This window comes from Rhododendron vialii, chromosome 1a (assembly GCF_030253575.1).
Source record: "Rhododendron vialii isolate Sample 1 chromosome 1a, ASM3025357v1".
Lineage (NCBI taxonomy): Eukaryota > Viridiplantae > Streptophyta > Magnoliopsida > Ericales > Ericaceae > Rhododendron > Rhododendron vialii.
Window position 1 is genome coordinate 32,428,510 of NC_080557.1, and position 144,179 is coordinate 32,572,688.

At 40.8% G+C, this 144,179-nt stretch overlaps 4 protein-coding genes and 3 long non-coding RNA genes across 14 annotated transcripts; 4 read left to right on the plus strand and 3 right to left on the minus strand.

The window, feature by feature from the left end:
* Positions 1-4,579: 4,579 nt before the first annotated feature.
* On the minus strand, positions 4,580-9,276 carry LOC131325609 (uncharacterized). The gene is made up of 3 exons (XR_009199756.1): positions 7,381-9,276; positions 7,227-7,303; positions 4,580-4,796 (listed from the first exon to the last, which is right to left on the minus strand). It is a non-coding gene; the product is annotated as an uncharacterized LOC131325609 (long non-coding RNA).
* A 37,069-nt stretch (positions 9,277-46,345) lies between these two features.
* LOC131330751 (uncharacterized) lies at positions 46,346-48,871 on the plus strand. The gene is made up of 4 exons (XM_058364446.1): positions 46,346-46,535; positions 46,653-46,830; positions 47,955-48,280; positions 48,695-48,871. Exons 1-4 carry the CDS (start codon positions 46,371-46,373, stop codon positions 48,869-48,871), a joined length of 846 nt encoding a protein of 281 aa, XP_058220429.1. The 5' UTR covers positions 46,346-46,370.
* Positions 48,872-91,441: 42,570 nt separating this feature from the next.
* LOC131333033 (uncharacterized) lies at positions 91,442-96,502 on the plus strand. Of its 5 annotated transcripts, none has more exons than XM_058367346.1 (8): positions 91,443-91,904; positions 91,998-92,096; positions 92,198-92,248; positions 93,770-93,947; positions 94,135-94,192; positions 94,947-95,279; positions 95,512-95,708; positions 96,225-96,502. In XM_058367346.1, exons 1-6 carry the CDS (start codon positions 91,902-91,904, stop codon positions 94,978-94,980), a joined length of 423 nt encoding a protein of 140 aa, XP_058223329.1. In that variant the 5' UTR covers positions 91,443-91,901; the 3' UTR covers positions 94,981-95,279; positions 95,512-95,708; positions 96,225-96,502. The 5 variants fall into 5 exon arrangements, with proteins under 5 accessions (XP_058223321.1, XP_058223329.1, XP_058223338.1 ...); XM_058367370.1 differs by adding an exon at positions 94,542-94,602 and having other exon boundaries at positions 91,613-91,904; positions 94,947-95,708; XM_058367355.1 differs by having other exon boundaries at positions 94,947-95,708.
* A 10,271-nt stretch (positions 96,503-106,773) lies between these two features.
* On the minus strand, positions 106,774-116,454 carry LOC131333058 (signal peptide peptidase-like 4). Of its 4 annotated transcripts, none has more exons than XM_058367398.1 (14): positions 116,148-116,454; positions 114,160-114,318; positions 113,893-114,004; positions 113,225-113,344; positions 112,935-113,086; positions 112,680-112,859; positions 111,518-111,552; positions 110,359-110,521; positions 109,788-109,841; positions 108,867-108,959; positions 108,619-108,761; positions 108,120-108,190; positions 107,688-107,771; positions 106,774-107,173 (listed from the first exon to the last, which is right to left on the minus strand). In XM_058367398.1, exons 1-14 carry the CDS (start codon positions 116,448-116,450, stop codon positions 107,067-107,069), a joined length of 1,776 nt encoding a protein of 591 aa, XP_058223381.1. In that variant the 5' UTR covers positions 116,451-116,454; the 3' UTR covers positions 106,774-107,066. The 4 variants fall into 4 exon arrangements, with proteins under 4 accessions (XP_058223381.1, XP_058223364.1, XP_058223372.1 ...); XM_058367381.1 differs by having other exon boundaries at positions 110,359-110,515; positions 116,148-116,440; XM_058367389.1 differs by having other exon boundaries at positions 112,935-113,014; positions 116,148-116,418.
* LOC131333080 (uncharacterized) lies at positions 111,559-112,381 on the plus strand. The gene is made up of 2 exons (XR_009201696.1): positions 111,559-111,811; positions 111,849-112,381. It is a non-coding gene; the product is annotated as an uncharacterized LOC131333080 (long non-coding RNA).
* An 11,018-nt stretch (positions 116,455-127,472) lies between the features above and the next one.
* Positions 127,473-129,525, minus strand: LOC131333087 (uncharacterized). The gene is made up of 3 exons (XR_009201700.1): positions 129,398-129,525; positions 128,417-128,516; positions 127,473-127,738 (listed from the first exon to the last, which is right to left on the minus strand). It is a non-coding gene; the product is annotated as an uncharacterized LOC131333087 (long non-coding RNA).
* A 2,805-nt stretch (positions 129,526-132,330) lies between these two features.
* LOC131330762 (protein FAR1-RELATED SEQUENCE 5-like) lies at positions 132,331-133,005 on the plus strand. Its single transcript, XM_058364473.1, has 2 exons — positions 132,331-132,514; positions 132,590-133,005. Exons 1-2 carry the CDS (start codon positions 132,331-132,333, stop codon positions 133,003-133,005), a joined length of 600 nt encoding a protein of 199 aa, XP_058220456.1.
* Positions 133,006-144,179: the final 11,174 nt, after the last annotated feature.

Below are 144,179 nucleotides of genomic sequence, written 5' to 3' on the forward strand. Positions count from 1 at the left end.
ACATTATAACAGTACAACCCTCGTGGTGTAATAAAAGACGTCTTCTCCTGATCTGGCCCAAACATTGCAATTTGATGGTATCCTCGATATGCATCGAGAAAACTCATCCGTCCATATCCCGCTGTTGCATCAACCAACTGGTCAATCCTTGGAAGAGGAAAACTGTCTTTAGGACACGCCTTGTTTAAATCTGTGAAGTCAACACATACGCGCCATTTTCCGTTCTTTTTCTTGACGACAACAGTATTTGATAGCCACTCTGGATAATAAACTTCCCTTATTGCCTTGGCTTCCAACAAGTGATCCACTTCTTCGATTACAGCGTCAACGTGCTGTACGGCTGCCCTTCGTTTCTTTTGAATGACCGGTTTATGCTGTGGATCTATATTCAAGTGATGGCAAATAACATCTGCATTTACCCCAGGCATCTCCTCTGGTGTCCAAGCAAATACATCGATATAAGTTTTCAAAAAACTAATCAGTTCGTTTTCTTCCTCTTCTGGCAGTGATTCCCCAATTAGAAAATACCTATCTGGATTAGTCTCGTTGATCTGTGTTTTCTTCAAATCCTCAACCACCCTCTCGGTTGGGTCTTTTCCGATATCCTCAATGGTCGGCAGATCCGGAGTTTCCACAGTATTAATATGGTGGGCATTATGGACTCTTTTAATGATGGATACCAAACATTGTTGAGCTATCTTTTGGTTACCTTTGATGTGCTCAATCCCATTAGACCCTGGGAACTTTACCATCTGATGGAAAGTTGAAGAGACTGCCCTCATCTTGTGTAACCATGTCCTTCCTATAATCACGTTATAGGAAGACGGTACATCCACCACCAAGAAGTCGGTTCGTAGCACCACTGTCCCAGCCCGAACAGGCAGAGTTACTTTGCCTAACGGCCAAACTGCTCCTGCTCCAAATCCGACCAATGGAGTTGCTGATTGTACCAAATCTTCTTGTGTGAGCCCCAGTTTCTTGAACGCATCGTAGTATAGCACTTCGGTGCAACTCCCTGAATCTACCAGGATTCTCTCCATATCATATTCCCCAACTCGTAGGGTTATGACCAAAGCATCATTGTGAGGTACCTGGACTCCTCCCAGATCTTCATCAGTAAACACTATGCCCTCGTTGCTTGCCCCTTCGTTGCGACCTCTTTTCTTCCCCAACTGCATTACATGCTGGTCATGTTTCACTCGTCTCTGAAGCAATCTCACCTCATTTCTCGTATAAGGTTCGGCCAATCCATGTATCATATGGATTATCCCTTTTGGATTTTGTTCGTAATCCAATTCCATTGCCTTGTCTTTATCCTTGGAATCCTCTTGGATAAATTCTTTGAGGTAACCTCGTGAGACCAAATCATCAAGATGTCGTTTAAACATCTCACAGTCCTCTGTCATGTGACCCCAATCCTTATGGTAACTGCAGTGTTGGTTCGTAGCACGTTTTGCATCTTTATTCCCACCAAGAGTTGGGGGCCATTTGAAGTATGGTTGATTCTTTATTTGATAAAGAATCCTATAAATGGGCTCTTTCCAAACCGTGTTTATTGAAAAGAATGACTTGGGATCCGGGGCTTGTTTATCCTTGTACTGCTCTTTCTTCGCCTGCCCATAATCTTTCCTTTCATGATAGGTTTTGGGCTCTGGCTTGTCAGCTTTCTTTGTAGGCCCCTTTACTTGCTCGGCGGCCAACTTTCCATCCTCTCGTAGGATGTCATCCTCGTTCCTGGCATGCTGCTCAATCCTCTCCATTAATTTTGCCAATGTCTGCACGGGACTCATGTTTAGAGACTTACGCAGTTCCCCGCGAACAGGTAAACCCGTTTTGAACGTGGCTATTGCGTACTCTTCACTACATCCTTCAATTTCGTTGAAGGTCTCCCAGTACTTCTTTGCATAAGTCCTGATCGGCTCGTCCTCTCCTTGTTTCATAAAAGAAAGACTCTCAAAGGTTTTGGGAGCTTTCCTGCTCGTCAAGAACCGTGCAGTGAATTCCTCGGCCAATTGCACCCATGTTCGGATGGAGCGTGAGCCCAATTTGTGGAACCAGGACAGACAACCTTCCCCAAACTCGACGGGAACATCTTGCACATAATTGCATCATCCCCTTCATGCATAAACATTGCTTGCTGATAATGCTGTATATGGGCCACAGGATCAGTATCTGTCTCATAGAGGATGAATGTCCCGTGCTTTACCCTGGTCGGCAATCTAGCCTCCTGTAACTTTTTTGCAAAAGGGGAGGATGCTATATTCTGCAGTGCTCTCCGTGCTGCTTCCCGTGCAGTCATGGCTTCATCCTCTGGTCCTTTCTTGGATCTAGTTCGTTCCCAATCGGAATCAGGTCTCTCGTACCTGTCCCTATGATGTTTTCTACTCCCTTCTTCTTCGGGGGTAGAACTCCGACCTCTGCTTCTCCTCTTTCTTGGAGATACCCTCCTTCGCTCGGGTGTTCGGATCCTGCTCCTCCCTTTTCGTGGAGAAGTTTTACGTCGCCTCGGGGTCAGACTTCTGCTTCTGCTCCTCCTTCCTCGTGAAGGAGCCTTTTGGTACTGTACCAAAGCGTATTCACTGCCTCTAGAATTTCTTCGAGATAGTCCAGAGTCCTCCGGATGTTCTCTGATTCTCTCTAGTTCTCTGATTTCATGTTCTCGTTTTTTGATCAAACGAGCATACTCCTCAATTTCTCGTCTCTTTTTATCAAGAACGTCTTCGCTACGGAATACACTTCTGGAGTGTGCAATCGATTCATCCCCTCGATGGGATTTAGTCCTTCTCGTGGACTTTGATGCCGTCTCTCCATCTCTATTTCTAGAGTTGCCGTGGATAGTAAGGGGGTGGCCCTTACTCGTGGTCCTTTTGTGTCCTCCGTCGGGCTTTCTCGGAGCCCCGGGTGGAGACTTATCCCCTCCTCCAATTAACACATCCTTTGGGTCGCGTGGCGTTGCTGGCTCTACTTCCACCATGGTCGTATTTCAAAGGGAACTCTTTCGTTTCCCACAGACGGCGCCAATTGTAGGTGGATAAATTCAAGTAGTGCTTTGAACAGCACTGGAATGCAGCGGCTCCACGTGCCTCTTGAACGTAACCCTAATTCGTCAGAAAAACCCTTATCCTGCAAAACAGACAAGGAGTGAGCGCACCTTTGCCTCTCGTGGCAAAGGCCCTCCGATGCCTTTGTTAGTATCACGTACTAGCAATCAAACCCTAATTATCAGTAGGAAAGCAATAGAATGCAGTGTATTGCGTACCTTTTACCTCTAGGCTTGCTCTGTTTATATAGACATTCGGACGCTTGGTGCCCAAGCATATCCCTATTGCCATAGGATTCCCAACTCGTATAGGAAACCCAGGATATCAAGGATTCTCGTTTCCTTTATCAATTTATGGAAAAGAGTCCTTTTAGGATTCTTTTCCATTACTGACCGAACATCCCATTCTTATTGGGTATCTTTCTCAGACCCTATATTCTCGGGATCTTATTCCTTAACGGAATACCACTGTTTCTGGACTCTTCCGGAATGTTCCCTCAAATAGTACTTCTCTCTCTGTTCGGCCATCTCATGGCCGAACAGATGGCCTGGACCAATTACCTCACGTGTTACTGGTCCTAAGGGAACAATTTGAACCATATCCTTTGTAAGGAACTCTCCACTTGTTCGGCTCTCTCTTGCCGAACAAGTTTCTATGAATAGTGGCATCTCATGTCATTTTTCTTGTATCTGGTCCAATAACGTCTCATGTTATTGTACCGAGAATCGTACAACCTCTCTGGACCATTGACTTCTCATATCAGTGGTCCACAGTGCGTTGACCCTTTGTTGACCGTGCTCGGGCTCATTTTGCACCTGTTCGGGAATACCTCCCTACATATGATATACATAGCGTTCCGGAGAACGCCTTATTAGTCGATGCAATTAAAAGTCTATGCTTTCAATAGCGTTCTTAGACCGCTATCTATAGGAGACCTTTCATAGCGTTTTTGGCATGCTGTCTTTAAGCTACCTTTCATAGCGTTTTAAGCCTGATGTATTTAATTTGCTTTCAATAGCATGTTTGGAACGCTATGGTTTGCTTTTGTGAATCAAGTATATCTTGAAGCTGTTTTTGTAGCTCTCTAAACTCAAATAGCATTAATTTCATAATTAACACTCTCAAAAATTTGAATGGCATTTCATAGCAAGCTCATACATATTTACTCATAGAAACTGAAGGACACAATTTATTACTCATTCCTTAGCAATATGTTCAAAGCATTACATCTCCGAAATAACAAAAGTTGATCTAGCATCAAGAACTATGCTAAACTTATATACAAGAATATCAGTACGAGAACAAGTATCATAGGAATGGCAGGCTTCGAAGTTCCAACAAGCACTGGCAAGATTGTATCTACATCTCCGACAAAAGTCACGAACCATCAATTTCTCTTTCAAGCCACAAACCTACATAGAGCGGAAGACAACATCAATAGAAATTGAAATTACAAATAGCCAACCAAATATCAATATGAATTGAACACTAGAACACCAAGACAAAGGAACATCCAGCTAAAAATGAGAGTCCATAAAAGACAGCCAAAACAAAAGTAACTCCAGGAGGTAAGTAAGCTGATGAACTTGATGTTCATATACCTTTATTTTGGGAAAGTGATTACTCCACGAACCGATGCACGTCGATATCCTATCAACTTTTTCAGAATCCTCGATTCTTCAGCAATGTCCATTGACTTCAGCTTGATTCTCATGCTTGCAGCTTTGGAGATTTGGCAAACAGAAGCTTAATGAACTGCATTTCAGCCATTGTGTCAGACACCTCTTCCATCACCGCAAAGAAAAGCTTATTTAAGGAGACATCTGACAAGACTTGCAAGTCAAAAAGTTCTACAACAGGATCAATAGCCACAGTTGCACCGTGACTTGACGGTATTAGGCTACATGCAGCTTTAGCCTTTTTCCCTCATTTGAAGGGTATTTTACTTCTTCTTTTTTTGACTAATCTAGACTTTGAGGCTCTTCAAAGTTCATCCATTTTCTGTAAAACACTTTCTCTCAGCAATTCTTCATCAAGCTGGAATCTTAGCTGAAAAAACATGTAGTTCTATCATTTTTAGTGAACGGCTAAAAAGAATTATATACTTAGCAAACAAGGGCAGAAGAAACAAATTCCTAGATGGACATTTATTCAATGGTTAGCCATCCTAGGAAGACTATCAAGCCACACGATACCTCTTTACTAGGAGCCATGGTGCACCTATATTTCACATAAAAGAATAAATTAGTTTGTAGATCACAAAAAAATGAAAGATGGTTTTCATTTCAATTTTCCAACAGTAGTAGACCCCCCAGGAGTGATAGAAGTGGTATATTCATAGAAGATGTCTTGTTCAAAAGCAATGTCACTAGAGTAAAGTTTGGCTCAAGCAACAATAACCAAAGAAACTTGAGTTTAAATAATAATCATCTAGTTATTTCAAATCATACCAAATTACCAATGCCACTGTCAATAGTACTTGAAGTGATGTTGGGACATAGATCAAGGAGTAGCTTTGATAGAGTTTCTGAGAACACATTTCAGATAATACCAATGCCACTGTCACTGATTGTAGACCTGAAACGCAATGTGGTACTGGAATCACAACGTTGAAGAGAAACTTAAGCAACAAGCAATATTCCTAACAAAATGAGCCTTTTTCTTAAGTCCTGCATATGCTGTATACGTTCCCCACCTTCCATTTATGGATGTGTCAATATTTCATATAGTGCTCAAGTCTTGAAGATGCTATAAAATAGTGGAACCTCACAGACTTAACAATACCAGCCAGGTTTTCGATTTCCATTTTTTGTCTCTAGACTTGAATGTAATTGGAACTAAAATAAGACTTAGATCTAACAGGTTGAAGCAATTTGCAGCAACAGATGCATCAGGGATCTCTGATCCAAGCAAAGAGAAAGCATTCACAACCCTCTGAACATTGAAGAAATAACACAACTCTCAACCAAGTAAAACACATGGTGCTCTTGCACTTACAGGCAGCACCCATCAAAGAACAAAAACAAGCATCAATTGCATAATAAAAGCATTTAACAAATCTCAAATTTGAAGCGGTAAGAGCAAGCACATCATCATGAGAAAGTCGAGCTGATGCAATGTGTGTATTTTGTAGCCGTGGGCAGCTCCTACCCAGACCATCCACCATGGCAGTAAGATAAGTGCTATCATTTTCTTGACAAGAAAAATCCAAAGAAATCTCCTTCAATTTGGGACAGTTGAAAACCTACAAATCAGAACAATGGATGGGATTAATTAATCTAGTGCACTACATAATAGGAGTGCAGGCATATCAAAAGCAAAATCATAAACACACCATGCAGGGCATAATAGAACTATCTTAGAAAGACAGTGAAGGTCTGAAAGCCAAAGTGTAGAAATACTTGATGAACAAAGATTGAAAACCCCAAGGTTAGAACAACCTTCCATCTTAAGGCTATTAAAACATCTTTTCCCAGCAATAAAATGACAAAGTTCATCCCTGCATTAAGCCCGTTAGGCTAATCCAATTTATTTTGAGATAATTCAAAATGTGTCGAAACCACCTCGGTTAATCGCTTACCAAAACTTTTGAAGCCAGCACCTTGGAAGGGCCCTCTCTTTGCAAGTGTGTTTACAGCTATCTTTGCAGCAGCATGTTCTGCCAGCCTCAACATAGAGCAGAATGTAGGGTTCTCAAAAGTCTCTCCATTGAAATTGACAATAGCTTAAAATTGGGGGGCATGATCCGGACCTTTGCAGACACATGAATAAGATGCTAGATTCAAGCAGCTTCTTCGAGCCAATTCTCTTGTAGTTGGTTTTTATACATGTCTATATCTGATGTGCTACTATAAATTAGTCTATCAACTTGTTTTGTTCTCTTTCTCTTGATAAACAGATCGACAATGAGGGATTTTTGGATCAATCGAGTAAAGAAGATTTTGATCGACACTGAGACGATTCAGACCAGTGGAGTAATGTTATTCATGGAAGAGAGAAGCTTCAACACGGTTGAGTGAGGTTATGTCAAGAAGAGAGAAGCATTGACACTATCGGGTTCCCATTGATTTGAGGTTATGCCTAGAAGAGATATACAGGTTTCTTCTAATGGCCTTAAGTAATCACAAAGTAGCATAAGATTGTTACTCCCATATGCATACCAAAAGACTAAGCAAAGTTACTGACCTCACACCAATTATTGCAATTGCAGCCACAACACTTGACCAATCCTAGCAACTTCGAGGGGTTGTAACTGAACAACACTACAAGAAATAGTTAATAGTTAGCAATTACTAGTTATGGAGTAACAAATAGTCTAAGAAGTTTTGTAAAATTTCACCTCAAAATCAAGGTCATATCTTCTGAACAAATGCCAAACCAACCTGAATCTACACATCTTGCGGTTATTTACTTGTATTCAGGAGTAGTGATATGGAGAAGAAAGTGCAGAACAAATTAGCTACTTAATAATAATGTAACCAGGTATACAACATTCAAAAGGACTTTCAGCACAAGCTACGTAGCCTTTGTGACAAGAAAACATAGCTTGAAAAAAAGAAAGAAAGAGACATAAGCAAGATAGCCATATTTTCGGCGCTTCTTTTCTGAGTTATTTTTGCCAAGTAAACTCATTAAAGAGGAAAATGATGTCTATGAGGACCTCCTAATCAAAAGAAAAATGAATGGGAGAGGAGGGATATAACACTTGAATTCCAATATGTAAAAATTGGGCCAAAGGAGGGGTTTGCCAAAAAAAAAAAAAAAATGTGAAAACCACCCAATTTCTCCAACATCAAACAATTTCAACTCTATGCAAGAAAATACATGTAGGGGAAAAAGAAGAGGGAAGAAAATCAGAACCTAATCAAAAGCCATTGTGTCCGGCAGATTTATATGATCACAAGGGCATTTTTTCGTGAGGTTAATCCTCTTTTTGAAAGCTATATTTATGCTTTTCTCTGTCCCCTATGCTACAACCATTTTTATAGGTATGCTCAGTTCTTTAGGAGCAATTGAACTCTAATTGATCATTCCAGATGGGACAATCAAATACTATCTTCCTAAATCTTTTGAAACATCAAAGCTACTACTAGGAAGATAACCAATCAAGTTTTTGTAATCAGGATATGTGAGGCTTTTTGTCAAACACCTTCTAGCCCTAGAAAACAAATATTCACAATATTTGACCACATCTGAGAAATTTACCAAGTAAATAATTTACGGAGTTATTTTCTGACAATGGTTTCATAAGTTGTGTCCCTTGTCATCAGAACTTTATTTCACAGAGATAAGACAATGTTAGAAGAACCAATAATATGAAACAAAAGGTACACGCTGATTAAGCAAACTAAAAACTCATAGTAGCTCTCTTTTCTTTATGTTTGAATGTCAAAAATAGTTCATTTACACATTTCATCGAACAATTGTAAGGCATAGAGAAGTGAGTGGTTGATTTTAAGAGTACTCTAGAAATCTTTGCCCATTGATATCAATTGTAGATGGATAGACGACAAACAAAAGACAGAAAGCTTTGTGTGTGTGTTGCTAGTGTCAAGAGAACCTAGGTAAGATTCCACCTTCCCTCGTGCATAACGACATCAACATCAACCTATATGACTCAATCGACATTCCCAATTTTCTAGGCCATGATATTTATGCAATTTACACATGGGATTTAGGATTAAGAAAGAGAATCGAAAAAAATTTAGAATCAAACCTTAACCAAAGAATGGTCTAGTCACGGGATAGTGACCAACGAAGATCGGCAGAGAGAACGTGAAAAACAGCCATGATCGGTGACAGCAGGAGCAGCTAGCGTGCAGAAGCAACAAGAGCTGGCATTGCGTATTGGTCGTCAACAGTAGGTGAAAGAGAAAGACCAGAGAGAGCTTGGCTGTTGTGATATATCATGGCTATTTTCAAGAGGGAAGAGGGAAAAAGAAACTGCAAAATTATAAGCGGGGCTTTTGATCGAAACCCAATTTCTAGGGTTTCAACGCCGAAGAAGCAGATGAACCATATTTGCGCCTCTGATTTAGGAGGAAAAATGAAATTTTCAGAAGGGGGTGCAATTTAGGGCGCCAAATAAAGTAAGAACGCTATTGTATACTTCTATGAACGCTATAGTATTTTAGGGGCAAGATTTTCCTCTGCTTCTCATCACAGAACGCTGTAATTGGTTCCTTTTCATAGCATTCCTAAAAAAAATGCTATTAGATAATGCTATAAAAGGTCATATTTGTTGTAGTGATAACTTGTGAAAAATCATACACCTTTTAATATTTATACTATACTAACCGATTTCTACTAACGGTTTATGAAAACCGATGCTATAGACCAGTTTATAGTAACGGTTATTGAAAACCGTTGCTAAAGGTTAGTTTTTAGCAACGGTTAATGAAAACCGTTGCTATAGTGTTGTAATTTACTAACGGTCACATGAAAACCGTTGCTATAGTCCTGTTTCTAGTAACGTTTTGTAAACCGTTACTATACACCATCTATACCAACGGTTTTTTTAACCGTTGCTAAAAAACCGTTGGGAGATCCTAAATTTCTTGTAGTGAAAGGCACATTGAAATGTAACATAGTCAATTTAAATAAATTATATGCTCTACGCGATAATTATAAGGGAAAGTCTACAATACACACCCCTTAAAACGGTGTACCATATCCACCTATTTTGTGGTCCATTCATAACATTTTAGAGTGTTTCGTAACTTTTGTTTAAGAATTCATAACTTTTTAGTAGTACAATTCGTAACATTTTCATTATAATTCATAACATTTTGGTGTATCTCATAACCTTTGTACGATTCGTAACTTTTTAGCAATACGATTCATAACATTTTCTCTATAATTCATAACATTTTGGGAGGTGCATATGATACACACCCAAATAAGGGGTGTGTATTGTAGTCTTTCCCAAATTTTTGTAATTACCACAAAACGTCAGTTATCATTTTGATGTATATATTTTCCTATTCTGTTATAAAGGGCAATATTTACGAATTGGAGGATGGTGCTATGCAGTGGTGTGCGCAGCACCGGTGCTGCGCGCCTCCGAACAGTCGGATCGTACATCTGACGGCTCAGATGTTATCTCGGCAGTGAACGGCTCTCGATCGTTGGTTGCCGAGATAAGATCTGAGCCGTCGGATACACGATCCGATAGCTCGGAGGCACTGCACAGCACCAACCCAAAGTCTAATATTTTCATAGATACATTGCCTAAGAAGTGAAGGTAGAGAGGTATATATTTATTAGAAGAATATTTTCTGTATCTTTTAAAAAATAAACGATCTGATAGCTACAAAGTTCATAGGAAATGATCTAACGGTTGTAGAGCTTGCTTTCATTTTTATGTGTAGATATTTTTAACAGAAACTGCTCTATTTTATAATATAGATAGGGAAAGTCTACAATACACTCTCCTTAAAAGGGTGTACTATATGCACCTATTTTATGGTTCATTTAAAACATTTTAGCGTGTTCCGTAACTTTTGTTCTAAAATTCATAACTTTTCAGAAGTACAATTCGTAACATTTTCATTATGATTCATAACATTTTGGTGTATCTCGTAATCTTTATACGATTCGTAACTTTTTAGCAATACGATTCGTAACATTTTTTTTTATAATCATAACATTTTGGGGGTGCATATGATACACATCCAAATAAATGATATGTATTATAGTCTTTCCCATAGATATATATATATATATATAGTCCCATATGGGAAGTGCTACAATACACACCCCTTATTTGGGCGTGTATCATATGCACCTTCATTGAAATATACTAAAATGTTATGATTCCCAAAATGTTATGAATGTATTACTCAAAAGTTACGAATCATATGATGAAAAGTTACGAATTTTTAGTATAAAAGTTACGATACGAAATAAAATGTTATGAATGATCGATCCTACAAGTAATTTTTTTATGAGGTGGCACAATATGAACCATACAATAGGTGCATATGGTATACACTTTAAAAGGGTGTGTATTGAAGACTTTCCCTATATTATTATATAGATATAAGTGCGAGTCAAGGTCGCTCATTTACTGAAATAGATAAATAAATGAGCAGAATGTGGATTGGAGAACAATGAAATGAAAACCCATCATTCTGAAATAGAAAAATTGCATGCTGAGATCTTTCGGATTACTGTAATTTTGCTTCCTTTAGGATAGTTTCCCCCAAAATAACTTTGCTGCCTTTTTGTTTGTCTTTTCTGAATATTTTAATAATTGAGTCAATTTTTTTGGATTAATTCTTGGTCTTTATGAGAGGAATTTAAAATTTTAAAAACTATCAAAAAAATTCTAAAAACATGTTGACTCCTAAACAAAATTGGGAAAAAAAAAACCAGTTTTATGTACGTCTTTTATGTACTTTTTTTCAGTTTCAGTCTATATTGTTAGACTTTTCTGTTTTTTTTTTGTCAAGATGAATAATTAATCTCAAATATTTTGATGAAAAACTAAAACTACGTTCACTGAACACCAAGAGCACTAAATATGTTAAAGAATCGAAACCATCACTTATTTTTGGGCTAAGGGTAATTTTGGAAACATATAAGTCGACTCTCAAACTTAGACGGATGGAGAAAAAGGGGACGTTGGTTGATTGTTGGATGTTGGATTAGACTAAAATATTAGATCAAGAAAAGAAAAAAGATTAGACTAAAATATGATTATTCTGGAGGTGTTTGGTTGGAGTAGTTGAAGCCTTCAAAAATTAAGCAATATTCCACTTTTGGTTGGTGGCCCTTCTTGTTTTGTGTATATTTGCACGCATGTTTGTGACATCAACTCTCGCTCAAGCTAGTGTTCCCAATTTTCTAACACATGGGTGCTTTTTAATGAAGAGCCAAAAAAAATATTAATATCTCGATATTATAATCCATCGTGTGCATCTAATACAGCTAAAACAAGACCTACTGCACGTGAATTAGACAACTAACACATACTCCCTCCGTCCCAAATTACTGATCCTTCTTTCCTTTTTTGGATGTCCCAAAATGTTAATCTATTTTTTTTGGGGTAAATTAATGTTTGTCCATTTGAAAAGTCAAACTAAAAAAACTTTTAGTTTTTCAAAATTGCCCCTAAAAAGTAGTCATTATTATGTTGAAGAGATAGAATACAATGGCAATGTGGTAAAGTCATGCCTCACAATTTGAATTTGGTGCAATCATTGCTTGTCTTCTTAATATTTAGCTTCTCCAAAAAGGGCAAGCAAATTGGGATGGAGGAAGCAATGTTCTGAATACCGTACCGGCCAGGGTACTGGTTTTTCTACTGGTACGGTATGTACCGGTACCGGTCAAATACCGGGTACTGTTTTGAATTTACCGCAACTACAATATATATAATAATTATATATAATTATAATTCAAAAAAAATCCTCCATACCATGCAATTCATCATAAAATATCTATGTTTTTGCCTCTTGTCCCACATTGCCTAGTTACAAAACTTTTTTCCATCTTAAATGACTTTGCACACTAATGGGCTTGTGAATGAGGATCCAAAAAGAGATCTCGCGCGCTCAGGAAAATGAACTGTGGCCAAAGGCAATCTGAAAAAACTAATTCAGAAACCAATTAACCGGGTGTGTGTCATGGGTTATTTGCGTGCAGGGGCGTGTAAATTCGGGATTTGAGCTCGCGCACGTACTATAATTAAGCCCACGTTTTGCTAAAATTTTGAAACACTTTTTTTTTTTCTTGTCCTTTTTTCTGTTCTGCAAAGTACAGGAAAAAAAAAACTGTTCTACAAAACACTGGACAGGATTTCCGGTAACCTTGTCTCGGCCAGTATTTTCCGATACGGCCGGTACCAAGTGATAAGAACCGGTATTCGGTCCGGAACGGTATTGGGGGTGTTAGGGTACAAGTTTTCTTCAAATTCGGTACGTAGCGGCCGGTACGGTACGGGATTGACAACTATGGGAGGGAGTACAAATCAAATAAAAGTTAAACTAGCAATAAATTGATCAGATGGAAACATGTTAGAGAAACACAAGCAATTTGTCGTTGAACAGCTGTCATGCATGGTGATTCCACTATTAACGAGGCTTCCTACAAAAATTGACTGAAACAAACCAAGTGACTCTAGCACCCCAGGTAGAGAGCATTGTGTTCACGAAATAACACCTCATGCAACTAGATGGCTGAGAACCAACTATAGCGTACAAATCGGCAGACAAAATATAGAAAAGAATCATAACTACGGTTAATGGAACATGAGCTAGTACAAAACCAACAAAGGACGATTAAAAACCTCATCTCCACCCCGGCCGCAAGCCACCACCACTGAAAACCCAACAATCAATCAAACCAATCCGCCAAACTCCGCACCACAACCTTAATCCGCCAAACTCCGCACCATAACCTTAATCTCTCAAACAGATATTATTTAGTCACCGAAACCATTGTCGACTTATAATCTCCGACAAACTGAGCGACTAAAATTGTAATGCTATGATTTTTCAAGGAATTTCAGAGATATTAAATAATAATTTTCTTTATTGAAATATCTCCATAGCGACTCTAGTCTTGATAAAGATCCAAAGCATACTCGATCTCCGACCCTGGTATTCCTCCTGTGTCGGCTGTTCCACCATTGAATCCTGCACCCTCTGGCAAATTGATCATCGAAGTAATCAAAAAAAAATTTTGGAGGTAAATTAGCTTGAAATTAAAAGAGGTTAATCGAATATACAGCCTACAAGGGGCATACCTTAGGAGAAAAGAAAAGGGAAAAAAAGAAGACTGAAAAAAGTGCGATATTTCATGCACAACCCGCATGGAGAGTAGGGTAGAGTTATCAAAATAACAAAAGTGCCATGTGTTTTGTTATCATACCCCCGTTGCATTATTCATCTATGTGGAAGGATAGTACAACGGCGTATGATACGAAGTGATACGAGTAGTAATTATAACATGAAAGCTAAATATTGCCTGGCAAATCCTGCCATGCTAGGAAATAAAATAAATAGTTACGGTCAGAAATGACTATGTGATAAACCATCATTGAGAACTTGTAGCAACATAGCAATTCGGTATCAAGGGAAGGCTGAATAGCTACTACAGAGGAACAAGGCACCAAGAAGAGGCTTGATCCAGAGGTGTCGACATCCGACAAGGGGCCCAACCCTGCACACCACGCCCATTCCATCGGGTCTGCTACACCCTCATCCAAATTCCAAGGCTCGCCAGAAAACAACCTACCCCAGCCAAATACCAATCGCCACTAATCGCCAGAGATGGGATGAGCAGAACCAATATCCATATACTTCGACAAATCCAGAAATACCCAACGTGGTACTCACTTCTAAGGGAACAGCTACTACAGAGGACCTCGACCCTGAGGATGCAATCCACCCGAACTGCACAACCTCAGCCGAAAACCAAAGGCATGCTGTAATCTAAAAGTGAGGCAGAAAAGGAGCCTCAATTTCGCCACCAGTAACAGTGCATTACCATCGAATCAACTGGCACAAAACGTGGCCACACAAAACTGCAGGCGGAACTATACACTGCTTTGCTCAACCAGCGCATTACTGCCAATCTAATAAGAACAGACACAGTCACACTTATGCCACGCTAAGAACATTCAAGCCCAGAGTAGCATAGGTATCATGGGTTTTGGAAATGCACAGCGAAGCCGCATACGCATTGTGCCCCGAATTTGGGCAAAGAAGAGCCACAATTTTGTCTTCCTTTACCAGTGCATGACCACCAAACCAATATTCGCAAAATGGGTCCACAGTCAGAAAAAACCTGGTATTATGGTTGAGAACCACTTTCCTTTGACAAAATGTACGAGTATAAAATGGGAATAGAAGTAAAGGTGAAGATCTACGTAAATCGGACAGATTTTGCAGATGGACTTCTTAATTACCAATCTGAGCTTAGATTACCTCATAATTTGGTGTGAACTGAGAAGATTTGCAAAGGGGGAGTGCATTCTCTCTCTAGAATGTAGAGAGAGAAGCTCTCAACCGCTTTAGATTTGTAAAGGTTACTTGACTAAGTGTAGCGGACTGAACGCAACCACCCACAGGTGGCTGCCACTACTGTGCCTGAACTGGGTTCGGCTACTGGCCGAGACTCATCCGTTGGGAAGATTCTTCAGGAAGCTCTGGCGCCGTAAGTAATTCAAGCTCGGCCACTATCGGTGGCGTACTTGTCAACATATTCCTCGCACATGCCGCCCATCGAGCTTGGCCGTATACCAGGTTCGGCCGGGAACGAGGTTCGATTAAATACGAGGCTCGGCCACCCGCCGGGCCTCGTGGCCCTTCACGTGACAGAAGCGGTTATGTTAGAGGATAATGATGAGCGCACATGAAAGGTGCCAGCTCACCCCAAAACGGTTATCGGATCTATTCTGTGAGGTCACGATGACGCCATCTGGCTCATGCAAGGCACATGATGATACTTGGAGAGCAGGTCAGGGAGACTCTATAAATACTGAAGGACGATTACTTTGGAAGGTACACACTCTACACTACCTGAAAACCCTAACTTCTCACTTGATCCTCTGCATATTCTCATCCTCTCGCCGGAGGGCCTTGCCGGGCAACCCCGGCCAGGTCTTAGTGGTGCGTTCATTGTGTAGGACTCGGGAAGAAGGCAGGAAACTCACGAACCGATGGAGGAGGGTTGCAGCTCGATAAATCACGGGCCACACAATTGGTGAACCCGACGTGAAACTACAAAACTTCTGATCCAAACGGCTCGAACATCCTTCAACCCATCCTCCCCCCCTTTAAACAAGCACTACAGCTACGATTACCATGGGCGGAGATCTGGCAGACGTCACCGTCTCAGGGGCCAAAGACGCCAATGAAAACACAATCCTTACACCGTTCTCAGAGAGGCACATGTCCATTTCAATTCCACCTAGTTCAGGCCTCTCCCCAATAGCAGACGACGTAACAACGGCTTACATCCGCCTGTTACAACGTCGCGACGAAGATAGGGATAACGAGCTGGCAGCTCTGAGAGCGGAAGTTGCCCAAATGAAACAACAAATGCAGCCAGACGCCGCTCCCGCTACATCTAGATCCACGGGAGGCAGAAGCGGGAGGCAACGAAAGTGAACACCACCCCCACCACCGCCACAAAAATGTCCTCATGAAACCGGCCACCGCTGCTCCGTCAAGGACTGCCTTGGCATTAACCCAGACCCAGGTGATGCGAGGGAGATCATACTTTACAAGCGGAACACAACATCTGGAACACACCGCTCAAAGGGTCACCACGATCGAACCAACACTAGGGATACCGAGTCGTTTACAAGCACATACTCGACTGGTCACACAGAATTCTCTCGCACGATGGTTTCCCACCGTAGCCGAGATTCCGTAGAGACCAGACGCCATGTATCTGAACGACTCGGAGAAATCCCGGCAGAAAAATTCGACAACAGCAACCAGGCTTGATGGAACGGAAAAGGCGTGCATATTGAAGAACTGAACAATGAAACAAAATTCGGTAAGGACAGAGGAGAGCCGGTTGATGGATATCGCCGGGTGACAACGGACTTACGAGACAAACTCCGGCATCGAAACCGTGAAAGGTCTCCCGACAGAGACTGCAAGAGAACAAAGACGGATGAGCACGGCAAGCCACCGCGCCCAGGGTTTGAGCGGCAGCTGAAGGATCTCGGCGTCTCACCCTTCACTCCCCACATAATCAACATGACGGCCGAACCCAACTTCCACCTACCAAAGTTTACAAAGTTCGATCCTACCACATGCGAAGCCTACACCCACCTAATCCACTTCCGTCAAACCATTGAACTATGCACCACAAAGGATGAGATAAAATGCAAAGCATTCCCGTCCAGCCTCGGTTCCCTTGGACTTCAGTGGTTCAACAAATTGCCTGCCGGATCCATACGGAACCTAGCCGACCTTGAACGCGCTTTCAACACCCGTTTCATCACAAGCAACAGGACGGCAAAGGAGCCTGAGTCATTGTCCCAAATGCGGAAACTCCCAGCCGAAACTCTCCATCAGTACGCCGAACGGTACTGGCAATTGTTCAACGAAATTCCTGGAATCGATGAGTACTGGGCCGCAAGAACCTTCAAAAATGGCTTGAAAATCAACAGTAAAATTCTAGACGAACTCGCTATTCGACCACCTCATGGGATGGGTGAGTTGATGTGCATCGTGGAACATTTCTGCGCCCTTGAAGAATTTTACGCGGATCGTGCTGCTCAATGGCTAACAAACTCAACTACAAACTTCCCAACGGTCACATCTCAGCCGCCAGCACCAGCCCCAACGCAGCCAAAGAAACTCGTCCACAACATCAAGGAAGGGAAAAAGCGCCAGCCGAAAGCACACGACTATGTGGTCGAGACCACATACTTCAAAGAACCCATCTGGTCTTTTCTAAAGGAGATCATGAGGCAACCTTGGTTCGAATGGCCAACGGGGAAACTTGGCATAGACACTGGTCAAGCAGATCAGAATCCACGAAAAAAGTGCTCATACCACAACGAGATCGGTCATTACACAACCGCATGCGCACCTTACAAAGCCCTATTGGAGCGTCTGGCAGCACAGGGCCATCTTGATCAATACATCGATCAAACCAAGACACCCACCTGCCCACCTGCTGGCAACCCCAACCCAAATGAACCACGGCCGACGATACATGTTATCTACGGCCCCGTAACAAAGGAATTTGAATCAACTCATCAGGCCGACCTTAGTTGAGCATCAACTTCCAAGCAGGTACTCGCGGTAGGACCTGGATCCAAACATCCACGACCAGAAGAGTTACCCAAATGGACAATTACCTTTACCGAACGCGATCTTGAACGAGTGCAAACACCACACTCCAACGCTCTCGTCGTGACCGTCCAAATCGGAGTACATGACGTCAAGCGCGTTTTGATTGATCAGGGAAGCTCGGCGGAAGTCATGTACTATGATTTATTCAAAAAGCTTGATTTCCCAGAAACAGCTTTGCAACCCGCCGAAGTACCCCTTATTGGATTCAACAGAGCACCCGTTTGGCCACTTGGACGAATCTTCCTACCGGTCGTCGTTGGCTCGAAAACATTGAGCGTCGAGTTCATCGTCGTCAACGTACCAAGCCCATACAACGCCATTCTCGGCCGAACCTGGCTGCACGGCATGCAAGCAATCGCCTCAACCTACCACCAGGTCGTTCGCTTCATCGGGGTCAATGGAAACAGGAAGATCTACGAGGCGACCAAATAGCCTCCAAAAAATGCTACGTCTCAGCCGTCCACAATTCAACCAAAGCCAAGCAAGTGCATTGGGTCGAAATTCCAGACATCACCATGATCGACGACGTCGGTCAGCAAGCCGAAGACAAAGCAGAAGAGAACCTCATCCAAATGCCGATCAACGAGGATGGCTCCCGATTCTTCTTAATCAGTTCTTCCATCAGCGAGGCTGACCGCGAACAAATGTTCCAATATCTAAAGAAGAATGTAGAAGTTTTTGCCTGGACCCCTAACGAAATGCCGGGGGTCGATCCCAATTTCATCAGTCACTCCCTCAACATCAAGAAAGACGCTAAGCCTGTCATCCAGAAGGCACGGTGTTCTGCAGCTGAACACGCCGACGCCGTAGTCGAAGAGGTCAAGCGTCTGCTGGAGGCCAATGCAATCCAAGAAGTACAATACCCGACATGGCTATCCAACACTGTGGTTGTTAAAAAGAAAAACGGCAAATGGCGAGTTTGCGTGGATTATACCAATCTCAACGACGCTTGTCCAAAGGATTGGTTTCCACTCCCGAAGATTGATCAACTTGTGGACGCAACGGCAGGCCATGCTCGGCTAAGCTTTCTGGACGCCTACTGTGGCTACCACCAAATTGCCATGGACCCCGATGACATGGAGAAAACTACTTTCATCACGCCATATGGCATCTTCTGCTATCGCGTCATGCCCTTTGGACTCAAGAATTCAGGTGCAACGTTCAATAGAGCAATATTCAAGATGTTGCAAGAACAAATCGGCCACACCGTGGAGGTTTACATTGATGACCTGGTCATCAAAAGCAAGAAGGAATCCAACCACCTGCGAGACTTGGTGGAAGTCTTCGAAATCCTCAAGCTCTATAAGCTACGACTAAATCCTGAAAAATGCGCGTTCGGGGTGAGCGCTGGGAAATTCCTCAGACACCTGGTCACTCGAAGAGGTATTGAGGCCGACCCTAACCAAATCAAAGCTGTTAGAGATTTGCGCCCACCAAGGACAATAAAGGAAGTACAAAGGCTCACTGGGATGGCAGCGGCTCTAAACCGATTCATCAGCAAATCCTCAGACAAGTGCCACGCATTCTTCCATGCCCTGAAGGGAAAAAGTCGACGTAGCTTTGAATGGACCCTGGATTGTGACTCCGCTTTGGCCGAACTAAAAGACTACCTAAATTCGGCCCCGCTGCTGGTATAACCTAAAGAATTCGAAACTTTATATCTCTATCTCGCCTTGTCCGCCCACGCAACCAGTTCTGCACTTGTACGGCGGGAAGGTGCCGATGACAAGCCCATCTATTTCTCAAGAAAGACACTCCTTCCAGCTCAAACTCGCTACCTACCACTTGAAAAGTTAGCCCTTGCTCTCGTTTCAGCGGCTAGGAAACTCCTGCCCTACTTCCAATCACACCCTATCGTCATCTTAACAGAACATCCCCTCAAGAGCCTCTTTCGCAAGGCTGATCTATCTAACAGGGTCTCCAAGTGGGCAGTAGAGCTAGCAAACTTTGATATCGGGTTCGAACCACGAACGGTAATCAAAAGACAGGTTCTTGCTGACTTCATTGCTGAGCTTACTCCAGAAGATACTGAACTTCTCAACATACCCATCCCAACACACACCGTCGCCGAGCATCAATTGTCGCTGAAACCTTGGCACCTTTTCCAGGGTGACATCTGGCGTATACATGTTGACGGAGCATCCAACAGCAACGGAGCAGGGGCCGGGGTCGTCCTAGTCTCCCCCTATGGAACATTACACGAAAGTGCTATAAGCATCAACTTCCTCGCCACCAACAATGAAGCTGAATATGAAGCTCTCCTAGCTGGCTTACGCTCTGCAGTCGCGATGAAAATCTCCAACCTCGTTGTTTACTGTGACTCCCAACTCATAGTTAACCAAGTACTGGGGGACTATGAGGCTCGGGATCCGCAGATGTCAAAATACTAGGCAACCGTCGCCAAACTAATCGCCCACTTCCCCAATTTCAAAATCGAACAGGTCAACCGCGAACACAACGCGCATGCCGACGCACTCGCTGGCCTTGCCTCAGCTTCTAAAGCCTCCGAATTCCGGACGATAAGCTTCGGCAACATCGACCACCCAAGCTTTGATGCCACTTCAAAGGTTCTCAATGTTGAACTCGGCCCAAGCTGGATGGACGAGATCATTGCATTTCTCAAACATGATACTCTGTCGGTAGACAAGAAAGAAGCTTATCGCATCAGGAACAAAGCCGCTTACTACTGGCTCTCTGAAAGCGGCCAACTCTACAGGAAATCTATCTCCGGCCCATATCTTCTCGTGGTCAACCGAACCCAAGTTCAAGAGATTCTCGCCGAACTTCACTCAGGGAGTTGTGGCTGCCACTCAGGCGGCCGATCACTTTGCCAACTAGCATTGAGTCAGGGATACTTCTGGAAAAACATGAAGAAAGACTGCGAAGACACAGTTCACAAATGCCGACCATGCCAACTTAATTCTCCCATACCAAAGCAGCCCACCCAGAACCTCTCCCCTATTACCAGCCCTTGGCCCTTTGCACAATGGGGGCTCGATATTGTCGGAAAACTACCAACAACTCCAGGATGATTCAAGTTCTTGATCACCGCAACAGACTACTTCTCCAAATGGGTAGAGGCCGAGCCTCTTGTGACAATCACAGAGGCTGTCGTTTGCAGATTTGTCTGGCGAAACATTGTTACCAGATTTGGGGTTCCGTACGCCATCGTATCAGACAACGGAAGCCAATTCGTCGGTAAAGACCTGACCAGCCTCTGTGAGGAATTTGGGATACGCTTCTTCAACTCTACACCAGCATACCCCCAAGGGAATGGACAAGCCGAGGCTACAAACAAAACCGTTTGGGCCGGGATCAAGCGTCGGTTAAACTCCAAGAGAGGAAAATGGGCTGAGGAACTACCACGTGTTCTTTGGGCTTACCGTTCTACACCACGGTGCTCAACAGGCCAAACCCCCTTTTCAATGGCATTCGGCATGGAGGCGGTAATACCACTAGAATCCAAGTTCCCCACTCTGAGAACAGAGAACTTCGATCCAAAAACTAATGAACAGGCCGTAGAACAAGAACTGATCTTGGTAGAAGAAAAACGTGACGACACTCAGCTAAAGCTCGTCGAGTACCAACAACAAGTGTCAAGAGGCTACAACCGAAGTGTTCGAACCAAGACCTTCAAACCAGACGACTTGGTTTGGCGAAAAGTGGTACAAGCTAGTAAGAAGCAGAAATTCAAACCCAACTGGGAGGGTCCCTTTCGTGTTGTCAAGATCGCTGGCGAAGGTGCTTACATCCTAGAGGACATGAACGGGAAAGTCCTTACCAACCCCTGGAACGTGCAGAATCTAAAGAAGGCATACATGTAATGGAAAAACCCCAAAAGTGCGCCTCATGTTCGGCCACAAACTATCCTACATTTTATCTTAAAAGTTTTTTATGACTGGAATCGGCTTTGGCCACATCACTGTCAATTTCATTATTTGGCTTCGGTCAACGTATTTACATTCAACTTGTACTTCACGTTCTAAAAGAATCTTGATGTCTTCTACGCTTTTAGCTCGTTTTAATATTCTCTCTCTCAACTCTACCCTCGGCTAATTCTGCCAAACACAAACGTTGACTTTGGTCACACTCACAAAAACGGCTTTAATACCCCTACTTCGGCCACTATCGCTGCCCAGAGAAGCAGAAACTGGACATATGGTCCACCAAGCCTAAACTCACAAACTCCGGCTGAAATTTAGGCTTGGGTTCGGTTTGGCAAGACTAAAAGGTCAGCCAACGCCCGGTTATACTCACAATTCGATGAGCAAACCACCCACAAACATTTAACATTTCAAGACCCTTATACCGTGGCTAGGGTCTGGTACCATTGGCCGAAGCCTCAATCACATTTAGAGGACCCCTACGGAAATTCAGGTGATTAAACGGCTTCCCATCGAGTCTATCTTACCTCCGTACTTTGGTCAAGGCTCGGCAACTATTCCACTATATACAAACCAATTCCTACATTGGCCAATATTTTAATATTTAGCCGAACCCAGACCAAAGTGGGGGCTACAGATATCTACCATCCGAACAAGCAAGCCTTAAAGTTTTAAAAGGCATAAGAAAACTAAATCAAGTTCGGCAAAGCTGATACATTGCAAACATAGAAGTCAAAGACATTTCATTCAAAAGAAAACAGTTGCTGCAGAGAACTCCTAAACTGGGGGATACTGCCAAGTATATCGTTCGGTGTCAATCCCCCATAAACTATTACATCTGGCACGGTAAAATCCAAACTCGAATCCGCCCAGCCCAACCAAAATTTCAATTTCAAGTTCAAAAAACAACAGAGACAACAAAAAGAAAGAAAAATGGTAATCTCCTACTCAGGCTTGAGCAGCATCATCAGCAGCTTCGGCCAAATTAGCATCAGCTCCAACCTCATCATTTTTTTTAACATTCAAGGGCTCCTGATCCTCACCTCCAATCACCTTTTCAGCACCTTCATCAACAATTTCGTCGCCGACATCAACAGCAGCTTGCCTGGTGGCCCCATCCTCACCCTTATAACCAGAAACATCCTCTATCTCATCATCACTCTCGGGAAATTCTTCAGGAGGGAGGGGTGCGCACTCCTCCTCAGTGTACGGCAATACAAGCTCGGGTGTGACAGGCGCATGAATAGATTTGGTCAAATTCAAATCAGGCTCCAGCTGCAGCACAGCACACACAGCTTTGACGCCGTCCTTGTATCCCGTTCGGTAAGAGATGGGGATTCTCATCTTAATTTCATCATTTACCATTGACCGAGCCTCCCTCACGTACTCGGCACCCGCTCGGTCGAACCCGGCCTGATACGCTTTCCCGTCCACTTCTTTCATTTTCCTCTTCTCCCTTCTCAGCACCTTCCCAAGCTCACGCTCGGCCTTCTTAACCCTTTCCTCAAACACCGCCTTTTCATTTTTGAGCTCGGCTGCGCGAGCTTTAGCCACCTTCAAGCTTGTCTTCAAAGAATTCACTTTATCTCGCTCAGTCTTGAGGTCGTCACGATAACGGGACCTCTCTGCAGAAACAAGCTCGGCCTTATTCGAAGCCCTGAGTAAAGCTTGCCCAGCCTGAGAATAAAAATGTGATATACATAAGAAAGTCGAAACCTACAAACAGATTCGAGAATGAGCTTAAACGAGTACGGTACAAAAGGGAATTAAACATGTTCGGACAAACCTGAACGAGGTAAGCGCTTGCATGTACCAAGCTCGGCTGAAGGTCATCAGGAACCTTCTGCATATCACGCGGAAGAGCCAATCCTTGGAGCATTGCCACGGCCAATCCAGGCTCCATCTTCATCGAATCTTCCACATTAACGACCCTGCCCTCGGCCAGGGCGTAAGAGGGAGCAAACTCCGGAATAGCAACCGGCCCAGTCGAACCCAATGACTTCTCGACCGCCCTCAAACCACCCGCGGCTGAAGACTCGATTCTATCCTTATCACTCGGATAAGGTGTCGACGGCTTAGATGGGAAAAAGTCATGAGTAATCTTTTGTCTCTTCTCCACGGGTTCGGCCACATCTGACTCTTTCTGCCGAACCGCAGCGCTGTCTCTAATGTTGACACGAACGACGTTTCTTCTTCCCATCTGACTAGTAAGCTCGGGTATGAGTGTTTGAAGGGGAATGTTCACACCCGAATGCTCGGATTGATGACTTTCTTGGAACCAAAACTCTGCCGGCTTCCTAAACGTAGGAAATTTCACTCTCGGCTCCTTCTACTTTTTATCCCCCCTCTTCCTCTGACGTCCCTATGCCCTTGAAAATCCACCATTCTTGGAAACTTCTGCCTTTTTGCTCGGCCCACCAACCTCCTCCCTTCTTTTGAGTTTACCTCTGTAAGATGGGTCGTAACTAAGCAGCGTCGGCGTGTCTCTGACAGCTTGAGAAAGCAAAATCTCTATGTGCTTTTCGACGGCCAAAGACTGCTGAGTTTTTGTTATAGACCGATGATCTGCAAACAAAACAAAGGAAACAAACGTTATTTAAAAGGGAGAGGATACAAGAGCAAAAAGGCTCGACAGAGAACCAAATTGAAGAAGCTCTACCTCGAAAGTCTTTTATCTTCGGCACAGCATATCGACGGTTAGTTTGGTCGCCAAACTCATAATTGCCGTTTACTTCGACATAAAAATTCACCCATTTATCAGTATCAAGCAGACCATCCACAAGGGGGGTCTTGCCCCGACGAGTAGATAAGTATCGACGCTCGGTTTGGCCGTGCCTGGACATTATGTACGTGTGAAAGAGGTCAGCCACGGTAAAATCCAAGTTATGGAGCTCTTTCAGAGCAATCACCGTCATCACGATCCCATAACTATTAATCGTGAAGTAGTGGGGGACTAGGCTGAACCGAGCCAAAAGCTCCCTCAAGAATGGATGGAGTGGAAACCGAAGTCCAGCCTCGCATATTGCCATCAGAGGAACCGTGATATGCTTGGGATGGTGTTCCCTCATATCTCGAATATGATTGCTTGCAACCTGGCTGATGACAACGTCATCAGGGATATTATAGTCTCGGCAGAATCTCTCATACTCACCGGGTTCTCCGCTGAAAAAATGGGCATGGGGACAAACCTGACCCCTCACGTATTGGTCGGCGACCTCTCTATCTTCTGAAGGCACTTCACCTTCACCAGATCTTATTGAAGAAGTGGCTTCAGCTTGGGAATTGAATCTCGATTCTGCTTCAGCCCCGGGTCGGGGCTTGGCCTCAGAACGCGTTGACGATGTAAACGAAATTTCTGGGTCGGTGTTGAACCCATCCCCGTCGTACTCATAGACGCGTTCGGCGTTTGAGTCACCAGAGTCGGACGACATATTCGAGGCAATTGAAGAAATCTGGCGTCGGCTCTTGCGCCTATCCGAATACTCTCGGATGACTAAGTGTCCAGAGCCATTTCCCGAGCTTTCAGAGTCGAAAGAGATGACAATGATTGGGTGAGCCAGACCTAACAAAATAAAGGAAAGGATGATGATGAACCTCGTCGACGGCCAGATGGTAAGGATCTCACTTCTCTCGGCTAACCTACTAGGCCCATCCCATATCCCATCAAGACTCAAGCCTGGGAAAACGTAATTAAGCAAAGCCATCAGGCTCGGCAGACACCGTTGTCGGCCAAGCCCCCAGCGTTGAAACTGGGGCTCGGAAGAACAGGTTGAAGCTGAAGATGAACAGACGGTTCATCCCCAGCAACGTACTGTTCACACAGAACAAAAGATCTCAAAGAAAGCCAAAGATCAAAGAGAAATAACGTGTAAAATTATAAAAATGAAGACAAACAATGATCGAATGCATACCTGGGGATTTTTTGAAGATTCAGTGGAGGACCAACGAAAAATCAAGGCTGAAAGGAGAAACGGGAGCTCTGGCAATGGCGTTCTAGAGAGAGAGAGAATGCGTAACCTGTCTCTCTCCTCTCTTCATCCTTATATAGGCGTAGGGTTTGGGATTCAAAATTCCCGCTCATCTCTGCATCGCCGAACCAAGGACCAATCAAGTCTAGACACGTGGCAATAATGGGACAACCTTGCAGAGCTTCACACGTGCCACTCGTCCTTGCATCAGCCGTACCCAACCAGAGAGGGACACCTGGCGCACTCACATTTAGGCTTATCTATGGCAGTTGTTGAAAAATCAACGAGGCTCGGCCAAGAAACCCAATTTGCTGCAGGCTCCACTCAGCAAAAGGCAGGTTCGGCCAAAGCTCAAAATATCATTCTCCACCACGCGCTCGGCGACGGCGGAGATTAAGGGGCTATTGTAGCGGACCGAACGCAACCACCCACAGCTGGCCGCCACTAACGTGCCTGAACTGGGTTCGGCTACTGGCCGAGACTCATCTGTTGGGAAGATTCTTCAGGAAGCTCCGGCGCCGTACGTAATTCAAGCTCGGCCACTATCGGTGGCGTACTTGTCAATGTATTCCTCGCATATGCCGCCCATCGGGCTCGGCCGTATACCAGGTTCGGCCGGGAATTGGGTTCGGTTAAATACGAGGCTCGGCCACCCGCCGGGCCTCGTGGCCCTTCACGTGACAAAAGTGGTTATGTTAGAGGATAATGATGAGCGCACATGAAAGGTGCCAGCTCACCCCAAAATGGTTATCGGATCTATTCTGTGAGGTCACGATGACGCCATCTGGCTCGTGCAAGGCACATGACGATACTTGGAGAGCAAGTCGGGGAGACTCTATAAATACTGAAGGATGATTACTTTGGAAGGTACACACTCTACACTATCTGAAAACCCTAACTTCTCACTTGATCCTCTGCATATTCTCATCCTCTCGCCGGAGGGCCTTGCCGGGCAACCCCGGCCAGGTCTTAGTGGTGCGTTCATTGTGCAGGACTCGGGAAGAAGGCAGGAAACTCACAAACTGACGAAGGAGGGTTGTAGCTCGACGAATCACGGGCCACACACTAAGTTTCATAAATTTGATTCACTTAAGCAATTGATTTACCAAGCTATAGACGTATCCGTGAGTGATAATTCACTCAGTAGAATAATCCAACCCAACTATCCCTCTTACTTTACAGCTAAAAGTAAATAATGTAATATCGATGCGCAAGAGTAAAACAAAAATTTCTTACATAAACCGATTTATTACTATCCATTAGCCTGACATGTGATCTAAGATCTCATTCATGAGATCCTTCCTCCCCAACCGATAGTCATGCCCTGTCCCATGAGATTACTTCCTTTTGCTCTCACGAATACACCTAAGTTATATACCAAGCATGCATCCTAATAACTACAAACAAAAGGAAAGCTTGACATGCCATGACATAACTAGGGTTCGCCTATCTTAATCACCACTAGACTCCCTCCAGTTTGGAGACTCAGCCCCTCCTAGCACCCATCTCAATTCACATATCAAAAACCTACCTACAGGCAACCTCTACCATCACTTCTTTCCAATTTAACCTTTACCTAGCAATGTCTAGGTGAATGCTATTCGCAAACCAACCCATGTCTCTAGGGTCAAATCTAGCATATAAATCAAGAGTATGAGCAATATACAAATATTCAAAATGATAAATGAAATACATAATAAGCGTAGAAATCATGTAACTTTTATGAATGGACCATTGTCCTTAATCTTGTTTGGCCAAGAAGTTAAATTTAATAGCGGAAATCTTTATTAATAAAGAAAAATAATTTTGTTCAATTACTAGTAAGTCTAGGCTTGTATTAGTTTATTTATGAAATTAGATTGATTAATGGCTATATTAAATACATTAAATAGATAAAATATTAAAATATTTAACATGACCTTAATAGGAGTCCTAACGATCCTACGTAACATGCTCTAGTATCAAAAATTGGGTCCGGAGGGTCGCTTGGTTACTTTAAATAAAGATATTACCGAAAGTATAGTAATTAGGTATAAATAATTTAATAAATAAAATATGTTGAGGTTTACAATATCTTATCTTAGGAGTATAAAGAGTTTAAAAAAAATTATTCGGGCATTAAAAACATAGTTTATAAGGTTGCCAAGTTTTTTTCTGGGTAATTTAGCTTGAAATAGAAAAAAAGGTTAATCGGATATACAGCCTATAAGGGGGCATACCTAGGATGAAATAAAAGGAAAAAAAGAAAAGTAAAGAAAATTATCAGGCATGCGCCAAGTGGCTAAATAGAGATAGACAACATTAGTTTCAAATCCATCTAGAAAGAGGGATAGAAAACTAACTGACAAAATGAGCACTAACCTAAGCCAAGCGACTACAATTGATGCCATCACTTGGATTCATATGGCAGGCTTTAAGACGCTTGAGACCAATTCATCAAGGGCATACCCCATGAGGTAAACAAAAAAAGGAAATAAAATTAATCTAGATGGCCTAGATGCTACAATTGATCAACGTGACCTAAACAAATGTTTCCAAACCATCAAACTAGAGGGAGGAGAATTACTTAAATACAATTGAAAGAAGAAAACTGCTGACTGAAGGCCAAGTAATCTGCCCCATGGATCTTGGAACCACATCATTTACTATCAGCCCCATTTACAAATGTTTGCTATCCATTTGAGTAACCAATCACACAACCAAATAGCTATCCATGTAAGGACCCGTAATTTCAGAAATTATTAAAAGGTATATTCGATATTATAAATGAGGAAAATATGGAATTTGTTAAGCTTAAATGAGTTGGGGTTAATGTGATAAAATTGTTTGTAGGAGGGTGCATGTGCAATATATGTTTATATTGGTATATATATGTGTGGGTGTGTGTGTAGAGGAGTATTTTACTCCTTACACTCTCTCTCCATCTCCCGATCTCTCCCCCTCTCTTGGCACACACTCTTTCTCCCTCTCCAACACTCAAAACTCCAACCTTCACTCAAAACCCATGGCAAATAATCTTCAATCCTTCATCCATTCACGTTATTGAGTCGTATCCCAGTGAGTTTAGCTTGAAAAGACGTATTTAGCTTGGTTCAAGTTTTCGGAGTCTAGGGCTTGATCGATCTCTTTGGGTTCGGCTTTGATAATTGAGGTAGGGAAATCTAACTATCTTTATGTGTTTATGAGTTGATTGTGTGCATGAATCGTGCCTTAGTTCGTTGGATTTTGAAGTTATGTTCTTTTTTGATTTTCTGCAAATCACTCACTGTAATGCAGTGGTACTAATACCAACTTTTTGAGGTATCGATACCTTGACTTTGATTGCTCATTGGATTGGTTTGGTACTGATACCTACTTTTTGATGTATTGGTACCAATGACTTAGAAAACTGTTTTGAACTTCGTTGATCATTCGTCGATTGTGTTGATCCCCCATCACTTTTAACACCTTCTCAACACCTCCGAACAACTTCTTAACATCGAAATATGTATTCCTTTGGTCATTAGATGTTCATTCGTTCATAGCTTCGTGTTGGGCGAAACTTGGATATTATAATACTTTCGGTTGAATATCAATATTGAATGAGATTCGAACTTGAAACACTTTGATCCTTGCTCGAAGATACATTATTATTGAGCTCATATCCTATCGTTTCATTCCATCCTTGTTACTATTCGTATAGACTCTCACGTTGTGGTTGCTTCCCTGAGGTTGTAACACGCGTTCATGAGTTTGATCGTAATCCTTTATGTTGGACACCTAGTATCGAAATGTTTGAACATAGACAATCGTAGAGTATTAGAATGAGGATCATGCTACGTTATGAATGATCCGTGAATGATTGGGACATTTGAACATGGATTATGAAATGAAGATGATAATGGGAAACATGACATGATACGATTAACCAATAAACTAACGTTAAAATGGTGATGTAACGAGTTATTATCGGTATGAGATAGGTCAATGCGAGATGGGACATGATGGAAGTACTCATTGATATGCAGGTGTCACTCTCATAACGATCATCGTAGGGTTGACTCTATTGAGAAATTGTATCGATTTGTTTGCACCGTGACTATATGTTGAATATGGGAATAGACCCGGGAAAAGCCGTGGTGACCCAAGTGCCCTGTGAATGTGGGAATAGACCCGGATAAAGCCGTGGTGACCCTATTACTCTGTGAAAGAGGAAATAGACTCGTGTAAAGCCGTGGTGACCCTACTACTCTGCGGATTTGAGAATAGACCTGGGTAAAGCCACAGTGACACTCTTTCGGTTTGACTTAGGGAAAAGACCCAGGAAAAGCCGAGGTGACTCTAAGGGCGAAGTTGGTTGTATTGAACTAAGAATCTGAATATCATTGAAGTGTATGGTGACTAGTGGAAACGGATGTCGTGTGGGGTGTTGACTACGCTATTTTTATTATTACCTGTCGTTCGACTATTCACTTGGTACAACATTTGGCAAAGAGACATAATTAACCTACCGTAGTGTGACACGTCACTACTACAATAAACTATAAAGATCACAGCTATTGGCCGTGATTGTAAGTTTTCCATCACGCTCTTGTTACCGTGATGGATTTGGGTGTGATTGTAAGTCACTCTCTTTTATTACGGTTATAAACCGTGATTGAAAGAGAGAAACAATCACGGCCAAAAGGTGTGATCGTTTCTCTTTTATCACGGTTATAAGCAGTGATTGTTTCTCTTGGGCGTGATCATTTCTCTTTTCTGGGTGTGATTGTACGTCACTTTAGATCACGGTCTATAACCGTGATTGAAAGTTCAAAATGATTACGCCACCATAAACTGAGATGGAAAACCATTGCGTGTGATCTTTTCTTTGTATCTACTAGACCATCTTTTCTTGTAATTGCCAAGTTTCGAACCCACGCACCCTTAGTTGATTTTCCAAGTCCTTACCACTAAGCTAGCCAAGAACTTCTGTTACATTAGGAAAATAAAAATATTTATATTTACTTCCTAAAGTGAGAAAACTTTCTTTTTTCCTTAAAATTTGCTGAATTTTTTTAAATGCAATTAACATGATATTAAAATATATAAAAAATACATATATAAACATTGTTTAAAAATTTTTAAAAATATGAAAACAGATCTTTTGCCAATCAAAATTAGTTATTGGTCACCAAAAGATTTTCTTGGGGCGAAAAATTTAGTTTTAGCTAGTAAATTTAGTAGTGTGCGCTTTGTATTTCTATGAAAATTATCACAACCTGCAGATTGTAACATTATGGACAAACTTTAGAATTTTATTTTATAAACTAATTATTTCACATGGATTTTGTGCTTATATTGAATTTCAATTGCAATGGTGGCTTCTCAATTGGATTTTAATCCTTTTCAGATAAGGCTAAGCCAGAATAATATAATTGCTTTTTTACCTAATGTGTCAAACGTATACTTGGAAGACATCCGAAATTACTAAATTTCACTACTACAGTAAACCATAAAGATCACGGCTCGCCCACATGAAAATCGGGCACTAGTGGAACAGTCCGCCCGTCGTCGAAAAAACAACTGGGCACTGGTGGAACCCAGTTGTAGGATTTGCCTTCTCTCTCTCTCTCTCTCTCTCTCTCTCTCGATCTTTTTGGTCGTGAAGATGAAGATGAAACGTAAAGATTTTTTGGGATGGGTGTAATTAGGGTTTATCTTCTTACCTTTTGTAAAAAAGAAAAAAAAGAACTTTGAAAGTTCTTAAGCGACGTCGTTTTTCTCACATAACTTTTCAAAGTCTGCCTAAATGAGTACCAGCCCGCCCATGTGAAAATTTAGACTACGCCAAATAGGTAGGCTTTTTATCTCGCCACAAGAGTGAGATCATTTATCTCACTTTTTTTCGCGCTAAAGTTTTTTATCCCGCTAGAAGGTTGAGGTCATTTCTCTTTTATCTCGCCACAAGAGCAAGATCTTTATCTCATTCTTTTTCGCCCTAACATGAGGAAGTGCAGAACTTTGATAAACTTTTGAATGATTCCCAACGCGAGATATACCCAAGTAGCAAAGATTATACTCTGTTGAAGTTTGTTATTGAGGTATTTAATATGAAGGTAACAAACCATTGGACCAATAAATCGCTTGATATGTTCTTGAAGTTCCAGATTAAACTTTTACCAGAAGGTAATTTAGTTCCCAAGAACATATACGAGGCAAGGAAGTTATTGACTGGCTTAGGCTTGTCATACGAGCTCATCGATGCCTGCATAAATGATTGTATACTCTTTAGGAATGAAAATGCAACACTAGATAGATGTCCAAAGTGCAATGTGTCGAGGTACAAGATCAATTGTGTAGGGAGGTATTCCCGAACAGATACATTTTATAGCCGAACACGTGGTATTTGGGAGCACGTGGTAAGTATGACAGGAGTTATCGCCGGGCAGTATGGTGAACGGCGATATGGACCAAAAATATGGGAAGTCATTGACCCATGCAGTCTGTTCGGCTGATAAAGACAAAAGACATGTGAAGTCATTTGTCCAGGTACACAATGAGGACCAGATGCATGTAAAGTCATTGGTCCATGTGGACTGTTCGGCAATGAGATAGCCGAACAGAGAAAAAGGTTGCCCTGAATTCGTGAGGCGGCAGGGACGCTCTAGAAGGTTCCGGAGACAGTAATATTCAGTAAAGGAATGAGATCCCGAGTATATAGGATCTGCAAAAGATACCCAACGAGAATGGGATGTTCGGCCAGTAATGGAAAAGAATCCTAAAAGGACTCTTTTCTAATAAACTGATAAAGGAAACGAGAATCCTTGATATCCTGGTTTTTCTATACGAGTTGGGAATCCTATGGAAACAGGGATGCTTGGGCAACAAGCATACACAAATCTATAAATATGAGGTAAACCTAGAGGAAAAAGGTACGCAATACATTGCATTCTTATTGCTTTCCTACTGATAAATAGGGTCTGATTGGTAGTACGTGATACTAACTTTGGCATCGGAGGGCCTTTGCCACGAGAGGCAAAGGTGCACTCACCCCCTATCTATTTTGCAGATTAGGGTTTCGACGACGAATTAAGGTTCCGGTGAAAAGGCACGAATAAGCCGTTGCAATCCAAGTTGGTCCGAAGCATCAATTGTTTTCATCCCCCTACAATTGGCGCCGTTTGTGGGAATACGAACAATTTTTCAGAAAAATAATCATGATGGAAGAAGATCTAGTTACTCCGTTTAGTCCAAAGGACCAGTTGGGTGGGGAAGAGATAAATCCCCACCAGGTGCTCCAAGGAAGCCCACTGGTAGACATAACGGGGATAACTCCAGAGAAAAAGGAGATAAAGCTGCTACTGGCTCCACGAGAAGGAGTAAGTCTCATCGAAGAGAAGAGTCAGTCACCCATTCAAGAAGTATACACAATGATAATGATGTCCTCGACAAAAAGAGAAATGAAATCGAGGAGTACGCTCGTTTGATTAGAAAATGAGAGTATGAGATACAAGAATTGCAGCGGGTACGAGAGCACCCAGAAGATTCTGGACTCTCTCGTAGGAATTTCCAGAGGGACGGACGGACTCTGGTAATCCATAAGCAAACTCATTCACGGAGAAAAGCAAGCAGGAGTCCTAACAAAGGGCGATACGAAGCTTCTCCACGAAAAAGGAGGAGCAGAAGTAAAAGCCGAACACCGGAGAGAAGGGCTTCTTCGCAAAAGAGGAGGAGCAGAGACTGAAGTTCCACCCTCGAAGTGGAGGAAACAAGGAAACACCATCGAGATAGCTACGAGAGACCTGATGCTGATTGGATCAAGGCTACGGCTCACAAGTCAAAGGAGCTTGAGGATGGGACAGTGACTGCACGAGAAGCAGCACGTAAGGCCCTAAGTAATAGTGCAGCCTCCCCCTTTACAAAGAGGCTACAAGAGGCTAGGTTGCCGGGTAGAATGAAACACGGTACGTTCGTACTTTACGAGACAAATACAGATCCCGTGGCTCATATACAGCATTATCAACAGGCTATGTTTATGCATGAAGGGGATGATGCCATCTTATGCAAGATGTTCCCCTCCAGTCTTGGCAAGGTGGCTTTATCCTGGTTTCATAAACTGGCCCCACGATCCATACGAGGATGGAGGCAGTTGGCCGAGGAATTCACTGCTCGGTTCTTGAAAAGCAGAAAAGCCCCAAAGACCTTTGAAAGTCTTTCCACCATGAAACAGGAGGAGAACGAGCAGATCAGGGATTATGCAAAGAAGTACTGGGAAACTTTCAATGAGATTGAAAGCTGCAGTGAGGAGTATGCAATTGCCACCTTCAAGACTGGTTTGCCTATTCGGGGAGAGTTGCGTCGCTCATTGAATAAACATCCGGTAGCCACATTGGCTAAATTGATGGAACGGATAGAGCAACACGCTAGAATGAAGGATGACATACTCCGTGAGGATGGCAGGACTGTTGCTGAGCAGCCGAAGGCACCTGTCAAAAAGGTGGATAGGCCAGAGCCCAAGACTTATAGAGAGAGAAGGGAGTATGGGTAGGCTAAGAGAGAGCCGTACAAGGATAAGCAAGCTCCTGACCCCAAATCTTTCTTTTCCATCACTACGGTTTGGAAGGAACCAATTTACAGGATTCTTTATCGAATAAAGAATCAGCCATATTTTAAATGGTCCCCAAGTCTAGGCGGAGACAAGGATGCAAAACGTGCTACGAATCAGCACTGCAGTTACCATAAAGATTGGGGCCATATGACTAAGGACTGTGAGATGTACAAAAGACACCTTGATGATTTGGTCTCTCGGGCTATCTCAAGGAATTTATCCAGGAGGATTCAAAGGAAAAAGGGAAAGCTATGGAACTGGGTTACGAGCAAAACCCTAAAGGAGTAATCCATATGATACATGGGTTGGCCACACCTTATACGAGAAATGAGGTTAGGCTGTTACAAAGGCAAGTCAAGCACGATCAGCATGTGATGCGACTGGGAAACAAGAGAGGGCGAGAAAGTGATGTATGCAAAGAAAGCATAGCATTCACAGATGATGATCTGGGAGAAGTCCAAATACCCCACAACGATGCTTTGGTCGTAACCCTACGAGTTGGGGAATATGACATTCAGAGGATTCTAGTGGACTCAGGAAGTTGTACAAGGTGATGTACTACGATGCATTCAAGAAACTAGGGCTGGCCCAAACTAACTTAGAGCAATCTACAACGCCTCTGATTGGGTTCGGTGCAGGAGCAGTCTGGCCTCTTGGAAAGGTAACACTACTTGTTCGGGCTGGATCAGTGGTGTTGAGGACAGATTTTTTAGTTGTCGATGTTCCTTCTTCCTATAACGTGATTATAGGGAGGACATGGTTGCACAAGATGAGAGCAGTCTCCTCGACTTATCACCAGATGGTGAAGTTCCCAGGATCGAATGGGGTTGAGGTACTTAGAGGCAATCAAAAAGTGGCACAATAATGTTTGATTTCCATTATTAAAAGAGCCCCAAAGGTCCACCAAGTTCATACATTAGAAGTACCAGATCAACCAACTATCGAGGATGTTGGAAGAAGTCCGGCTGAAAAAGTGGTTGAAGGCTTGGAGAAAATTCAGATCAACGAAACTGATCCAGAAAGATATTTCTTAATAGGGGAATCACTACCAGCGGACGAAAAAGCTGAATCAATAAGATTTCTGAAGGAATACGTTGATGTATTTGCATGGGTACCAGAGGAAATGCCCGGAGTAGATGCAGGTGTGATCTGTCATCATTTAAACATTGATCCTCAGCATAAACCGATCATTCAGAAAAAATGGAGGGCAGCCGTGTAGCATGTAGATGCAGTAATCGAAGAGGTCGATCGTTTACTGGAGGCTAAAGCAATACGTGAAGTCTACTATCCAGAATGGTTATCTAACACCGTTGTGGTAAAGAAAAAGAATGGGAAGTGGCGTGTCTGTGTAGACTTCACAGACCTAAACAAGGCGTGTCCAAAAGATAGCTTTCCTCTTCCAAGGATTGACCAATTGGTTGACGCAACCGTTGGTTACGAGCGAATGAGTTTTCTCGATGCATATCGAGGATATCATCAGATTGCTATGTTTGGACCTGATCAAGAGAAGACTTCGTTTATCACACCACGAGGGTTGTACTGCTATAGTGTTATGCCGTTTGGGCTAAAAAATGCTGGGGCAACATACCAAAGACTTGCAACCTACATGTTCAAAAAGTTGCTTGGAAAGACTATGGAAGTTTACATAGATGATATGGTGGTAAAGAGTCAAGATAAAGGAGGGCATATAGCTGATTTAAAAGAAGTTTTCGAAATCCTGAGGAAGTACAAACTGAAACTCAACGCCTCGAAATGCTCGTTTGGAGTTGGTTCAGGAAAGTTCCTGGGCCATTTGGTGACCATGAGAGGGATTGAGGCAAACCCCGATCAAATTGCTTCCCTATAAAGGCTTCAGAGCCCAAAAACCACCAAGGAAGTCCAAAGGTTGACTGGACTGGCTGCAGCACTTAATAGATTCATCAGCAGGTCAAGTGAGAAGTGCAGACCCTTTTTTCAATTGCTGAAAAAGAGGGAGGGATTTGAATGGGGAGCAGAATGTGAACAGGCCTTCCAAGACCTGAAGAAGTATCTGGCCGAGCCCCCACTTTTGTCAACTCCACAGCCAGGTGAGTCTTTAGTTTTGCACTTAGCTGTTTCTAAACATGTAGTAAGTGCTGTCCTGTTGAGGGATTTTGGAATCGAACAAATCCCTATTTATTATGTTAGCAAGACATTGCTGGATGCAGAGACGAGATATCTGCCTTTAGAAAAACTTGTCCTGGCACTTTAGACAGCCACAAGGAAATTGCCACACTACTTCCAAAGCCACAAGGTTGTGATTTACACTGAGTTTCCATTGAAATCACTGCTATGGAAAGCAGACTTCTCGGGAAGGATCTTGACATGGTCTGCCGAGTTGAGCCAGTATGATATTGATTATCAGCCACGCACGGCAATCAAAGGCCAAGTGTTGGCTGATTTTGTGGCGGAGTTTTCTCCTACAATGGCGCCCCTGCCTCCTACGAGAAAGGAGCAGGCGACTAAGACATCACCTGAGAAGATTCAATCCCCAGCCGAACAAGACCCTATGGAATGGAAGTTATTCGTTGACGGATCAGCATGTAATACTGGTGCAGGAATTGGGGTTGTCCTTTTTCCTCCTGACGGAGTGCTAATTGAACTATCTATTCGGCTCGGATTTAGTGCATCGAATAATGTGGCAGAGTATGAGGCACTCTTGGCTGGATTAAGGAGTGCGAAAACCCTAATAGCAGAACGGGTTAGGGTGTATTGTGATTCACAGCTTGTGGTCAATCAGCTGTCCGACGAATATGAAACTCGAAATGAAAAGATGGTGGCCTACGTACAGGCAGCCAAGGACTTGCTTGATACCTTCGAAAGGGTATATATTGAACAGATAAGTTCTGGACAGAATGCTCATGCAGATTCATTAGCTTGGTTGGCTGCAGCTATACCAACTGAGTTCAAAAGGAAGGTGGCAGTAGAATATCTGAATGAGCCGAGCATTGGGAGGAGTGTAGACTTGGTCTTGGACGTGAACCAAGGACCAAGTTGGATGGACCCAATCATGGAGTTCTTACGAGATGAGATACTCCCTTCTGACAAAAAGGAGGCTCACAAGATAAGGATCAAATCTGCTAGGTTTTGGCTGTCCCCAGAGGGTAAGTTATACAGGAAATCCTTTACAGGCCCATATTTGCTATGCGTACATCCTGAGATGTTACAGAAGTTTCTTCATGAAATCCACGAGGGAACATGTGGGAGCCATGCTGGAGGCAGATCCATTGCCCACCGAGCAATTACCCAAGGCTACTGGTGGCCACACATGCAAGAAAATGCAAAGGTATATGTGAAGATTTGTGAAAAGTGTTAGAAATTCTCACCAATGATTCGAACACCCGCCAAGGATCTGGTGCCTTTGACAAGTCCCTGGCCGTTTGCTCAATGGGGGATGGACATCGTGGGTCCACTACACAAAGCAACTGGGAATCGAAAATTCCTGCTGGTAGCAACTGACTATTTTACTAAGTGGATTGAGGCAGAACCACTGGCCAAAATCACTGAACCCATGATAGAAAGGTTTGTGTGGAAGAGCATCATCACTCGTTTCGGAGTCCCTTACTCGTTGATTACAGATAATGGATCCCAATTTCAGAAGAAATTCAAGGCTTTTTGTGTCCAGTATGGAATACGAAATTATTATTCCACCCCAGCCTACCCTCAGAGTAATGGGCAGGCAGATGCATCTAATAAAACTATCCTTGATGGGATCAAGAAAAGGCTAGACAAAGCCAAAGGGAAGTGGCCTGACGAATTACCTTTAGTGCTGTGGGCTCACCGAACAACACCTAGGAGGTCTACGGGAGAGACCCCCTATTCATTGGCATATGGAACAGAGGCTGTCATACCTCTGGAAGTAGGTCTGCCGACCAACAGGACCATTTTGGTTGAAAGTGGAGGCAATGACAGAGCCCTCAAGATTGAGCTTGATCTCGCCGAAGAAAGAAGGGAAAGGGCCCTGGTGCATCTGGCTTCTTACCAGGAACAGCTGATGAAAAGCTATAACAAACACGTTCACCCACGAAAGTTTGGTGTTGGGCACCTCGTACTTCGGAAGGTGCTCGGTAACACCAAGGTGGCCAACGAAGGCAAGCTGGGGGCCAACTGGGAAGGCCCGTATCGAGTGACTGAGATTGTAGGCATAGGGGCCTATCGATTGGCAAATCTGGATGGTAATCCAATTTCGAGGCCTTAGAATGTCTACAATCTACGAAAATTCTTTGTTTAGAAGCATTAAGTTCTATTTTAGATTTGTGTGGGAATTACGAATATAATTCCCTTGTTCTAGTTTTGTTATTTTTGTTGCAAGGGGTACGAATAAACGCCCTCTTGAGTTTTTCAGATTATGAATAAAATCACTTTTTGCAGTATAAAATATTGTGTTCTTGGTATTTGTTTTCAAAATACGAACTACGGGCTTGGTTTCCCTCATTCGTATTGGGGAGCAGGGAACGGGCATTTATACACGTAAGTATGTGAAACTAAACAAGTATGAATACACTTGTACATCTTTTTTAAGTACGTGATACTTAAAAGTTAAAACAAGTATGAATACACTTGTACGTCTTTTTTAAGTACGTGATACTTAAAAGTTAAAACAAGTATGAATACAAGTATGAATACACTTGTACGTCTTTTTTAAGTACGTGATACTTAAAAGTTAAAACAAGTATGAATACACTTGAACGTCTTTTTTAAGTATGAAAACACTTGTATGATTGTTTGTAAAATAGTCTGTTGCAACTATTTTTAGTACGAGAAACTTAGAAGCATTCAAGTACGAGAAACTTAGAGGTATTCAAGTACGATAGCATGCTTAAACACTTGCAGAAAGTACAAACACGAGTATTTCAAGATTGCACAAGTTCATTCAGAATACGAGAAACTTAGAAAGTTTTTAAGTACGTGAAACTTAAATTCAGTACAAGAAATCATGTTTGTAGGATTTGCTAAAGTACGAAACACTTATGCAAACAAGCAAAACATATGATTAAAATGATCAAAGTACGAAATACTTAGATTAAACTAATTTGCATCCGAACAGATGCAACAACGAGGGGAGCCGAGCAAATGTATAATTATGCCACGAAGGGCCGAATACCTGTGTTAACAAAGTATTGATAGTTCCGGTGCCTCACAGGGCCAAAATATGCTTACGGTCACGCAGGACCAGCAAGCAAACTCAAACAGTTCATATACTTACCAAATCAGTCCACATTCTGGACCTCTGGAACGTCAGTGTTGATCTCAGTATCGGCACCATCTTCGACTGGATTCTCCTCCAAGATTATGGGTTCATTAGCTGGGTCCTGGACAGGTGAACATTCCGTCGTAGCATCACGGGTATGTGTTGGGGTCTCTCCTCCAGCGTTGGCAAATTCTTCGATCTATTGCTCAATGTCATCTTCGGGATGCTCCGCTTGATCCTGAATGCTTTGAGCACGAGTGCTCGGCAGATCATTGTCAACCCAGAAGGGAGAGTCCTCGGCAACCCCTAATTTAGTAAGACATGCCTCCCAGCAAGATGCCCAAATTTGATCCTGAATTCCCAGCATCTGTTCCACGTAACTTGCTGTTGCTGTGTCAAAACCTTTTTGGTAGCCTTCTTCAAAAGCTATCTTCTTTGTACCATCGATTTCAGATAAAGCCTGGCTGAGGTTGCCATCGGCAGTTTCGAGTTTGCTTTTTGTCCCTTCTAGTACAGCTTTAGCTTTATCCCTCTCTCTCTCAAGCCTGGAAATTGTCTGCAGTTGCCTGGTGTTGTCTCTTAAGAGCCTATTGCGTTCTGATTCAATCTCTTGTAGTTTTTGACCCAGCATCATCATTTTTTGAATAAACTGGCAAGAAACTAGTAGTTATTAGAAATCAAGAGCCTACCAGAAACACAAACTATGAGTGCAACTTGTACAGAAAGACCTATTACCTTGATTCCACTAACGAGACCAGTGGACACCAATCGATCTGGAGAGGATGCAGCCTCTTTCTGGACGTCTACAGGTAGTAGCAAGCCTTGTGCAAGTGCTAGTGCAGTCTCAGAGGAACTAGCACTGTCCCCAATATGGACAGGTCGATCTCCCCTTATGAGTTGAGGGGCCCATATTTGAGGAAGCGTTTGGGAGTTTGGAGATGGGGGCTGGTTGCCAGTTATGTCAGCATGTCCGGCTGAAGTACTCTGGTCCTCAGTCCTAGGACGTTTGTTCCGATTGGCATCTGTAGCCTCCTGGGAACTATCGTGTTCCCGAGGAGAGGTGGAGGATCGTGTCAAAGACCCCCTAGTTCGGCGAGGTGGTGGGGGAGCATGCCCGGTTGACCTCCCCCGACCTCGACCTCGTGCGGGCACGATAAGTAAAGAACTCAGGTTAAGGGGTTGACGGGTCATTGTACCTGGATCACGAGGGGATGGAGAATAACCAGAAGAGGAAGATTGACTGGTATCACGATTTAAAACCAGCTGTTCGGGCTGTTGTTGTTCAGAAACTGGTCCACGCGTAGATCTTCTAAGTCTTAAAAGAAGAAGCGGCACGCCTTCTGAAATGGGAACTTCACCAGGTTGACCAGCAACAGTAACACCAGATGTGAATCTCGAATTCCTCGGCTGAGGAGCAGTAGAAGTAGAGGCAGCACTAGTACTGGGGTGGGCGAGTCTCCTATCAATAACCCCTCTGTACGAAAGGTCGTATCCCAGCAGTATATCAGCGTCACGACCCCGACCTGCTGTTTGGGTACTAAGTACGCCTATGTATTTTAAGATTTTATTGATGTCCTTTGTTCGGACGTAGCTCGGCTCTCGTATAGGACGCCTGTTAGCGTTTTCAGCTGCAAAGAGCAAAATTCAAAGTTACAATTAGACATCTAGAAAAGCTATGAGAAGAAAGTAAACGAGAATTACAAAGCGAAATTAGGAGCGTACATGGGTAACCCCATATGTGGGGGCAATGCAAACCCACCATTTGGCCGTCCTCCCCTATTGGCTCGAATGCTCTCGTTACGTAGAGGAAATCAACCTCGTGGTCACGAGCAGAGTCTGGCAAATTGAGCACGAGACGCTTGTCTGCTTTCCTAACTTTGAAATAATGTGTGTTGTATTCGGGGTTTAGCACAATGCTATACCACCACTGGATGTCCCAAATTCCCAGTTGGGTCCCCAAGATCCTATTCAGGGCTACTACTCCCATCACTAACCTAAAGAAATTGGTCGAAACCTGCATTGGCGTGATTCGATACCAGTTTAGGATTTGACGGAGTAATGAGTGTAGGGAAAATGAACTCCGCCTTCGACAATGGCTACAATTGGGATACACATCTTAACCCATGAACCGCCATCCCTGTCTGCACCTAAAGGGGCGAGTTCGAGCCCCACGTTCTCAGGGACGTTATACTCAGTCCTAAACGCCGCCATGGCAGTTGGGGTTTCACAGAGTTTTCTAAACTTACTGGGTTTTGGAAGGTTTTCACTATCATCCGCCATGGAAACGAAAGAAGTGAGCGGGACAAATCGGAAAACTGGGTGCAATCAAAACCCTAAGAGATGAAATCTTACGAGACTATTGCAGTTGTTACCTGAGATGCAATCGAAATGCAGATGACAGCAATGGCGGATCAGAGATAGATGATTTTCGTCTGGTTTTAAAGAGAGAAACGAAGGATTTGAAACTTTGGATGGAAAAATAAGAAAAAACCCTTTTGAGGGGTTTAAGTGCCAGGGACGGAGACGAAACATTTCGTCTCATACCGTTACTTAAAAAGTAACGGGATAAAGGGATTCAACTAACGACGTATTGACGTCGTTTAGACAAAGCGTCAGTTCACATTAAATGTAAAGCGTACGAGATGCGCCACGTGGAGTCATTGCCTCGAGATGGTACGAAGGCAAAGGCGCCAAAGCATCAAATGAATATTAAAATTATGACTGCACGGGGTCAGAAGATTCTGGTCTAAATAATTTTTGTTTCTAAGCTTCATATATTTCCCCCGAACAGTGGTAAATAAATGAAGCTGGGGAGCAATTGTAGGGAGGTATTCCCGAACAGATACATTTTATAGCCGAACACGTGGTATTTGGGAGCACGTGGTAAGTATGACAGGAGTTATCGCCGGGCAGTATGGTGAACGGCGACATGGACCAAAAATATGGGAAGTCATTGACCCATGCAGTCTGTTCGGCTGATAAAGACAAAAGACATGTGAAGTCATTTTTCCAGGTACACAATGAGGACCAGATGCATGTAAAGTCATTGGTCCATGTGGACTGTTCGGCAATGAGATAGCCGAACAGAGAAAAAGGTTGCCCTGAATTCGTGAGGCGGCAGGGACGCTCTAGAAGGTTCCGGAGACAGTAATATTCAGTAAAGGAATGAGATCCCGAGTATATAGGATCTGCAAAAGATACCCAACGAGAATGGGATGTTCGGCCAGTAATGGAAAAGAATCCTAAAAGGACTCTTTTCTAATAAACTGATAAAGGAAACGATAATCCTTGATATCCTAGTTTTCCTATATGAGTTGGGAATCCTATGGAAACAGGGATGCTTGGGCAACAAGCATACACAAATCTATAAATATGAGGTAAACCTAAAGGAAAAAGGTACGCAATACATTGCATTCTTATTGCTTTGCTACTGATAATTAGGGTCTGATTGCTAGTACATGATACTAACTTTGGCATCGGAGGGCCTTTGCCACGAGAGGCAAAGGTGCACTCACCCCCTGTCTATTTTGCAGATTAGGGTTCCGACGACGAATTAGGGTTCCGGTGAAAAGGCACGAATAAGCCGTTGCAATCCAAGTTGGTCCGAAGCATCAATTGTTTTCATCCCCCTACAAATTGTGCTATGGGAAAGAAGATTGTGCGTAACATTTTGCGTTACTTCCCTTTGACACCAAGATTAAAACGGTTGTTCATGTCTAGAGAGATAGCCGAGGCCATAAGATGGCACATGAATAATTCTACTGATGGTGAGGAATTCGGGCATCCAGCCCACAGTGATGAGTGGAAGGAGTTTGATGTTAAGCATCTTGAGTTCGCTTGTGAGGCTCGCAATGTGAGACTAGGAATAGCAACTGATGGCTTCAACCCTTTCGATAACATGTGCAACTCTTATAGCATGTGGCCTGTCATTCTTATTCCATACAACCTGCCACCATGGTTGGTTATGAAAGATTCGTTCTTCATGCTGACATTGCTTATTCCAGGGGATAAACAACCCGAGATCGATATCGATGTTTATTTGAGACCTTTGGTTGATGAGTTGAAGGAGTACATTAACTTACGATGCAACGAGTTGTGAATGGTTCCAAATGCGTGCAGCTTTTTGGTGGACACTACATGATTGGCCAGCATTGGGTGACATCTCAGGGTGGAGAACAAAGGGCCATTATTCTTGTTATACTTGCAAAGATGAACCATATTTTGAGTCATTGAGAAGTAAGACTGGGTACACAAATCATCGAGCCTACTTGCTTGAAGATCATGCAGAACGGAGAAAAAGGCTGGCCTATAAAGGTAAGCCCGAGAATCGGAAGAGGTCCTTAGAGTTGCCGGTGGAAAAGATACAAGAGTAGTTGAACAATGTAAGCGGGGTCATCTCCGGAAAGAATCTAGCCAATAAGAAAAGGAAATGTCACAAACCGAATTGGACGAAGAGAAGTATTTTGTATGAACTAACTTATGTGGAGGATAGGAAACTTCTGCACAACATTGATGTCATGAATTGTGAGAAAAATTTCAGTGAAAATATTGTTGGAACAATGTTGGGCATTGATGGAAAGAACAAGGACACGGATAAGGCACGAAAGGATTTGGAAGATAAGGGCACACGAAAAGATCTGGGGTTGACACAACGTCCCGACGGATCATATGTTAAACCTTGTGCGAGCTTTGCGCTAACCCCTAAAGAGAGGGAGGCTTTCTTTGAATTCTTGAAATCGGTCAAGTATCCAGATGGCTATGCAGCAAACATATCAAAGTCCGTGAATTCAACTAATGGTAGACTAACTGGCCTAAAAAGTCATGACTACCATATACTTATACAACAGATTCTTCTAATTGGGATGTGTGGTTTTGTGGGTAAGGAAATTAGTACAACATTATTTGAGTTGGGTAGTTTCTTCCAAGACCTTTGTTCTAAGACATTGAGGCGTAGTGAATTGGAGAAATTAGAAGAACGTATAGTGCTCATACTATGCAAGCTTGAAAAGATCTTTCCTCCAGCCTTCTTTGACGTGATGGTCCACTTAGCTGTTCACTTACCACGTGAAGCCATACTTGGAGGACCAGTACATTATCGGTGGATGTACCCAATAGAAAGGTAATTGTAACAAACATAATTATTTATTGAAAAGGGTCATTGTTTTACATGTGTAAACTTACTCTTAACTGGACTTGAAGGTTCCTTGGAACTCTGAAACAATTTGTTTCTAATTGAGCTCGACCAGAAGGTTCAATTGTAGAGGCTTACATTGTCAAGGAGTGCAATACTTTTTACTCGATGTATCTTGATGAGGTTGAAACCGTGCATAATCGAACTCAACAAAATGAAGACTTTGGTGAATGTCGTAAAGGCTACACAGTATTCAAAGAGACAGCTTGTCCTTTTGGGCCAGTCACAAGGAATGGCGAGATGTCACAAGAACTCCGTGACGTAGCCCATTGGTTCATTTTGTTAAATAGCCCTGAGATAGAGGAGTACCTGAGTACGTAGTTGACTTTTTTTTTCATTTAAAAAAAACATTCTTTTTTGAATAGGGAACACAAAAAACTGTTGCATGTTCCAAATGGACAAAACATAACCAGTGTCCAACGGAAAGTCTTTCCCAAGTGGTTCAAAGAGAAGGTAAGATACTTGAAATTCTTTTAGAGATGCTAGTCATTAGCATTAAACGAACCATAACTTAAATTTAGTTAGCATAACTAACTTTTTCATGATTATATATACTACTTTAGGTAATTCGGTTGAGGGCTAACAAGTCAATGGAGGCGACTAATGAACTATGATCATTAGCAAATGGTCCCAATTTGCTAGTGAAGGAGCACTACGGTTGCATAACGTAATGGGTTCAGGTTCCGTACGAGAGAAGTAGATGACCGCCGTAGGAGTCAAAATAGTGGCGTGCTTGCTCATGGAGACCACGAGGGGAAGATGCACAAGTATTATGGTCACTTGATCAAAGTTTGGGAATTCGAGTACATGTGTGAGAATACAGTCCTTTTGTTTCAATGTGAGTGGTACAACACCGGCAACACAGGTCGAAATGGAACTATACAAACTGATAAATACTGCACAAGTATTAATGTCAAGAGTCGGTGGTGTCAATCTGATCCATTCATCTTGCCTAGCCAAGCAAAGCAAGTTTTCTACCTAAATGATACAAAATTGGGCGAACCTTGGCAAGTTGTGCAGTTGGTCAAGCAAAGGGGTGTGTTTGATTTACCAGAGGTGGGAGATGGTGAACCACTGGATTCTCCAGAATGTACCGATACCTTCCAACAAGAAAGTATGACTCATGAGTGCCAATTGACATTGAAGGTAATATCCGGTTCTGTAGGGAAGACGCTAAAGTTGAGGTTATTGCTGGAGTTGGGCCATTACATGAAACAACAGAAAACCCAACAGATGACAAAGTTTATGAAGAGCATGAAATAATAGGAGAGGATATAAATGATGAAGCTAGTGAAGACGATGAAATATCCGATGCTGATATGGATCCTGATATGGATTATGACGCGTAGTTCTTTTTTTTGGGTAGATATATATACTTCTTCTTAGCATTGTATGTGGATCCTTATATGTATTTTACATGTGCTTAGTTTTTGAAGTTATGGGTTTTCATTAGATATTTTGTTTTACACTGCTCTTAATCTGCATTACTTTTAAACTGTGTTATTTATTTATAGTTCATCATCCCGCAGAAATGTCTAGAGGAGAAAAAGTGCCTACCAAAAAAAAACAAGGAAGAGTAATGCTCCAGCCTAATTTTCTAGCAACTCATTACAAACACATTATAAGAGGACAAGAGATGAGAAAGTAAAGAGGAACAATGAGGTATTGGAATCTCTTGGGGTTATGAAAATTGCAACATATATGATGGGATCGGCTCGGCACCAGTGTGCAAATGATAATGGGAAGCGTGGTAGGGCTGATCAGGTGGACGATCCTGACTATATACTATCAAATGATGAGGATGGTCATGGCTATAACAGTGAGTCTGATGACTCTTTCAAGCAAGATGTAATAATGTATCTTTTTTTTTTAATCTTTTCTTCTCGTACTTTTTCTATTGTCTTCTCGTATGAATGAAGTGCAATTTGTATTAATGCTGGTGCATTTTGTATTCTATTATTATAGGACATAAAGATACCACCAGGTGGTCTACCAGCACAATCGCATATAGAGCCACAATGTGGTGCAACTCTGATCCCTGAGAGGGTCACCCGATCAACACCTCATCCTAGCATGGAAAGCCAAGCCTCACTGCCTCCCATTGCTCAGCCACAAAATGAGGTGCTACCTGAGAACAATGGCGGTGAGTAATGTAATATATGGTTTATTTTTACAGTTACATTATCTTGTTTTATGTAGTCTAAGTAAAATTATGACTAGTGCACTTTTTGTGGAAAAAAGAACAATTGACTGATAACCTTACGAAAAAGAAGAAGTAATGTGATAGCTGGCTGTGTACCAAGGGTTTCATTCTTTGATTGTTTCTATGCATGGCTGTGATGCTGTATCATACTTACCCTTATATCACTTGATCATACGTGAGGGGTTTTCGATTTTCATTGGTGGGCATTTGCAGTGAGATGACCCCAAAGGTTTGTGCTCAGGACATTTGTGCACCTGCTATTACTTTAACTTCTTGTCAATTCCATTGTTAGCATATATGTGCTTGTGTGCTATTGGAAAGTGATATTGGAAAGTGCATGTGCTTGTGTCCCAAGTATATGATACTTGAATGTGCTGGATTTTTTTGCTAATACTGTGTATATTAGCTATTTTGGTAGCTGTTATTGTAACTAGACTCATTGAGCATATTCAGATCCGCTAGTCTTTGCTTGGCTGCTTTGAATGACTCTAGCTGTACATAGTTGTTTTCTTTTAGCTGCTTTGAATGACTCTTACTGCTGATGCTTACTGCTATTTGCTGTTTGCTATACATAGCTTTTTGCTTCTATATTCTGACGCTTACTGCTGTTGCTGCTGTTGTTTGTTGCTTAAATAGCAATAGTTAATTATCTGCTGCTGCTGATGTTCCATCCATTTGCAAATGGACTGTTCGAACTGGTACCAGCTATCAGTTACTACCATTTACTGCCATCTCTTTTGTAAATGCTTAAGAGGACTAGGATACAAATAGTGTCCTTTACTGCCAGTTTGTCATAGTGAAGTCCCTGAGTTTTGGTTACTGTTTTCTATTATGGCTGCTGTTTTTCAATCCAGGGCAAAATACAGTTTCCTACAGCTGCTGCTACTTTGTTGTGTGAAGCCTACTGTTGCTGCTATTCTATTATCCTATTTTGTTACTTTTACTATGGCATTGTTTTCCTTCCCTCTTACTAGATGGATTGGAAACATCGCATACCATTTAGCCCATGTAGCCATTTGGTGTAAACAATCTTATTTACTCTTGTTTTGTTTTGTTTGTGACAGAAATCAATAGACCTACCCGTGGACCTACGCGAGGCATTCAAGCTCAGGGACTCATTGACAAACAAGGAAAGCTTCCAGTTCCCATTCCACAACTATTCCGTGCGCCGGTAGGAAAGCATGCTACTCAATTGGCATCAAGGATTGGTGTCGAGGTTCGCACACATGCGATAAACGTTGGCGTCCCTAGGTGGAAGGCAGTAGATGAGAGTGATAAAGCGCCTATACTTCAGCGTATAATGGTAAACTCTGAGTATTTCCAGCAGTTAATCTTTCATTTGCAGTACCTCTTTTTCATTTGCGGCTGCTCTCTTTCATTTGCAGCACACGTAAACGAAAGGTTAGAGTGATAAAAAGTGAGCACCTTTGTCTGAGTCCTCTTGTTTTGAAACCAAAACTTGATCTGCTTAGGCTCAAGCCCCAGATCCCTACTTAGTTGACACCGCTGGTTATCATCTAGATGTGGGCATTCCTTAAAGAACCTTAAACTCACATCATCCGGAAATCCCATTATTACACACACAGAGAGCTTTAGGAACGATCAGATCAATATCAAACGCAACCAAATAAGCTAAAAACTACAAAATATGAAAGCTGTGGTGAAACAGCATTGCCCAAACAAATTTCAAGAAATCCAAGGCAAAGAATGTATCAGTATCATCAAAGCAGTTCTTAGTTTACAAATAAGGTATTAATTCTGTAACTTAGGATCAAGTCATTACTAAAATTATCAAATATTGCAGGATAAGTTTGACTTGCCAGGAGATCCAATCGATGTTGAAAAGGCAGTGGCAACACAATGTGTACGGAGGTTGAGCAATCACAACTTCGCTTTGCACAAAAAGTACAAGAAACTTAAAGAAACGACGGGGGAAGAGTACGCTAGAAACAACCCACCAGCTTGTGTCAATCCAGAGTAGTGGATGAGCTTAGTCACTAAGAAGTGGACTGTTCCAAAATGGCTGGTAATCTCGTTCACCAGAGAAATAGTCATGGTTCTTGTTATAGCATCCTAATCTTGGATTTTATTGAAAAACCACATCCTAAACTTGAAACCCTTATAGTTTTCTCTGTTGGTTTATGGTCTAGTAGGAGCAATCATAAAAAAACACCTCAAACAGGTTCGATTTTCTTCCCTTTTCTAATGCTGCTTTAGCTGCTGCCTTTTTGCCTTCATTTCTGCCCTTGTGCCCATGGCACTTACTAACATCACCAACAGCATTATGGTTGTTTATGGATTACAACTGTAGGATTAGGCCTTCATCATGGCTTTCATCCATGTATGCTTACAACTATAGGATTATCAGCTTTTTGGTTTCTAATATTGACTGCCAAGCTGTTATATTGTGAACTGTTGCTGCTTCTTTTGAAGAAAAACCTTCTCATGGACTATTATTGCTGTCAAATTCCTAGATTAATTAGTCTTTAGACATTCAATATGGCTTTGCTACTCTAATGATCTATTTGGGGGAATTCCAGTCATGTTTCCTCTCGAATTCAACTCCAAACTGAGGATAGGTTTACTGATTCAAGTCCAAACAAAATACTTATCAAAAAAACATAATGCTAGGGATTTGAACTACATTTATAATGCTAGGAAACACTTCATTCATTCATATAGAACAACATTACAGATAGCTACTAGGCATTTGGACTGGATGTGCCATTTTCAGTACATAGGTGCTTCTCATGGTAATGCTAGGAATTTTCCATTTCAAACCACATTACAATACTTATAAAACATGGCCATACAAATGACAAGTAAGGATGTTCGGGAAGGAGTCATGTTGTGTAACTTGATGGTGCAATCGACCTTGTCGACTCGAGTAATTGAGGCTCAACAACACGATGAGGAAGTGGAGGAACTTCGTACTAGATTCCTTAATGGAAACGCTTAAGAAGGGTGGATGATTCACGCTGATCAAAGTTTGCGCTATCAAGGGAAGTTGTTCGTACCTATTTCGTGTCGGGAAGAAATCTTGCGAGAGTTCCACCATTCTCCATTAGCTGTTCATCCGTGAGGGACGAAAATGTATCATGACTTGCGTAGAAAATTTTGGTGGTCCGAAATGAAGAGGGACGTTGTGACTTTCGTGTCCAAGTGTCTCACGTGCCAACAAGTGAAAGCGGAACATCAACGACCCGCGGGGGAGCTACAACCATTGCCGGTAGCCGAATGGAAGTGGGAGAATGTGACCATGGATTTCGTTACGGGTTTACCGAGGTCGCCGAGGGGGCATGATGCTATTTGGGTAGTTGTGGACCGTTTGACTAAGACCGCTCATTTCTTACCTATTTAGGTTACCGATTCTGTGGATACACTTAGCCGTTTGTATATTCGGGAGATTATTCGCCTTCATGGGATTCCCATATCCATCTTGTCCGATCAAGATCCGAGATTTACCGCGCGTTTTTGGCAGAGTTTGCAAGCTACTTTGGCCACTAATCTGTTATTTAGTATCGCATATCATCCTCAAATCGATGGGCAACCCGAGAGAACGATTCAGGTTTTGGAAGATATGCTTCGGGCTTGCGTTATAAACTTTCGGGGTAGTTGGGAGGATCATTGACCATTAGTCGAGTTCGCGTACAACAATAGCTATCAATCTAGTATCGAAATGGCGCCCTACAAGGCTTTATATGGGAAACCGTGTCGATCGCCTGTGTGTTGGACCGAATTGGGAGAGGCTACGCTTGTAGGACCGAAGATGATTAAGGAGACCTCTGAGAGTATGAAAGCAATTCGCCAACGCCTTAAGAAAGCTCAAGAGAGAACAACCGAACAAGTTAAAGTGATTCGCCAAAGATTGTTGACCGCGCAAAGTAGGCAAAAGAATTATGCCGATCGTCGTCGTCGCTCGTTGTCATTTGAAAAGGGGGATCATGTATTCCTCAAAGTATCGCCACGTAGAGGTTTGTCTCGTTTGGGGAAAAGGGAAAGCTATCGCCGCGTTATATCAGGCCGTTCGACATCATTGAGAAAATTGGGGAGGTTGCGTATCGTTTGGCTTTGCCACCGAGACTAGCGGGTATACATGACGTGTTTTACGTGTCTATGTTAAGGAAATACGAACCGGATCCGTCGCACGTATTGGAGTGGTCCGAACTCGAGTTAGAGGCCGATGCGTCTTATGGGGAAGAACCGATACGTATCCTAGATTCGCGCGACCAAGTGTTGAGGGGTAAGACGATACCGTTAGTACGAGTCTTATGGAGAAGTCAGGGTAGCGAGTATCAGACTTGGGAACGAGAAGATGAGATTAGAGAAAAGTATCCGCACTTGTTTTCGGCATAAATACCAATGTGAGTACCCGAGACTGAAGTGTTTTGACGTTTAACATGTTGTGTAATATTGGTGATCGTGGCTTTTGCATATATAAGTGATGGATGACTTAGTTGAGCATTATTATTTAAATTTCGAGGACGAATTTTTCTAAGGAGGGTAGAATGCAGAGACCCGTAAATTTTGGTTATATATTTTAATAATTTATAAATGAATAAGTGTTGGATTATTGAGAATATTAAAGTTGGGGGTCAAAGTGTAAGAAATTGAAAGCCATGGATGTTTGTGTGATTAATGCATGTGTGTGCCGTGTATACCAGGAGAAACCTTTTTCTTTCTTTTTTTTCATTTTTCATCTCTTCTCTCTCGACTCTATCTCTATTTCTCCTCCAAGTCTCTCAAAAACTCACCCAATCACTCAAAACCCTCAACAATTTACCTCAACTCCATCTTCTACGTGTGTGTTCAGGGTCGTATCGCGTTGGATAGAACTCGATTAGGTATATTTTTGCTTAATTTGGATTTCGGAAGCTAGGGTTCGATCAATCTCTTTATTTTTGGCTTGGATACTTGGGGTAGGAATTCTATCTAACTTTATATGTTTTATGAGTGATTTGATGCTTGGAATCGTGCTTGTAATATTGAATTTGAGCTTGGATCGAAATTTGCATTTTTCTGTCAAAATCGCTGAAATTTCCGGATTCCTACCGGTAGGACATTTTTCTCTACTAGTAGAATGATGTCGCCTTGATAATTTGCACCCACTGTTTTGAGTTTGTACCGGTAAAATTTGTTCCCTACCTGTAGGATTATAAAATTTTCTTGAACTCTATCGGTACCATTTTCCCATCTACCTATAGAATTCTTGTAAATCAAATTTTGTTCCGGCTGTTTCCTGTTGTACCGGTAGGTACCAAATCCCTACCGGTATGTCACCTGTTGAATTGTCAGACTCCTGGCACATTGAAGTCACTTTTCTTTTCGAAAGCCTTAAAAGTCATTGCCATGGTTTATATTATTATATAGATATAATAAGAATTTGTCAGTCATGCTTTGTTTTCCTAATTGACGTGATACGCATTGGGTTGTTCAGATTGGTGGGACCATGAAATGGTAAATGTGAGCTTCATGCGCGACGCTTGTACGAAAGGTTCACTTGAACATGTGAACGACGCGCGAACACTCGGAGCCCATCGACGGGTGCGTGCTTAGCAGGAAATATCGGGATTTCATAATTAACTCGGCAAAAGCTTATGCTCATATTGAATACTCAAGGCCTAACCTTCGAAGTGGGTACTTGACAGGGGATATCGGAGTCCCGTAATTAGCCCGGCAGGAGCTTCAGCTCAGACACACAAAGGATACGAAATGTTGAGACACAGGTTGAATGAATATGATTTATGAGTTTAAATGAAAGAAAGATTGGAGACATTGAGACACTTGATCTTGATAGTTGTGTTTCCTCCGTTGTCATTTGATTCCCCATCATTTGTTCCTTCGTTTAGCTCATTTGCATATAGAGTTTGCGTAGACTTTTCTACTGGACTAATGTAGCTCAAGCCTATATTATTTTCTGGTGCTAACCTGGAACCATAGCTTGCATTGCCTGAAGTGCTTGAAGTGTGAACAAAACTTTTGAAAGCTAACCAAAGAAGTTATTCATTCCTCTTTGTAAATTTCTTTTGAAGATGCATTTGTAACTAAAATTGTAATTCTTTTGACTTGGAATATTGTAACACTTAATCCTCTTCGAAATTTGATACTTATGTTAATTTGGGGCCATCGAGCCGATATTATAATATTTTGAAACCGTGTGAACTTGGAAGTATTTGCTTTGGGAATGAGAATACGGTAATCTTTTGGGTATCGTTGGGAATATTGTGAGGATTTATTTATGAAAAATCTTTTATATTTATGTTGAAAATCAAAGGCGTGACAAGATTCGTAAGGAGATGGAATTAAGATTGAGATTGGTAATGAGAAATGATTGATAATGAGTATGTTTGTTTGGGATAGGATTCGATGATGGAATTATTAATATTATGTTTGTTTGAGATGGGATTAGATGATAGGATTGGATTGATAGAAGAGATTGGTAATGAGAAGGGATTGATAATGAGGAGAGGTTGGGATGAGATTACCAATACCATCTCTAAGAGGGTATTATCAATATCCCCAAGTTGGGGTCTTAGCAATCTCACCGAATTGATAGTCCAGACCATTTTTGGAAAACGAAACAAGGTATTGATAATACTCTTACTCTATCAATCCAATCCCAACCCCTTGGAGGGTTATCAAATAGGGCCTTAGAAGCCTGGTCAAATAGGTTGTTGTTGCTTGACCCAAAAAAAAAAGGTGGTTGTTCATTAATATTTAATACCACCGCAAACCGACTAGTGAGGCCCATTAAGAAATTTGGGATAGTATTCCAGTTGGCGGGCCTTGCAGCAACCTTGCTAATTGGTGGGGTTTGTTTTTCTATGATAACATAATGGCAAGCATGCGTTTAAAATGCAGGAAATATAGGGCTACCAACATGCACCAGCTTTAATTTAGGTTGGGAGGATAAATTGGCTCACCAACTTCAACCTATAATCGCAGATCAAAAAAAAAAAAAAAACACTTCAACCTATAATCATACTCCCCAAGTATATTCAATAAAAAAATGTTGTAAACCCTGTACAATCTACAAGTTTTTACTGTTCATGACTATTTTTTATTCAAGATATTCAGTCCAACTGATGTGACTTTTTTTTGGTACTAGAAGTAGTATGTAATAGTGAGAGGTGTCAACTTCAAGGGTTGGTTCGAAATAGAATAACCCTGAGTTAAGGTCCTTTTTTCTTATAGGCGAAATATTTATAAAGAAAATTTGATAAATAGTTCATCAAGTTGAGGGAGAGGGGAGGAGAGTTGTAAAGACCCGTAAAATATTATAATTTCGGTAATCTTTAATGCGTGAAAGAATCGTATTATTAATAAAATTGTACGTTTATTTATGGGGGTATACGGATATACGTTTACTGTTGTGTGTCGGACACTCGAAGAATAGTAAAATATGAGTTTTAATGTTGTGATGTTGTTTGGATGTGTCAGTATCAAGTTGGGTTCGAACCGGTGTCCGTTCAAAATTTTCATCTTTCTGCCCAGTCGGTACCGATACTGCTTGATGCCCAATATCGGTACCCAGTGTCCAGAACTTGGCTAAATTGACATTTTGACGGCTCCAGTACCAGTATTGGGAGTCGCTTAGTACTGGTACCCGCTGTATTTTTCTGCAATTTGTATTACGCTTTTTGGACTACTATAAATACCCCCCTTTACCATTTTTCACACCCAAAACCCATGATATATACCTGGAAACACCCCTTCTCACCTACCCAACTCCAATCTCACCAAAAACTCTTGATTTCAACCTCAAATCTTTAAGATCCAAGGGTTTCCAACCTCAAAATCACTTGAATCTTGCATTTGGAGAACAAAGGGTAAGTTTTGTATTCTTATTCTCATCTTTGGGCTCTCACCCACGTTTTTTTCTCTCTCCTCTTAATCACTTGTTGATCTTTGTTCTTTTATCTTGTTTTTGGATTGTATTCACTCTAAATCTTGTATCTAAACTTGGGTGGAGCTCGTTTTTAGTGAATTCAAGCATTTATCTCTCGGTAGACTTAAGATTTTGCTCAAAACCCACTTAGGTAGGGATTTTCTCTCTTTCTCTACATGTAGTGTGGTGGATAGGTGTGGTATTAGTGTTTGAATGCTATGTATGGTTTGAATGGAATACCTTAGGGTTTGATAATTTCATATCCTTCCAAATGATGGATTTTTGTCTTGATGTTTGTGATCCTTGAGCTATTTGTGACTTGTTGAATGAGTATATAGTGATGGTAATGTGAGGTTGTTGTGAAGTTAAATGGAGAGTTTTTAGTGACGCAAGGGGTGAAAACACAAAATCACGCAAGGGGTGAAGTTTACTGTAACGCAAGGTGTGGAAATACGAAATCGCAAGGGATGGAAACTTGGTGGAAGTAGTGTGTGTTGTTGTTGTGTGTAGTTATTGGATTTACTTGTGTGTGCCTGTTTCTTGTATTCCAAATGAGTTTGAATCGTAAATAGTTTATTTCTTGCAACAAGAATTGTCATCTAGCTTGATTCACGGTATTCATGCTTTCACTCCATTTACATATAGATTCTGTAGAGATTTTTCTACTGGGTTAGTGTAGCTCAACAAAATCCTTCTTTTCAGGTCCGAGTACCAGGCAGTAACTGGCATAGCATCGAATGCTCAGTGTGGAAGATCTTTTTTGAAGCTAACCTTATTTTAGTTACTTAATCATCCTGTAATGACTTCCTTTTGTTAAAGATGGCTTTGTAACTAATTAATCTAGCAATTCTTTTGACTAAATCATTTGTAACTAATAGCTCGTTCATACTTGTACTTCATCTTATTTTGAGGCCGGTGTGCCAATGTTGTATATTTCCTTTATCTTGGGGACTTCGTTTGTAATTAAGCAGGTGCAAAACTCATTTTGGGTATTATCTACTTTATGCGAATATCTTTTATCGAAATGAATTATATATTAATGTTTAAAATCCAAGGCGTGACAAGAATCCAATCAAGAGTTGGATAAAAAAAACACCTAGTGGGCTGAGACCCAAACTAGGGAAGGCATTCGAGGCATTCAGGGCGGATATTGGCATATCCGTACCTGATCCCCGAAACTGAAAGCCGAACCAAATCCGCCCTGATACTCAAACGGGGAGGGGAGGACTGAACCGTAACCGAACCAAACGGGGTTCGGGTAATCCCCGAACAGAATGGGTAACCAATACTACAAGAGAGAGAGAGAGAGAGAGAGAGAGAGAGAGAGAGAGAGAGAGAGAGAGAGAGCAGATCTAGAAACTGATTTCTGTAAACTAATTGAGCAACACAAACACCACCTTCGATTTAATGAACGTATATTAGATTGCAAAATGGAACAGAAATGGAACCTTGTAGTCCTGTTGCGGTGGACCTCGATTCTTACAACATCAGCTCAGCTCCTTCTTAACCTCTTCAAAATGATGATGATGGACGGTGAGAGGAGTGCCTGGAGTAAGGTTGATCGATGGCGACTCGGCGAGAGGGGTGTGGATGATCGTTGACAAGAGGGGTAAGGATCTTAGGAGTTAAGATCGACGTGATTCTGAGAGAGGCGATGATGTTTGGATTTTGGCGTTCGAATTCTGAACCCTAATAGCTCGCCCTTATATAAAGGGGTTATCACACTCCAGGTCTCTAGACCTTAACACATGCAACAAGTTGGTCCCTTAAATGTTTGGAAGTTTGCACTTCGACCCTGATCTCTTTTATTGGAGTAATATATATTTATACACATACACACACACATATGTGTGTGTGTGTATAAATAAATATATCATATGTGTGTGTGTATAAATAAATATATATTATATTTTTGGTTCAGTTCAGGAATCTGCTAAACCATACCCGTACCGATACCCGTTTGGTTATCCAAGGTCTTAACCATACCCATGAGGAATTTTTCGGTTATGGTTCAGGAAAAAATTTCAGTTACGGTTCAGATACCCATTGGTTTGGTTCACTTTGCCATCCCTAACCCAAACACCTTTAGGGCAAAGTTCGAGAACACCCTAAGGGCCTCAACACGCCCAGATAAAACATATACAACACAAAACACCAAAATGGCCTAAAAAGCCCAGATATGCAAATTCATCTTAAACCCATAAAGGCGAGGCCCATAGAAAACATAAGCCAAGCCCAACCCTATAAGCCCAATCCCAGCCCGAAACCTACAGGCCACCACCACTGCCCTACCATTACGTTGGCTACAGCTCTAGCAAGCACCACCTCCACAAGCCGTCGAACAACCAACCCAATTAGCCATGGAAATCTGACCTCCAAACTCCGCCGACGAGCCCCATACACAATGAGTTAAGTAACCACGACCGTGGGAAGGGATGAATGAAAAGACTTCAAAGCAATTGAACATATTTCTCCTAGCGCTTGCGCTGCCCTGCCACTTCAATTGTAGAATTGGTTTATATCTAAAGGGGAGTGATTTTAGCACTCCTTAAATTAATAACCGCACTCCCCTTTGGGAGTGCCAAAATCAATTCCTAATTGTGGGCCCAACAAAGTGTCCAATTCATCTCGAAATTGCAAGGAAAAAACTACTAAGATAGTACCAATTCATAATTGTGGGCCCAAAAAAATTGTCCACCGGACAATTGAGGCATTCATTTTTGTAGGGTTTCTGCACCCTCATGACAAAAAATCAAATTGGTCGAAAAAGTTTGATCAAGCAATGTTATCATATATTTCTTGAAGGACGGAAAATAAAATATGAGAATAATCGTTTATTTTTTTAAGGAAAACCGATAAGGTGTGATCATGTGCATTCAAAAAACAAAAGAATGTTTTATTTTTTTCCATGAATGACCTATACATGGATCGAAAATGATATTGGTACCGACCCCGTCGGTACTGAAATCATAGGGACGGCCGCGCCGGGCCGTCTCCGGCCACCGGACGGCCGATCTGATCAGTCCAAAAATTCTAAAAAAAAAAAAACAAGGGGGCCTTCGCGGGAATCAACGGCATCCGAGGTGTGTAGGGTGCTTAATCCGAGCACCCATTTTTCGGGTATATATGCGTATATACATGAAAAAGGGGTGCTCGAATCAAACACCCTATACACCTAGGATGCCGTTGATTCCCGCGAAGGTCCCTCGTTGTTTTTTTAGAATTTTTGGACGGCTCGGATCGGCCGTCTCCGGCCAGTGGCCGGAGACGGCCCGGCGCGGCCGTCCCTACGATTTCGGTAGTCGGTACCAATAGTGCTACTCATACATGGATTACTAAAATGATTGGCTGAAACCGTCAAAGTGGTTAAGACTATACTTACACCAAAGATAGAAGTACACCGAACTAATTAAACAAAGCCTAATCTTCCAAACGATTGGGGTTAATTCATTTTTTCCATTGAGTTCTGTCGAGGGAGCGTATGTGATATTCAAAGCACCTCAATCTTTTTGAACGACCACCTCTGATGTCAATTTTGGTCTACCATCCCTTTAGTGTTACTTTCAACTGTAAGCACACATGATAGAAGAAATTGAGTTAAATTGCTTGGGCCATTTCTGTATTTCCTAGTTCTAGCTCTACAAAGAGGGCATTAGTCCACTGGATAGATATCAAGGGACCCAAATTTCAAGCACACTGAAGACCCAACTCACGGGGCTTGGTGGGCTTCACTCTATTCAATTATTTTCTTCTTCTTTTTTTTGGTACTTCGGAAATTTCACTCCGTTCAATTGTTGGCCCCATTGTTCCTAAATTTAAGTATTTTTGGTTTTAGAATTTTTGTTCGTCACTGAATTTTTGTTAAATTCCCAATATTTGTTTTAGACTACTCATTTGTCTCCACTAGAGGAGTCTAAAAAGAAAAAAATTGACCAAGAGCAAATTGTTTTTTACTGAAGACGAGTAAATACCAAATAGTAGGTATTTTTGTCGTTTTATATGAACTTTTTCAATTTTGGTCCACATCTTTTTACTTTGCTGATTCCTTTCATTGAGACAAATGGATTCCAAAGATTACGTCAAAAAACTAAAAAAAAATATGTAAAAAGCAAAAAATGCCAGAGCAAAAATTAAGGAAGAATCAAGAATGGGGTAGTGATATGTTTTCTTTTTTCTTTTTCTTTTTTTTCAATCGGCAAGTTGTATTAATTATGAATCAAACGACAAGTCCGAAGAAGCCTCCAACTGAGCGCAAATAGGAAAATCCCCAATTCAAGTGGAGCATAAAAAGATAGGGTATACTTGGTGTAATGCCCTGAATTTTGGGAACGTTAAATAAACATTTTCCATTGAAAACTAAATAGAGTCTAGCTCATTATTACAACTGTAGGAATGCAACGGCTTCACGTGTCTCTTGACCGGAACCCTAATTTGTCAATGAAACCCTTGTCCTGCAAAACAGACAAGGAGTGAGTGCACCTTTGCCTCTCGTGGCAAAGGCCCTCCGATGCCTTTGTTAGTATTTCGTACTAAAGAAACCCTAATTATCAGTAGGAGAATATCGAATAATACAATGTATTGCGTACCTTTTACCTCTAGGTTTACCTCATATTTATAGATTTATGGATGCTTGCTGCCCAAGTATCCATATTGCCCTAGATTTCCTACCTCGTATAGGAAAATTAGGATCTCTTGGATTCTCGTTCCCTTATCAGTTTATTTCCTTAATCCTTGTAGGACTCTTTTCCATAACAAGCTGAACATCCCATTATCGTCGGGTATCTTTTTCAGATCCTACATTCTCGGGATCTTGTTCCTTAACGGAATACCATTGTTTCTGGATTCTTCCAGAATGTTCCCTTTGATAGGACTTCTCTCTTTGTTCGGCCTTCTCATAGCCGAACAGACGGCCTGGACCAGTTACTTCACATGTAACTGGTCCTTTATCAACGATTTGTACCATTTCCTTTCTAAGGGGCTCTCCTCTTGTTCGGCTCTCTTTTTGCTGAACAAGATACCTGATCAGTGACTTCATACTATGGTCCCACGTACCATTTGTTTGGATATCAATTGCATTGCTTTCAACCCGTCATCCCTCGCATCACGTGCCTGGACCAGCTACTTCACGTGTAGCTCGGTCCAGTGTAATCAGAATGTCTCCATCTGCCGAACAGTCAGTTTATACCTATGACTTCTCATGTCATTGGACCTTATCGCTGTTCCATGCGCTGATCGACGATCAGTCATGTTCAATTTAACACGTGCTCTTTATACACCACGTGTTCGGCAACTAAATGTATCTGTCCGGGATAACCTCCCTACAATTGCTCCCCAGCTTTATTTATTTACCACTGTTCGGAGGCAATAAATGAAGCTTAGTTTAGACCAGACTCTTCTGCCCCTATGCAGTTATAATTCTAATATTCATTTGATGCTTGGGCGCCTTTGCCTTCGTACCATCTCGAGGCAACGATTCCACGTGGCACGTTTCACATGCCTATCATTAATTTCGAACTGACGTTTCTATGAAACGGCGTCAGAACGGTTTTTGCTTTCCGTTACTTTATCCTGTAATGGCGTAAGAGGAGACGTTTCGTCTCCGTTCTTGCCCTTAAACCCCTGAAAGGGTTTCTTTTGGGTTTTCACCCAAAAACTCGAACTTTCAGTCCTTTCTCTCTCTCTAAGCTTTCCGCCATAACCACTATCTCGAAGCTTTCGGTTGCACTTCCTACTATTGCCGCTGCAAAACATCGTAAGATTCCTATCCCTTTCTTGTATCTCGTACTAGGATTTCTTTGCTTTGATTCGTCCATTCCCTAGGGCTTCAATCGTATCCCTTCTCCAGATTTTTCTTTTAAAATCGAATATATCCATGGCGGAAGATGGTGAGAATCCCTTGAGACCCAGCAAGTTTAGGAGATTATGTGAAACCCCAATTACCATGTCGGCATTTAGGACAGAGTATAGTATTCCAGAAAACGTTGGACTTGAACTCGCCCCCCTGGGCGCAGATAGAGATGGTGGTTCATGGGATAGGATGTGTATCCCCATAGTGGCTATTGTTGAAGGAGGAGTTCGATTCCCCCTTCACCCACTACTCCGTCAAATCCTAAACTGGTATCGAATCACGCCAATGTAGGTTTTGACCAATTTCTTTAGGTTAGTGATGGGAGTAATAGCCCTGAATAGGATCTTGGGGACCCAACTGGGAATTTGGGATATCCAGTGGTGGTATAGCATTGTGCTAAACCCCGAGTACAACACATATTACTTCAAAGTTAGGAAAGCAGACAAGCGTCTCGTGCTCAATTTGCCAGACTCTGCTCGCGACCACGAGGTCGATTTCCTCTACGTAACGGGAGCGTTCGAGTCGATAGGGGAGGACGGCCAGGTGGTGGCTTTGCATTGCCCCCACATATGGGGTTATCCACGTATGCTCTTGCTTTTGACTCTAAAATTTCTCTATTTTACTGCCTTCTCGTAGCTGTTCTTAGTGTCTAATTATAACTTCGAATTTTGATCTTGCAGCTGAAAACGCTAACAAACGTCCTAGACGTGAGCCGAGCTACGTCCGAACAGAGGATATTAACAGGATCCTAAAATACACAAGAGAACCATGAACCCGAACAGCTGGTCGGGGTCGAGACACTGATATACTGCTGGGATACGACCCTTCATACAGAGGGGTCATTGACAGAAGACTTGCCCATCCCAGCACCAGTGCTGCTTCTACCTCCACATCAACTGTTCCTCAACAACGTATTTCAAGACTTCAAGCTGGTGTTACTGTTGCTGGTCAACCTGGTGAAGTTCCCATTTCAGAAGGCGTGCCACTTCCTCGTTTAAGACTTAGAAGATCTACACGTGGACCAATTTCTGAACAGCAACAGCCCGAACAGCCGGTTTTAAATCGTGATACCAGTCAGTCTTCCTCCTCTGGTTATTCTCGATCACCTCGTGATCCAGGTACAATGACCCGCCAACCCCTTAACCTGAGCTCTCTACTCACAGTCTCCACAAGGGGACGTGGTACTACCAGCAGGGTAGCATCAACTGGCGCCCTGCCCCCACGATCACGTCGCAATAGGGGGGGATCAGCAAGATCGTCATCTTCTCCTCGGGAAGAGGGTGGTTCCCTTGATGCTGCTAACGCTCATCGGGACAAATGGCCTAGGTCTGAGGACCCAGCTGGTTTTGTCTCACAAGCTGATACAGAAACCCATCTCCCTGTGTCACCAACTGCTCAAGTACTTCCCCAGACATGGACTTCTCCATTCACTAGGGCAGACCGTCCTGTTCATGTTGGGGACAGTGCTAGTTCATCAGAAACAACACTTGCCCTAGCTCAAGGGTTGCTGCTCCCTGTTGACATGCAAAAGGAGTCTGGATCTACACCTGACCGGCTATTGTCCACTGGTCTCGTCAGTGGTATTAAGGTAATAACAAAAACCTTTCCTCAAATAAGTCGCAAACATAGTTTTATACTTAATTACTAACTCTCTTTGGTAACCCATAGTTTATTCAAAAGATGGTGGTACTGAGTCAAAAATATCAAGAAGTTGAACAAGAGCGCAACAGGCTGTTAAGAGATAACACAAGGCAACTTCAATCAATAACAAGGCTGGAGAGAGAGCGAGACAAGGCAAAGGCGGAAGTAGCAGCGACCAAGGAAAAACTCGAAACTGTCGAAGAGAGTCTTAGCCAAGCATTATCCGAAATTGATAGTTCAAAGAAGGCATCCTATGAAGATGGATACCAGAAGGGTTTTGACGCTACAACTGCCAGCTATGTCGAACAGATGCCAGCTATACAGGACCAGATCTGGATTGCCAGCTGGGAGGCCTGTTTGACCAAACTAGGGGTTGCCGAGGATTCTCCCTTTTGGGTAGACAATGATCTGCCTAGCACCCGAGCCCAAAATATTCAAGAGTCAGCAGGACATCCAGAGGAAGACATTGAACAGCAGATTAAAGAATTTGCTAATGCTGATGAAGAGACACCCACCGATGTGCACCCTACTCAATCTCCTACTCGGGATTTATCCCTTGAGCCCATTAACTTGGAAGAGAATGCAGTTGAAGATGGTGCTGGTACTGAGATCAACACTAACACTCCAGAGGTCCAGAATGTGGACTGAATTGGTATGAATATGAACTGTTTTGGTTGCTGGTCCTACGTGACCATAAACATATTTTGGCCCTGCGAGGCACCAGAACTATCAGTACTTTGTTTAACACAGGTATTCGGCCCTTTCGTGGCATAACTATACTTTGCTCGGCTGACCTTTTGTTACATCTGTTCGGATGCAATTTAGTTTAAGTATTTCGTACTTTTAATCATCATATGTTATGCTTTATAAGTGTTTCGTACTTTAGCAAATTCTACAAACATGATTTCTTGTATTGAATCTAAGTTTCTCGTACTTAAAATAATTTGCTTCTCAGTTTCTCGTACTGTTTACAAGTTATTTCATACTTGTACCTTTTACGTAAATATATACAATATTTTTTAAGTGTCTCGTACTGAAAATAAGTTAAGTGTCACGTACTTAAAATTGTTGTAACAGACTGTTTACAAACAATCATACAGGTGTTAAGTTTCACGTACTCAACCAAGTTTAAATTTCACAAACTTGAATAAGTGTGTCTTAACGTATACTCGTTATGCGTTATACAAACCAATAAACTTTTTACAAGTGTCTCATACTTTAAAGTCCATACAAGTGTTTTCATACTTGTATTCGTTAAGTTTCACGTACTTAACTTGTTTGAAAATCACACAAGTGTTTCATAATTGTATTTAAGTTTCACGTACTTAACTTGTTTGAAAATCACACAAGTGTTTCATACTTGTGTTTAAGTTTCACGTACTTAAATGTATACCCTGCTCCCCAATACGAACGAGGGAAACTAATCTCGTAGTTCGTATTTAAAACTAATACCAACAGTTATACTAGAAAGTGACTTTATTTAGAATCTGTAAAACTCAAGAGGGCTTTATTCGTATCTCTTGCAACTAGAATAACAAAACTAGAACACAAGAGAGTTTTATTCGTAACTCTCACACAATCACGATGTGCAGAAAGAAAAATATATTCATATAAAAAACTTTCTCAGATTATGGACATTCCAAGGTCTTGGCACTAGGTTCCCGTCCAAGTCTGCCAATCGATAAGCCCCAATGCCCACGATTTCTGTAACTCGATATGGGCCTTCCCAATTTGCCCCTAACTTTCCCTCATTAGCCACTTTAGTATTGCCGAGCACCTTTCGTAGCACAAGGTCTCCAACACCAAACTCTCGTGGGTGTACATTCTTGTTGTAACTTTTGATGAGCTGCTCTTGGTATGAGGCCAAGTGAACCAGGGCCTGCTCTCGTCGTTCCTCGGCAAGGTCTAATTCAATCTCCAAGGATCTATCATTTCCTCCACTTTCAACCAAAGTGGTCCTGTTGGTCGGCAGACCTATTTCCAATGGAATAACAGCCTCTGTTCCATATGCTAATGAATAGGGGGTCTCTCCCGTAGACCTCCTAGGCGTTGTTCGGTATGCCCAAAGTACCAATGGCAATTCATCAGGCCATTTCCCCTTTGCTTAATCCAACCTCTTCTTAATTCCATCAACAATTGTTTTGTTCGAAGCTTCTGCCTGTCCATTACTTTGAGGGTAGGCCGGAGTTGAGTAGTAATTTCTTATCCCATACTGGGCACAGAAAGTTTTGAACTTCTTCTGAAACTGGGATCCATTGTAATCAATGAGTATGGGACCCCAAAACGAGTAATGATGCTCTTCCACACGAACCTTTCTATCATAGGTTCAGTGATCTTGGCCAATGGTTCTGCCTCAATCCACTTAGTGAAATAGTCTGTTGCAACTAGCAGGAATTTTCGATTCCCAGTTGCTTTGTGTAGTGGACCCACTATGTCCATTCCCCATTGAGCAAACGGCCAAGGACTCGTCAGCGGCACCAGGTCCTCAGCTGGTGTTCGAATCATTGGTGAAAATTTCTGACACTTTTCACAAATTTTAACGTACACCTTAGCGTCTTCTTGCATGTACGGCCACCAATATCCTTGGGTGATTGCTCGGTGGGCTATGGACCGGCCACTAGCATGGCTTCCACAAGTCCCCTCATGAATTTCGTGGAGGAACTTTTGCACCATTTCAGGATGCACACAAAGTAAGTAGGGTCTTGTAAAAGATTTTCTATACAATTTTTCCTCTGTGGATAACCAGAACCGAGCAGATTTGGTCCTTATTTTATGAGCCTCCTTTTTTTCCAAAGGGAGTGTTTCATTTCGTAAAAACTCCACAATTGGGTCCATCCAACTTGGTCCTTGGTTCACGTCCAAGACCATCTCTATGCTTCTCCCAATGCTCGGCTCAGTCAGATACTCCACGGCTATCTTTCTTTTTAACTCTGTTGGGATAGCTGCGGCTAACCACACCAATGAATCTGCGTGAGCATTCTTTCCAGAACTTATCTGCTCAATATACACCCTTTCGAAGGTATCGAGCAGATCTCTGGTCGCCTGTACATAGGCCGCCATCTTCTCACTCCGGGTTTCATATTGTCCGGACAGTTGATGGACTACGAGTTGTGAATCAGAATACACCCTAACATGTTCAGCTTTTAGAGTTTTTGCACTTCTCAAACCGGCTAAGAGTGCCTCGTACTCTGCCACATTATTTGATGCATTAAACCCTAGCCGAATAGATAGTTCCAACATTGATCCTTCAGGGGGTAAAAGCACAACCCCGATTCCTGATCCAGTGTTGCAAGCTGATCCATCAATGAACAGCTTCCATTCCAGAGGATCTTGTTCGGCTGATTCCTGTTTCTTCGTTACAGGTGTCTTTGCTTCACACTCCTTTCTCGTAGGAGGCAAAGGTGCAACTGTGGGTGATAATTCTGCCATAAAATCAGCCAGCACTTGGCATTTGATTGCTGTGCGCGGCTGATAATCAATGTCGTATTGGCTCAACTCAACGGACCAAGTTGAGATCCTTCCCGAGAAGTTTGCTTTTCGTACCAGTGATTTTAATGGGAACTCAGTGTAAACCACAACTTTATGGCTCTGGAAATAATGTGGCAATTTTCTGGTTGCTGTCCTTAGTGCCAGGACTAACTTCTCGAGGGGCAAATATCTTGTTTCGGCATCTAACAAAGTTTTGCACACATAATAAACATGGATTTGCTCGGACCCCTTATTTCTCAAAAGGACTGCACTCACAGCATGCTCAGAAACAGCTAAGTATAAAACTAGAGACTCACCTGGTTCTGGAGTCGAAAGAAGGGGAGGAGAGGCCAAATATCCCTTCAGCTCCTGGAAGACTTGTTCACATTTTGCTCCCCATTTGAACCCTTCTCTTTTCTTTAACAGCTGAAAGAAAGGTCTGCACTTGTCACTTGACCGGCTAATAAATCGATTAAGAGTCGCTGCCATCCCAGTCAACCGTTGGACTTCTTTCGTTGTTCGAGGACTTTGCAGATTCTGTAAGGCCTTTATTTGGTCGGGATTCGCCTCTATCCCCCTCAAAGTTACAAGGTGGCCCAAAAACTTTCCAGAACCGACTCCAAATGCACACTTCGAGGCGTTGAAACTCAAGACTGGGCGTTGAGTTTCAACTTGTATCTCCTCAAGATTTCAAAAGCCTCCTTCAAATCTGCTATATGGCCTTGCCCAGTCTTACTTTTCACCACCATGTCATCTATGTAAACCTCCATAGTTTTGCCGAGCAATTTTCTGAACATGATGGTTGCCAATCTCTGATATGTTGCTCCTGCATTCTTCAGTCCAAAGGGCATGACATTGTAACAATACAACCCTCGTGGTGTAATAAAAGAAGTCTTCTCTTGATCTGGCCCAAACATGGCAATTTGATGATATCCCCGATATGCGTCGAGGAAGCTCATTCGCTCGTACCCAGCAGTTGCGTCGACCAACTGGTCTATCCTTGGAAGAGGAAAGCTATCCTTTGGGCAGGCTTTGTTCAGGTCGGTGAAGTCTACGCAGACTCGCCACTTTCCATTCTTTTTCTTCACCACAACGGTGTTGGATAACCACTCTGGGTAGTAGACTTCACGTATTGCTTTGGCCTCCAACAAACGGTCCACCTCTTCAATTACAGCGTCAACGTGCTATATGGCTGCTCTTCTTTTCTTTTGAATGACCGGCTTATGCTGTGGATCTATATTCAAATGATGGCAGATAACGTCTGCACTCACACCTGGCATTTCTTCTGGTGTCCAGGCAAACACGTCGACATAAGTGTTTAGGAAACCTATTAATTCAGTCTCTTCCTCTGCTGGCAGTGATTCCCCAATCAAAAAATACCTATCTGGATCAATCTCGTTGATTTGTGTTTTCTTCAAACCATCAACTACCCTCTCGGTTGGATCCTTACCGATATCCTCAATGGTCGGCTGATCTAGAATTTCCACTGTATTGACATGGTGGGCGTTATTGATTCTCTTTATGATGGATACCAAACATTGTTGAGCTACTTTTTGGTTACCCTTGATTTGTTCAATCCCATTGGATCCTGGGAACTTTACCATTTGATGGAAAGTAGAAGAGACTGCCCTCATCTTATGTAACCATGTTCTCCCTATAATCACGTTATAGGAGGATGGTACATCCACTACTAGGAAGTCGGTTCGTAGCACCACTATCCCGGCCCGAACAGGTAAAGTTACCTTTCCCAATGGCCAGACTGCTCCTGCTCCAAATCCGACCAAAGGGGTTACTGGCTGTACCAAGTCTTCTTAAGTCAGTCCCAATTTCTTGAATGCATCGTAATACAGCACTTCGGTGCAACTCCCAGAGTCCACCAGGATTCTTTCCATGTCATATTCCCCAACTCGTAGGGTTATGACTAATTCGTCATTGTGAGGTACCTGAACTCCTCCCAGATCTTCATCTGAAAAAACTATGCCTTCGTTGCATGCCTCTTCGCTACGCCCTCTATTCTTTCCCAACTGCATCACATGTTGGTCGTGTTTAATCTGTCTCTGAAGCAATCTCACCTCATTTCTCGTATAAGGCTCGGCTAATCCATGTATCATATGGATTACTCCCTTTGGATTCTGTTCGTAATCCAATTCCATTGCTTTTTCTTTATCCTTGAGATCTTCTTGGATAAATTCTTTGAGATAACCTCGCGAGACCAGATCATCAAGATGCCGTTTAAACATCTCATAATCCTCTGTCATGTGGCCCCAATCCTTATGGTAGCTGCAGTGCTGATTCGTAGCACGCTTTGCATCTTTATTCCCACCTAGAGTTGGAGGCCATTTGAAATAGGGCTGATTCTTTATTCGATAAAGAATTCTGTAAATGGGCTCTTTCCTGACTGTATTTATTGAGAAGAATGACTTTGGATCCGGAGCTTGTTTGTCCTTAAACTGCTCTTTCTTTGCCTGCCCATAATCTTTCCTTTCACGATAAGTTTTGGGCTCTGGCTTTTCTGCTTTCTTTATATGCCCCTTTACTTACTCGGCGGCTAGCTTACCATCCTCCCGTAGAATGTCATCCCCGTTCCTAGCATGCTGCTCAATTCGCTCCATCAGTTTTGCCAATGTCTGCACTGGACTCATGTTTAGGGACTTACGCAATTCCCCCCGAATAGGTAAACCTGTCTTGAACGTGGCTATTGCGTATTCTTCGCTACAACCTTCAATCTCGTTGAAGGTTTCCCAGTACTTTTTTGCATATGTCCTGATCGGCTCGTCCTCTCCTTGCTTCATAAAGGAAAGACTCTCAAAGGTTTTGGGAGCTTTCCTGCTCGTCAAAAACCGTGCAGTAAATTCCTCGGCCAACTGCACCCATGTTCGGATGGAGCGTGAACCCAATCTGTGGAACCAAGACAAAGCAACCTTTCCTAAACTCGACGGGAACATCTTGCACATAATTGCATCATCTCCTTCATGCATAAACATTGCCTGCTGGTAATGCTGTATATGTGCCACGGGATCAGCATCTGTCTCGTAGAGGATGAACGTTCCGTGTTTTACTCTGGTCGGCAACCTAGCCTCCTGTAACTTTTTTGCAAAAGGGGAGGATGCTATATTCTGAAGTGCTTTCCGTGCTGCTTCCCGTGCAGTCATGGTTTCATCCTCTAGTCCTTTCTTGGATCTAGTTCTTTCCCAATCGAAATCAGGTCTCTCGTACCTGTCCCTATGATGTTTCCTACTCCCTTCCTCCTCAAGGGTAGAGCTTTGACCTCTACTTCTCCTCTTTCTCGGAGAAACCCTCCTTCGCTCCGGTGTTTGGGTCCTGCTTCTCCCTTTTCGTGGAGAAGTTTTATGTCGCCTTGGGGTCGGACTTCTGCTTCTGCTCCTGCTCCTTCTTCCTCGTGAAGGAACCTTTTTGTATTGTACCAAAGCATATTCACTGCCTCTGGAATTTCTTCGAGATAGTCCGGAATCCTCCGGATGTTCCCTGATCCTCTCTAGCTCTCTGATCTCATGTTCTCGTTTTTTGATCAAACGAGCATACTCCTCGATCTCTTGTCTCTTCTTATCAAGAACGTCTTCGCTACGGTACATACTCCTGGAGTGTGCAATCGATTCATCCCCTCGATGGGATTTAGTCCTTCTCGTGCATTTCGATGTCGTCTCTCCATCTCTATTTTTGGAGTTGCCGTGGACGGTAAGGGGGCGGCCCTTACTCGTGGTCCTCTTGTGTCCTCCCTCGGGCTTTCTCGGAGCCCTGGGTGGAGATTTATCCCCTCCTCCAACTAACACATCCTTTGGGTCGTGTGGTGTTGCTGGATCTACTTCCACCATGGTCGTATTTCAAAGGGAACTATTTCGTTTCCCACAGACGGCGCCAATTGTAGGTGGACAAATTCAAGTAGTGCTCTGAATAGCACAGAAATGCAACGGCTTCACGTGCCTCTTGACCGGAACCCTAATTTGTCAATGAAACCCTTGTCCTGCAAAACAGACAAGGAGTGAGTGCACCTTTGCCTCTCGTGGCAAAGGCCCTCCGATGCCTTTGTTAGTATTTCGTACTAAAGAAACCCTAATTATCAGTAGGAGAATATCGAATAATACAATGTATTGCGTACCTTTTACCTCTAGGTTTACCTCATATTTATAGATTTATGGATGCTTGCTGCCCAAGTATCCATATTGCCCTAGGTTTCCTACCTCGTATAGGAAAACTAGGATCTCTTGGATTCTCGTTCCCTTATCAGTTTATTTCCTTAATCCTTGTAGGACTCTTTTCCATAACAAGCTGAACATCCCATTATCGTCGGGTATCTTTTCCAGATCCTACATTCTCGAGATCTCGTTCCTTAACGGAATACCATTATTTCTGGATTCTTCCAGAATGTTCCCTTTGATAGGACTTCTCTCTTTGTTCGGCCTTCTCATAGCCGAACAGACGGCCTGGACCAGTTACTTCACATGTAACTAGTCCTTTATCAACGATTTGTACCATTTCCTTTCTAAGGGGCTCTCCTCCTGTTCGGCTCTTTTTTTGCCGAACACGATACCTGATCAGTGACTTCATACTATGGTCCCACGTACCATTTGTTTGGATATCAATTGCATTGCTTTCAACTCGTCATCCCTCGCATCACGTGCCTGGACCAGCTACTTCACGTGTAACTCGGTCCAGTGTAATCGAACTGTCTCCATCTGCCGAACAGTCAGTTTATACCTATGACTTCTCATGTCATTGGACCTTATCGCTGTTCCATGCGCTGATTGGCAATCAGTCATGTTCAATTTAACACGTGCTCTTTATACACCACGTGTTCGGCAACTAAATGTATCTGTCCGGGATAACCTCCCTATAACAACATAACTCCCATGGGAGCACTTTTATTACACAAGGGAAGGGAAACTAAGGTTCCTAACTACAACTCCATTTGCTCTTCCATCTTAGCTAGCTCTTCGGCTTCAAAAGCCTCCAAGGTGTGCAGCTCACCCTGTTCATCTACCAAGTTTGACACATAATACCAGCGTCACCACCAATATAATTTGTTAGGGTCACCAAAGGTAACACCGTGAGTTACAAAAGCTCAATAGAATAACCCATACCTACTAACCCTTAACTTACAAACAACATCATGATTTCAAAGATTTCCACATAGTTCATGCATATTTGACAAAAGTTAACAATAATACATTCACATTCACTATCCAAACTAACATAGGTGTCCTTGATTTCCTGAGTTTCTCCTACGCGATATTTCGTAGACCGTGTCACTATTTTTACCCTTCATTTACCAAATCAACATTTCCAAAATCGTTTTAACACACCCAACCTCAATTCCGCCGCACCGATCTCCCAAGTATCCTCACAATGGTTTCGCCGCGCCGAATTCCCATTGGCACACAAAAACATTGAATTTGGCATTGGCTCCTTTCCACGGATAACCAATCTAGAATTCAAAACCCTCGGTTCCGACGTTCCGGGTTCTCGAGTGTCCTCACAATGGTTCCGCCGCGCTGGGTTCCCATTAGCATACAAAAACATTGAATTTGGCATTGGCTTCTCTCCACGGATAACCAATCTACAATTCAAAACCCTCGGTTCCGCCGCTCCGGGTTCCCGAGTGTCCTCATAATGGTTCCGCAGCGCTGGGTTCCCATTGGCACACAAAAACATTGAATATGGCATTGGCTCCTCTCCACGGATAACCAATCTACAATTCAAAACCCCCGGTTCCGCTGCTCTGGGTTCCCGAGTATCCCACAATGGTTCCGCCGCTCCGGGTTCCCATTTGGGTTTTCGAAAATCATTAAAACAATTGCGTTGGCTCCTCTCCGCGGATAACCAAACCACAATTCATCCCTCGATTCCGCCGCTCCGGGTTCCCGAGTATATCACAATGGTTCTGCCGTTCTGGGTTCCCATTGGATTTTCAAAATCATTTCTTTACACACACATACCCCACAATGGGCAAGTCCGGCCACATTGGGGTTTCAAAACCACGCCTTGCCTTTAACACACCCTAGGTGTCATATTTCTACCTTCTCAATTTTTGGGTCTCGTTTTCATGCAATGACTCCGCGGTAGGACTTTTCTCATACGTAATTATAAATCATTCATTGTAATCTAGCAAGATCATCCAATTCTATATTCTTAATCATGCTCAAATCACTACTTAAAGCATAATGCCACATGTATGGACGCCTTTGGAGTGAAAATCACTTATGCTTTATCACACCACAAGTAATACAAGCAATTCATATATGCATGCTCATAACCATCTTAAAGATCAAAATACGAATACTTCTATCAACGATAAATCTTATCTTTCGAAAGCCGTTCTTTCTTCCTTTTTGGCAAGTTCTAAACAACATATGTTTATTGAAGTAAAAGTCAATTATTCAACATGTTCATACCACCATTAGCAAAACGAGTTTACTAACTATCATTCGTTCCAAACATTATAAGCAATAGATAACCTTATATACTTAGAGAAAACGGTTAAGGATATTCTACATATACTTAGAGATAGGGGATAAGATGATTCTACCGTTCTTCTTGGCGGTAGGTACAGCTACGGGAAAAAGTAAGTACGTCGGACGGAGTAACTTCCTATGATGAGCTTCCGGTAGCTTCGAAAGAGAAAGGTTTCTCTCGAAACTAGTTCTTGACTAAACTACTTAAACCTTTTGGATCAAAAGGGTGGTCGAGTGGTGGTTTAATAGCGGCCTAGGATGAGTTTCTTGAAGAACTCAAGAACAAGGCAAGAATACAAGACTTTCTAGAGAGAGAAGTTGAAAGGTTTCAAGGTGTGAGTTGAATGGCAAGTGAGGGGTCCTATTTATGGCAAAAGTCTTGGCTATTACCCAAGAAATAAAATTTTCCCTAGCAATTATTGTCCAATAGGCAATTTATGATAGGTATGGCCTTGTAAGAAAATCATGTCAAAGTACTCTCCAAATCTCTCCATCTCTCACTAGTACAAGGTACATATGTACATTTATGCATATATAAGTATATTTAAGTACTATGTGGTCTAGTCTAGAAAAATATAAATGGGTGATAGGCTTGCAAGTGTAAATAAAAAAAAAATGGTCAAGATTTGCCTAGAAAGCCTATATGTCCTTTTGTCAAGTTTATAATAGACTATGATGTACATATCTCTATATTTTAAGTATATAAGTACATAGGAAATCTAAGAAAGTGACTTATAAATCTAAATATTTATTGGCAAGGCTATCTTTTTATTACTCAAGGGATAAAACTTTCCCTAGTAATTATTAACTAATGGTTAAGACTTTCCTAGAAAACCTATATGTCCTTTAGACATATATAGGCATGCTTAAAATAACCTATGAGGTACATATACCTATATATAAATACCTATAAAAATCTATGGAAGATATGGTCAAGATTCCAAGAAATATAATAAGCTAAGAAATACATGTACTTATATATAATCTTATATGTGTACCTAAAAATCTAGAACAATAACTTTATAGGGTACATATACCTATATATAAACATATATGTGTACCTAAAAATCTTACGACAATATATTTGGAGGTCAATGGCAAGTCTAGGTTTTCTATTATCCATGGGGTAAAAATTCCCCTAATATTTATTATCCAATGGGTAAAGGTTAGGAGTATGGTCTAGAATTCCTTAGAAATATAATAATGGCTATGAAGTACATATACCTATATATAAATATATAGGTGTACTTAGCAAATCTAGGAATATTAACTTTATAAGGTACATGTACTTATATATAAGGTTATTTGTGTACCTAGGAAATCTAGTAAAATATCTTATAAGGTACATATATCTATATCTAACTATTTATGTGTACTTAAAAAATCTAGGAAATTGACTTCGGTGAAAAATCTAGATTTAGGGCTACAAGTCTAGGTTTGTCCAAAGGATAAAAGTTTTCCTAACATTTATTATCCAATGGGTAGAAGGATAATAATGTTGAATAAGGTTTGAAATGACTAGTCATGAAATATAATATGATTACTTCTTAAGGTCCAATGGTTCAATTAGGGTTTGGAGGGGTTCACAAGGCTCAAAGATGGTCAAAAAGGTCCATCTAGGGTTAGGAGATTGTAACTAGGTGAATTGGTAGTTCGGTTCGTCCAACTAACCGATTGAAAAGTAATTCTACTTGCCAAGTAGGATTTCTAGTCAAGAAATAATTTTAAAGGACTAAAATTTAATTATGACAGATTATTAGAATTATAAAGGAATTTTAAAATAAACCGAGTACTTAAAAATAAATTTTAAATATTTAACAAAATTTTTATTTACCAAAAATCAAGATCATTACACTTGGCCACCAAGTGAGCCACCCTATTACAAGAACGAGGAATAAAATTAAAGTTACAAGAATGAAGCTACTAGCTAGAGCTCAAGTGTCGCGAACCACCACTTCCAAGTTGGCACTGATTGAACATCTCGCTTGCAGGATACGAAAAATCTTTTGAGCGTCACCCTCTAGAATAACATTGTCACTTCCATGATTCAATAGACTAGTCACTACCATGCATACTCCCTTAGCTTCCACAAATTCTGCCAAGTGTGCTCCCGAGATAGGAATGGACTCCATGTGCAAAATATTCCCCAGGTGATCATGAACTTTGTAGGAAAGGTCAATAGGCGCAACCGTTGACCGTTTGACTAGCCAATGGGCATGCGACACATATACTCATCCTTCGCGGGGTTGACGGTTCCATGTGGCGCCTCAGTCGCGCGACACGTGGCCCTGCGCGTGGGAGCCATGCGCTACCCATCACTATGTTGCACCCATGTGAAGGTCGCGAGTCCAGATTCCTCCCTTAAGGAGAGAACTACATTTATTCAGGTGGATGCTTGGCGCTGTCCTAATCTAATGGAGACAACAACACGGTCTAACCAATATGCACAAAGAACTTGCCTAGACTCTTATATCTGCTTCGGCCTTTAGGTAGGACCCGAGGGGCCTGTTGAGGCTTGGCAGCGCTACTTGCGCGACTGAGTAGGTCACGACCTTGCCCTGCAGGAATGAAGGGGATCTAGTAGTTTGGTGGCTGTAAAAGAAGAAGAGGATCTCCGCGAATAAGAGGATACGCTTACCGTCATACTCGCGGTCATCGCGAGGGTAGCGACACGTCGGCGGTCCGGGGGTACAAAAGGTGTCACACCCCATCCCGGAAAACACCACTCTAAATTATTTTCCAAATGGGATGGATCCACACCTTGGCCCTGCTCAAAGAGTAAATAAAAACACCAGCCAAGTATCCAACTCATAAAAAAAAAACTTAACTTGTATATATACGGAAATAACTATCATACAAGACGTGCCCACATGTATTTACATCATATACAAGCTCCAAAAATAGGCACATAATCAAAAGAGTCAAAAAGCTAGACTACTATATACACTAGACTCTGCAGTTGACCCACGTGTCGTCACACACCTGAAAAGAAAACACTGTGGGGGTGTAAGCTATCAACTTGCTCAGTGAATGTACTTATCCATAATAAGAGAAGCAATAAAGACAAGTGCTATCAAACAATTTAACACAAGAATATTCAGCCCCACAATAACATTCCATTACATAATACTCATAATGCCATTAAGGCAATTTCTATATTTACGCCACTAAGGCAAGAATCGTCACGCCACTAAGGCAATATTTATCCACACCACTAAGGCAATATTCAATAACGCCACTAAGGCCATATTATAAAGCCACTAAGGCTTCGACCATATTCTTGCTTAGGAGCTCAAGCAAAATATTAATCATTTCAATATGAGAAAAAAACTCTAAACCGTGTCTCATCTTTCGCTATTAAAAATAAGAACACCCACCTCGAGGCCCAGCCAAAAAAAAGTACCGACGCGAGCTCACTCCCTACGTGGAGTCACGGTACTCGTCGTCGCCTCCGAACCTGGCGTACAACACATAACTCAACACATATGAGTATTATTATAAAGATACTCATAAAAATGAAAGGATTGCAACCATCACTTAGCATCATGTTCCTTCCAAACAGACCCGAAGACAACATTTAGCACATTTAAGAACAGGAAAAAAAAAAAGAGAAGTAAAACAAGTCAGTTTGCATGCCCCAAAAGCCACCAGATTAAACAAACTACAACTTAGTATAACAATATACTTTTGTACACTTGCCACACATGATAAAATTCCCATCTAGTAGCCATGGGAGAATCACGTTCTCTGCTCCTCACACCAACCCAAATTCCCTTCTTCTTTGGTCCAATTTTCACAAGACATCACAGAAATCCAACAGCATATCCCCTATCTTAGTCAAATTCATCATCTAATTCTTATTTCCAGCAACTATAAACTCAGTTTCAGCACTTGGGCAATCATTTTTAGCATCTCGGCTAACACCCTAGCAGATTACAAAGAAATTCAGCACTTAACGTTCATTTACAGTAGTTAGAACTTCAATTACAGCATCCCTAGATGATATTTCAACTGAAGCACAACCATTTTCAGCTTTAAAGAACAATTTTTTTTTTTGTGAATCTCTCATTTTCTTTCCATGTACAAAACAGGGTATTAGGGCTTAGTTCAACAACATAAAAGGAAACATTTACGAGTAGAATTTAAACATGGCTTACCAATCTGAGAGTTAGAAATTCAGTCGTCACTTCCTTTTTTCTCTTTTCCCTTTCTTCTCTCACTCTCTTCTCCTGGACGAATTTCATTGTCCTAGGTTTTTTTCTTTTTCTTTTTTTTGTTTTGTTCTCTCTCTCCTCACCCATGTATATCCTATATGCACACTAACACATCCAATATAAAGCCATGTGAACACACAACACAACAAAGTCATTTTTTTACAACTACACCCCTTACCAAACCAAACCAAACCAAACCAAACCGAGCCTTACGTCCCAATCACTTGGGATCGGCTACATAAATCCGTTTCCTCCATTGGACTCTGTCAAGTGCCACTTATTCACACAAACCCATTACACCCCTTAGTTAAAGGAAATCACTTATAAACCCACACCTAAATAAAAGAAAAGAAAAGAACTCTTTTAATGTTCTACTTTTTTTTTATTAAAAAAATGGTCGGGTCTCACAATTATCCTCCTGTTAAAAGAATTTCGCCCCGAAATTCACTTACCTTCTGGAAATAGATGTGGATATTGAGCTCTCATACTTTCGTCAGTCTCCCAAGTTGCCTCCTCGATCGCGTAACTCCTCCACAAGACTTTCACCAATGGAATAGTCTTACTGTGCAAAACTTGATCTTTGCGATCTAAAATTTCCACTGGCTGCTCTACGTAAGTTAGATCATCTTTTAGCTCTATCGGCTCGAAAGTCAACACAAGAGACGGATCCGCAATATACTTTCGTAACATGGAGACATGAAACACATCATGGAGTCGGCTCAACTCCGGTGGCAATGCCAAGCGATATGCCGTAGACCCAATCCGCTCAATGATCTCATACGGCCCAATATATCGTGGACTCAACTTGCCTTTCTTTTTGAACCTCATAACCCCTTTCCATGGTGACACTCGAAGAAATACCCAATCACCCACTGCAATTCTAGATCCCTCCTCCGCTTATCCGCATAACTTTTCTGGCGACTTTGTGCAATTTTCAAGCAATCACGAACAACTTTAATTTTATCGACAGTGACTTGAACCAACTTAGGTTTCAACAACCACCTTTCCCCAACTTCACTCCAACATACAGGAGTTCTACACCTACGACCACATAAAGCCTCATAGGGTGCCATGCCAATGCTAGTATGATAGCTATTATTATAAGCAAACTCCATCAATGACATATAAGCATCCCAGCTGCTTTGAAGTCCAATACACAAGCACGCAATATATCCTCCAAAATTTGAATAGTTCGCTCAGATTGCTCGTTGGTCTGACGGTGAAAAGCTGTACTAAACTTCAAAGTAGTACCCATAGCTTGTTGTAAACTCGGCCAAAATCTGGAAGTAAATCTAGGATCCCGGTCAGCAACAATTGACACTGGAGCCCCGTGCAAACGAATAATCTCATCAACATACAATTTAGCATACCTATCAATCATATAGGTCGTATTAACAGGTAGAAAATGCGCGGACTTTGTCAATCAATCTACAATCACCCAAATAGAATCATAGCCTTTGCGAGAACGAGGAAGTCCAACCACAAAATCCATCGTAATATGCTCCCACTTCCACATAGGAATAGGAAGAGGTTGCAATAAACCTGCGGGTCATTGATGTTCGGCCTTTACCTGTTGACATACCAAACAACGAGCCACAAACTGAGTTATCTCCCTTTTCATCCCAATCCACCAATAGTGCTCCTTAAGATCGTGATACATTTTTGTACTACCCGGATGCATAGTATAAGCTGAACTATGCGTCTCCTTCAAAATCTCTCTCTTCAAAGCTTGGTCTCTAGGTACACACAATCGATTTTTAAATAACAAATAACCCATCCCGAATAACAAAGTCTGTCTGCGTCCCATCTCTCACTCCATCAATAAATTTCTTCAACTTTCGATCTCGATATTGAGTCTCCCGAATCCAATCAACTAATAGAGGTCTCACTCTAAAATGAGCTATCAAAGCATTAGTATTTGTCAAGGCTAACTGCACACCCATCAAAGTCAACTCGGTAAAAATGTTAACACAAGTACATTGAACACAAGCCAATCTACTTGAAGATTTTCTGCTCAGAGCATCTACCACAACATTAGCTTTCCCTGGATGGTAGTGAATACTGCAATCATAATCGTTAATTAACTCTATCCATCGTCTTTGTCTTAAGTTCAAGTCCTTCTGTGTAAACAAATATTTCAAACTCTGATGGTCGGTAAAAATCTCACAATCTTCGCCATATAAGTAATGTCTCCATAGCTTTAATGCAAACACAACTACCGCTAACTCCAAATCATGAGTTGGATAATTGCGTTCATGATTCTTTAATTGTCTTGAAGCATAAGCAATAACCTTTCCGTGCTGCATCAACACGCATCCCAAACCCTGGTGTGAAGCATCACTATAGATTGCAAAGTCTCCTGCGCCGGAAGGAATAGTCAAAACTGGAGCTGTCACCAATCTAGCCTTCAACTCCTGAAAGCTCTGCTCACAAGCATCCGTCCACTCAAACTTCACTGCTTTCTGAGTCAATCTAGTCAATGGTCTAGCAATTGTTGAGAAGCCCTTAATAAATCAACGATAATAGCCCGCCAAACCCAAGAAACTTTGGATCTCAGAGACATTCGTTGGGCATTCCCATTTAACTACAGCTTCCACCTTCGCAGGATCAACACAAATTTCATCTCCAGATATCACATACCCCAAGAAAACCACCCTATCCAACCAAAACTATATTTGCTTAACTTTGCAAATAATCATTTTTCTCGTAGAGTCTGCAATGCAATGTTTAGGTGCTTCACATGTTCCTCTCTGCTTCATGAGTATATCAAGATATCATCAATAAAAACAATAATGAACAAGTCAAGATAAGGCTGAAATACCCAATTCATTAAGTCCATAAACACGGCTGGAGCATTAGTCAACCCGAAAGGCATAACTTGGAATTCATAGTGCCCATATCTCATACGAAATGCAGTCTTTGGAACATCACTATCTTTCACTTTTATTTGGTGATACCCCGATCGGAGATCAATTTTTGAAAACACCGTAGCTCCCTGCAACTGATCAAATAAATCATCAATCCGAGGTAAGGTGTACTTGTTGCGCACTATTACCTTATTGAGCTGACGGTAATCAATACATAATCTCAATGTGCCATCCTTCTTTTTAACAAACAACACTGGAGCTCCCCAGGGCAACACACTAGGTTGGATAAAACCTCGGTCAGGCAAATCTTCAGCTGAATTTTTAATTCTTTCAACTTGGTAAGAGCCATTCGATATGGTGCTATAGATATAGGAGCAGTCTCTGGAAGTAACTCAACAGAAAACTCTACCTCCCTATCCGGCACAATCCCCGACAACTCCTCTGGAAACACATCTGTGAATTCTCGCACAACTGGAATATCCTCCAATTTAATCTCTAATTTTGTTGTATCTATCACATGCGCCAAATAACATTCACAACTCTTTCTGAGCAATTTCCTGGCTTCAATTGCTGATATAAGACAAGTAGAAGTAACATTTCGCTTGCCACAAAATTTAAACTCAAATTCATTAGGAACCCGAAATATTACCTCTTTTTGAAACAATCTATAGAAGCATGATATGATGCTAACCAATCCATGCCTAATATTATAACAAAATCATGTATGTCAATAGGCACTAAATTCACAAGTAATTCTTTTTCACCCACACGTACCACACAACCCCTATATGTCACGTCTACCAACACCACTTCTCCAATAGGAGTAGACACAGATAAGCAATGATCTAATAATGTAAGGGGCTAGTTTAAATGCATGCCAAATGATAGGGACACATACGAATGAGTAGAGCCAGGATCAATTAAAATATGTGCATCCCTACTAGAAACATTAAGTGTACCTGTAACAACATCAGGTGTCGCCTGAGCATCTTGCCGAGTCATAGCAAATGCTCTGGTCTGAGTACGAGGTCCACTAGAAGATCCCCCACCTCTCTGAGGAGTCCTAGATGAAGCTGTACTGCCACCACCCACACTACCCAGCGACGGAGAAAAAACAGATGTCACAGGATAATCACGAATCTTGTGCCCAGGTTGGTTGCAACGATAACATCTCTCTTGTTGTTTTCCCTTACAATCTCGTGCCATATGCCCACTCACTCCATAACTGAAACAGGTAATATCTCATGTACCACTACTTGAGGAAACACTTGTTTGTTGTCTAGGTTGTTGTTTCTGAGAACTCTGACCTTGGTGACCACCAAATGGAACATTCTGTTGTGGCCTACCCTGCACTCCGCTCAATTGAGATCCCTGAAACCTTTGTCTAGATGATCCAGCCTCAAATCAACCCCTCCTATATTGTGCTTGCCTTTCTTTTTTTTCATTAACACTCTTTTCTGAAATCTTTGATTTGTGTACCAAGTCAGAATATCTCTTTGCTTCATGAGTAGCAACTCCAGCTCGAATGTCGGGATCCAAACCAAACTGAAATCTTCTACACTTAGCATCCTCTGTACGGATTAAGTCTGGTGCAAACCGAGATAATTTGATGAACTTAGCGTCATATTCAGCAACAGACATACTTCCTTGCCTCAAACTTGAAAACTCATGCTCCATATCATATCGATACAACAGAGGAAAGTATTGCTCATTGAAGGCCGCGATAAATTCTTTCCAAGTAACTTTTTTCGGCACTGGAGGCTCTGGTTCCCCAAAATCGAGCTTGATCTTTTAACATGAAAGGGGCAAGAGTAACTTTTTGATCATCAGAAACACTCATAACATCAAAAATAGACTCCATCCTCTTTAGCCACTCTTCCGCTTCCAATGGTTCCACACCACCAGAGAATGTTGGAGGTTGAAGTTTCATAAACTATTCATGGATTGTACTACGCGGCTGATTTGATGAACTTGCACGTGCACCCGCTTGAAACTCAATAATCCGTGCAAGAGCCTGCATGATATCTGATTGACTTTGAGCACTAGATTCACCTTGACCCACTTGATCCCCTGAATCTTTCTCATGACAGTCCATAATTTTGTCTGCCATTGAACTCAAGATAAGCAACAAATATCACTGCAGTTCAATATTTACCACGGATGCAAAGATAAGCTAACCACCAACTCAACTGACTCCTTATGGTCCACTGCAAGTTCTAGACTAAAAAATGTCTACAGAACCTAACAACCATAGGCTCTGATACCAAAAATTGTCACACGCCATCCCGGAAAATACCACTCTAAATTATTTTCCAAATGGGATGGACCCACACCTTGGCCTTGCTCAAAGGGTAAATAAAAACACCAGCCAAGTGTCCAACTCATAAAAAAAAAAACTTAACTGTGCATATATACGGAAATAACTGTCATACAAGACGTGCCCACATGTATTTACAACATATACAAGCTCCAAAAATAGGCACATAATCAAAAGAGTCAAAAAGCTAGACAACTATATACACTAGACTCTGCAGTTGACCCGCGTGTCGTCACACACCTGAAAAGAAAACACTGTGGGGGTGTAAGCTATCAACTTGCTCAGTGAATGTACTTATCCATAATAAAAGAAGCAATAAAGACAAGTGCTATCAAACAATTTAACACAAGAATATTCAGCCCCACAATAACATTCGATTACGTAATACTCATAACGCCACTAAGGCAATTTCCATATTTACGCCACTAAGGCAATACTCTTTACACCACTAAGGCAAGAGTCGTCACGCCACTAAGGCAATATTTATCCACGCCACTAAGGCCATATTATAACGCCACTAAGGCTTCGACCATATTCTCGCTTAGGAGCTCAAGCAAAATATTAATCATTTCAATACGAAAAAAAAACTCTACACCGTATCTCATCTTTCGCTATTAAAAATAAGAACACCCACCTCGAGGTCCAGCCAAAAAAAAGTACCGACGCAAGCTCACTCCCTACGTGGAGTCACGGTACTCATCGTCGCCTCCGAACCTAGCGTACAACACATAACTCAACACATATGATTATTATTATAAAGATACTCATAAAAATGAAAGGATTGCAACCATCACTCTAGCATCATGTTCCTTCCAAACAGACCCCAAGACAACATTCAGCACATTTAAGAACATGAAAAAAGAGAGTAAAACAAGTCAGTTTGCATGCCCCAAAAGCCACCAGATTAAACAAACTGCAACTTAGTATAACAATATACTTTTGTACACTTGCCACACATGATAAAATTCCCATCTAGTAGCCATGGGAGAATCACGTTCCCTGCTCCTCACACCAACCCAAATTCCCTTCTTCTTTGAACGACTTCTTTGGTCCAATTTTCACAAGACATCACAGAAATCCAACAGCATATCCCCTAACTTAGTCAAATTCATCATCTAATTCTTATTTCCAGCAACTATAAACTCAGTTTCAGCACTTGGGCAATTATTTTTAGCATCTCAGCTAACACCCTAGCAGATTACAAGGAAATTCAGCACTTAATGTTCATTTACAGCAATTAGAACTTCAATTACAGCATCCCTAGATGATATTTCAACTGAAGCACAACCATTTTCAGCTTTAAAGAACTTTTTTTTTTTTTTGTGAATCTCTCATTTCCTTTCCATGTACAAAACAGGGTATTAGGGCTTAGTTCAACAACATAAAAGGAAACAAACCCTGTTCAAAACCCCCCAAATCCCCAAGCCACTGGACCGGCCCCTGTTACAGGTACCGGTTCAGTACACCAACAGCCTCTCCAGGTCGAGAACAATGGGCAATGAACAATAAACAATGGCCACTCTTCCCTCCCTACCCAACCCCGATATACAACCCCTATACCCTATAACCATCATCTCTTTACCCTATCCCGAAGGGTATACCCCACCAAAGTTCATTAAGTTTGATGGCAAAGAGGGTAGCACTCAAGAGCATGCGGTTCTTTTTATCGAAACCCTCGGAGCCTATTCTGGTGACCATAACCTTCGCCTTCGCAAGTTCTAAAAATCTCTCACCTCGCGAGAGTACACTTGGTATGTGAATCTTAAACCTTATTCGATCAAAACTTGGGAAGAAATGGCAAACAAGTTTTACACTAAGTTCTTTCAAGTCCGCGAGAAGGTCACTACCATGTCCCTCGTGAAAGAAACCCATCGAAATGGTGAGGATATCATTGACTACATCAAGCGTTTTCAGGACAAAGCTGTGCACTGCCACGAGCCAAAGGGCGAGTCACACTTAGTCGAAATATGCATTGATGGAATCTTGCGCGACTACCGCGTATTCCTGGTGAACAACAAAATCCCAACCTTCTCAATTCTCCTTGAAGCAGCTTACAACCTATACCATATTGTGAAACCCCCTCCTAAGGACAACTGGAAGTCCAACCGCTCTCTCACAGTCGCTACTGCCTCTTCTGCCCCATAGTCGCACAAGAGGCAGGGGGATAGTAGCAGCGGTGGCGGTCACAAGAAGCGAAGAGATAAAGAACCAGCTAAAGTCCCAGAATATCCTTGTAGTGTGGAAGAAGTGAAGGCGTTGGTGGAACAATGGGTCACCGACGGTGTACTCAGGTTGCCTGAGGTTGAGCACGAGCCATCGCGATAGGATCGCGAGAGTTCGAGGTACTGTGTTTACCATAGGCACATCAAGCACCCAACAAGCAATTATTGGACTCTAAGGAGAATCTTCAAGAGAAAGCTGGAAGCCAACCAACTGAGAGTTAGGACCGGCCGCCCTAACAACGTGCGCGAGCATCCTTACTCTGAGCATGAGCGCGCCGTCCATATGGCTGCCTGTTACAACTTCTTTGCTAAAAAGGATGAGTACACGGATGAGGAGGACTGTATGACTTCCTATTATGATCACTTGGATGAAATTGCTTCTCACAAGCAGCCAAAGGTCGTCCCTGACCCTGACGCTGCAGTTAAGGTGTTGCAAGGAAGCACTAAGTTCAAGGTGTTCTATGACGCATTGGGCTTCACAGCCACGGCTAGAACAGAAATTACTAAGTCCATCGTGAACATTGCAGAGGCACACCAGTAGGCATGCATGGCTACAGATGGCTCAGTGCCGCGAACTATCCGAGAAGGAGCTAACTCTATCATCTTCTCCGATGCGGATCGTCGCGTCACATTCTCCCACAATAGGCCACTCTATGTGACAGCCCATGTCAAGGGGGTCGAATTGAAGCAGGCCTTCCTAGACGAAGGGGCGTCCATCAACATCATGCCACTCGCTACCTTCAAGAAGCTTGGAATACCAGAGAACCGAATCGTGAAATCCTCTGTTGCGATCATGGGATTCAGAGGAGATAAGAAAGGGTCTTTGGGCTATGTGGTGGTGGACCTTGCAGTAGGCGTCATTCGCACTGCAACAAAGTTCCACATCATCGACGCACAGACAAACTACCATATCATCCTAGGAAGGAGCTGGATGCACAAATATGCTGTAGGCCCGTCAAGCTATCATCAATGCATGAAAGGAATCTGGGCAAGAAAAAAGGTCACGATAGCCACATCAAAAAAGCCTTTTGACACGGATGAGGCGCACCTGCCTGATGTAGTCTACTTCTCCGAGATGGAGGAAGAAGTGGAGATGGTGTCAGCTAAGCCCATAGGCATCAAGGTCCCAAGGTGGGAGAACATAATGAACAGGAAAGAAAGGGTTGCGAGCAAGCAACCCGCTACGAAGGTGGCATTAGCAATCCTAAGAAAAGTTACTAAAGTCCAAGAGGATGGCAAGACAGTGTACTACTTATGACGGTGTGCGGGGGTAACAATCCCTCGCGGGGTCGCCATCCCCCATACTGTGATAGAAGCAGAAGTCGAGCCAAACTTGGTGGACAAGCCAGAACCAGCACCTGCATACAAGATGGTCCTATGCCACAGCAAGAGGCCTTAGAGGAGATAAACTTAAGAGAAGGCAAAGGATCCCAGCGGCCTATGTTTATAAGCAAGGCACTGGGAGGTGAAACTCGAGAGAAACAGATTGAGCTATTGCGGAAGTATGTGGATGTCTTCGCGTGGCACTATGAGGAGATGCCCGGGCTAGATGAAAGCCTGGTTTCACACCACTTGGACGTGTTACCCAACTCCAACGCTGTGAAGCAAGGGCAACGAAAGTACAACCCCGAATTAGAGGAGAAGTTGAAAAGTTGAGAAAGGCTGGTTTTATACGACCGATTCAATATCCCTCATGGCTGGCCAACATTGTACCAGCAAAGAAGAAGAATGGGCAGATTAGGGTCTGCGTGGACTTTCGCGACCTTAACAAGGCTTGTCCTAAAGATGAGTTCCCACTACCGCACGTAGATACACTGGTCGACGCTACCTCATGTCACCAAATGTTCTCGTTTATGGACGGCTATCGTGGGTACAACTAGATAAAAATGGCCTCCAAAGATGCGAGAAGACAACCTTTTGCACACCTCTTGGAAATTTCTACTATGTGGTGATGCCTTTCGGTCTAAAAAATGCAGGCGCCACTTACCAGCGCGTCATGACTGTAATTTTTCACAACTTAATGCACCACATAGTAGAAGACTATGTAGATGATTCAATGGTCAAGTCAAAGGAGAGGTGTGATCATTTGAAACACCTAGAGGAAGTATTCGAGTCGTGCAAGAAGTTTAACATGAATGAACCCGCTAAAGTGCGCCTTTGGTGTTACGATAGGAAAATTCTTGGGGTTCTTGGTGCACAGGCACGGCATCGACGCAGATGAGATGAAGATAGAATCCATTGTAGAGATGCCCGCGCCGCACTCGCAGCGAGCCCTGAAACGCTTTCTCGGAAAGGTCTCTTACCTGCAGAGGTTCATACCCAGCATTAGCATAGATAACCGCGCCATTCAGCGATCTGTTGAAAGGAAAGGTGGTGTTCAAGTGGAATGATGAGCATCAGAAAGCCTTCAACAATGCCAAGGCTGCCTTGGCCTCGCCTCAAACTATGATTTCCCCGCAAGCGGGAAAACCTCTCATTTTATACTTAACGTCAACGCCGAAGTCTATCGGGGCACTCCTTGTTCAAGAAATAGAGGGAGTGGAATGACCGATGTACTATATAAGCCGAAAGATTCAATGAGCAGAGGAGAGGTACACCCCAGTGGAGCGACATTGCTTGGCCTTTGTATTCACAGCACATAAGTTGAGGCATTATTTCCTGTCATTCCCCATATAGTTTGTTACCATGAGTGACCCTGTGAGATACTTACTATTGCAACCAGCTCTGTCCGGGAGGATCGCAAGATGGCTCTTGGATTTGGTAGAATTTGAGATCACATGTGTCACCCCACGGGCTATCAAGTGTCAAGCCCTAGCAGATCTCCTTGCACAATTTCCAAGTGGGCAGTGCGAGCCCTTGGAAGAGGTGTTGCTGGGGGATGGTTTCGAAGCCCTCTTGACCAGTCCAAGTGAAGCGTCCTGGATGTTGAGCTTCGACGGGGCAGCAGGAGGAGCACATGGTGGCACAGGAATTGTCCTTCAAAGTGATGAGGGAGAAAGGGATACTTGTCTTACAAGTTAGGCTTCGCATGCTCCAATAACGAAGCAGAATATGAGGCTCTGATCCTGGGGCTATTAGCGGTGCACTTCAAAGGAATTTCATGGCTAAAAATAGTGGGGGATTCAAGACTTATTATTCTCCAGGCATCCGGAGAATACACTCTAAAGGAATGAACCCTCACGCTCTATAGGGCAACAATCCAAAGGCAAATGGGCAGATTCAAAGCAGTAGTCAAAATCCATAGGCCAAGGTCGGACAACAGATTCCCCGACGCCCTCGCAACGCTGGGGGCAAAGACAGAATTTGTTGAGGAAAAAGTGACGATCGAGTTCATAAAGAGGACGGAGCCGTCAATCAGAGACAAGCTCGGGGTACACCACGGGGAAGACTGGCGCGACCCCATCTTGAAGTAGCTGACTTGGGGAAAAGGATCTTTGCCCATTGCGGAGGTGTCCCAGTTTACTGTCCTTCCGAATTGTACTACCGCGGGCCTTAGGGGTGGCTAGCGAGATGCATAGGCCCCGGCAAGGCAAAGAGCAAGTTGTGTCAGATCCATGACAAAACTTGTGGCAAGAACGAGATCTCTTTATACCGCAAAGTTCAGAGGCAAGGCTATTACTTGCCCAGCATGAAAGAAGTTGCCGTAAAGGTCCTCCGTACTTGCCAAAACTACATGTTGTACGCAGTAGAAGTGGAGTGCTGCCTTATGGAAGAGCTGGACTGGAGGCAGGAATACATTGATTTCCTTCTTGAAGGAGCACTGCCTTTAGATCCAAAAGAAGCCCAGAGGGTTCAACCTTGCTCTCAGCGCTACTTCTTGGAAGGGGGGCAGCTCTATCGACGCGACTTAGCCACAGCCACCACCTCCACCTCCATAGCCACCACCACCACCTCCATAGCCACCACCTCCACCACCATAGCCACCATCGCACCACCGCCACTCCTGCCAGAACACCACCGCCGTACCACCGCCTCCCTTCAATGTGTTGTTCTCTCTCTCTTTCTGTTCGTCAGTCTCTCTCTCTCTCTCTCTCTCTCTCTCTCTCTCTGTGAGTATATACATACATGTATGTATGTATATATACAATAACAGCAATTAAATCACTTTCGGTAACATGTCGTAAATATGTACAAAATTCGGTAACCAACTGTCGAACTATATATACGAAAATCATATAGAATATTTCGGTAAATAGCTGTTGAAAACAAGATTATATTTCAGTAACTACATGTCGAAAATATGTTCAACCTTCGGTAAATAACTGCCGAACAACTATATATGAAAATCATACATACATTTCGGTAAATAGCTGTTGAAAATAAGGTTATATTTCGGTAACTACATGTCGGAAATGCATACAACAAAAACAAGAAACATATATTTCGGTAATTGGATGCTGAAAATGTATCTCAATTTTGGTAACTAACTGTCAAGTATGGTAATATTTTACAGTGGTTAGCTACTGAAATTACTTACTTTATTCTATTCGGACCAGACACATCGAAAAATTGGATTTTATAAACCCAGACACCATAACAACAAAGAACAGGAGAATGATGAAGAACAGAGGGAGGAGAAGAGAAGAACAGGAGAAGAGAAGATGAAGAATAGGGGGAGGTCGCTTGGTGTGTGTTTTTTTTTTATAAAAAAAAACGTGAATGATGATTTAGGGGGAAGTGGGAAGAAGATAATTTAGGGGTTTTGGTCATAAGGGCATATAGGTCATTTCATGTATTTGTATAAGGGTAAGTAGGTCATTTTGCATTAGGGGGTCATGTTGTAATTAGTTGGAAATTTTTAACTGACTAAGGGAGAAAATACGGGGCTGCGAATAGTCGCCCCCAAATTCTAAGATCCCTATATATACACACACACACACACACGGCCCAAAAAAAATTTGCACTAGCCTCCTTTAAATTGAAATTTAGGAGCTATGAAATAGGCCCAAATGGTGGAATTACTCATTAGAAACACTAAGGCGTTAAAAAAAAGAAAGAACATAAGGGACGGCCGAAAGAATATAGGGGGAATTACATTTGAGTGGGAGTTGGGGCAAATAATGCCCAACTCATGGAGAGGTTTTTTCGGAATTGCATAAATATGGAACGGAGGAAAAAAAATTCCCCATACATGAAACGGAGGAAAAATATTCCCCATACATGGAGTCGGTTGTAGTCGAATCTGGGTTTCCTAAGTTGCCCCTTCTATGAATTTAAGTTGCCCCTTATATGAATCTAAGTTGCCCTTTCTATGAACCTAAGTTACCCCTTCTGTGAACTTCACGAGTATTCAATTTCTTGAGTATTTCTTTAATATTTTTACCATTTCTATTATTTTCTGAGAAATTTGGGATCTTGGTTACTTGCAGATTTGAGTTTTTAAAATATTTTGAGATTAGTGTATTTTGGGTAATTTTTTAGAAAGAGAAATGATAGAGAAAATAAGATGTATGTTTTCTAGCATCCACTTTATACTTTTGCTTTTAGATTCTAGGAATTGCCACTTGAAATTTCTTGTTTGGTTTTACTTGAAAATGTGAATAAGTTATGCTACTAGCTACCAATTTGCTTCACTGGCTGCTTTTCTTAAAAAAAATAAGGTGCAACTTAAGTCCATAGAAGGGACAACTTAAGTCCATAGAATGAGCAATTTAGATCCATAGAATGGGCAACTTAGATTCAAACTCAGATTTGACTACAAACCGACTTCATGTTTTGGGATTTTTTTTTCCTCTGTTTCATGCATGGAGAATTTTAGTTGGTCCGTTTTCATGCAAATCTGCAAGTAACCCAGATCCCAAATTTCTCAGAAAATAATAGAAATGGTAAGTAGATTGAAGAAATGCTCAAGAAATTGAATACCCAGGAAGTTCATAGAAGGGGCAATTTACGTTTATAGAAGGGGAAACTTAGGTCCATATAAGGAGTAACTTAAATTCATAGAAGGGGCAACTTAGGAAACCAAGATTCGACTACAACCGACTCCATGTATGGGGAATTTTTTTTCCTCTGTTCCATATTTATGCAATTCCGAAAAAACTTCTCCATGAGTTGGGCATTATTTGCCCCAACTCCCACTGAAATGTAATTCCCCCAAGAATATATTGCGCCGATCCAAAAAAGAAGAAGAAAGAAACGTAGCAAGCTACAAACGCTTCTTGCTTCACACTTGAGGAGTCGAAGGGAAGGGAAGACAACGACCGAAGACCGTTGACGGAAAATACTTGTATACGGAATTCCTTGATCAAAAATTATCTTTGGTCAACTATGTCTCAAGAAAGATTAAATGGTTTGGCTATATTGTCTATCGAGAAGGAGTAGGTGAAGCAGCTTGACTATAGAGACTTAATTTGTACATTTGTATCATAAAGTGCGAGAAGACTTATTTTCAAATGATGGATTTTGAGGTATTGTAGTAATAGTAGCATTTTTTTTTGGGATGATTATCTATATACTTCTATTTTGTAATAGTAAATCATTTGTAATGGTTTTTTTTATGAGACTCTTTGTAGACCACTTTTGTATGAAAAATATAAGAAAGCCTCATTCAAGAGATTTGCTTCCAGTCTCCAAAACTTATGAGCCGGCCCTGCTGGGAGGAGGAGGGGAGCGGCGCCTCCCGGGGGCAGAGAAACCCTAGGGCTCAGAAGAGGAAACTACGTATTCTAGAGAGGGAGAAAAAAAAGCGTTAACAAGGTTCAGAGCTTTACCAGAGGGCAGAGGCTAGGCATGGGCAGAGGAATCTGATATGTGTGGACTGTGGATACAATAAAAAATAAAAATACTCCATCAATTAATTAGAAAGGATGATGTTAACTGCTACCAAGTACCATCTAATAGAACAGCAATTCAAGAATAACAATTTCAAACCAGTGTAGTTATTTCACTTCAACATAACACCGTATATGTTGTACAATTTTTTTTTTTTTTCTGCAAAACCACTTGCTTGATGGTGGTTAATATTTTTCAATTAACAAACCTGAAATTGGGTTTTTTTTAGTGTCATAATTTTGGGATGCTTCTAGAAAATGCAAAAAGGACAAGGGGTTAGAACAATGTGCTGTCCTTTGTTCATTTTGAGCAGAACTTGACCTGCTTTTTCTTATAAACAACAAAAAGACATACACTACCTTTTTTTTAGGAAGATTGTGAAAAAATAATTACAAAATGTAGATGAATACTAGTATTTAACTTATGATAGACAAAAAATAAGCTTACAATCACCCTAAACCCAACAAATCACGTCATTAAGAAGACAAATAAGTAAAGGAGGAACCTATATTCAGGGGTAAAAGAAATTAATTTTGTACTCTTAGCAATAATTGACCCTCTGAACTCTCATTAAAAATGTATGAGGGTGGCTAGTAACTCCATTTAGGAGAAAAGTCTCTTTAGAAAATGCCTCTTTTTACCAAAACTTTGATATAATTTCTTTTAGAAAAACATAATTCAATCATCAAATAAAGAAATGCGCAAATAATTTTTTATATATTAAAATGCTACATAAGTGCACTTCTTCGACCATTTGATGTCCCTCATACAAGATGAAATATTCAGTGTTCATTTGAGGCGCATTTTACCAACTATTATGATGCATTTCCTCCTCTCCTTCCTATATATAAAGGAGCACTTTTTCGGAGGTTTTTTGCCAATTTGGGACGAATTTGCCCCTCAATTGCAAACAGTGCACACTAAGGCAGCCGGGTATTTCCGTCTTTTCAGTTTGATCCAGAATGGGTGGATATTATCAGCCCACGTCCCCCCTGCTCTCTCATTTTCCTCTTTCACTTTCGTGGTTGAGCATTGAGAGAGAGAGAGAGAGAGAGAGAGAGAGAGAGAGACCGAGAGAGGCAGAGAGACAGAAATCCCCAAAACCTACAAAATCATGCAAGGCGAAGACGACAGATGATCGATGAGATCGTCGATCGGCGCTGGGTTTTGATCATCTTCATCTCATCCAGAGAGATATTCCGTTTTGCTTCTCAAAGCAGTGCATAAAGGTTTGTGTCTTCACCAAAATCGATCCTTGATCATCTCTTCTCCTTCGCTGATAACCGTGTGTTCCTTCTTCGCAAAATGGTACCCTCGATTGCACTTTCCGTTTTTTTTTTTCTTTTTGAAGAATCTCTTAAATTAGTAATTTTGTTTTTTCCTTTTTTGTGAATGAGGCAGATCCGGTTCATACTGCTGCAGAACAGGCAAGGCAAGACTCGGCTGGCGAAGTACTACATTCCTCTCGAGGACTCCGAGAAGCACAAGGTCGAATTCGAGGTAAAATTCGTCCTTATTGGATTTTTTTGTCTTTCCTTAATTATTTGTTTTTCTTGGTTCCAAGAATTAGGGTTTGAGATTTCTTTTCTTTTTGTTGGTAGGTTCATCGGTTGGTTGTCAGCAGAGATCCCAAGTTCACCAATTTCGTTGAGGTATGTTTTGAATGACTGTGTTAAGCATAGGACTAATAAATGAGCCGAGCAATGGATTTTTCAGCCTTGGTTTGAAAACTTAACAAGCTTGAAATCTATGTTTAAGCTTGCCTTGTTTAATTGATGCACAGGTTTTGAACGAGTTTTATTATCGAACCGATCAAAATTCACGAGCTGGTCTCGAGTAGCTTCAATTTCGTAAACATCCTAAGTCAAACGAGCCAAGTAGTAGCTTGCTTAATTGATGCACAGGTTTTGAACGAGTTTTATTATCGAACCGATCACAGTTCACGAACTGAACTTGAGTAGCTTCAATTTCGTAAACATCCAAAGTCAAACGAGCAGAGTAGTAGCTTGATTAAGCTTGTCTTGTTTAATTGATGCACAGAACGAGTTTTATTATCGAACCGATCACGAGTAGCTTCAACTTTGTAAACATCCCAAGTCAAACTGTGTCGAATAGTAGCTTGTTCATTCTTGGTTTGTTTAGGTTGCAAGCTGATGTTGGACAAAATTTTAACAAATCGAACACATTGACACAAGATTGTACTCGAATGGCTTGATTCGGTTATCAGTCGTGGTTAAGCAGTGTAGTTATGCAAGCATTCCAGTAAAGTACATAATTCTACCTCGAATCTATCTTACACCATAGTTTCACAGCTAATACCTCGTCCATTTTTCTTGAAATTGAACACTAATACCTTGATTCAAAATCCACATCTATCCATATAGAGCCTCAGTTTAAATCTGAAAATGAAGCAATGATTGGTTGTCTTATGATCTCAATATGATCTCTCTTAACTCATTGGTTGGATTATGCTTTGGATGGTTTCAGAAGTACATTGGCTGCTGCTGGGTTAACTAGTGTAGTGATTGTTTTCTGAACTCACTTCCTCTTTGCTTTTTTGGCTCACATAGTCATCAGTGCTATGCGGGTATACTCATGGAATGAAGTATAGGTTCATGCTTTATGAAGTACCATCGTTGGTGCTGTTTCTTCACTAGGATTTTAATTTTCACAGATTCGTGCATAATATATAAAAAGAACAAAGGTTTCGGTGTGCACTTTTTTGATTTCGGACCAATTTAGCCTTTGATTTCGCCCATTTTACGGATTGCCCAGGGCGCCACCTCTCTCTCTCACCACCACCGGAGCCCTCACCGACGCCACCCCACCAGCGATCGGTTTCCTGGCGTGGTCTCGATGTCGAACCCTGTCGGCGGGTGTATGATCTTAAAGTCTGGGTCGAAGTGCTGAGGTTCAAGGTGAGAAAAGGTTTTTCTTTTATTAATTACCAAAACTATTGTTGTATGCCATAGTCCTACTGATTGGGGTTTCTTTGGGTTTTGATAATCTGTAATTTTGGGGTTCCTCTAAATAGCATGGGGTATTTTGTTCCAATAGATGTGAAATCTCCCAATCTCCGAGTAGGTTGGGTTTGGATTTCATCAAATGCCATAATTGTTGAAAGCCCCCAATCTTCGAAAGCCCTAATTTTAGGTTACGATTTGATTGATTAGGACCTTGGTAGCATTGTGGAGAGAGAAGAGTTTGCAGAAGATTTCGACAAGCAGTTGCGCACAGAGCTCAAGTGGTCTCGATTGGAGGACACCATCGTCAAAACCCATGTCGCCGGTTGGGGTTTCTGGTGTCGACAGGACAACAGACCACCCCATGCTCCTCCGGTTTCTGATTGCGGTATCAGCTTCTCTCTCTCGTGCTCTCTTTTTGTGTTTGAGTGGAATTTTCATTTTTTCCTTATCTTAAAAATTTTGTTTGTACTTCATTTTTTTCAATTTCCTCAATGTCCACTCATTAATTATTATTTTTCCTTGCCCTGCAACATTCATTAAGGATGTTGATCAACCATATTTTGATTTTGCAGGTTTAATTTCCATAGTTCAGTACTTGTGCACGAGATCCTCGCTAGAGCTATATTTAAGGTCTCTCTCTCTCTCTCTCTCTCTCTCTCTCTCTCTCTCTCTCTCTCTCTCTCTCTCTCTCTCTCTCTCTCTCTCTCTCTCTCTCTCTCTCTCTCTCGTGCATGGTCAAATCATTGAACAAATTACTAATATTCATTCTTCATCTCTTTTTGGTAATTGCATGTTTGCGCATTTGGTAGTTACTAATCTTTATGGATTGTGCTAGGAAATTCTCAATTTGCCTTAATAAGGGTACCATTTTGTACCAAGCTTCATTTCTAGCATCATCATTTGGTTCAGCTGAATTGTTGGTACTCTGTAGTTAGCATTAGTTGGATTTACCTATATTGAAACTACTGTTTATTGGCAGGCATTTTCTGAAAATCTCACTAGCTTAGAGCTAAGAGATTAGGGAGGGCGTGATACTTCAGGTAGTTTACCCTTCTTTTCTATTCCAAATTCCCAATTTGTTGTGAAGTCTGTCAATAGTGCTATTGTACGTTCTTTCCCACCCATACTTCTATTATCTGTTGATACCATTATTTGATTGTTTAACTGCCAATATTTGTTATCTGTCAATAATGCTATTGCAATACTTAGCTAGTTAAAGCTTGGTAGATGATATTGGTTGATCACTGTGCAGTCAATGACTGGAAAAAGGAAAACCTGATACAATTATGTGCTATGCTACATAGATTTATACACTAATTTCTATAGGTAAATTGTTCATACATTGGCAGTGTCATAAATAATAATGTTCGATAATGTGCTTCAGGATTCCACCTGTGGAAAGGGCTTATGATGAATGAGATCATGACAAGATCAGTGGATACTAGATCAGTTGTTTCAAAAATGACACTAACCTTATTGGAGGATAGTGGATGGTACCAGACGAATTATAACATGGCTGATTGTCTTGACCGGCCAAGCAACTAAGGAACTGAATTTGTTACCACCCCTTGCAATCCTTGGAAAGGAGCTTACTATTGCAACACGACGCAGTTGTCAGGCTGTACATATATCAGGGAGGCAGAAGGTTACTGCTCAATTGTAAGTTACAGCGGGGACCTTCCTTAGAGGGCCCGTTATTTTCCTCGAGCGAACAAAGGTGTGTTCTTGAGCTTCAATTCTTATTTTCTTCGAGGGAATATTTATTTATTTTGTGTACTTTGGCATGAGTTCACCCCTGTTAAAGAACTCCACTTCAGTTCCTTTCAGTTCATATGAACAATGTTAGGGCCTCATATCTCCCATTATGATGATTACTCATAAAAGGTTGAAGATCGGAAGCTATATGATTTTTCCGTTGGCTTGATTCCTTTCAACGTCTAATCTTTTAGGCCACACTATAATTTGAACCCGGAAATCATTTCCGTCAATGGACAGACATTAGGCATAGATTCATCAGTTTTTGCCACGTCAAGTAACAAAGGAACCATTGTCGATTCTTGAACAACCTTGACATACATAGCTGAAGAGCCCTTTGATCCTTTTGTTAGTGGTGTAAATCACGAAAGAGCAATTCATTAAATGTTTGGTAATGTGATTGTCAACCGTTGTCTGAAATTTTTTTTTTAAATATGTTCTTTGTTGTCCTACCCTTATATAAGAAGCAGCAGCATTTCGGCTGCCATTTCCCAATTTGGGACAACTTTGCCACTCAATTGGAGATTGCTGTGTGTTGGCATTTCAGGGTAGTTGCGTCATTTCACTCTTGAAAAAATCTGGTGCCTATAAACTTTGCAAGTAAAGTTGTTTATTATAGAACTTTAATTGTGATGTTTTGATCTTAAAAAGTGGGCGTTTTGCCACATAATTTAGTGTGGCTTTTTGCTGACTTTAGTAGGTGGTTCTTTTGTTGGTTGGAGTTTTCTAGAATTCGTAGCAATGATACGCATTGTCTGTTTTTTATAGATTGATGTCCTCTTCTTTTTTTTTTTGATCGGCGATTCATTTCCTCTCTTGCATTCTTTTTGTCCTATTTCTCTATGCCTTTGCTTTTTCCATTCTATTGATTTACTCATTTCAATGTTGTTCATTTTTTCTTTTATAGTTCGGCGATCTATTGCAGCTGCTTGCCTTCAGATTAGATGATAAAACTTCTCGGTGCTTATATTCTTGACTACCTTTCTTCAGGTATCTTTTCTTTTCTTTTGCATTTTTTCCAGATTACATTGTAGTTGGAGATACAATTTGGTTTGTGATTCTAGATTTTATTTTCCTGGTATGGAACATGTAATTTGGAAACGCATTATTCGTCTATCTTTTATTGATAGTTGTGTCATCGTCGAAAATATTTGTTACGAGAAATATTGAATGCCTCTTCAACTTTTTTCCTTCTTCCTCAAATTTCATCCATTACATTTCTTTTCTTACTCCTATATGTTGTTGCATCAAAAGAAGGCTGTACTTAATGGTATGGGTGAGCTCCCAAAATTACTGGGGACATTGGAGCTTCTGGCATTGTTCAATTTACAATTAAAATTGTGGTCGGGTGCTTCAGAAACTGAATTCAGAGGATGAGACTAATGAGGAGAGAGAATGGATGTTTCTATGGGTGGTTGCCCTTGTGTAAAAGAGATGATATTGATCCCTTAATCAGGTCATCAAAACCGATTTTATGCCCAATCTCTTGCTGCGAATGCAGAGGTTTTAGAATTGTTCTCTTTAGAGAAGCAGTTGCTTAGTTCTCATAGTGCCAACCTCGAATTGCAGCATGTGTGCAAGCTCGCAACGAGCGAAGTGATGTTGCTCATTAGGGCAATGAAATTATCCGTGAGGCTGTAATGATTGTAGATACCAGCGTATTGGAGAACCAAACGGCTAATTTATGCACAGGTTAGGCAAAATTGCTGTGTTCATACCAGCACTACTAGCGCAGGTTCAGTTTGAGAAGATATAGCCATCTTGTTGAATGCATGAACCACTACTCCACGACACTGTGCAATCAGTGTGTAGGTTAATTGTTCTTCTTCTTGTTTAAACTTTGCAGTTAATACCAACAAAATACTACCCCAAACCATAAAATGTTCTCTTCGACGGGCATAATATTCGTGCCTTGCACGAGAGAGAACCTAGTTTCCATCAAAAGAACAACATACAATCTTGTTTTGGATCAACATCAATGTAAACTCTCAAAATACTCATGGGACCCATTATACACTCTAATTATACATTCTTTTGTCCAAGATGATGAGGATAGTAAATTAAAAAAAAAACCTAGATTCCCAAGTTCTCTCTCCCTCCTGAATTCTCTGGTTCAAAACTTGGTACGTGTTATCAAATTCCTTTGAGGTCAGTGCAAATAGAGATTTGTTCCGACTTTATTTGAGTTTTCCACAAGTGAATGGTGGGATTGAATCTCCAAAATTAATCAAGGTGCGCGTAAGTTGGCTCGAAAATCTAAATTAGAAAAAAAAAATCAACCACCAGCACACTTTACAATTCACATCAAACCAAACCGCCTAAGTGCCCCAAGCCATATATGTGGTCATGAAGAGATTTTTCAGTGTTGGGTGGGCATCACGTGATGTTTGCTCGACATATTTGAGCCGTCCGATGCGATTTTGGATGGCTTAGATTTGGAGTGAGAAAAAAGAGAGAAAGAGGAGGGGTGAGAAGGGAGAGAATGTTTTAATTTGAGCCTTCTAAAAGTGCATCAGACGGTTCGGGAGTACCGAGCGGGCACCACATGGGATATACCCGCTCGGCACTGTAAAATTTCCCGTGGTCATGACATGCAATACTTTTTCGGGAGATTTAGTGATAGGTCCACTATAGACATTTCATAAGCCCACAAATCTACATAATAGTTTTGTAAAGCCACAAGTCCACACAACCTAAACCTTAGGGTACTCTATGAAAGTGCTTAAAACGCTAAATCATATGAAAGTACGTAAACCACTAAAATCCTATAATAGAAAAGTGTACCCTATAATCCTATAAATGTGCCTAAATCCTAGAATACGCTACGCTAGGGTAATCTACCCTACCCTATAATAAAAAAATGTACCCTAAAGTCTTATGATAGTACATAAACCCTATGGTACCCTAAAATGGACTTAAGACCTTACAAAGTAATAGGTGGACTTGTGCGTTTATAATGTTCATGTAATGGACCTAATTCATTTGCCTTTTGAAAGGACAGCCATTCCACCCACTCATTTACAGACACCTGGCCAAAGGTGTTAAGACACGTGGAATGCATCCACAAAAGGTTCGGCTACCATTTTGTTTTTAAAAAAAAAACTCTGGTAGTTCCCCAAAAATACGGTAAAGTATTGCTGTAATGATTTGGAATTTGGATAGACATGAAAGGTATAAAAAAAATCTAAAACCAACACGAATGTATACTGTCTGTGAGTCCCATGTGGATGTGAGTGTGTTTGTGTAAACTGTAAATATTTTTAATTGTAGAAGAGTTTATGTAACTATAGGCTCGATGAGAATGAGATGAGAATTAACACAGATCGTGGCACTTTCTTTTTAGTCAATCTCAAGTTAGCCAAGCTTCCTAGTAAAGCTTTGATTTGGGATTCCATTTTCACGTTATGGGTCATTTGGTGCGTTCATAATGAAGCTCTTTTCCAACATGTATGCAATGTAAATAATGCGTTGTCTCATTTTTCAGGAATTATGAGCTTATGCAGGTTGCAGAGAAAGGAGGGGATTCAATCTGTTTGCAGACACGAAGTGGGTACAAACACAAAATATGTTAGAATCAAAGAGAGTGAATACAAGACACAGGATATATTATTATAAATACTAATTTTCATTCACTTGCTCTTTACAATAGGCAGAACACTCCTTTTATAGGCGTAAGGAGGGGGATACAAACACGAGTGCTTACTTCATTGCTTATGCACTACTACGTACAACATATAATTGAAGTTTACTGTGCACATGTCTACATCAGTACTTTACACTTAGACTTTACTATCTTATGCATTTATGATTCTCCTAATTCACCCCTTCTGGAAAGGAGTGATATGATTAGCATTATATTACATCACATACCAGTAATTTACATCTTTAAACAGTACATACCAATAATTTCACCCCCTCCTGGAAATGAAAGAGACAGCTGGCCTGAACACAGGGATGTTATTCGGGATTATCTGAACTACTGCTTCCAGAATAGTCTTCAGTTCTATCAGTCAAGTAATACTGTTCCAAAATATAGCGGATATTTTGGCGCCATTCTTCCGGATAAGTATCATTGAATTTCCAATTTGCAGATTCATAATGGAGGAGAGATGAGGGAACTTCTGCAGGTGTCAATCCATTGAGTGAACATAGTGTTTGAGTCATGACCAGATCATTTCCATTGTGGTCTTGGATGCTCTGAGACTCCTGATATGCAGAGAGGAATATAGTGTGATACTCCTTTCTCCATGTGATAGAACCATCTGGATTGGGATGACTCCTGTTGTTGCGACTTGTCCAAAAAGCAAATTGGAGATCTCCGCCTGCACTGTTGGGGATTTGTCTGATCTTCTGTTGCCAGAAAGATATGCTTCCGAAGAGCAAGAGAAATTTCAAAAAGAAATCTTCTGGACTTGCTTGAACGCCGCATGAGCCAGATAAACCAAGACTACTGATTTATTAAAACAGACACTTATAGTATACACATTGACAAAATACCATAAGAGGAGATAGGCTTCTTTTTTGAAATAAAAGACATTGTGGTATGACACTTCAAACTGGGTGAGAAAGGGATAGACAGGATGGAAAGGTAAACCTTTTATGGGACCTTCATCATGATCATACTTGAAAATACAGAGATGTTGAAAGTTTTGACACATTTGAACACACCTGGAAAGAAGGGTTAACTCCAAAATTTGACACTGAAAGTGGACAGAAAGATTAACTGGGTGGAAACAAGAAATCATTGGAAAATAACCAGGGATAAAGGAATGTGATTTTATTTTTTAAAACTGGTTGATTTCTTTTTTGAGTCTTGACAGAAAATCAAGGAGGACATTTGTTTTTTCTTTTATATGAACAGCATCAAAACTGTAATTGGAAAACCAATTTGCTCATCTAAGCAATTGTGCCTTTGGAAGGTGCTTCTGTTTGAATTTGAGCATGCTGGAGAAACTCATCATATCAGTCTCTATTACGGAAGGGAAGGGATTCAATCTGGTTTTGATGGTGGTGGAGCGGCGGAATGGTAAAGGGAGGGGAAGGTGCCTTTAGGAGGTTTTGACGGTGGTGGAGCTTGACGGTGGTTGTACGTAGTAGTGCATAAGCAATGAAGTAAGCACTCTGTTTGTATCCCCCTCCTTACGCCTATAAAAGGAGGGTTCTGCCTATTTTAAAGAGCAAGTGAATGAAAACCAGTATTTGCAATAATATATCATTTGTCTTGTATTCACTCTCTTTGATCCTAACCTACTTTGTATTTGTACCCACTTCATGTCTGCAAACTTGGTATCAAAGCCAACGTTTTTCATTCTAGCTTAAACCTCTTCTGGAAACTTCTTTTCCAAAACTATTTCAAATCTTTTCTAAAAGGAAAAATTGAAGCGTATGCTCTGTGGTTGCCTTTTAAGGATCATCCACATCAGAAACTTCATTAACTATTTTGATTAAATTTTTTTTGTATCAATGGGTTAAAAGTACCTTAAGACTTTTGGCTTTTGAGCAGTGTGTCTCGGTTTATCTACCCTAGTATATATAATTTTATTAATCAAAATTGGTTAAAAGATTTTACATTAAAAAAGAAAAGATTTATTGTATGAGGAAAACGAAAAATCCAGATTTTAATCCATAAAGAATGAGTCATCTATATTCCACCTACTCCTCTGCTACGTCATCCTTAATTCCTTCAAGATCGTCCATTAGTAGAAGTTCCTCTGCTTCTTCTCATAATCTTGAGTACTTGTATGAGTTTGAATACCTTCCTGATGATAGTAAGGTTCCCCTTACTGATCTCCCTTTTCTGAACCCATATAATGCCTTTGTTCCGGGCACAAACCTCTGTAAAAAAGACTGTTACCCAACTCTTTTCTACAAAACGCCCAACTTCTGTAAAAGAATATGTCCAAGCCTCTAAGTTTGATCAATGCTTCATAGCAGCTACAGAAGCTGAACAACTTTTACCCCTGGAAATCCCAGTTGATTTGCCTCGCCTTTGGCAACAACAAGGATTTACCCATCTTCACTTTGGCGCAATCAGACTTGCTGTCACTTTCCATGGCAGAAAAGGTTTACCTGTTACTTCCAGACTTGCTCTGGTAGACACCAGGTTTCTATAGTACCACTACGCATGTATTACTACTGTCCAAACCACCTTAAATGCTGGAACTGTGATATTTACCTTTTACCCCAATTTCAACATGCCACTAGCAAATCCTCATTTGCTATCAGCCTTGAAGGTCCAAGTTCAAATTGGTGGTGCCTCCCAAATTTCCACCACGTATGCAGCAACCCTTCACTACCAAATGGCCTATCTCCTTTAAAACCATGCTTTTGACATGTCATTACCTTCCTCCATAGATGAAGCCCTTTTCCTAACTGTCAATGCACCTCACCAAGCTTCCTGTGTCCATGTTCCCCGTCAGATTTCCCGTCCAGAGCTTCTCAAGCTTCTCCCGGAGTCTTGAGTTACAGCTTATAAGAAAAACCAACAAAAGCCTATCCCAGTTCAGTCCTCAAATCCAACTTTCATCCTAAAACCTGATGGTACAGTAGAGATTTCATTCCCAAAAGAAGTCTCTGCCTCATCTTCCACCCATCCTGTTATTTTTCCCTCGAGAATTGACATGTTTGTAGATGGTTCTAGACCAGGCCCCCCAATAAAATACTTCCAACCTAGTGGCCTTCCAATCTTCCATTTCAAAAATCCAAAAACAGGTCATTGTTATTTTGATGCCTGCGACTGTGATGAGTGTCTAGAAGACAGTCTTCTAGAAGATGAAGAAGAAGACTTTGAAGAACCATGTCTCATATGTCCTCCGTCACCTCCCACTTCTTGTAAATCTCCACCTCCTCCTCAACCTCCATCTGATGATGGCTCTTCGAGTAAATCAAGTGGGTGTTTTATGTTCACCTCATCTCCTTCCTGGACTGAAGCAGATTTTCCTCCTCTGAAATTTCATAATTCTCAAGAAAGAACGACCCACCGTCATAAAATTCCAGACCCTACTACCATTCTCCCTGATGGTAGCACCAAAGCAGTGTCAGCAGCAGAAGCAGCAATAAATTGGCAATCAGCAAATTATTTGGCTCAAAACAAAATTCTTTAGAGAATTGCTTACTCTCAGCAAAACTTGGAGAATGTTGTTCATAAGAAGTTATCATTTTTGGAACTTCTTATCAGAGATTTACAGCAGAAAATTCAAAATGTTCACCAGGAACTTCTCCAGATGGCATATGCAAACCAAGCATTTTCAGCAGCCTTTTACCAAAAAAATGCTGAAATGAAGCATTTAAAAAATCAGCTTCATTCACTTCAAGCTCAACAGTATTCTCAGCAAAAAAGTTCATTTGACATGTTCACATCTTCCTCTCAACAAAATTTGTTTGGGTATCCTCAAATGTCTCAACCTTTACCTATAAACCCTACCTCAGAATTTGGTGAGTCAAGCTCCATCTTTGGAAGCTCATCAACTTTCCTTCCTCCACCAAAAAGACCATCTTCACCAAAACTTCCTTTCCCAAAGCCCCAGATAAAGCATATTCAACCTCTAACAGTTCCGTATCCACCAACTACCTCTACCTCAATTCCTACTACCTCCACTCCTTCTAAGCCAGCTGATCCAAATTCAAAGTCACCTCAGTTAATGGTTCAGTCAACTTTTAGCCCTTCCAAAAATTCAATTTCCACTCTCCTACATACTTTAGCCACTATACCAGAAATCTCCTCACCTGAACCAACCATTGAGTTTGATTCGGATTTTGAATCTACTCACTCTATTCCAATTCCTCATATTTTCATGATGAGCCTAGATCTTCTTGAAGAACATGTTGAAGATCTTATATTGAAGAAGGTCCTGAGTTTGATACACCTCCACCTCCAAAAATTCCAACCTTTGATTCCTTCTCACATTCCAATATCCATACCCAAGGTTTCTCCTTTGATAACATTCTCCCATCAAAGTGGCTCAATAAGCTTTATGAGATTTATGCTTGGTGCATTACTGCTATGCTTTCCCCAAATGCTACACTGAGTATTGTTATTACTAAGTGTACATCAAAATTCCTTGGCTGTCTTCGTTAATGGTACTTGGCTCTAGGTGAATACCGACAGTTGCAACTTAAACAATTGCCAACTCTTGATCAATTTATCTCAGTCCTGCATACTGAGTTTCTTGGCGACCACAACAATACAAAAGAGTTTGTTCGAGAAGAATATCTCAACATGAAGTGTTGTTCATTCAAAAGGAAAGATCTTGAGATTCATTATGACCATATGTCTCAGAGATTTTATCTTCTCAACGGCATGGATGATGTCAACCTCAAGCAAGCCTTTCTCAATTCCCTTCCTGAACCATTGAGAAATGAGACAACAATGTTACTTCAAACAAAAGGATTGACGCTGAATGCAACATCTCTTGGCGGTATTTACCAGCATTCTTTGATTGCCTTAGAAAAACTGTGCAATCACCAAAAATTCCTGAGAACTCTTGAAGAACAGGGAAAACTTCTTGGCAAAGCATGTGACCGACCAGATCTCTCTATAAAGTGCAAAGACAAGAAATGAACTTGCCGTCCTTCATATCGGAAGTCCAAACACTTTCAGAAATGAAAGTTCCAATCTCCTAGTAAGTTTTCAAAGTTTTCAAAATCTGGCAGGTTCTTACGCCGGAAAAAATAGAAATTTTTCAAGAAAAAAAAGTTCAGAGGGCAGCGAAAGTATAATCGCTGCTATGTATGCAGAAAGAAAGGGCACTATACAAAACAGTGTCCAAATAAAGCAGCAAGGGACAAGATGGTGAGCTCTCTGGCTCTCATTGATGATAATCTTGAAGATGCCGATGTTGAATCATTATTTTCCATTAATGATGAAGTAACAGCTGAAGCAGTCCTAGCATTCACCTTTTCTGATTCAGATGATTCATCAGAATCAGATGACTCTTCTGATGATTCTGACTCATTCCCCTATGAAATCCAAACATTTGAGTTCTCAAATATCATGATAGCTCAACCTTTAGCCAAGGTTAAAATCTTGCTTGAAAAATATGAGAAACCCATACCAGTCAGCGCTTTCTTTGATACTGGTGCAGCAGCCTCTATTCTCAACCCAGCAATCCTCCCCAGGTCCTACTGGCAATCGTGTTTTAGACCCTTTACAGCAGCCAATGGAGAAACTTTTGTCATCACTCTTATCAGTAAGCCTATTACCATCCAACTTTTCCCAGGATACACCATAAAACACCAAGTCTATGGTTCTGATCTTCCAGGAAAAGATTTATTGTTAGGCTTTGATATTCTCCAAAATCTCAGCAAAGTCTCTTGGCTCAAAAAAGGTTTGAAATACAAAACTACCTATTACCATGGACCACCCAACCAAATCTCTTTTTCATAGAAAATTTCTCCTCCATCAAAGAAACCATAATCCAAACTTCCTGTGCTGAATCCCATTCTCAATTCCTCACCAAATGCTCTAACCCACTCTGGAAAAATCTAGATTTCTTTATTTCTCTTCCCTTTAAGAAAAATGAAGACATCAACCCTACAAAAGCCACCCATCATGGAATAAACCCAAAACACTACCAGCTTGCTCTTCAAAAACTCTAACAACTCCAGTCAGAAGGTTTGATTGAGCCCACAATTTTCTCAGTGGGCATGTAAAGCATTTTATGTAAACAAACGAACCGAGCAGATAAGAGGAAAGCTTCGCCTGGTTATCAACTACCAGTCTCTTAATCATTTTTATAGGATAACAAATTTCCTCTTCCTCGGAGAAGTGTTCTTTATGCAAACTTGCCTAAAGCTCAAATTTTCTCAAAGTTTGACTTGAAAGCAGGTTTTTGGCAACTGGGCATCCATCTTGATGATCGTCCCAAAACTGGTTTTTACATTCTAGATCACCACTTCCATTGGTCAGTCATGCCTTTTGGATTGAAAACAGCCCCATCTTTGTTTTAAAAGGCCATGATTCGGGTATTTGCTCCCATTCTATTCTCAGCCCTCGTTTACATTGATGATATCCTACTTTTTTCCCCAGATATTGAGTCTCATGCTGTTCTACTACAAATTTTCCATTCCTTAGTCCAAACCCATGGTATCATGCTTTCAGAGAAAAAAATGTTTCTTGCTCAACCAGAAATTGATTTTTTAGGGATGCATATCTCTAAAGGTCAATATGCCCTCCAACTTCATATAGCCTCCCAACTTGACCATTTTCCAGATGAAAATCTTACAGTCAAACAAGTTCAACAGTTCCTTGGAATTGTTAACTATATGGCTGATTTCATTCTCAACCTTGCCTAATACCAAACTCCTCTCTCAGTTCTACTAAAGAAAATCCCTCCTCCTTGGTCAGCCCTTTGTACCAAAGCTGTAAAAAACCTCAAAGCCATAGCCAAAACACTTCCTCCATTAACCACACCTTCAGATGGGAAGAGAGTCCTTCAGACAGATGCATCTTATCTTTATTGGGGAGCAATTCTTTTGGAAGAAAATTCATATCAAAAGCGCAGAATTTGTGGATACAAGAGTGGTGCTTTCTCTCCAGCAAAACTTCATTACCACTCTACTTACAAAGAAATTCTGACAATTAAAAGGAGTATTGAGAAATTTGGAACTGTTATATTTTGGGCAATTGTCAGTCTTTCATTTCAAATGGAGCTTGAATTGTTGATTCCAGCCGTGGTGCTGCAGCCTGGGTGCAGGTGGGTGCTTACAGGCAAAGAGGTGATGGCTCAGGTGGAGCTTTGTTTTGCTTCTTTAGCAGGTCTAGTCGAAGTTCAAGCTAGTTTTGCAGCTCTTTGGTGGGCTTCCGTGCAGGGGTTTCTTGAAGTTTATATTCAAACAAATAGCTCTAATTTTGCGCATGGTTTATATAATCCTCAAGGAGCCGCTGCTAGCTTACAGTTGGCCCTTAAGGGCTGTTGTTTTTTATGTTCTTTAAATTATGTTAAGGTTGTAAAGGTCTTTAGACTTGTGGTTAAAGCAGCTCATAATAGACTCAGGCTACTTCAACTCATGAATGTAAATAGTTTGGTATTTAATGCTATGATCTTGTTCGTCTAAAAAGAAAGCCAAGCAAGCACTTGTTCGTCTAAAAAGTAAGCCAAGCAAGCACTTCATTTTGAACGAGAGATGGCTGCTTTCAATAATCAACAGCCTCCAATATCTTCAACTTGTTGCCGATCAAAAAAAAAAACTTCAACTTGGCTTGTTTATATTGCAAGACAACTAAAAAAGGCTTATAACGATTCAAACGGTCCAATCTAATAATTTAATTCGTTCTACCACTTCAGGAAATAAAAGAACACATTAAATGTCTTGGATCTGCTTACTGTCAAATTCCAACATGCCTCGTAAAAAAACCAAAAGTGGCATTCCTAGATCCCAAGTTGGTTCTTTTACGAGGAATGCCTAGAACACATTAAATGTCCCTTTCTGGGTCATCGCGATGTTTTGGCTACAAATTCAAGATCCAAACACAACTTAAAAGAGCCTCAGCGTTAGCCTCAGCTTGTTTATATAAGCTTTACAATAAATCCCAAGTCTGCATGCCTATATTGCAGATACTTGAAGCCTTGGAGAAATACATACAGATTTCACTTCTTCTGATCATCAACAAAACATCGCGTTGACCTAAATTTAGAACGAAAATTAAAAATTTAAACTTTTTTTTTTCTAAAAGACACGAGTAATCTAACTGGTCTTAGTATACTATTATAGTGGAATAGTACTATTTTACAAGGTACGGTGAGAATCTCTACTGTGAGGGTTGTAGCTGGTTATGCGGACATGGTCTTTCTGGTTCTCCTCTCGTCCACAGATTCTTGAGATCCTCTCTCTTTCTTCCCAAAGTCAAAAATGTGCCTGCATTGATGATGACAAATGAGGAGTGAGGAAGAGTGAAAAATAAAATAGCTTGAATGATCATGGTTCCTCGAGTGAGAAAACAAAAGAATAATTTCAGGCATTAACGGATTCCTTCTCTACTGTAGAATGATTTTAGATGGCCTGTCCAAGAAGAGATAAAGTTGATCATGATTTATGTATCATCTTGATGTGCATCAGATTCCAAATCAACAAACTTAAATGGACTACCCTGATGTTTTCCATTTATAAATTTTGGTTTGTATAACATTATCGTAGCATGTGGCTGGCTAACAGCTCTTTAACCATGATATACACCTCTCTGGAGAAAGCTAGCTAATTACAAGTCCACTAAACTCTAAAGAGCACCATCAAATCAATTCCCAAGAGAAGGTTGAGTTTTTATTAATAAATTAGAAAAAAAAATAAAAAATCAAGAGGTAAACTTTTTGTACTAGTCAGTTATGTGCTTGTGGGTACGTAAGCATGCGTCGCCAAGGGTCTTTCAACATACCTAGAGTGAAAGGAACAATGTAAAGTAGAGCTGGTTGGCCATGCCCGTCCATTAAGTTCAGAGCCACGTATGTGATGAGAAGACCTGGATAAACAATGTGAGGACTTGAAACGAATGATGATACCTTACAATAGAATCAAACAAAAACAATAGTGGTTACCAAGAAATGGAATCTTAAGGATCCCATTGTTTTTAATCAAATTTACTTAACAGTTGCATCAATTTCCTTATATTTAACAGACACAGGGATGCGGTTCTAAAAGCAAGAAGAGAAAAGGGAAAGAAGATGACAAGGAAAATGACAAACAAACATGTGGCAAACATATAGTCACATGCACACATTCTAATACATCCCTACCAGACATGCTATATGCTACATCATGTTAGAAGAAGGCACTTGGATCCACCCGTATAAATATATCTTTTGCATACCTAACCCATAAGCAATCATTGCCCATAAGAAGTATCCAGCCCTAAGATTCTTCTTTGACAGCCAATCGTACCTGCAAAGATACAAACAATTTTCAGCCTATGGCCAATAAAAAAAAATTCAGCCTATGACCGGTAAATGACTAGCCCAAACAGTGAAGACTGCATCCATCTTTCACCTTGTTTAAATATTCTACCAATTCCAACCTATGAAGTTTGACAATCAAGAATTCAAAATAAAAACTAAAAGTTTGACAATCAAGAACATGTTCGTCTGCCATATGGAATGAAATTTGACAATCAAAGACATTAGTCAAGAAACCAAATAAGTCACGAAGTAGGAAAGGTACAAGATCCACATATAACAGCCTTAAAATGATCAGAAAATAACCTACATACCCCATGAGGATGCATGTTAATTGACAACAGAAACCCATGATATCTTTGTAGCAGAGTCAAATAAGACAATATCCAAGAAAGTTGTGCCTGTGATAGCACTAACCTTAGTGAAAATGCTATGAGAAGTCCTGGTAAGATAATATCACCAAATCCAATGATACTGTAGCCACCCCAAGGATCAAACATCCGAGGTATCTTCAGCAACATGGGTATGCCATCTTCCCCACTCTTATCACCCCGAGCAACCTGTTTGGAGAAACTTGAAACTTTACCTATATACACCACTGGGAACCAAACAACAGGCGTTTATCTAGTTTATTATTACGAAATAAATGTGGAAGAAATACTTACCACGATCATCACACTCTCTTTGAACCACCATTTAGAAACAAATACCCAAAAAATGTCATACAAGAAAGCACAACTGAGAAGAACTGTTCCAACCTGAATGTATTAAGAAGAATGGCATCAGCTTAATTACATAAGTTAGGAAGCCCTGAACGAATATCAATGCAAGACATTTGTTTCAGTATTATTCCGCAGGGGTGCGAGGAGCACAGGCTGGTGTTACGGCAGCTACCAAGCAGATACTTCTGGAAGACTAATATGAATTCAAGGAAGGCTCAAACAGTAAGATTAAGTTCTCCACATGATATTCTGGACATAAATAGGGAAATTCAGAATTTCCCTGTTTAGTACCTCAATAAGAGCCAAACCATCCCAGACAAATTTTCATGTGTTGTATCTTTTAGAATTCTACAACACTGCAGATGATGTCCTACAATTAGGAAAAGATGATTGCTTGGAAGGACAAAGTTTCCAAAGTTGTATGATAGTCTTCCAATAACAAAAATAGTCGTTGGATAGAACCTTGTGGGAAAGCATATTGCAGTAGCTGACCTCAAGAATTACATAAAAGGGTGGTACAATCCAATAAGATGGAGAAACATATAACAGATTCATGAAATGCCAAAAAGAGAAACATATAACTACACGATAGACTAGATCTACAGATCCTGGCAATTTCCCAAAACTTTTTTTTTTTTTTTTTGATCCGAATTTCCCAAAACTTCAAATATGGTTTTTCAACATTCTTAAGTATCTCTTTAAAAAAAAAAAAAAGGAAAAATATTCGTAAGTGTCAAAGTCACAGCCAGAAAACTTCCAAAAGTCAACAACCAAATACTTCTAAATCCATCTAAGGTAAACATCCAAGGAAAAGTAGCATGAATTTTACCGGACAAGCAAAGAATAATAAGTTTGAAAAATCACCTTCAGATTAGGAACACGTATAATCTGGAGAACTGTGATTATCAAAGCAATACCCTGTTTGGGGAGGGAAAAATTAGAATTATCATTAGTTGTGTCTCACCTTAAATTTGCAAATGGAAAACTTAATAAAGATGGATCACATCAACCACATGTTAATTTAAGTGGAAAATTAAAGACATGCACATTGTCGGCTTTTCTTTAAGCATCTATTTCACTCTCATGGCTATACATCCTTCAATACTTCTCAAGTAGTTTCGTCTCTCCCCATACTTGTTAGGTAATAATATTTATTACTTATCTTAGGAATTTACTGTGCTTTGAAATTCAACTTTTGAAATTGCCTGCTACACACATATTTCCACCAGCAAAATCACCGGAGTTTAGGTACTGAATTGATGAGTCTCCTTTAATTTCACAAAAACTGCACATGCAATATCAAGTGGACAGGTGTTACGAGGAAGTGGGTACACTACTTCTTTGGTAGGAAGGGGGGCTTCTGTTTCCAATAACCCAACAAGCATGCAGAGCATCAAATCAAATATAAAAGACAACAGTGTATACTTGTCCTTACAAGGATATCTTGTCCAATCCAAGCAATCGAGACACGGCGAAAAACGGCCCAAACAACAGCAAACGCTATGCAGAATGGAGATACAGCTAGCGTTAGATATGAGACAGCTCCAAGGAGAGGTACTTTAACAAATGTATCCGCAGCACGTTCAAACCATCTGAAACTATTGTCGTTAAATAGTCAGTCAATACTTATAAAATCTATTTCAAATAAACGACTAAGCACCAATTATTTTTGATAAGTGATGTCCCTTATGGAAGAAAAAGCTCTGCCATAAATTTATTTGTGATTTATGCTTCATTTGATATTCAAGTACTACGTACTATGTAGCTCTCCAAGTGAAATCATAGGCAATGAAAGATTTGTCCACCATCCATGTTTAAAACCAATGGAAAGATAAGATTATCCCTCACTTATTCTTTTGCAGTTTGCACAGTTGGGCCAAGGGAGGGTTGTATCGGGGTAAAAGATTATAGTTCTGTTACTCTTACTTGTGATACAGCCTTGCATACATGGGTGGTGGCCTTTACGAACTTGTTTTCCTTAATCCTATCTAACTTATCACGCAAAAAGGGATGCCATATACTCAAACACAAGCATGTGATGCACAACTTCCAAAAAAAGGGCATTTGATGCAGGAATTGCCAGTAATAATGTCAGTAATTCTGTCCATCTGTTATGCATTCTTTTATGCAGAACCTTGCTAAGCATCAAGGCTAGTCAAATCTTAATTCTCTCAACTCTTTTTCCATACTTCGACACGTGATGATCAAACGAAAAGGATCATAAACCCATCCACCTATTTCAATCACATTCCAGGGTAGGGGCCCGGAGTTCAAGAATTCCTAATCGCATTGATCAGTGATCACAATGAAGACCAAGCCACATTCCAGTTAAGGGAAGCAATTTTCTTCAGAGAGAGACCACGACGGAAAATAGGAAATTCTAGAAGGAACTATACCAAGACATACCTAAAACCTGCATTCACCAGGTTTAGAAAGGTTCCATCACAATTCGGACATGCGTGTATATTCTCTTAACACAGATGAGTCATCAATTCTGTTTTTTTTTTTTTTGCTTTTCCTTTTCAAGAAAGTTTAGTACCTTAACAGTGCAACATTACATTAGTACACTTTTGAATAATCAACACTATGCTTACCTAGACAACAGAGCCACCAAGCAAGTTTGCAAACCCTGCAAATACGAGACAACGAGGTTCAGTGTCAAAAGAAAGAGAAGAAGAATTGAGAACTAAGTTCACAGCACATGCTTATCAATGAATGTATTCTGATAACTCTCTACATGCTAGCATGCAGAATTGTAGCTAAGAAACAGCGTTAATGAAGTACACGAGGGTCAGGTCCTGAGGCACTTTTTAAGAAAAGACCATAACAATAACACCTCAAAACTCAAAACCCTAAGAGGCAAGGATACGGACACGGGAACCAATAGCGTGCAACATGTTCAACATGCATACAACAACCAGTTAGGGTGTCGCAATTTGAAAAACAAACCTAAAAGGTACATGTCACAAATAAGAGTTGCATATTTTGTTAAACCCAAACTGGTGCCGACTTTATTATCAAGGCATTGCAAATGACACAAAGATATAACTGAGGCACGCTTTGCCTGTAAAACCATGTACAGGATGTTTACTTGTATTGTGCAACCTAGTAAATTCCAGTTTCCAAAACACATGATGTTGACGTAAATAGTGATCTTCCAAAATTTGAACTTCTATTCTGTAACGTTCAAGCATCAAAGCAAGTAAAATACAAGAATACCACCCATTGAACATTGGATAATATAGTAACCCAAAACAAGTAGAAGAACAAGAAGGTCTTCATCACATGGGAGACGTGCATGAAAAACTGATCATGGTATCTCCTTGCTCCTAGATCACTAGGGACAACCATGCGTAACACTAGACACAGAAACAAGGAATACCATATTGGAAACTTGTTCACCAACAAAATAACTGGCAATTAGGAACCATGAACAGAAAACCAAGTGTTGGCCCAGCCGTAGCAGTGTATGAGTACACAACAATAAAGGAATTTGGATGGGTCATAATAAATGTGCAAGTCTGTAAACAGGAGAAGAAGGAAGATGCAAGAAAAGAGGAACAAGCTTCCGTTCAACAATTATGACTTCATAAGATTACAGTGCAATTCAGAACAAAATTTACTTAACGTATAAGATAATAAGGGCTTACTTGAAACCAGTAAGATAATTAGGTTTCCAGATTTTTAGACACTTATAGTTGTGCTATGATGCATACATGTTTACAAAAAGTCTTGAAACATGAAGAATGGACACACCTCTGCTCCACCGATAGCAAACAGAACCACCAGAACCTCAATAAACCAGAATGACATTAGCTTGTAAAGCATGAACAAGAAACATGAAGCAATCAAAACAAAGAGAATTGCTGATGTCGTGCTGATGTTGACCACATTGCTAGAACCCGTGGTTTCCATGCTGAAATCTTCTGAAGCGTCCTGCATATACAACATCAATCTGAAAATTAGTTAAGGAACAACCGTAATCCATATGAGAAGGCATGTGATAATGACCTTTAAGAGCTTGTCTTGCTCAATAGCTGCTTCTCTGGCACTCCACGCAGACCAATAAGAAGCACATAAGATGGTCCCAACTGCCATAAGCCACAAAAATACTTCAGCTACGTCAACTGAGGGGCGCTTTGGAGAGTACAGCTGCACCGAAACTGAAAAAATAAAGGAATAGATAAGTTACAGAGTGGAAATGATATTGTTGAAGACACATGGGTAATACTTAATAGTGTTATCATGTTATGCTCTTTTTCTATCAGTGATCACTGAAACCATGCAGAATCAAGCCTTACCAATGGATTTGTTGTTCAAACTTTCTTCCAAGCTTATACCAGCATCTTGTGGGAGCATGACAGCGGGTATGCCTATATCTACATCAGTTTCATTGGCCTCACATACCATTTTGAAAAGTTCTGCAGAAAAATCAGCAACAGATAAAAAAATGGATTAAGAAATTGGCATAATTCATCATCAAAGGATAAGTACAGCAACAACGGGTGATGTAAACTACTCACTGCTTATTAAGGAGACAGTTTTCCAAACAGCTTACTAATTTCGTAACAAAGGGACGAATCAAGTATGACAAGAAATAAGTGATTTCTACATAGGCACCCTTCCCGAATACAAATGGTCCCAAGAGTAGTCATCAAGGGAATTGCGAAAAATGGTGTCTCCATTGTCTCTTCCTCAATGATACGTCTTCCTAGTGGTTGAAATGGCTACCATTGGAGATTAGTTATTTCGCATGAATGATAACGCTTAACTGATGAATCACATGGAAAGCTGAAGGAGTTTTGGACACTAATGTTAAACCACTTCAGACAACACAAGCAAGTTGCCGATATCCAGAAAAAAAGTACAAATGATTATGTCCGAAATCTGCATATATGTCTAAACCAACTAAAAAAACTCTTTGACTTCATTAGGACGTTGCAATAAAATGAGAAGTGAAGGCAAAAACCTGCACGGTTGTTTATGATGAGGATGGCTGAAGCACCAGCAGCTTCTGCGACATTTGCCTTGGCCGTGAAGCTACAGTTACCCCGGTGCACAAGGATGACCTCACCTGTAAGCTACCAAACAGAAAGCTACTCCATTACAAGCTGATGATATAACTTCTATGTCCTAATGCTTTCAATTGAAAGGATACAAGCTTCAAATGTGAGTGGAACATCTAGGAGTAGAATTTGGAGTGAATAAACAATGACATAGGAGAGGCCAAGAAAACCTTGGTTTTTGGTGCACTACAACAATGTGGTGGATCTGCAAGGGCAAGCCTAGTTTGGTTGGCATGCTTCTCCTTGGATTCCAAAGTAGGGCCAAAGCGAGCACCAACGCCGACAAATTCATTCACTTCATTACCCTCAATATAAATTGGAACTTTCACCTATCAAACGGAAGCAAATTAAAACCTTTTAATGTGAATTTTAGACGAAAGGAAGAACAGCAATCATTGAACACCATCATGAAACAAGACAAATTGTTGACAATATGAGAAAGAAGAAACATCTGGCAACAATTACTTGCCATGTACGAAAAGCTTCAGAAATAAGAGCATCCGCAATGTAATAATCAAAATTGAATAATCAAAACTTACCATGTCAGCTTTTGATTATTTATTTAGAGGGTTGCTAAAGTTAGCAATGTGAAGTCCCACATTGTTACTTTTGATTATTCAAATGTCCAAATTTGATTATTGGTTAGGAGGTTGCTAACTTTGATTATTACAATGTGAGCATTTTTTTAAGCACACAATCTTTTGATTTTGATTATACATTGTGGATGCTCTAATATTAAAGAGAGAAACCTACGTCTTGTGTCAAAGTTATGCACCAACACATGCCATTTCATCAATCATGCCCGAAGTTCCAAAATCGATATCATGTCCTATTATTACAACAATAATTACAATACTTAACAACCACGTGTCCACTAGCAAACAAAAATGTAATTGCTCTAGATATTGACTAGAATTGCAACACCATAAAGGGTATACAATCTCCAATACAACCAACATTTATTAAAGGATAGAAAACTATCTACAATAAGGACTCTAACAAAAAAGTGTGCCCAACATACTGATCAACTCTTACACTAGTGATTTACAAACAGCCGGACAACAAAGGTCCATCAAATCAACCCCCTGAAACATCTTTTACCCATGAAAACTTCCACTTAAAAATGGGAAGAAAAAATCAACAACAAAAACCAGCTGAAGTATGTGAAACCCAATTCATAAATCACAAATCCACTCATAAAACTAAATAGCATCCGATTCGACATCAATTACCGAAATGGGCACCATCCAGCAGAAAAAACACAGTAGAACATTCAAGAAAACCTAATAAAAATTACTAGAACTGAATCAAACCCTTCAGGAAAAGGGTAAATTACAGTAAATTAGAAAAATAAGCTGCTTTTTGTTCAATCCTTAATCCAAATTCCAAAGCCAATGAAAAAAAAGAAGAAGCATAAGCATACTTATACTGTCTGTTTTAGTTCCTTCCCCTACAAACACCACTATCCCCATCATCTTAAATCAGCTAAACAAGTGAGCTCACGACAACCACTACATATATGACCATCTCTATGACTATAATTCATGTGCATGTATCCATCATTCAATCCAGCGGCAGCCTACACTACACGCATCTAAAAGGTGCCTATTGTATCTCAACCACAATGGTCCATATCTAACACCACAAAAATCATAGAAAACCAATAAATAAATAAATAAATTCACCACAAAATCTCATAACTTATCTAATCACAAAACCTCGTTTATAAAACCACAACAATCAAACCAATAACAACAATTCTCATTAGCAAGACTAACAACAATTACATCATTCACCACACAAATTTCACAACTTCCTTAACAGCTCACGTGTGTACTGTAAATTTCTCCTTGCGCTGCGTGCCCGGTTATTTAACTAGGATAATTACAATAATAGTAATAAAAAAATAAAAAAATAATAATAATAAAGTATATTATCCCTCGATATACTATCCTGCCGAATTATTAGTTGTTAGATTACAAATACCAATAAGATTACAGATTATGCATTCGAGGCGTATTTAATCCGGATTGTAAATATTATTACAACGAGTATTTGGTTAACTATAATCTAATCCGGTGCTCACAAAAGAGCTCTATGAATAGACACGAGTGAGAAATCAAGTAGTACTAAGATGTAATTCAAAATTGAGTTATACCAGAACAAAGTCATTGTCGCAGCCAGGCCTCTTAGGGGCTTTATCGTCCTGGTGAACTATGTCACCGCCATGGACGGGAAAAGAACAGAACAGTACAACAATCAACGCACAGAGAGCTGATTTCGAGACCATCTCTCTCTCTCTAGAGATCAAGGACGTGGTTCGGTTTAGGGTTTTGCTTTTTCTTTCTACATATGATGGAGCGAGCAGTACAGAAATGTAGATGAGAGAGAGAGAGATGTGAGTCGTGACCGCTTTTTTTTTGTTTTTTTGGCTCTTCGATTGTCTGTTTTTAATCGTCATGAGAAGAACGCGGTGCTCTTACCGTTGATCTTTGTTTTTTCAACTTTTTCTATAATTGACTGACGTGCCCCCACGCGCAATGACGGCTCACGTGCTGCACTCGCCGTGGAAAAGTAAGTGGAGAGGTATTTGTGGGTGGCGGATAAAAAAAAGGTACGTGTGGGTGGAAAAATTTTTCGGTGCCGATTGGGTTATCTCACGAAGTATTCGTTCGGCACATTTAAACTGTCTAATTCAAAAATTCGTTCGGCACATTTAAACTGTCTAACACATTTTTGAATGATTAGCATTAAAATCTTCTCTCTTCTTTCATTCCATCACTTTCTTTCTCATTCTTTTCTCTCCAAATCTAAGCTATTCAAAAACGTAATAGACAGCTCGAATACACCAACCGAATACCACATGGTATCCGCTTGGCATTGAAAACTTTTCCGTGTGGGTGGGTCCGTTTAAGCATCTGCATGACTCCATGTGAGCTTATGAGCTTATTATTCGTATTCGAAGGAGCAATACTACGATTCTTAAGAATATCAAGAATGACATAATCAAAAATAATACTAAGTTTTTAAAGTTAAAAATATTTGTGTAAAATATGGCTCACAATGGTATAATCAAATTTAGCAATATTTTTTAAATTTTGGACTTTAGATAATTAAAACTAGCAACATTTTATCAATAACTAAATTTTATGAAACTCACATATTCTTAATCAAATACACTCATCATTACATAAAAATCATCTCTCTTTCTTTTTTAAATGCTTTCAAAAAAAAATTTACTAAAATACTGTTTATTAAAAGTGTTTTTCTCCAAAAATATTTTCTTAATTATTTTTCAAAAAGAGTTTTTTAACAAAAAAATTCTTCTTTTTTTTTTTGGAAAATTACTTTTTCTCAACTGGAGTTACACAAAAACTTTTTTTTTAAATAATTTTTTTGAAAAAAATTCAAAAATTATTTTCTATTTCTAATAACTATGTTTACAAAAACTATTTTTTTATATCACAGTTTTTTGTTTTTGTAATTTGAAAATGTGATTTGGCAAGTTTTGGCTATTCAATTTTGATTATGTCATTATGTATTTCTATATTGCTAGCCTAAACAATCTCTTGAAATAAATAATCAAGGCCGGCCCAGGGATCCCTCAGTTTGGGACAACCAAAAAGAAAAAAAACACTTTTGATACAAATTAAAAAAACGTTTCGTCAAATAGTGAAAACCACTGGTTCGGTGTTATGGGGTAGCTGGAACTCCTTAAGTTTTGTGGGAGAATAGTTCATTTACCCGCAGGCCGCAGCACCTTTTTTCTTTTATTTTTCTATTCTCTATCCCCGGCAGCCCCTTCTTTATTTCTCTATTTTTGTTTTGGCCCTTATATTTTCTTCCCAATCAATAATATTACAAAAATCAAAATACTAAATCACTTTGCTGGAAATTTTAGATTTAACACACACAACAGTAACGTAAAAGCGATATGTTCTTGCATTTGACTAAAAAAAATTTCATAAGTAAATTAAATCGAGTGAGACGACACAATTTTTTATTTTTTTCACACAAATCTTAGTTAAAGTATTTAGCAAACTTTCGTATTTTCTTAAAACAATAACTCTTACCATATATCCATTAAAATAAATTGAGTTCCACTAAGAGCATTTTAAAGTTTTTTTTTTTTGGCTTTTCACATTATTTGAGATACATCATTCTTGTCACGCTCTCGATTTTTAACATAAATAACAATATCATTTAAATACAAATCCTCACAATAGTATATACGATACCCCAAATTACAATACAATTTCTGAATCTCACAAATTTGTTAAACTGATACAGTATTCCAAACTAGAAAAAAAATAGTACAATGCAGTTCGATTTACGAAGAAAGACAAGTACTTTAGAAAATAACTTCAGCCTGTGATGTCTGCATGCACTCCATACTCTCCATGATTGTGCTCCTGTGGTGTACCTAAAAATGATAGATTGAGCTACACTAGCCCAGTAGAGAAATCTATACTTAAGCTATGCAAAAATGCGAGAGAACATGCGCCAAGAGTGAGTGAAGTTCAATAAGCCAACACAAGAAAACAAGGTTTACCACAACAAACAAGCGGGCTACAACCATAGGGTTCTAGACGTCTTATAAATATTCCTAGTTATTCACGCATCAAACTAGCAACATTAATAAACTCGCATCTGTATACCTCAACCAATAATCAATCCTCAATCATCTCATCGTTTCTCGTATGATACCACAATGTTTCTCGCTTACACCTCATTCATCATCAAACCCTTTCGCCATGAAACTTTCCCTTCTGATTTAAAAAAAAAAGAAAAAAAAAGGTAAAGTATTACAAAACCAGATCAAGCTCTGTTGATTCGAGCTTGAATACCGGAGTCCGTTGATTTGTGCCCAAATACCGAAAACCATTTATTCGCTCAAGAATATTGGAGGATTTTTTTTTTATCAGAATCCTTTTCCTTTCAAAAAGATGATTAAAAGACAATCTTTCATCATTTTTCCAATAATTACACATTATTCCACATTTCATCATTTACAGTCTTCGCATGTATCGCTCGTAGTCCGGTCATATCACCAAATAGTGATACTCGTTCATTTGCATGGTCCGGTCATATCACTGATTGGTCATGGTGATATCTGTTCATTTGCATTGTCCACAATATCAAACAATCATTCATTGTCCCATTTTCATTACAAACAAAGTACCATATCGTACATCGACGAATACACACGTCCACACCATACCTCTGGATATGTTCCCGCATCCTACACAACGTATTAACCACAAATAGTCTCTACTAAACCCAGTCTGCTAGTTCCTACGCTTAAATCCCATGGAATGAGTACTCAAGAAATTTAGAGAAACCATTAAGACGAATCGCAAGGATACGAAACGACAAGCCGAAAATAAAACAATCATCTTGTTCACAATCACATTCAAAGTGTCCCGTGTTTCATAGTTAATAAGTCTTTTGTTCCAAGTGCACATTCCAGGTATTTGGGACCTCGTTCATCCCCTGCCGGTCATCACACCCATAGGTGCACCTGTTCCTTCCCTGCCGGTCATCGCACAAATAGGTGGACCCGTTCATTCCCTGCCGGTGCGGTCATCGCACCCGTTCATTCCCTGCCGGTCATCGCACCAATAGGTGGACCCGTTCATTCCGGGTATTTGGGACCCCGTTCATCTCCTACCGGTCACCACGCCAATTGACGGGTCTGTTCATGTTTCCTTAAACCGTTTCCTTACTAATGTCATCGATTCTTATTACATCACCAAGTCACAAAGTTCACAACTTGCATTCGGTGTTCGTGTGCTCCATTTCAATCATATTCCTCACATACAGTGTCTTAAGTTCTCAGTTCGACATTCAGCAATCATATAAGTCAAGCTATTGTCATACTTCTCGTTAAATGTAAATTAACGTTATTGAACTCATAAAGATACATATCACTACTCATGAGAACGAACCACGACATTTGAATACGAGAACAAGAGTTTTTTACAAAATCTGCATTGGCTACGGGTAGGACCGAAAATGGACTACGGGTAGCAGAACAAATGTTCAGTTTTCTGATCAGTGGCTATGGGTAGGACCAAAAACGGACTATGTGTAGCGCCTGGAAATTTCAGTGCGTTACACAGATTTCAAGGGCCAACAATACACTTCAAAACAACAATCAGACACGAGATGTAGGTACAAATTCAACTCATCAACACATAAAACAAGTAAGAAATCCCTACCTCAAAGGTTTTGAGCAAAACCCGACCTTTTGACCAAGTCAACCGAGCTCCCACGAGGTCTGATCATGAATTTTCTTGGATATTCGGAAAGCCCGTGCTTCGTAGAACAACTTTAATTCTCGGACTTTGTCCGGAATCTTGCTCTAAGAAGATGAAATTTAGGAGAGAAATTGATGGAGAGGTGAGAGGCGAGAGAGAGCCGGATGAGAGTTAGAGAGAGAGAAAGATGATATGTGTGTGTGTGTCGGCTGACATAGAGAAAAGGAAAGAGGAAAAATTATTCCCTGCTACTCACCCACACTTATATACATGCACACACACTAATAACACTTGTTCTCTTTCACAAATAATGATATCACATTAACCCCAATTAGGTAACCATGCCATTATTCGAATTTCCACAATTTACACCATTACTCGATAATTTTAATATTTCTAAAAAAAAAAAACGGCCCTAAAATATGGGTCACTACACCCGATCCTCCTTAAAAAAAATTTCGTCCCCGAAATTTGATCACCTAAGTCCAACCGAGTCAATAACCACAATACCAAGCCTCATACTGCCATCTCATAATCATCACATCATCCCCTCCTTTCTATGTAGACTTTTCTTATCCTGATTACTCCACAAAACCCTCAACATCGATATGGTTCGACCACTAAACACTTAATCACAAACCACTATCATCTTCACCAAATCCTCAAGTCCTCACATCTATACGAAAGTTCTAGATTCCACATAACAACATGACAATTATACCAAAATCCAACAAACAACCTTCTTACGTTCTCCAAGTACTTCTCGAACTTTCTAGGACAAATTAAACTACTCATGAAAACTCGAATTCTAAACCAAGTTCTATCATTCCCAATCAACATCAATCAATGAATCAAGCATTTACTCACCAATCCAAATAACCTCAAACACCTCCACTGGAACAAAACTAATAAGCCTCGAACCCTTAAATCACATAATAACTCATTACCTTTCGCTCAGCTATAAACATTCACTCACCATAGTCAAACTCCTCATTTTTCCAGCTATTGATACTTCTCTCGACTTCAAGTATAAACACATCTCAGATCTCACAATTGAATCATTCTATTGATACTGCTATTAATAGGCATCGTTATCACTCCCTTAACAATTATCAAATGGCCTCGTGCCTCATGGCACTCACTTCCCTCTCATAAGAACACAATTAACCTCCATCAGTACATCAATACATTTATAACACAAAACTGCTAGCCATTACCTCCATTTCACATCTCTGTTACCCACATGACTCTTATATCAATTTCACATAAATCTCAAATGTCTCTCCCTTTTTTTTTACCCATCTAACATTCGAATACAATAAAAAATCTAACACTACTCCATTTTCCTTAGCTTACTCAGTAACGCTACCGACTCCCATTCTAGAAACCCAAATTCACTTCTATGGAATGCGTCCCCTCTACATAACTCTTCACAACACAATATTAAAACCGTTATGGTAAACTATCAATCCACTATTTTCCTTAAACCCAGTCCTTCATATATCACTGCTGCTACTCATGAAAGGCATATACTACTTGTAGCAAATACTCACATACGAACCATTGGTTATTCTTCATCGTATACTAAAAGAAAATTTCACGCATTGAGATTACATAACGAATCAAACATGTAGGTTAAAGCTAAACACAGCACATTTCATACACGAAATATTTCAACAAACCCACGGTACAATTTAATAGCTTACACAATACCGGACACATCCACGGATTGACAGAGTCACTCAGTATTCACGGACTCATAAAGTATCCAACACTCCACATTTCATGGCTCTAGGAAGTCCAACAGTAATCTCGTTCTTTTCAATCTTGTAATACCTCACTCGATGTCTATTCACTTTACCAATCTCGGGCATTCTCATTCATTTAGTCAAATCAAATCACGTATTTCTCATGTTCACAATCTTAAATATCACATCACAAATACACGTATCATCAATACTAATCATTCCTCTATTTCAATGGCATCACAACCTAACAACATCTCATCATCCTGACACCTACACAATGTGTGCAATAGCTGCACCAACTAACATACAATACTATTGATTGTTTCTATACTGAAATCTAGTCACCGATACAATCCAATTGACAGACTTCCCCTTGGATACCCTCAAGACTCTAGGGTTTCAAACAACATATCTATACTTTTCATTATACTCTAAGACTTCTACTACCTTATCACTTAGGAACCAATTCTCTCGCACCAATAACTTCTAATAGTTCCGCTCACCACAAGTTCCATAGCTCACAAATTTCTTCTCTTAACTAAGTAGTCATAACGACATCAATATTCCTTAAAGATATTTACCACAATTGTACTCAACCTCAATAATATTAACCACATCATTCCCATCACCATCACTGCTACCACTACCACTATTTAAACCTTAGTCCCTCTCAAATCTATCACCTTAATGGCATACCTTAGTGCATCGTATAATGTCATTAGTCTAGTCTACGTCTCCAATTGCATCACACACAATCTCTACACTCCAATCTTTCAACTCACAACATATTATTTCTCCACAAGCCTATCGCTTCAAAATTTCTACTATTTCCACCCAGGACATTAACTACACTCCACTGCATAATCAACCACAATAGTCTTCATTCATATTGCCCTCACTTCAAACAAGTTTCTCACCACATACTGACATTAATCACTCGCCTCAGGTCACATCAATGTAGTACACCTCAAGCCTTGTCTCTTCTTTTTTTTAATCAAACAATGCTATCACTATTTTCTACCATCCTATCATAATGACACCACCACGATATTCACCTCAACAATGAAGACTAAACACCATAACACTTCCCTTTTTCTACGAACTTTCTACGTACAGCCATCTATCTCAAGCCTAGAGATCTAACCCCTATACACAATCCTAGTGTCCAGTTGACTTTCTGAGACTTCCATCTAGAAGGAGCGGTGATCAGGCGCCTCTTCCAACTGGATCTCATCGGTAGTCGCTTGGGTGTCAAGAAGACACATACCATATCCTGACACCCTACTTATAACCCTCTTTTCCTAAGTCAACTTTAACTACGTATAAATCACTATATAGGTTTAGCTTGCCCTACCTATGCTCACAATCACAACCTCATTAATAGTCACAATAACGACTACCCACAAGATAACCAACCACAAATATCACCTCAACCGCTAACACCTCAAGACACTTTCTAGTTCATCTCCTAACATATATGTTACTCTCCTCGTACTTACACTTAACACAACTCAAATCTCATAGGATTTACTCCATGCACATAATACTTAGTACATAATCCACACAATTCAAATAGATACACATCAAACATTCATCTCGTGGGTCATCTCAATAGTCTATCTCTTTCATCGCATGCCAATGTATATTTTGTTTCACATGTCGTCATTACCACGATCACAACCACAACAATGAGGTCAAAGCCTCCAACTTTCCAACGTGGGTCAACAATTCTATGTCACTCTGCCATAATGCAAAATACAATACCTCAATGACGTACAAACTCGTTCATGCAAGCACACATGTGTTGAAACAAAACATGCAGCGAATTTTTGAACCCATTAGACTAAAAAGTCTCCCCACGGTCTCTAGGTATTCTGATAATAAGCTGTCACGCCCTTAATTTTTAACATAAATAACAATATCATTTTAAATACAAATCCTCACAATAGTACATACGATACTCCAAATTACAATACAATTCCCGAATCTCACAAATCTGTCAAACTGATACAGTATTCCAAACTAGAAAAAAAATAGTACAATGCAGTTCGATTTACGAAGAAAGACAAGTACTTTAGAAAATAACTTTAGCCGCCTGTGATGTCTGCATGCACTCCATACTCTCCATGATTGTGCTCCTGTGGTGTACCTAAAAATGATAGATTGAGGTACACTAGCCCAGTAGAGAAATCTATACTTAAGCTATGTGAAAATGCGAGAGAACATGCACCAAGAGTGAGTGAAGTTCAATAAGCAAACACAAGAAAACAAGGTTTACCACAACAAACAAGCGGGCTACAACCATAGGGTTCTAGACATCTTATAAATATTCCTAGTTATTCACGCATCAAACTAGCAACATTAATAAACTCGCATCTGTATACCTCAACCAATAATCGATCCTCAATCATCTCATCGTTTCTCGTAAGATACCACAATCTTTCTCGCTTATACCTCATTCATTATCAAACCCTTTCACCATGAAACTTTCCCTTCTGATTTAAAAAAAAGAAGAAGGTAAAGTATTACAAAACCAGATCAAGCTCCGTTGATTCGAGCTTGAATACCGGAGTCCGTTGATTTGTGCCCAAATACCGAAAACCATTGATTCGCTAAAGAATATTGAAGGATTTTTTTTATCAAAATCCTTTTCCTTTCAAAAAGATGATTAAAAGCCAATCTTTCATCATTTTTCCAATAATCACACATTATTCCACATTTCATCATTTACAGTCTTCGCATGTATCGCTCGTAGTCCGGTCATATCACCAAATAGTGATACTCATTCATTTGCATGGTCCGGTCATATCACCGATTGGTCATGGTGATACCCTTTCATTTGCATTGTCCACAATATCAAACAATCATTCATTGTCCCATGTTCATTACAAACAAAGTACCATATCGTACATCGACGAATACACACGTCCACACCATACCTCTGGATATGTTCCCGCATCCTACACAACGTATTAACCACAAATAGTCTCTACTAAACCCAGTCTGCTAGTTCCTACACTTAAATCCCATGGAACGAGTACTCAAGAAATTTAGAAAAACCATTAAGACGAATCGCGAGGATACGAAACGACAAGCCGAAAATGCAACAATCATCTAGTTCACCATGAAAATCAAAGTGTCCCGTGTTTCATAGTTAATAAGTATTTTGTTCCAAGTGCACATTTCGGGTATTTGGGACCCCGTTCATCCCCTGCCGGTCATCGCACCAATAGGTGGACCTGTTCCTTCCCTACCGGTCATCGCACAAATAGGTGGACCCGTTCATTCCCTGCCGGTGCGGTCATCGCACCAATAGGTGGACCCGTTCATTCCCTACCGGTGCGGTCATCGCACCAATAGGTGGACCCATTCATTCCCTGCCGTCATCGCACCAATAGGTGGATCCGTTCATTCCGGGTATTTGGGACCCCGTTCATCTCCTGCCGGTCACCACGCCAATTGACGGGCCCATTCAAGTTTCCATAAACCGTTTTCTTACTAATGTCATCGATTCTTATTACATCACCAAGTCACAAAGTTCACAACTTGCATTCGGTGTTCGTGTGCTCCATTTTAATCATATTCCTCACATAAAGTGTCTTAAGTTCTCAGTTCGACATTCAGCAATCATATACGTCAAGCTATTGTCATACTTCTCGTTAAATGTAAATTAACGTTATTGAACTCATAAAGATACATATCACTACTCATGGGAACGAACCACGACATTTGAATATGAGAACAAGAGTTTTTTACAAAATCTACAGTGGCTACGGGTAGGACCGAAAATGGACTACGGGTAGCGGAATAAATGTTCAATTTTCTGATCAGTGGCTACGAGTAGGACCAAAAACGGACTATGGGTAGCGCCTGGAAATTTCAACGTGATACACAGATTTCAAGGGCCAACAATACCCTTCAAAACAACAATCAGACACGAGATGTAGGTACAAATTCAACTCATCAACGCATAGAACAAGTAAGAAATCCCTACCTCAAAGGTTTTGAGCAAAACCTGACATTTTGACCAAGTCAACTGAGCTCCCACGGGTCCGATCATGAATTTTCTTGGATATTCAGAAAGCCAATACTTCATAGAACAACTTTAATTCTCGGACTTTGTCCGGAATCTTGCTTTAAGAAGATGAAATTTAGGAGAGAAGTTGATGGAGAGGTGAGAGCCGAGAGAGAGCCAGATGAGAGTTAGAGAGAGAGAGAGAGAGATGATATGTGTGTGTGTGTCGGCTGACATAGAGAAAAGGAAAGAGGAAAAATTATTCCCTGCTACTCACCCACACTTATATACATGCACACACACTAATAACACTTATTCCCTTTCACAAATAATGATATCACATTAACCCCAATTAGGTAACCATGCCATTATTCGAATTTCCACAATTTACACCCTTACTCGATAATTTTAATATTTCTAAAAAAAAAATGGCCCTAAAATACGGGTCACTACAATTCTCCTCACATATATATCAACTAAAAAGCCTAAAAGGCCAAAAAAAAAAAAAAAAAGGTTAGCAAAACGGGCACCGAGTTCTTGAAAAAGTAAAGTATAATGATTCAATTGTAAAATTTTCCTTAAAAAAATGCAAAGAGAGGTTGTTTTCTTTGAATCGGATTGTGATAATCATAAAGCACTATACCTTGGATTACATTTTGATGTTGATTTTTTGTGTTATTCAAGCTAAAAGAACAATGTAACTTGATAGTAACTGATAAAGAAAAGGGTTACGTTAATAGTTGTCGCATGTAAATTATAAACACAAAAGGATGATGTTATGGTGTCCCCAGTCATTTTGGGGACACTGTAATAATTGGCATGACAAGATCATTATGAGCATAATCAAAACCATTCAGTGGCATAACCAAGGTATAACAAATTTCCCTAAATTTCCCGGATACTTAAAGAACTTTTAAAAGAACAAAATCTTTAGTCCCCCCCTCCCCCTCCCTTTAACCACGGTTAAGGATTTTTATCCCCTACTAGGTGCATCGCGACATGCCTTGCACGTCTGTCATGCCCGTTGAGGAAAACGATGTTGAATGTTTGTGGAATTGTACAAGTAGTTGAGTCGTAAATGAAGTGAAGTCAACTATCAGAAAATTTAGAGACAACAAAATTGGAATGTCGGATTGGCAGGAGCTTCAAGCCTTAAGCGCTAGGCCTGACGGATTCCCTTTCGGGGGGAAGGAGTCGACTGAACATTTCAGCCCACTTTCCATGAATAACCAAAGTTATTAAAACAAAGAAACTGCATGGAATCAAAAATTCACCATCGCTTAGCCCACTCAAACAAATAAAACATCCGAGCGATTGAGTTGAAGATTAAGTTTATATTGAACACACATTGACTAATTCCTCCGCAACCATACATATAGGTGAAAAAATTGAAATCAATTATTTGATGTGCTCCACGACTCAAGGCATGGTGATCTTCTAGACACTGAGCATACAAAAAATAAAATTAGAAACCAAAAGCACTCCATGAAACATAGGGTTCTACAGAACACGTAAATTATTTATCTAATGACCAAACATTGTCACACATGGTACTTCCCCACTTGTCTCTCAGTCTTTGACCAATCTAAGTGCATAATGAGCTTACCTGATAGTATTTGAGAAACTTGTCTCTCATCTTCGTGGAAGTTGGGGTGAGAAGATCTCAGTTCATGTCAAATGGTATTAGGTCAAGGTGGACACCTTTTATCAACTCAAAACCTTTTAGCTGCAAAGAGAGCAATATAAGTTAGGGACACAAAAATTTCATATACCTACTTAATTTGTTTCATTCATAAAACCTTTTAATCTCAACTTTCAATTCAAAGTATAATTGCTATGTGTACAACCACAGAATAGCATGTTAAGAGAGCGAAAGGAACATTCTTTTCTTTTCAGTCTTAGTAAGGCCTTCATGAATGAATGTTTTTGCCTTGGAACTCTCACAGAGGGTACTAAAATTGGCAGTCACTCCATTCTTTTCAGCCCAACGTACCAAAAATTGCATGTTGGGGTTCACAATAGCTACAAGCCTACAAGGAAGGACTCGTAACTGTTCCCATATCCATATCTGTAAAATGTCGGCTAAAGAATTCCTCGAAAAAATTCAAACAGTGAGCAAAGTTTAGCAGAGAAAAAGAAAAAGAAAATTCCACATTTACAATACTACCATGACAGATGATGCTCCTAAAAGATAAATGCACTACAATAAAATCGGGGTGTTGAGGCAGTCAAAAGTGCTAAAAAAAGACACCTAATGGAGCAGTTTAACAATCTTGGGAAAGTATGAGCGCTACATTGCTGAGACAATGGCAAAAATGTATATTATGCAAGATAAGAGTAATAATGGCATATCTTGATTCACAGATAAATAACACTCACTCAAAATGAACCTCAATAAGCTTACCTATCAATTTGTTCTTCCATTGCAGGATCTAGCTCGTCATCTATATCCTCGTCTTCAAACTCATCATCAGGAGCAAATCTTCATCCTCAGCATCTTGTACCTTAAACATCGCACAATCATGATAATGAATCGTAGCATCATAACAAAATGACATGTAAAAGACAAAAGCAACTTCACAACTATTATGTGTTCCTCTTCTCTCTCCTCCTTTTTTTTTTAAAAAAAAAAAAAAAGGCAAGAGGAGACTAAAAACAAAGCGAAGAAATAGATATAGATTCAAAAGTAATGCAGTGGTTACCTTCCATAACAATGCAAGCTTCCCTGTTTCCTTAACTACGTAAATCTCAGTGTAAGTTTACTTGTTTAAAGGATATATCCTAACATTTTATATAACAAGAATAACTTTGGCAATTAATTCGATTGCCAATTTTTGGTTGATTTGGACGATTTTGCCCATCGTTTGGGCAGCCCACAAGCTTTACCGGTTGGGCCTAATTGTAACTTCATGCCCCTTCTCTATAAATAGGTATAATCCATTAAGGTTTAATGAAAGGACTTCATTGAGGAATTTTTCTTTAAGCATGAATTCTACTATAGTCATACTTCAAAATACAAAAGAGATAACTAAAAAGTTTAAACTTCCTTCAGTTAAAATAAAAAATGGAAAACCCTTCAAATTTGTCATACAAAAGTTTCACCAAAGCTCTCCTAAGTTCAGAGCAGAAAAATGTCAGCAGAAGCATGATTTGGGTTAAACTTTTTTCCAATTTACATGAAGTTTTTTCTTTTCTTACGAGGCCACAAAACATCAGAAAGGAAGAGTCTTTATGGAAAGATACTAAGCATCAGTAATCATAAGAGCACAAGACAGTAGTTTATTTTCTCAAACAATGAAATGATGTTATGAAATAGTATGCTAGCAAAGCTAATACTAATTTGTATATCTCATGCATGGGGAAAGCAACAGCTTCAGGTATTTACCTTGGCCTACTTAATTCATATTCATGCAGATTCTTAACATCAATTTCATCATCGTCATCATCACTTCAATTTTGCTCTTTGTCGTCATCAAATGAGTACTGGACCACGCACTGCTTCCTCTTCTTCCTCTTCCATATGCTTTAGTCCAAATTCAGATGGATAGACAGCAACAAATATAATCTATCCCCCTTTAGGAAGAAATGAGCTCAATAATACATACAAATCAACTGCCTGCAAAAAAAATAATTTTCTTAGCAGAGGACACCAATAGATTATTGACTACACAAGTTTGAAATTATCTTCTCCTCAAACTATAGCTAGTTTAGTTGCCCAAGGAAAGGACAATTAGAAACTAAAGCAAATAGTATGCTAACTAATTAAGTAATGCTGAAATACTACTAAAAAACTACAGCATGTCGAGAAAACAACACATAAATGACGATAAAAAAAATACAAAACCTAATTTTCTAATATGGGAAGCTTTAACACAAGTGAAACCATCATAAAGAAATGTTGTTCCTAGTACAACATGCTCCAATGAAGTGTGGCAATAAATTGATGGAAAACATGAGGCTCAGATCTGTATTGTGATTGTAAACAAAGGTTTTCCCACCATGGTTGCAACATCAGTTGCCCTGCCATGAAATGGGTCCCATGTTCCCACAATATGAACTTGAGATTAATATCATCACGAATTTTGAAAATTCCACATACCAATCTTTCAAATTAAGTTCTCAAATGCGTACTCCATACTCAATTGCAAAATGAAAAAACCAAACAATACAAAAAGCACAAATTGAAATCTTGATCAGATGACCTATGTAAAAAAGGACACATCAACACCTAAAAAACATTAATCCGACTTATCATTCAGGGGTTGGGAGGTTTTCGAACCTTTTGGCGAGACAGCTTTGGAAATAAGCTGACATGGAAAAACCTAAAAAAAGCATAAAATAAATAGTCGAAGCAAAAGAAAGACGAAAAAAAAGAACCAAACAAAAACTTTCGGTAAATTTAAACAAATGAAAGAAGCAAAACACAGTAAGATTGAAAGCAAGATAACTACTGTAGGGGTGAATTTCTTACCTTTGGTCAGATGGGTTGGTGAATCCGAGAGAGTTCCTAAGGAAACCACAAAACTGTTGTTGCCAAGTAGAATCAGGAGATCTGGGATACACTATACGGAAACATATGTTTACAAATCATATGTGATGTAAAAAAGCCCTAAATGGAGAAGGAAGCCAAATTATGGGTGTAAGGAAAAATACCAAATCAAATCAAACAAAAATCTTGGAAAGCCTATAAAAAAAAATATTGGAAAGAAGAATCAAACCCACCGTTAATCTATTCAGTACACTGGCGTGCCCCATGAGGACCACCGTAGAGAGGGAAGAGATAGTAGGAGATGCAGAGACATGCAGAACGTGTACAACTGATGGAGTGAGAGTGACTCACCGCCATGGCGATAGCTCTGTTGAGAGAGAGAGAGAGAGAGAGAACGGGAAAGGTTGAAGAAGATGTATGTGTGAGAGCTGAGAAGATGTACGTGTGAGGCTTAGAAGGACCACTTCTTTTCACTGTGCCACGTAGCCCACGTAAATGTTCACCCCCTTTTGCCACATAACGTAACCCAGTAAGACCCAACAAACACACACATAGCCCAATAAGTCCAAGAAGTGAAATTCCTATTTCAGCCCACAAAAAAACAACAGGAAGCCAACAATAAAAGGGCAAAATTGTCCATAAATTGGCAAGCGAAAGAGGTTCTTCATAAGTTCATATAGAGGAGGAGGACACCTATCATCCTCTCCATCTTTTCCCTCATTTATTCCCTTTAGCTACACTATTTGAACAAATCCTTATATGTTGTTGGTTAAGGTGTTTGCATATAAGTTGTTTGTCAAATTGTATTGTTGATTCTATAGTGTGGTCAATTATTATTTGTAGGTATTCCAAATTTGAGAATTTTGATGTAAGTGAGATATTGTGAGATATAGTAATGGTATTTATGGTCCATTGATACTTTAGTCTCAATTTTGTCCAAATAATAATCAAACAATTGACTGATTACTTTTTTTCAGAAATAGTTGTCATGCAAAAGTTTGACATCGAAGTCTATAATGTTTGTGTAGATTTGGTGACATAAGTCTCTTGAAAAACCCATTTAGAAGGCATATGAGCTGCCACGAAATAGATCTAATTTGTTTATCACTATGAAGGTGACAATTGTGTAAGTAACGCACATTAGTTATAGGTAATGCGTATGTAACCTATTTCACCCCTGTATGTAAGTAGTCTTGTGGATTAAAAGTTGTGGCAATGTGGTTTAATATTTAGGTGTGATGGAAACTCCCAATAGTAGTACCAACAACAAAGGTGTGAAGGTAGATTCGTACGATTGAGAATCAAATTCTGACTCTTGTTCTAGTTTGAAAGATTTACAAAGTAATACATTCAGAGATAATGATGTGGATCGGGAAAGGGAAGGGGAAGGCTCAGTTTCCAGTGTAGATGATAGTTTTTGTTTGCTCATTGATACGGAGATTATGGAAATGAAATTTGTTTCTGAAGATGTTGTTGGTCAATTCTACAATGCATATGCTAAGGCAATTGGTTTTAGTGTACGCAAATATAAAAGTAAACCACAAATAGGCAATGAAATGTACGTAAGGTGGAGGGCTTCGGTTTGTTCTAGTGAAGGTCAAACAAACAAGAAGCACTTAGAACGCACTGATTGGAAATGACGTCATAGAGCTGAAACAAGTACCAGTTGTGGTGCTAAATTCCAGGTTTGTCGTATGAGCAAAACATGAAAACTTACGTTGTCACAGAGTTTGTGAGTACCCACAACCATCCCTTAGCAGCACGTATCGCGTTGTGTTCCCTTTCTGCGATCGCACAGACATGTGGGTGATGCAGACATAGCTCAGGTAATGACCATGAAGAATGCAAGCATGAAGCCAGCCCAAATTATGGACTATATGACATGTCAGTCTGGGGGTTTCCCTAATATGGGGTTCACTGTAAAAGATTTGCACAACAAATTGCATAGCGATTGTAAGGAAGAAATAAAAAACGGGGATGCTGAGGGTGCACTGGGATACTTGTCTGCTCAAAGTAAGCACTGATTCGTTATTTTTCTTCAAGTACACAGTTGAGAGGATGACCGGTTGGAGGCACTCTTCTGGATAGATGGGAAGTCTCAAATGGATTATGCTACATTTGGAGATGTGTTAGTTTTTGACCCGACCTATCGGACCAATGCTTACAAGAAGCCATTTTTCATACTGGCGGGTGTGAATAATAACTTTACGACGACCATATTTGGCTATGGGTTATTGTCGAATAAGACGAAGAACATGTACAATTGGGTTCTTTCAACGTTTTTGGAGGCTATGGATGGTAAACAGCCCATCTTTGTGGTCACAGATGGTGATTTGGCGATGTGCAATGCAATTAGAAACATTTTTCCAGATGCAAGGCATCACCTATGTTTGTGGCATCTGGAGCGAAATGCCGCTAAAAATTTTCACATACCGGAATTCGTATTTGACTTTACCACTTTGATGCAAATGGAATGTGATGTTGAAGAATTTGAAACTCTTTAAGTTGACATGGTATCACACTATGGCCTAGAGACAAACACTTAAGTGGTAGAGATGTATAGCGACCGTGAAAGATGGGCTGAGGCATATCTTCTTGACCATTTCTTTGCTGGGATGAGGACCATTCAGCATTGTGAAGGTATGAACCGTTATTTGAATCGATTCTTAACAGTAAGGCTTTGGGGTTTTGAATTTGTCCAACAGTACCACCGTGGTCTAGCTAGGATGCAAGTTGCCGATGTAGGGGCTAAGATGGCAATGGAGCATAGTACCCCTATCTTGATCATGCAATTGAAAAGCTTAGAGAAGAATGGAACCTAGGTATACACACAATACATATTCAGATTCTTTCAGGATGAAATACAGCGCGCGTCTGCATTGATTGTGGCACGTCGTGTTGATGAGGTGGAGCATCGGTTGTACTTCATTGAGATGTACTCGCATTCAGAATCCAATTAGACGGTCGAGTATTATCCAATTGATAGCCGAATCAATTGTAATTGCTTGATGTTTGAGTCTTTTGGTCTACCTTGTTGCCACATGATTGTGGTCATGCAATATGAACACCTATTGAGCATTCCCCCTGGTTTAGTCATGAGAAGATGGACAAGGTGTTGTCGGCCTTCGGCCCAACAACCAAATGTTGGCCAAATTTCTCGGAGTATATCCCACACGGCTAGGTATAGGATATTGAGTTCGGGTTACGAATTGATGTCATTCTATGCGTCGCATACCCAGGACTCATTTGAAGATGCTAGGCAAGTGGAGCATGAAATGATATCTTGGATGAGAAAGCATTGGGAGATGAGAAAGAATAAGGAGTGCAACACAGAGATTGGTGAACCAAGTGATGGCCAAACTTTGTTTGGTGTTGGCGATCCACCTATGGTGAAGACCAAAGGCAAACCCTGGGAAGAACTCCACTGCCCAACATTCTCGAAATCCTAAGAAATGTAGCTACTGCAACTGCCGGGGTCACAATAAGCGGAAATGTCCAAAGTTGTCATCAAAGCATCCAATTGACGATCTTCCTATTTAGTCATATTTTTATATTTGGCTGAAGTTGATGTACTATTTGTTGAACTTTAAAACTTAAGGCCTCAATGTATGAGCATTATCCTGAGAAATGAATCCTTTTAATTTATTCATGTTGTACTAGTTAGTAAAAGTTCAATTACTAAGTTCAGTTGGAATATTCGTATTGTAGATGTTCATACTACTCATATTATTAAAATGTTATAAATTATCAGTTGCTGACACATGATACTTTGTGGTTAGATCCGAAATTTCATGTTTCATAGGTTGGTTGCTCTTTTAGTACTCATTTTCCTTGGCCTAGTTGATTTTTTTTTATCTCAGTTTGTGTGTTAATCTATGTCAGTTAGTGTATTAATCTGCTGAATTGGTTCTTTTCTATCTCTGACCTGTCTTCATTACTTGACATTGTCCCACATTAACCTTTTGTACCTAATTTAAGGCATAATTTGACATTATTCCACTTCAGGTATGCTTACAATTTTTATAAATTCAATAGCTTAAACATATGGCCTGGATTGATTAAATATGTTTGATTTGCTTGTTTTGCAGCATCTTGTAATGACGATGGCAAAAAGGAAAATTCCCTCTTCGTCTCCTCCTCCTCCTTTACGTAGATCTAAATGACTTGCCAAGTGTAAAGACGCACCAATATCAGTGGACCAATCCACCGATGGGGGGGACCATGAGGAAATGAATGTCAGCTCTGGTGGTGACTCTAAGGAGATGATTAAGAGTTTGTCGCATGGTAACAGTGAGAGTGATGTTGAGACTGATGGTCAAAGTGAGAGTGATTATGACTCAGGACCAATCAAGCTTCCAAACCTGTCCGCATTTGTGTCATAGCCAGTAATTGAGGAGAGGACTGTGGCGCTTGGCCAATTGAAGAAAATCACATGCATTCCTGCACTTCTACAAGATTTGGGCTTACATGCGATTTGCAAGTAACAGGGGAAGGCAAATTAGAACCTTGTTCGGGAGTTCTTTGCGGGAATAAATCCGTTCAAGGTTGACCAGGCAGAAAAGGGTAATGGTGTCTAAAGTACGGGGGCATACTATTAGATTAACTGGACAAGCTTGCGGAATTTAAACGCATAGCCCGACCTCTTCCGACAGAAAAACAATACCCTTAGCTTTAGGGCGTCGAAAGGCCAAGTTATAATGACATTTGGATGACCTTGTGCCGTGGTAGTTGGCCACCAGAGGACAATCCTACATTTCTTTTGAACCGCTTGAAAAACGACTTTGTTCTCCTCCACCATATTTTTTGGTAGAATGTGAACCCTAAGTCCCCCACAACGTGAGCTGAATTCTAAGTAGACTATGTTGTTACATGCAGTATACAATGGGTTCAAGCCAGATATTGCGAGTATGTGGTGGGACACTATATATGATGCTTGGATTAACAACCATCCTACCGCATCCTTACCTCTTGGCCAATTACTCACCAGTTTCGTGCATCATCAACAGAAATTACCTGATCTAATGCAGGACAAGTTTGGAAAAGATATTTTAGTTATGGGTCATGGTACAATTGGCAAATCTGAAGGCCAAAGCAAGTTGCATCGGGAGGTTAAGAACCCTGTTTCTATGGAAGGCATTCATGAAATGCTACTCACTGTGCAAGAGAACCAAATTATGATGTTTGAAAAGTTGAAAAAGGTAGAGCGCTCTATGTGTTCTCATTTTGATGAAGATCAAGACACTTTGGACGATGAATGATGAAGGGATTCACAGGTTTGTTGAGATAATTGCTTTTGACTTTATCACTTAACCAAACTTATTACTTTAATTTGGTGTTTGGTGGGAGGACTATGTTGGCTACTAAGTTGGTATTATGTAGTATTTTATGCATTATGTGGTAAGGTTGAAGTAAACTACTCGGCAGGGTAGTCGGGCACTTAATGTCTATTATGAAGTTTTGTTATGCTTTTTGGCATGTTAAACTAACTGGTTAATTTGGTGGTCGAGTTTTTGTGGTTTGATAGGACCTTTGACGTACTTTTGTTTATATGGTGCACGTTTAATGGGTGTTGAATTACTGCGATTGTGGTGTGGTTGTTTAGTTTTATTTACTTGCCAAAGTTTCTTTCAATTGGGTGATTGATTGTGGTAGGTCCTATTCATTTGTTGTTAGGATTATCCCCCACACTTATTCCACTTTGACTTTGAAGAGGCAACATGGTTTTGTAGAAAGCACATCTTCAATTAGGCAATATGGATTTTTAGGATGTCAAATTTTTCTCAATTTCATTCGTGTCATATCGTAAGTTTAGGCCCTTTAGCAAAGAACATTTGTCACTATAACAACTCATGTTAAGCATTGCTTCAATCGATATGTGATAACATGGGGTTAAAACCAAAAAATAAATGCCAACTATTTTCCAAAAGGAATAATGAATTACATAAGGATTTTCGTCCCGTGTAGTTGCACTTCACCCTTGACAAACGGCCATACTTAACCTACGTATGCGCGTTTTATCCTGTAGGATCAACAAGCTCACCGACGGGAGGGAGATATAACGCGTTGAAAAAAACCCGCTCCATAGCATGTGGATGCTCTTAGTTGCTTTTGACTAGAGAGTGGAACAAACTGGATCATTCGGCACGTCAATGATGTTGCCCAACAGGCCACATATCACCATTAAACGAAGGGTGCAATACAGTGACATTTATGTGAGAGAGAGAGAGAGAGAGAGAGAGAGAGAGAGAGAGAGAGAGAGTAAAATAAGCCACTCCAAAATATAGCAAATAAAATTGCACATGAAAAATAAAATAAACTATCAAATTTGTGGTACTAAAATATTGATTTACTAGTTTTCATAAGTTGCCAAAATATAATTTACTGGGAGTGGAGAGTTCAGCTCACCTTCATGCTTAAGATTGAACGGCTTCTCAAATGCCTCTAACAAAGCACCTGACATGAGAACTACGATGGTCTAACTGCAGATCACCACCCACCGAACTATATCCAAATTACTGATTATTATACTATAATGCTCTTGAATGAAAAGAATAGTATGGGCCCTATGAGGTTTGATAATTTTTGGGAGATAAAGGTAAAGGCTATGGTGTACTAATACTATGGTCTTTCTGTGGGTTTTCATCGATTTGCTCCTCCTTACACCTAAGTATGGGCCTTGAGAAAGAGAGGGAGGGAGAGAGAGAGCGACCGCGTTGTAATGTGTAGTTCTATTCAAATGTGCTAAAGAGGTGTGGTATTAATAGCTGTGCAGAGATTTGATCAACTATAATTTTAAATTCCAAGTGACTCATTTATACTACAGTATTTAAATTCACTCATCAAGTGTCAAACCAAAGGTTAAGGATAGAGTGATTTGTTGAGATTTTGTATGTCCTTTGGTTTTGATTGTGGTTGGGAACACGTTTGCAATGGGGTCCACCCCACATGAGGGCAATAATTCCTCCTTTACTTGGAAAGAGTACTCTTGTCCAAAAATATCATCTACCAAGTTGGCAACAATTCCTCCTTCATTTTGGAAGTTAGTGTACTCCAGTCCTTTCATATCTCAGCTTCTTGCAGGCCAACTTGACAATAAAGGGAAAGGCATCCACAACCACTTCCCATTTAGTATCTCCACTGTGATCGATTGCCCAATCGATTGAATTCCAAAATTGTTGGCCCCACATTGGCAATAATACTTTCATTTCTCATCATGTTGCACAGCAATGAATAATTTGTCCTTTAGTTGGGATCAATTTTGCCTTCATTGTGTCCTTTAAAATGTCAAATTCTTTAAGGCCAAGTTCCCAAGAATTAATCCTTTATGTTGAAAGATATGTAGTCCTTTCATATCTCATATTTTTTCAGGCCAAGTTGCAAATAATGCCTACTTTACTTTAGAAGATAGTGTACTCCTGTCTTTTATGATCGATTGTAGACACCCCAATCTGGACTGTCCAGATTAATTTACTTTCAATTTTTGATTCTCCGATGATGAAATGGATCAAGAGCACCCCGGGAATGATAGCATGTTTGAGCTTTGGGTGTTTGCAAAACCCTTAAACCTAGCCAAAACCCTACTGGCGCGTGCTGGTATTGAACCCCCGCGTGCGGCTTAAATGGACAGGTGTTGGTTTGACTCGCGTGCGCCAGTTTGAGACCTGTGCGCTGGTCAAACCTTGTCCCATCACCTTTATTCAGCCAATGATCAAGAGGACTTTTGGGGCCGGAGGAAGGGTCTGTTTGGCCCAAATAGCAATCTTTGCCAGGGGACAGCCCTTAACCCCTTTAGTTCGCCTATTCCTTTTCCCTCTCATTGGATGAGAGGGAAGCCTTTGGGGGAAAGCAAAGCCAGTCCCTTTTGATTGGCTGAGCTCCTCTCTCTCACCCCATCCTCTATATATACATACTCCCCTCTCTCACCCATGCAAAGGGTTCACCAAGTTTCGAAGTTACAAAGTTCCAAGCTTCCCTAGCACAAAGCTCCATCCCTAACTCCTTGTTGTTTACTTTCTTGCATAACAAAGCCCTTGTCAACCATCTTCCAAGCATCATCCAATCAACCCATCCATTCCTAAAAGCTCAAACATCTTTCAAACCATAAAACCAAATGTATAACACCTTTGTACTGCATACTATTCTGATCCCTGAAGGCTTGTTTGATAAACCTCCAGGGGGTTGGGATTGGATTACTCCAATCCTAAGGGATTATTAATACTATGTTTGGTAACCCAAAATGGGTTGGGATTATTAGTCCTTAGGACTAGCAAGGTGGGTATTAGGGGGGATTCACAATACCTTCTCACACTTGGTATTCATAGTCCAGTCCATACCCAAGCCATACAAAATTACCGTCCTATCCTTGCTTAAACCAATTAATGACCAAAATACCTATAACCCACCACTGCTAAAACTTTTCCTGTGTGTACTGGGTTTTCCTGTGTGTGCTGGGGAGGGGGTGGGGTAGTGTGTGCTGGGTTTTTTCCTGTGGGTATTGTATTTTTTATTTTTCAGTGTGCTTGTGTTGTTTTATTTTTTAGGGGGAGGGGCAAAAACGAAAATTAAACTATCAATCTAATCCCATTCCATCTGAAACAAACACGATATTAATAATCCCATCATCTAATCCTATCTCAAACAAACATACTTATCACCAATCCCATCTCCTTACCAATCTCTTCTCATTACCAATCCCAATCCTAATCTCATCTCCTTACGAATTCCAACCATCTATCACTGTTATCAAATGGGGCCTGGCAGGCTCAAGGCTGATAATGAATACCAAGTCCTGGCCCTAAAGCTAGCATGACTTCAAAATTGTTGTGGCAAGGACCAGCGTGCGCCGGTTCATAGCACGCGCGCACCATTCTGTGGCTGCGCACGTAGATCTTGTGTGGGGCTTGGGATCTTGTTGTTTTATGCCTTTCTTTTTATACGCATCATTACAAGCATGATAAAAAATCAGTTTACCGCTTTCTTCTGTTAAAACTGCTAATTTTTAGTTAATATTCTTACTTGCTGCTATGGAGTACCCCTGGGATCTTTCCGGTCATGTCCCAAAACCCAGAAACATGTAAAACCAAACACTGGTTCACAGGCTCAAACCCGCGTACGATTGTGGACTACCCGCGTGCGCAGGTTTACCTTTGACCAGTGAGTGGCCTTTGCATGGGTAATTAGGCCTTGGTTTCTGTTTTATCCCCACACTGTTTATGGGGTGTTTTATTTATTTTATGGCTTTGTAGCCCATTCAATCTATCTGCAACTGTATATTAACTGTCTATAAACTGCTTGGTTCGTCCTGGGTGTGCACTGGTCCTTCCAGAGCCCAGAGGGCTTGAAATTAGAGCCGTGGGTTTAAACCTACTAGCGCGCGGGGGTTTGGTTGTGGCACGTGCAGGTCTTGTCAACGTGCAGTGACTTGATCAGTGCATGCTGGTTTCTACCTGCGCACGTCACTCCAAAACAGTGGCCTGCCAGTCTGTTTAAACTCCCACAGGAGTCTGTTTTCATCCTATACTAACTATTTCAATAAATGAGCATGCCATCTATGACATCCTACAAATATGTTACAGTTTTAATCCCCTTAAACTGTTCTCCCGCCATAATTGGCTAAAAATTGATTAACGAGAGAGAATCGCAAATGTTTTACAAATGCCCAAGTAGAGACCGATCTCCGGATTGGGCGAGAGGGGTGCCTTAAAACCCTTCCCCTCTCATAACCTGGCTCCCAAACCATAGATATCAAGGTGACGATAGACCAGTCTACAAGCCTTTTTCAAATCAAACAACATAACATGCCCCAAAAATCGATCGCGATAAGCGGGTGCACCCTTTTTTAAAGCGCTGGCAGACAAGCACTCAATTCAGAGTTGCCACTTAGGTTTAAAGGTCCGCCACACAAGGAATCGAACGTGAAATGCTTGCTACATTGTTTGATTTGAAAAGGGTTTATAGACTAGTCCATCATCACCTTGATATCTTGGGTTCGGGAGACAGGTTACGAGAGGGGAAGGGTTTTAGGATTTTAACGCACCCCTCTCACCCAATTTGAAGATCGGTCTCTACTCGGGCTTTTGTAAACGTTTTTGATTCTTTCTCATTAATCAATTTTTAACCAATTAAGGCGGGGGAATAGTTTAAGGGGATTAAAATTGTAACAGGTTTGCAGGATGTGATAGATGGCATGCTCACTTTTTGAAATAGTTAGTATAGGATGAAAACAGATTGCTGTGGGAATTTAAACAGACTGGAAGGCCACTATTTTAGAGTGATGTGCGCAGGAAGAAACCAACATGCACCGATCAAGTCACTGCATGTTGACCAGACTTGTGCACTCCACAACCAAACCCCCACGTGCCAGTAGGTTTATGCCCACAGTTCTTATTTTCAACCCTCTGGGCTCTGGAAATATCCAATGCACACCTAGAACAAACCAAGTAGTTCATATGGCAGTTAATAGGTAGTTATAGATAGTTTGAATGGGCTCAGAGGCCACCAAAATAATAAGACACCCCATAAATAGTGTGGAGGAAGGAAACAGGGCTCAAACCAGTTGCCCATGCAAAGGCCAGCCACTGGTCAGAGAATACTGCTGCGTGCAGGTTTGAGTCATCAAACCAATGCTTGGTTCTACAGGTTTCTAGGTTCTAGGACATGTTTAGAAAGGCCTTAGGGGTATTCCATTGCAGCAGGTAAGATTATTAATTAAAAATTAGCAGTTTTAACTAAGCAGTAAACTGGTTTTTAGCATACTCATAATGATCTATATACAAAGGAGAACACGAAATAACAGGGTTCCAGTCCCCACGCAAGATCTGCACGCGTAGCCACACACTGGCGCGTGCGTGCTATGGACCAGCGCGCGCTGGTCACCTGCAGCACGGTTTTTGAAACCTTCTTTAGGGCCAGGACTTGGTATTGATTATCAGCCTTGACCCTGTCAGCCCCCCTCAGGGATCAGAACAGAATGCAGTTCAAAGGTGTTTGGTTTTTTGTGTTTGAAAGAGTGATTGAGCTTTGAATGGATGGGTGTGGGTTGAATGTTGTGCAGAAAACCAAGTGTATAGCTTACTATTATCCTTCTTAGGTGAAGAACAGATGAACAAGAGGCTAGGGTTGGGACTTTGTGCTTAGGGCTTTGAAACTTGGTAACCCTTTGGCATGGGGTGCATGAGGGGTATTTATAGGAGGAGATGGAGTGAGAGAGAGATTTAAATCAGCCAAGTAAGGGCTGGTTTGCTTGGAGGGAAAGTCTTGCTCTCATTAAATGAGAGGGAAAGGTGATGGGAGATGTGTGAGAGGGGAGGGAACATCCCCCTATCCGAAGATCATCCTTCAGCCGAATAAATAGGCTTCCTTGGACCCCAAAAGTCTTGTGATCATGGCTGGGAAAAGGTGATGTGATAGGGGTTTGACCAGCGTGTGCGTGTGCATGACCTGCGTGCGTGGGTCCAAACAACATCGTGCTGGTCAACGGTCAAAGGTGACCGATGATCAACACGTGGTACTTGGACCAGCGCGCTCTGGTTTCAGACCAGCGCGCGCTGGTAGGTTTTCTTTGGCTAGGTTAGGTTCAAAAGGGTGTCAAACACTCAAAGCTCAATCAAACTAACATTCCCGGGGTGTTCTTGATCCGTTTCATTATTGGGGAATCAAACACCGTAAGTAAACTAATTTGGAAAATCGAGATTGGGGTGTCTACACTGATTGCCCGATCCATTGAGTTCCAATTGTAGAGATAATAGGGATGAAGACGGATAGGGACAAATTTCTTGGCCCAACATTGCCAATAATCCCCGAGATTTATTTGCAGGCCAACTTGCCAATAATGCCTCCTTTACTATGAAACATAGTGTAGTCCTTTCATAGCTTTCATTTATTTGCAGGCCAGTTTTCCAATAATGCATCTTTCACTTTGGAAGATAGTGTAGTCCTTTCATAGCTTTAATTTTTTTGCAGGCCAAGTTGCCAATAATGCCTCTTTCACTTTGAAAGATAGTGTAGTCCTTTCATAGCTTTAACCTTTTTGCAGGCCAAGTTGCCAATAATGCCTGTTTCACTTTCGAAGATAGTGTAGTCCTTCCCCCCATTCGTATCTCCTCTTTTTTTGTAGGCCAACTTGACAATAATGCCTCCTTTAAAACCCCAATAGAGTTGGATCGGAGGAAAGATAGCTCTGACATGTGAGGCGATTTCGTGAACTCTGACAAGTCCATGGAAACCCTGTAATTTCTATGGCTGATGGCACTCTGTCAATGGCGGCAGGGCTAGGCCTTAAAGCCCTTGATTCCAATGAGCAACGACGGAAGCAGATACAAGATTTACGAAATCCTAAAAGCTCGATCCAACATGGGCTGGAGGTACCAAGTCCTCTAATCCCAGGGAACCCTCAAATCATCTCAACTCCATCATCAAACCGAAGGAGTTCATCTCACCTCAATTGTGGAGCATTCAATCTCCAATCAATCAAGACTCAAAGTCCTTCACGGAAGCTACAACAAGTTTTCTTTGAGGAAAGATTGATAATGGAAGCTGAGGAACGAGCGACCCTAGTACAGGGTAACATCAATCAGCTCACTCGACAATCAACAGAGGTACACAACTCTAACCCTAAAACTCTGTACAATGCCAGAGGGAATCCCTACATGGAAGGTGATCCAAACCTTGGGTATAGTCCTAGGTCTCTACAACCTAAGAATTCCCAATCTAACTTAAATGCAGTTTGTAATTCGAACACAACTCACCCATCGGAACTTGATTCTGCTCAGGGAAACCCAGATAAAGGCTATTCCACATCACCACCCAGGCAACCTTTCAGCAAAACCAATTCTCAATCTCTTCCTAAGCAAACAAACTTCAGGCCCAGTGTAGGCCAGAGTCAATCGAAAACTAAGCCTAAAACCTGGGCTTCACTCCTACAATCACAAAGTCCGTCAATGAATATGAAGGTTGACTATTTTCCAGACCTCCAGAGTGGTAAGGAAGCACAGATTGAGATCGACATAGAATTGACTGTTTGGGTAAGTGGAATAGATATCTGATTGGTCACTACCTTCCTCGATGGGAAAATGGCTTACCCTCTCTTAGTATCCACTACTAGAAATCAATGGAAGAATCTGTTTGTAGCTATTAAATCGGATGTATCTGGGTTCTACCTATTTGAATTCAAGGATGAACAAGCAACAATGCAAGTTCTTGAAGGAGGCCCTTACTTCTTTTCTCATAAGTACCTTGTGCTTAAAGATTGGCATAGGATGATGAAGCCTGCTCAAGAGCAACATGCAAGAATACCAGCTTGGGTGAAACTACATGAGTTACCTTTAGAACTTTGGAATCAAGAGTGCTTAAGTAGGGTTGCTAGCACAATTGGGAGACCTTTACATGTAGATCAAGTTATTGCTAAAACAGCTAGGCAGCCAGGTCTTCTCAACACTAAATCAACTAAAGCCAGAATATGCATTGAGATTAGTGCTGAGCAAGACCTTCCTGATGAGGTCACTGTCACTGTGGACGGAGAATCTGTGGTGGTACCTACAGAATACAAGTTCTACCTCTTGTGTGTAGGATCTGCCAAGTCTTTGGACATTCATTAGTTAATTGTATTAAGTCTGTTTCCACTTCTTTAATTCCCTTAACAAACTACAAAGCAAGAGTGGGTTCAAGTGAGAAATGGAAA

What these genes read in the sequence shown, in the direction of transcription:
- LOC131330751 (XM_058364446.1), top strand. Translation starts at nt 46,371, where the DNA reads ATGAAAATTGCAACATATATGATGGGATCGGCTCGGCACCAGTGTGCA. An exon ending in ATGACTCTTTCAAGCAAGAT is followed by an intron (nt 46,536 to 46,652) that starts GTAATAATGTAT and finishes CTATTATTATAG; the next exon opens with GACATAAAGATACCACCAGG. An exon ending in GCTACCTGAGAACAATGGCG is followed by an intron (nt 46,831 to 47,954) that starts GTGAGTAATGTA and finishes TGTTTGTGACAG; the next exon opens with AAATCAATAGACCTACCCGT.
- LOC131333033 (XM_058367338.1), top strand. An exon ending in AGCACAAGGTCGAATTCGAG is followed by an intron (nt 92,097 to 92,197) that starts GTAAAATTCGTC and finishes TTTTGTTGGTAG; the next exon opens with GTTCATCGGTTGGTTGTCAG. An exon ending in AGTTCACCAATTTCGTTGAG is followed by an intron (nt 92,249 to 93,769) that starts GTATGTTTTGAA and finishes TTGATTGATTAG; the next exon opens with GACCTTGGTAGCATTGTGGA.
- LOC131333058 (XM_058367398.1), bottom strand. Translation starts at nt 116,450, where the DNA reads ATGACGATTAAAAACAGACAATCGAAGAGCCAAAAAAACAAAAAAAAA. An exon ending in AATGATTGCTTATGGGTTAG is followed by an intron (nt 107,772 to 108,119) that starts GTATGCAAAAGA and finishes TTGTTTATCCAG; the next exon opens with GTCTTCTCATCACATACGTG. An exon ending in CATTGTTCCTTTCACTCTAG is followed by an intron (nt 107,174 to 107,687) that starts GTATGTTGAAAG and finishes TCATCAATGCAG; the next exon opens with GCACATTTTTGACTTTGGGA.
- LOC131330762 (XM_058364473.1), top strand. Translation starts at nt 132,331, where the DNA reads ATGACCATGAAGAATGCAAGCATGAAGCCAGCCCAAATTATGGACTAT. An exon ending in GGGATACTTGTCTGCTCAAA is followed by an intron (nt 132,515 to 132,589) that starts GTAAGCACTGAT and finishes TCTTCTGGATAG; the next exon opens with ATGGGAAGTCTCAAATGGAT.